Source organism: Cinclus cinclus, chromosome Z (genome assembly GCF_963662255.1).
Source record: "Cinclus cinclus chromosome Z, bCinCin1.1, whole genome shotgun sequence".
In the NCBI taxonomy this organism is placed as follows: domain Eukaryota; kingdom Metazoa; phylum Chordata; class Aves; order Passeriformes; family Cinclidae; genus Cinclus; species Cinclus cinclus.
The window spans coordinates 41,564,058-41,708,236 of NC_085084.1; the positions used below are offsets into that span (position 1 = coordinate 41,564,058).

Sequence of the window (144,179 nt, forward strand, 5' to 3'; positions counted from 1 at the left end):
TTAACTAGATAGCACAAAATCTGAAAATTGTGATGTTACTGATGAGTCACTAACCTCGGAGGTATTTAAAGGATATGCAGATGTAGCACTAAGTGACATGGTTTAGTAGTGGACTTGGCAGCACTGGGTTATGCTCAGACTCAATGATTTTAGAGATCTTTTCCAATTGAAATGATTCCGTGATTCCACTTGCCATTAAAATGACAAGAGCTAAAAAAACCCAGTGTGATTCACAACTCACCCACATGTCAGTTTCTGGGTTTTTTGGAAACCTAACAAAACTCCTTTTCTAGTCACAAGGTCTCTATTGCCTCATTCTGCCTGTCAAAGGATCATTTCATATTTAAGTCATTGCAATGCTATTTCTAATCTTGGATATTCTACTATATTGATAGAATAGTAGATAACTCTGCAACTGAGTTAAGATTCAGAAAAAGAAAAATAGTTATACAGTTTCATGTGTTTAGGTTGTGTTCAAAGACAACTGCTGGGCCAGTAAACATTCTTTAAAACAGTCTGAGGTTAGCCAACGTGACACTCAACTACAAGAAGGACAGGATGGTCTGGAAAACTACAGGTTATGTTAGCATGATCTCAGCGCCCAGGAAGGTAGTGGGACAGATCACCTTGAGTGTGTTCACACAGAATATGCAGGACAATCAGGGGATCAGGCCCAGCCAGCATGGGGTTAGGAAAGTCATATCCTCTGTGACCAACACAATCTCCTTCTATGACAAAGTGATCTGCTTAGTACACAAGGGAAAGGCTGTGGATGTTGCCTTTCTGGGCCTGAGCAAAGCCTTTGACTCTGTCTCCCATAGTATTCTCCTAGGGAACCTGGCTGCTCATGACTAGGATATGTGTGTGGTTTGCTGGATAAAAAACTGTCTGAATGGTTGAGCCCAAAGAGTGGTGGTGAACGATGCCACATTCAGTTGGCAACTAGTCACTGGTGACCAGTACTAGGTTCAGTACTGAGGCCTATGTAACATATTTATCAATGACCTGGATGAGGGGATCGAGTGCCCCTTTGCTGTGCAGATGACACCAAATTGAGTGGGAATGTTGACACATGGAGGGTAGGGGGGTTCTGCAGAAGGATCTGGACGTGCTGCAGAGGTGGGCCAAGGCCCATGGTAAGAGGTTCAACTAGGCCAACTGCAAATGATACAACTAGCCAACAGGTCCTGCTCTGGATCACAATAACCCCAGGCAGTGCTACAGGCTGAGGGAGAAGTGGCTGAAATCTGCATGATGAAAGAGGGCCCAAGGATGCTGAACATGAACAGAGCCTGAACATGATCCAGCAACATGCCCAGATGGACAAGAAGGCAAAAGGCATCCTGGCCTGTATCAGCAATAGTGTGGCCAGCAGGAATATGGATTGTCCCCTTGTACTTGGCACTAGTGAGGCCACACCTCAAGCTCTGTGTCCAGCTCTGGGCCTTGCAGAAGGACATTGAGGTGCTGTAGCACGTCCAGAGAAGGGCAATGGAGCTGGTGAAGGGTATGAAGTACAAGTCTTATGAGAAGTGGCTGAAGGGAGCTGGGGCTGTTTTAGCCTGGAGAAAAAGAAGCTCTGGGGTGACCGTATTACTCTCCACAACTCCCTGAAAGGAGGCTGCACCCCGGAAGGAGTCCTTCTCCCAGGAAACAAGAACTGCCCTCAGGCTGGGCCAAGGGAGATTTATATCAGACACTATAAAACATTCTTCCACCATTAGGCTGGTCAAGCATTGTAACAGGCTGCCCAGGAAAGTGGTTGAGTCATCAACCCTAGAAGCGAAGCGTAGACATGGTGCTTGATTCTAATACAAATTCCTGGGTGCAAATGCGTTATGTACTACGAGGTCATATGAGGGGCTGTTTTCTTCCTCTCAGCGGGCGGGCTCTCAGACTCTTGTGAAGCTCTGCTGAGCAGAGCTTGGTTTCCACACGCAGCTGCCACCGCCCCGGCGCGCACCTTGCCGTGGGGAGAGTGGCGAGAGCAGAACGAGATAGCATCCCAACCACCTCCACAGGCACTGGCCGCCATTACCACACCGGAAGCGGCCGCGGCGCTCGGGGGACGGGGGGGGCGGGGCCGGGCAGGTACCCCCCGCCGCAGTGCACTGGTCCCGCCCCCTCCCGGGCCACGCCCTCCCGCGGGCTCCGCCCCTTCCCCGAGCGGCCGCGGGGGGGAGGGGGGTGAGGGGGCGCCGCGGCGGCGCTTGTGGTGCAGCCGTGCTCGTCTGACCGGGCCCCGCGGTCCCCGCCGCTTCGCCGGCGCTCCCTCCCTGCCGCGCTCCGTGCGCCCCGCACTACCACGCCGCCGCCCGGGGCGGGGGAGTCTCGGAGAGTGGATGCCTAGCGGGCACCCCCGGGGCAGAGACCTGCGGACGCCATGGGCTGCTGCAGCTCCGCCGCGCAGGTGAGTGGCCCGTGTCCCCCTTCTTCTTCCGACCCCGCCGTCCTCTGCTGCGCCCTGTCACACCCGCCCGCGGCCCCGCTGCCCGCCCCGCGGCTGTGCCCCCCCGGCCCCGGGTCTGCCCGTGTCGCTGTCCTGTGGCTGCGCAGCCGCTTGTCCCCTTCACAGCCGCGCTGACAGCCGCGCATCCCTCCTTGTGCCCCCCGCAGCACAGCTTCCCTCAGGCTAAGCACCGCTTTGCTGCCTCCCACCGCGGAGCTCCGCTTTCCTGTGGCAGTGCATCCCCCTCGCTACACCTGTAGCGCCGTTCTCCCGTGGCTGCGCACTCTCCTGCGTCCCAGTCTGTAACCACACTCTGTCATGGATGAGAACCCATTGCTTTCCCTCCCCACTTCACGCTCTTCCTCCAACAGCTCTGCCCTCCCGTGACTGCGACCACCTTGCTTTCCCCTTCCGTAGCCTGTTTCGTGGTTGGGTACAACCCCCTTACACCCATTCGCCCCACGCCTTCGTGCACATGAACTGTGCACGTTTTTGCTCCCTTTGTAGCTGTGCTTTTCCCGCTCGTGGCTGTGCACCCCCGTGTTCACCCTGCTCCCCCATAGCCTTGCTCTTTACCACGCAACGCACTTGCACCCTCTGCGTACTGCTCTGTGTGCTGCTTCTCCTGTGGATCATCTTCACCTTGCTCCTTCTTCCCCAGCCCTCCTTTGGTTTTGCAATCTGTGGTATACCCTGCTCCACTTCCCTGCTATGGCTGCAGCTGCAGACTACCAGTTCTCACCTGCCATCCTCGTAGTGCCTTGCACCACTGTCCTGTGATCTCTCCCCCGCCATGCCTCAGTACGTCTCCCTAGATAGCTCTGCATGCCCTGCCCTTCCCTGCAGCATGTTCTTTGGGGTCCCTACTGCCCCACCCGACAGAGAGGAGCTATTCCATGGGAGAAAAGTCACCAGGCCCAGGGTATCCCTCAAGTCCACTCCCCCTGGAAAGGGAGACGGTCCTAATCCTGGCCTCCTTCCTCATTCCTTGGCTGAGGGTTCAGGTGCCTCCCTACATCCATTTCCCTGTGTGTGATTGGTCCCGTGCGCATCTCTTGTTTCCGAGGTCGGTTTTTCTTTCTTCCCCCTCCCCCTTCGCTCTGCTTTGCCCTCACTGACTCCTTTTTTTCCCCAGAGTGGTGCTGCCAGGCAAGACACAATCGGGAGCTCCACCCAACGCTCCAGTTTGCGGCTCTGCTTCCTATTTTAACTTTGCCTTTGAACAACACGGCCAAAGCTGTGCTGTTTTTTTCGTGGCTCTTTTCTGAAGGCTGTAGTATGAACGATCACGACTTATGCCTTGGTTGTGCTTTTCTCGCTTGTAAATGTTAGTTTCCTTTGGCTGTATCACTTGCAGTGGCTGAATCCAGCTTCCAGCAGACTGCTTATGTGGGAAAGTCCGTCTCTACTGTCCCAGATGACTCATCACAGATAGGAGTTTTTGTAGCTCAGCCGTTCAGGCAGACTTTTATTTTTATATAAGAGCTCTGTCCTTCCAATGCAGAACACTGCGGAGAGCTGTCCAGTTGCAATAGGAAACAACCTTCCTGTGTAGCAAATATGCTGCAAAGAGGAAGGCAATCAGTTTTATGGTGCATGAACAAATGATCTGAATTAAGAGATATATGCTAAAATGTTAGGGGTGGATTTTGAAATTGTTCTGTCACTGCGGTAGACTGCCAGAGGATATTGTGAAGTCTGTATTGTTTGAGGTTTGCTAAAAACATGTTAGATAAACATCTGTCAGGAGTGGCTTAAGAAAAGCTGGTACAGGCTTGAAGCACTGAGAGTGAAGTTGATGTTTAGAAGTAGTATTTTGAAGCCTTTTCCAACCTCATTTTCTGTGATTCCTATCCAAATTGCTTTTCTTAAGTGTTTTGTAGGCCCTTTCTAGCTCTTCTGTATGAATTTGAATTGCAGTTCACAGTTCTTTTCTTAAAGGAAAATGCAGGCTTATTTGTGGGTAATATTAGACGATGAGTTGGTTTGCATATCTGGCCTGTTCATGGGTTTCAGCTGACTGATTTTGGGCTTTAGGAAAAGGTGTGTTCTACTGTATAATGTTAATAGTATTCTACTGAGCTTTTCATTTGCCTTCCTTATGTGTGGCAAGGTACGGTACAACAATTGAGCTTTGTACCCCATATACATATGACTGAAGTATAAAGAATAGCAGTTTATTTAATTTCCTAACTATAGACAATGATGTGTCTCCACATGAAATCCAAATCAGAGGCTAGTTGCCAGATATTTTATCAGAAGTTTTGTCTGGTATCTGGATTAAAGAAACCTTGCTGCATACCATACAGCAGTACATTAGGTCTTAATGTCTGTCCTGTCATCCCTTTTATCATTAAAAATAAATGTTGTGTTCCTTATCTACCATGGTCTTTGCACTTTTCCCTCTTAAATTTTTCCTGGGCAGGGGTCCATCAGACATTCCTTCACATTTCCTCTCCTCCTTTTTGCTTCTTCCTTTGTAGCTTCATATTAGTCTTTGACATAATCTCTTATCATGGATGCCCTCATTCCTTATGACTTTGTTTTTCAAGTAGATTTCTCATTAAGTTTATTTGTCAGCTCTAGCCTATTTGATCTTCATCTGCTAATACCCATTTCTGTTTTGACAGAAATGATTGCTTCTGTTTTGATTCTTCCAACCATCTAATCTGATTTCCAGGTCTCCAAGTCCCTTTCTCATGACTGCCACCTTCTCCTCTTATTTCTGATAATGCATCTACCTGTGACTGATTGTTGAACTGTATAGATTTCTTTGTAGTTTTATTCATAGCTTTTATTTCATACTCAGTTATCCTTTTTTTTTCTCTAGGTATGTTTCCTAGTTCCTTTGCTTTGGAGGCTGCCTAAAGGCCTTTATCTTAGGCCTTCTCTTACACCTCTTCCCCAGCAGAATCGAAAGGTTTCCAGAGAAAAACTGATTAGAATTGACATGTTTACCTTTATTCAGCACCGTTGATTGCTACTTATAGAGATGTATTCTCATATTTGTTTTCTGATTTTTTTGCCTTTTTAACTACCCAAGGCCCTGTTCATTCAGTGTTTATGTTTTATTTTCAAATTTTGGGTTTTTGCCTCCTGCTGCCATCTTATTTCCTTCCTAATTTTATTCTGAGCTGCTATTCTCCATCCTTAAAAATAAGTGCACTCTAGTCTATCTCCCTTCTTTTCCAAATTCTTGAATGGAGGAATGTGTGTTTGTTGTCACACATTCTTTCTTCTATCTTCATACTAAAGTAATTCCAGTCCAGATTCTGTGTTGCACTAAAATTGTCTTCAGTTAATATCTCTATAGGCTCTTTGTGCCTATGGACTTTTGAGGATTCCACATCTTTCTTACCCTCCTTGGTCTCTGTTGCTTTCAATACATGCATTTCAGCATATGTAATCTTCTACCACATGGTGTCTTATTCTCCCTGGGATGTCTGTAGTGCCACAGAATTTTCTGAGTTGGAAGGAACCCACAAGAATCATTGAATCCAGCTCTTAAGTGAATGGTCTGTACAGGGATAGTAGTGTTGTTTTGCAATTATTCACTACCTTCTACTCTCTGATTATGGTGTGTTTGCCACTAGTTCTGTCTGTGGTTACACTTCCAGCCTTTTCCCCCCTTTTGTTAGCTTCCTATTTTACCAAGTTTATTAGCTTTATCTGTTAAGAATCACGTTAAATTAAACTTAATGCGACCACACCAGACTATCTTCCAGATGAGCTCATTCTTTCTGTTGCTCCACTGCTGTTTTGCCTGCTGAGGTGATTAGAACTGAAGTACTTTTTTCCCCTTTCTTTCTTTCTTATTTTCATTTTGGTTTCCCATGTTTGCACCAAGTGCTTTCACTTCCCCTGGTGTATCTTCTGGAATCTCCACTATTTCTTTATCATCACAACTAGAATTCTTGTTTACTTCTTGTTCCTTTTCAGTGTTACCTGTTGTTTCTCCTTGGTTTTATGAGAGTGTCATCATCTTTTTTTCTTTGGGGGCTTGTGCAATTCTGTACTTATTTAGGATCACTAAGATGTAATTTTTTTTGTGCTTGCTGTCTCTTTACTATCACCATCTTGGACCTTGAGCTTGAGTACCTTGAGTAGAGAAAAGCTTGTGAAATGTCTGCAGCATCTTAGCAGTTGTCTTAAAGCAGTCTTGTTTACTTATTGTTAGTTATCATGAACAGATATTCCTAACATTTCTTTGAATTATAGTTTAGCCAAAGTGTGATTTTCATCCTATATGAGATAAAAATCTGAAAAGGAAGGGACAAATACTGAGGTGGAATTTCTGTCTCCTGTCTGGTGTTGCTGTTCCTTGTCAGTACCTTCAGGTTCTTTCATCCCACTGTCCTTCCTTGGCCATACCTTTATTATGAAATGGGTGTTGTCACAAGAAGGGTGCTTCTCTGGATGCATCTCTTTTGTCATGGATCTGCTGTGCAACAAAGCTTAACTTTCTTCTTACTTTTGATGGAGGTAACTCCAGTTTATGGGTTTTTTTCTTATGTTTGTGCTGTTTTGGAAATTATCTTCTCTTACCAAATGTAGGGGGATCTTTTGAGCAAATGGTGCTGAAGTTCTGAGTTGTTAAAATAATTGCATTTCTTTAAAATCTTTAGTTTTTGTGAGGAAGAAAAATGGAGTTGAGTGCTGGTATTACCTTCCCTTTCTTTTCTTTCTTCTCCTTTTCCAGTGTTATTTTCTTCTATGTCACAGCATCAATCCATTTTAAAACTGGGTTTTCAGGTAGTAACCGTTGGAGTTTCACTCCTATGTTGCCACAGCTGTTAGGCTGTGCTGTAAATCTGTTTGTTTGAACGAACCCATACAGGTTTTTTGTTTGCTTTTAAGCAAGAACACTTATTTTACAGAATAACTCAAATTGCTCCACTGATCTAGTTTATATCACAGTTCTGTAAAGTTTGCATTGTTACATCTGAGGGGACAGAAATTCATAGATAGTGAAATGGAATTAGGTGCGGGGAGTGACAGATCTTAAACTGCTTTCTCATGGAATAACTGTAACACCTAATCCATTCTCTCATCCTGATGTTCTACAATGGAAGTAGCTGATGACTGGTAGTTAAAAGGTGTTTGCTTTGGCAGCATGTTATAGGAAACAAGGCAATTTATTGAAGTCTTAGTGTTTGTGTTGCACTTGGGAAATGCTGTGTGTGTTTAAAATAAATTTACAGCTTTTTAAATTAGTGACTTAATCTATGATATGTGTGAGAGAAACTTGAAATATTTCTGAAAACTGGAGGCATGACTGGGAAAAACAAAGCATGTTATTCTTGGTGGTTTTAGTGGTGGTCTTGGTTTTTGAAAGAGACTGTATGAACTTCCCCTTATAAGAGGAAATGAAGACAGATCATCCCTTAACTTTCCCTTGAGCATCTGCTATCAAAACAACATTGAATAAATCTGGAATTCCTGATTTTTTGAAAAAATGGGTAGTTCTGCTGGAACATCTCCTCCGACCGTTATGGGAGATACAGATTACTAATTGTACATCAGCTGTATATCTTCAGTTGTCAGAGGTTCTTGCAGTCACGTGAGTTTAAGGGGCATCAAAACATGCTTGTTTAATTTTGGGGATGGGTACCATCATGGAAGAAGACCAGACAAATAATGGTGAGAAGAAACAGAATGAGTTGTGAATTCTCCTTATAGCAGATAGGAAGCCTGATTTCCCAATCAGTATATTGACAGTAGATGAGTCTTCTGTTCTAGCCTCTGTTAAGCAGATGTAGTATGAAGGATGAAGTATACAAGAACATGCTAATGATAAGGTATCTCATGGAATTGCTTCTGTATTTCTGGTCTCTAAGCTCTGTTAGTTTCCTGTGGAGCATGAGATGTCCTTTTATAAATGCTGTCACGAGCAACTGCACAACTTATGCAAATAATTCCTTTCAGTCTTAACATAGAAATATTTCAACTGCATAGATACTTGTGAGTATTCTGTAAAATTAATTGTGTTTTTCCTATTGAGGACTAACTGATCTGAGGTTCAGACTACCCTTTGGTTGTATCACTTCTTAAAATTTGTAGATAGTGAGTTATTTCCTTTACTTTGTCAGGTAATTTAAGCATCGACACTTTAAGAACTTCAGGAGGTGGTCATTTATACTGGGAACAAGCATGGGACATAACATCCTTATTTTTTTTTTTAATGAAATGAGAAGAGTTTTGGAGAAGATTGATTATCACATTTTTAATAGTGAGTGCTAAATCCAAAGCTTCTGTTTTTGTAATCTATTTGGCATTAAGACTGCTGTCAGCCATCAGAGTTTTAGGTTAATCATTGTGAGGGGATGTTAAGTATCACCCTACTGAGGGCTTTTATTTGTTATTTGGAAGAAATGAATGTTTTTAAAGTTGAAGTTGTTGCCTGTCTTTATGCTGCTTTCTCTGAAGACAAGCTTTGGCAGTAACTGTGCATCCCTCTTCCATAATTGAGCTGACTATAAATTTTGTTCTAATGAACTTAGCCCAGTGATTTCTTTTGTGAAAAGTAGAATTTGCAAACCGATTCAACAGAAACGGTCTTTGATATTTTATATCTTTCTTCCTTTGAAACAGCTTTTGGAAAACTCTGTAAATTTTATGCTTATCTTCTAGAAATGGTTATGCAATGTTGTCAGGCCACTTCTACCTGTTGACTAAACTGATTGCTAGTTTTTTGCCTTTGTTTTAGAAAACTGTACTGAAAGCTTAGCTATAAAATTTAGAGAAAGAGTTTGTGTTGATGAATATCTAGTATAATTCTTTTTAGGTCATTCAACCACTTTGACATTTCCTAGACGTAGGCAGTAAAGAAATGTCATTGCATTCATTTGCCTGCTTTTGCTAGACCCCCTCTTCTTTTCTTTTATATTTTTTTTCTTTTTGTTCATTTTGTTCTGTTTTCTTATTTTAAATCTTTTAGGTAAGCAATTTTCTAATGTGGAATAGAAGTGTATAATTGTATGACAGCAGCCTCAAGAGCATCTGTATGTATATTTAAGAAGAGGGAAGTGTCAACTTTGTTTTCAAGTTCAGCTTTACAGTCCAAAAATTTTGTTTTCTCTGCTTTAATAATGTTTTCAACACCCAGTATGCAATGCACTATAAGAATAGAAGATGACTTCTGGTATATTGGAAAGCTGATTCCATACTGCACTTTTACATGATAGTTTCTAGCCGCTGCTGTTTTTATCAGTAGTGTTGCTAGACTATAGTGGAGAGCATGATGAGCAGAATATGGTGACTTGTACCTGATAGTATATATTATGTCTGCTCTTAATTAATGTAGTTAAGCAGCTGTCTACAACAATGAACACTGGCCTGTTTTGGTTTGGTTTTGTTTTAAATTGAAGTCACTCTTGCTGCTCTCCAGATATATTATTTGACTGAGGAAGAGACCTCTGACTGTTGTATACAGATCTACAGAAACAAAACAGGAAACCTATTTAAGTGCTTTGTTCAAGGTCATGATAACCATGTCCTGCGAATGCTTTGTCAGACTTCCCATAGTTTGCTTTCAAAAACTGCAAAATTATTGCCTAATTATAAGGAGTTATGCTTATGTAATAAGCTAAGGGCTTGACATCTTTCCTTTTCCATCCTCCTCCCACTTTTTCTTACAGAAATCAGATAGAGCTTTCTTAGTATTAGTTTCTGTTAATCTAATATACTGTGTCCTCAAGCACTGCCCTCTTATTGTAATCCTGAGGGTTTTTCTTTGTTGTAATGCCAGAATTTTGAACCTGTAAATCAAGAGTTTTTGTTTAAGCAGCTGTGGTTTTTACTTGGCAAACACATTTGAATATAGGGTGCATTTTGAGGGAATATGTATAAAGCCTCTATGAATGCCTCTGTAAGTGGCAACCCTGTTCCTTCTCACAGCAGTGCTTTGCAGGCCATGAGCTCTTAATGAGCTGTGATGTCCTTGGTCTTGCATTTACAACAAGACAGTGCAAGGAACAGGAGCAGCATTTTCTATGGAATATCTTCCACATTTCATGTTGAGACTAGTAACTTAGGAGTTCTGCCCTGGGATTCCTGGTGGCTTTTTTAGGTGTGTCTCAATGTGATAAAGCTAACATTTGAAAGTCAAATGTATATTTTTAATTTTATGTTTTACTAGTCCTAAATCAGAAAATATTTTGTAATTTGAGATTTGCAGTCTGTAGAAGTAATTAAATTTGAAATTCCATGAAACAAGTTGATGAAAAGGTAGAAAATTCAAATTAATACAGTAACTTGGTATGTGCAAAATGTCTTCAGAAGTAAAGAAATGTTATGATTTTTCTGGTTTGTGGTTTTTTTGAGAAGGGATGTAGGTTTTGGGGGGGTTTTGTGATTTGGTTTTGTTATTTTGGGTTTTATTATTGTTACTGTTTTGGTTTTGTTTGCATGACTGATTTTTTATTAATGATAAAGAACCATGAAAGCACCAAAATTGCATTGATATGGGTATTTTAAGCCCCTGAAAAATATTGCTGTGATATTTGTAAAGTATCCTTATTTATTGTTCATTTGAAATAAATACTTAATACTGTATAATGAAGAAAAGGTACAATAGCTAAATACCTTTGAGATCTAAAAACAGAGCTTTTGTCTGCAGATGGCCTGATCTCTAAACTTCAAAACTGCAGCAGGTGTGCTGATCATGTCAGCTTTATTTAATCAGCTGTGTTGTGTTTTGAGATAAATATTTAAGTTGTTGATTGAGGTGGAGGTATGTAATCAAGGAGTTTTGAAGCAATGTTTAATATGAATTAACTGTAAAGATGTGTGGAAGAGACATGGCATATGCTACATTCAAGAGTGAAGTCCCCATGTATGAAATTTCAGGGTAAATATCCTTATATTGCACCATTAGTAATACTGTGATACTTTATGTAGTCTCAATTTTGTTTACATTATGTTAGAAACTTACAAATACTGTTGGTGCAGTCAGCGAACATTAGTGAAATAGGAGATGTGGACATACTGAATTGGTGACATTCTTAATATCTGAAGAGAAGCAAAGTATAAATTCATTACCTTTTTCTGGATAAAGCAGTATTATACCATCAGAACACTTTTTTAGCATTATGTCTGAATTTCATACATAACAGGAAGGTGTATCTTTTTAGGGGACTGGATATTGGAGTACAAGTGGTGAAATGTGAAGTTGTTCAGAAAATAAGGATGTGGGTGTCTGTATGTAAAATACTGGTATATGGCTCTAGGTCCAAAGTGTGACTAGTGTCTGCTTTGCAGTAAATTGAAAAATACACTGTTCTGTAATGAGATTGAAGCAGAAATTCCACAAAAATGGATGTTGGACTCCACTGCGAGTTGCATGTCCTATTATGCAGTCCCTTTTGTAATTGCCCCAAGGTGTTTTGGCTTCTTTCTAGAGATGACTGGGCCATGCTGCACTAGTGTTACAGTGACAAGCCCTTCCTGTAAATGGGAGACATTGCTTCAGTTTTTTAAGTCTTTGGCAACTCAAGCTTCTGCCTCCCATGAGAATGCAACCACTAGCAAGCTCTTGAAGGTTGGAAAACTACTACTCTTCCCCAGAGGTAGATCCAGGCCAAATCTACATTAACAATTATTTTACTGTGCTTATTGGAGGTATTTTAATTGATACAATGTGGTTCATTCTTCCTGGGAACTGGTATAATTTAGTAGAGTAAGAGTTTACAGTAGCTGATGCGTGTTTCTGCCCTAGTAGTAATGGAGGTGTACCAATACTATGCTTTATAATAAACAAGTTTTATTGTGAATCTGAGAGATTGTCTGAACTAATGATAGAGTGCTGAAAGCTGCTGTTTAGTGCTTTGTCTGAGCACCTTATAGGTCAGTCATACAGAGGAATTCTGTAGGTAATGGTGAACATTTTGTATAAGTCATCCATGTACAGGGTTCTTGGTGCAGTAAGCTAAGGGCATATGTGAAAATGTAACATGGTTGATAATGTCATGAACTGAAAATAGGTTTCATTCTATAAGACTTGGTTCTGTGTACTTATGAAGTGGTTTTGCCACATGAAAGTTTAATAGACAGAACTGGTTTACTTGAGTTTTACTTTTGTTCTCAGAAGCATACTTGTGTGAGGAATTGAGTGTGTATGCTTGGGGTCAGGACTTGTGGTCTCTTTTGCTTTAGGATCGAGGTCTGTTCAGAGGTGGAAGAAGTTTCATTAGGATAATACGCAGCTGCTGCTAATTCTTTCAAACAGCTGCATAGTGTAGAAAAGTCTACTGTCTTGGACAAAAAAATGCCATACCTGTTAAACCTGGAAAATTACTCTCTTGCATTAGAAACAGTTTGGAAAACTAGTAAATTATGGCTCGTCTTATTTGTTGGCGGAATGCTTCACAGTAAAGGTCAACACGTGATTAATACTGTTCTCTAGCTTGTAAAGATGTAAAAAGAGTAAAATACCATCTCCTTAAATGGCCATTAGGAAACACTGATAAATGTTTCAAGAGCTATCTTTTTTCTGTGGGGGTAAGTTTCAATAGCATTTGAATGTACAGGGTTAAACTTGGGTTGCAGGACAGCTTCTGAACTGGATGACTTCTTGGTCATCACTTTTTAACCTGGCTTACCCATTTCCCAAGGAGCCATTCTCTTACCTGTCATTTGGTGGTATGTACTCTATTGCAAATGGACTCTCCAATTCTGAAGGGTTGAACTTGCATCGTAGGTGTGAAATTTATGTATTCTATACTCAGTGCTACCAGAATAAACCAAATGCTCTTTATGTGGTCAGTTGAATCTCTGGTATTTTAGCAGAGTCAGTCTGCCTTCTAGGAAAGGTAGGTGTTGCAGGACTCCAGCCATTTCCAGTGAAGATGCCAACCAGGACGAGAATCCTTTTTTGCCTTTAAAGGCCATTTATTAATGCTGTGTGCACACTGTGACTGTTTGTCTTCTATGAAGATAGTTAGCTACACAATAATTTCTGAATTCTAATTTAAATAAACAAAGAGCAGTTATGTCAATTTACTCTTCTGTATTGAACTACAGTTGTATGTATTCTGAGTCAGGAAGTTTCATCAAGGTGATGAAAAACCAGAGAATTTAAAGGAAATGTAGTTAGATTAATATGGTTCCTGGGATAAGGTTTTGTAACAAATTATCTGAACAACAAGTGTACTTAACTATCTGAAAGAAGTTGTGACTTTATTCTTACAACCTTTGTGTTCATATACAAATTGGAATACACTCTCCAGCTGCTATAGCCAAAGTGGAGCCTAGAGTATAACCTCTAGGCTCTCACATGCTACTCCTTTTCATCCAGTGGCTGTAACTCATGCCAGTCATTCACTGAATTGTCCTTAGTTCAGGCCAACTGCCTCACTAGCACCTGAATTTTCTTCTTCTAGAAATGTGTCATCTGACCACTGCAAGACTTTTCTTTCTGCAACCATCATGATGTTGCAACACCATCAGCTGATGGCAGATTCCTTCTTTATCCTAATCTTATTCACATTTTGCTACTTACCCATAGCTTGATTATCTGTGTATGTAGTGCTGCAGATGTTCTTTAATAGGCTTCTTGCTTCAGTCTCATCACTCCCAAATTTTACATTGTATGAAACATGTTGTGTTCAAAATAAATTCTCTGTAGTCTCCTGTTGAAAGGCTGCATTTTTTCATCTTTTTATGCTCTTATATGGGTTTCACTCTGGTTATGGCACATGAGTGCTTGTATGGCAGTATCCAGTACTGCTGTTACAACAGTGAAAGTGTTTCTGGCTGTGCCAGTTCTGACAATCCTGTAAGAAGTATATTGCAATATGCAGAGGAAACCTACTCTTTGGTGCTGCAAAGGTACATTTGGGAAGTAGCAGCAAGAAAGAAATCTGAAAGAGGGATTTCTGGTTTTGCTCTGGAATGATTGGATGCAATGAATGCCAAGAAAATAACCTCTTTTTATTTTGTATTTACATGCAAGTGCTTTTAGTCTTGAGAATGTGTAGCTCTGAATTCAGCCAGTGAAAACCAGTAGTTAATGTCCTAACATTCTTCTCACTTCCTCTTCTGCAAGAGAAGTCTTAATTGTAGACATCCAGTTTTCTAGGTTTGTAGTACTAAAGCACGGTTGTAAAACTGTGACACCTGAGGGTTCTGATTTGGTTTCGAGTTTGCTAAGTCTTGTACAAAATGGAAAGGTGTAAGCTTCTGGACACACTCATCTGGATTCTTAAGTAAATAACTTGTAAAATGAGCACAAAAAAGCTCTTATGAGCAGGTATTGTTCCCAACCTGCAAGTTTGTCTTGGGGAGAAAGAGTGGTTTGCCAGCCTTCCACTTCTGACTGATAGTGCTCCAGATTCTCTGTGCTTTCATGACAGTGCATGCTTTGTTAATGGCAAGAATGTCCTTAGAGAGCATAGTATGAATTATGAAAGCTCTGTTTTAAGGGAAAACTTGACAATACTGCAGGTTCCCAATCTGGAAGAAAAGATGAAATGAGCAGAAGTGCCGATTTAGGCAAAGCATGTCTGCTAAAATGTTATGGTATTTCAGTCACAATGGAGACAAAGCGTAGTTTACAGATTGCAGAACAAACAACATTTGTTAGACCTTATGTTGCCCGTGGATTGACAATTTATGTTGCCAAAGCTTGAAAATCAGCCTGAGAAAATGTCTGAGGGTGTAGAGTAGACAGGGAGCAATCACCGAAGAGACACAGACGCCAGCATCAAAGACAAGGAAGGATAAAGGATTGTGAAGCTATGGAAGAGGATTCAGAGGAAATCTGGAATACAAAAAGGCAAATAGTAGAATGGGAAGAAAATAGTAGACCGATAACAGTAGCTAGTTTGGGTTTTAGTGAGGTCTGAGGACAATTTTAAGCACATATAATTTCATACCTTGTTACCATGCTAGGTGGTTAAATTGTAAGTTAGTATGTATCTAGTACCTGTTGAGTTTCCTCCAAGGATACTTTTTGTTTAGAATGCCTTCCTGGAGTTTGTTGCTTGGTCTTTGTTTGTTTTAATTTTGTTTTGTTGATTTTTTTTTTTAAAAAAAAGAAAAGGGGTTTGGTTTTTTTGCCAGAGTAAGAACCACAGACAGAAAATCAATTTATTGTGTAACTTTCTGACATAATGGCATCTCAAGTTTTCTTGACGTATAAATTGCAGTCCACTTAGTAAGTAAAATGGATTACTTATGGTAATTGTGACTAGCCAGGCAACTGAAAATCTTGCCAGAGCTATTCTAGAGGCTTTTAAAAATCCTATTAAAAGATTTTGTATGCAGATGGTACAGAGAGGATTAAAAAAAACCCAAACCAACAAAACAAGCAAAGCACACCCTGCAGTGCCTTTTGCTGCTCCCTCTGTTGCCAAGGGCAGTTTGCTTGTAAGACAGCAGCTGTAGCTGAAATTTATCTCTGCTGTTTGTAAATAAAAGTAAATTTCTAAAGAATCTAGAGTTCTTGAAGTGAATTTAGGAATAGGAAGCATGAAGCCTTACATATTTTATGCAATTATGATTATGCTAATTATAGCAACATAAATGTCACAAACTTGTTGTAAATGTTAAATTTGGAGAGTGTGTTAGTTTTAAGTGTGAACTGCCTGGATCAGAAGATTCAGTTTTGTTGAATGTGGGTTGTAGAGTGCATAATGTGACCTTTTAGCATCTCTCACTACTGAGTAAAATCTATTGAGTAAAATCTAAAGAAGTTTAACTGCTCAGAACCTACAGTGAATTGGCAGTTTGAATTGAAACAGTATTTATCACATCTGTAAAGCTATATCACATCTGTAAGTGGAACTTCTTTAGTAAAAGATTGCAAAAATTAGCATGGTATTCCCCAATACAAAGCTGTGCTACTTAGAAAACTGTATTTTTTTGAAGTGTAATGCATGCAGGATTTCATTCGTTTACCTAGTTTTTAGCTTCTAATGGTAGTATTTGAAAAGATTGCTTTGTGCTTGTGAATTAAAAAAAGTCAAAGTCATGAATACCAAATAAATCTTCTTGCTAATATAATGTAAGTTACATGCTATTGCTTTTTAAAAAAATTAAAAATATGCAAAATAAATACTGGAGATAAAAGCTGTTGACATTTCATCCAGCCATTCTGTTTTAATTCAGCACTGACATTTGCTACCTTGTCATCCAAATCTTGAAGATTCTTTAGAGTCTTAAGAGTAAAAAAATAAATTCACAATTTGAATAGGTTATCCCCTTTGCTCTGTCTCTGGAGAGAACAGTGTGTATGTAGTCTCCTTATATCAATCTCCTTTTCTTCCTCAAGGATTAAAACAGTGTCTGCAGTCAATATATCTGAAGATTCACTATTTGGGAGTCTGCTGATAAAACTTGCCTGTGTAACTGTGATTTTTAGAAGTAGCTGTAATCATTATTTTTGTTATAACAAATTCTGATTTGGTGGTTAGTTTTGTATTACAGCTTGTGCTTATTCTTTTCCTGAAACCTTTTTTTGCCTAAATGACTATAAGACTCTAATTCTTAGCAATATATACATACTTGAGGATTTTTACCTCATGAACGGCAAACTATCTGAATTGCTTGCAACTACCTCCATCACTCGGTATACTCGGTATTCCAGCCTTTAAGTATGCAACTTTCCTTTCTGGTACCATAGCAATACAGATGAAGGATTTCTTCACTGAAGTGTTGAGCTCGGCTGCCTTAAGGCAGGTAGAAAACTGTTTCTTAAACAGTAATTTATTGCACCCTTTCTACATGCATAGTTCTTGTTCAGCCCGCTAGTAGTATTTGAAAACTTAAGGGTTTTTGAAAAGTTTAATCCTTTATCCTTCCTGGAAATCAGATTACTGAAAGGTAGCTATGGAAGACTGCAATAGGAGATATTGTCAATTTCATGCCATTAATTTCTGTTTTCTCTTAATAAAAAGGCAAGTGAAAATAATCTGTTCTGTGGATAATCATCTGTAAATTTCTGGAAAAAATAACTTTTTTTTCTGGGTAATAAAGTATTTGGTGATACAGTTCCTGTGGAGGCATTTCTTTTGGAATCTTACATGAGCCTTACTATTTAAGTCTTTCAACCAAGCTTCTTCAACTATTTTGGCATTTAAAGATGGCTCCTGCTGTAGGTAAATTACCTGCAGAATAATTTTCTGCCTTCTTCTATTATGAGCAGACAATTAAAGTGTTGTTAACCTTATCTCTTTCTTCTCACATAAGAGTTCCAAGCGAGAGTGGAAGCCTCTGGAAGACCACAGCTGCACAGATGTACCATGGCTGCTCTTATTTATCCTCTTCTGTATAGGAATGGTGAGTAAAACGCTGAGGCTTTTGTAAACATTATATCATTGAAGAGTTTGCATTCATATGAACGGACTTTTAAAACCTGTCGGTAACTTAATCACTGGCAAAGGTCAGGATATATTTTCATAGGAACCATCAGCTGTAGAACAGAAATGGGTAGTGTATTCATATAAAAGGCCTTTGGTAAGGATCCATGATTTATTGTTGGTGCCAGTTCTTGCTCCAGCTTTTCTTCCCCTGAAATTGCAGTCTCAATGGTAAGTGATTTTTCAGCATTGTGAATTATCACTTGACTCATGTTCCTTATGGGACTCTGCATGTCCCAGAAATGATAGCTGAGAGTCTGGTAAACAATTCTGTGAATCACAGTAGACTTTTTTGTGAGAAACAAAGATTCTGACTAACAAAGAATTAACTGGGTTTCTGTTTATTTGTTAACTTATTTTTATTTTATACTTAGTAGAAGCAGCTATTGTTATCAACCTTATTACTAATTCACTAACTATTCATATTAATATTACTAATTACTAACAACTAATTACTAATTCAAAGTTTTAATGGTTCTAGCCTCTGTGATGAAACCATCACCTTTTCCAAGTTAGCCTCGGAACTCTACACTTTTTATTAAAAGACCAAACCTCCAAAAGTTGCAAATTAATGAAAACTAGAAGTACACTTCTTTCCGTCTTGTTTTGTTTCATGGACCTATGTTTGCTACTTAAACAGGGAATGTGTATTGCTGTCATGTACTGCTGTGTTGCAAGCAGGTGTCTTTAGGGGGATTTGGGACTTAGGTGCTCTCAGCTGTCTTTTCTGCTCTCCCTCTGCCTCTGGTGTTTGGAATAATTCCACTGAAAAGTTTATTCTACTTTCTCCAGGGTGTTTTTCAATGGTTGGACTTCAAATGTAAAAATTGTAATTATTGTAATTACTATAATTATAAAATATTATTATTTAAAATAATATGACTTATGGTGTCACTGTAAAGTGAATATCTTAAAATTGCAAAAAGCACAGTGTTCCTGAAACAAGTAGCTCTCTTTTGCATTTTTTTTCTGGTTTTATTGATGTTCCCTGGTTATTCGGTTATACTTCCCTCTTGCCCCAGTTGTAAATTAGTTTTCTGTGCATGAGTGTCCCAAACTTTCCTGTGTAAGCAATGTAATATACAGAGCAATCATGTGACTGGGTCACATAGTTACTGTCCTAGGGGACTTCACTTGCATGGTGAACCACCCACATTTTCACTGTTCCATGCCAATGTCCTATTGTCAATTGCCAATGACCTGTTGTCATCATTTCATCTGACCCTGCCACTGCCATCTGTTGCTCCATGTGCGTGTCTCAGCTGTTTATTCCAACTTTTACTTCTCAAATCTTAGCCTGTCTCACATGTAAAATCAGTTCCTTGGTGGTAGTGGACTAGGCTGAAGGTTAATTTTTCCTTGTCAGTGGTTTGCTTTGCTAATGAAGCTTTTGGCGCAGTTTCTTGTTTGCACAGTCATTGCCTTAATCTTGGTTTTGCTAGTGAAATATCTGAAAGTTCACAGCAAGACCTGACTATTTAGGGAATTTTCCATATTACTTATTCTGAACCATCTTGCTTTGCATGTTTCTTTCCTGTATTTATACCGGCATCTGAAATCATAGTGACCTTGACCTGGTCACTTGTAAGAGGATTTCCTTAAAAGAAACTTGTGTTAGGTAGGCCTCTTCATTCTAGATCATCTTTGAAAGTACTTAATTTAAAGGCAAGAAAAAAAATCTGACAGGAAGGAAATTTGGATTGTGTGGAATTGTCTAAGATGCGTAGCAATCCTTGGTAACTCCATCTCTGCTTGTAGCTCTCCTTCACTGCCTGCCCTTGCCCACTTGCTGACTTTTCCCTTCTGCTTCATGCCCACTTGCTGACAATGTGACTTTCAAATAAACTACATACTGGAGTCTTAACTGTGCTTGTATAATATCTAATGTTGGATTTCGGAGTCCTCTTTTTAGCTTGCATTCAGTTTTATTATTGTACAACTGTTCTCTGTGATAATCCTTGTATTTCCTTTTCCAGTCTGAATTTTCAGACAACCTCTGCTTAGAAATAAATTAATAAAACTGACTTTTCTCAGCTGTCAGACAGTGTGTTGCTAAACTGTGGGGTTTTTGTATTCCTCCAGGGTTTTATCTGTGGCTTTTCAATAGCTACAGGAGCAGCTGCAAGGCTGCTTTCAGGATATGACAGTTACGGAAATATTTGTGGACAGAAAAATGTCAAGGTGGAGGGAATAGTCAACAGTGGTCTGGACCTCACACAGAAGAAGTAAGTATATGGTACAATTTTTGCATTCTGTAAAATAGGAATGACAAAATCTTCTTTCTTTTGGAGTGGTCTTAAATAAAGTGGAAAAAGGGACATGCTAACTCATTCCTACGTGTCCTTTGACACTTTTCTTACTTAGAGCAGTAATTGTTTGTGACAACCAGCAGCATTAGACTGTATGTTGGCAGATATGCAATATGAATACTGCTAAGACATTGAGGAATTACTTTTTCTTCAGTATTCATTTTATGTAGGATATTGTACTAGGCTGCTGAAAAGTCTTGTTAGAGTTTTAGGTGTGACAAGTATTCTCAGATTTGGGAGCAGGCTTTGATATCAATGTTTGCTTTTTATGTTGTATGCTCAGTTTCTGCCACTAGGTGTAAAGGGAGATGAGATATATCTGACGCATTAGAATAAGAATTTAAAATTCAGGCAGGATGTATGTGACTTGTGGAGAAAATGCACAAGACTTTAGAGGTGCATATCACACTGCAGTAATAGTAATGGAGCAGTGGCAAGAATTCTGCAGTGACAGGTTGAATACCTGTGAATGTCTGTTCAGTTCTGTCTTGTCAGTTAGACAAGCTCAGAGTCCTTCTGTACAACTTGGGCGACTTAAGAAAGTAAATTGTTTAGCTTAGTAGAGTTATATTAACTTACAAAAAACAAGTGTTTTTGTCATTGTCAGTTACTTCAAGGAGTTAAAAAGTTACTAATTTCTGAGTATGCTAGCCTTTTTCAGACTATTTCAGACTATTTCAGAAAATGATGATTGTCATAAATTATTTTGGAAGCATGCTTTCCTGAGATATGCTTATTTTGAGTTGCTATTATAAAGACTTCTACATATCTCATTTGAGATTTAATGTAGATAGATAATTGGTGGTTACCAGAAAGATTTGAGAGAAATAAAATGTTTGGAACTTTTTACAGCTCTTTTTTGTCAGAAAAAAATATTTCTTAATTTAATTGCATCTTTCAAGAAGGTTGAAAGGCTTAAAGCTTAGGCAGCATAATTTTCCTATTTTTTTACAGAAACATTTTAATACTTTCTAAACCCATGTACAAATTTGTGATTATGGTGTTCTGAGAAAAAATGCAAAATTTAAAAGTATAATTTTAAGTTTATCTTTAGAGAGAAATAGTGTCTGAATTCATGTGAAGGGTAGAGAAAATCAAATGCCTTGTTGAAATGTAGTAATTAGTATTGTGATAGTCTTCTACATGTGACATGTCAGACCATAATGTGGGAAGACATCTACCACTAAAATTTCTCTTGTAATGCAAGCTCAAAAGACAGCAGATAAAAAGAGAGACTTTTAAACACAGCTAATTGACAGAGCCTGTTGTTTGTCAAGAAGTCTTAATGAGATTCAAAATAATTATGCTTTTCTAACAAAGATGTTGTGGCTTGAGGCACGATCTAAGCAGATTAATAGATGCACACATATGAGTTATAATAATCTCTATTTGGATAAGAGAAGACTCTTTGCTAAGACAGATTATTCTTTAACTGTTCACATGAAATGCCTGGTATAGTCCAGGGTATCCAGTTTTGGAAGAGATTGGTTCTTATATAAGTGAGTGAGCCTTCTTTCTCTCACACCCCATAGTTTCTTCTGAAAAATTGCCAAGCAAATTAAAAAAGCTATCTGCTTTGCATCTGTCTCTAGCAGATGGAGTTCCTGCAGTGACTGAGGTGGAGTTCATGGGAGTATTTAATGCTATTTTTATAGGAGCACTTTGCAGACAGACTGTAAAAATAAACTCTTCTTTTTGCCTGTACGTTTCGGTTTGTGTAGAGAAAGAAAAGATTTTTAAGTTCCACAAATGGAGCTCTGGAAACATGAAGTTATTCTCATTTCATTTTGCTTGCAGGGTAATTCCATTTTCATTTCCTAGTCCAAGGGCTGAAAAGCTAAATCATCTGTAAAAATAACATTTTCTTCCTTGTATATGACACCAACCCATAGGCACTCTCATGTGGAAGTGAAACTGATGTGGTCTGTGTGGATATGGAAATCTGTGTGGTAAGGGTGAAGAGCAGAGTTCTTACAGGGATATGATTTGCTCTGTGTACATCAGATATGATGAAACCAGTGAGATGACATATTGGGAGGGAAGATTTTACAACCTGGTCTCATGAACAAAGAGTGGGTCAGGCATCCTTTTATTTTTACATAGTAACCACAACACACTTTAATTCACACACTTTAAGTCTGTTTTCTTGGTTTAGACACTGGATTATACTCTAGATCTGGCAGTGAGTTCTAGTTAAACCTATCTATTTCAAGTAAGCTCCTTGCTTTACAAGTTCTGGTAGTTATAAGAGGTTAAAAAATGACCTGTTATTTGTAAATAAATGATAATCACTGAAGCCAAATGTAAGCTTCTGAAATGCTAGTTCAGTCTGGTTTTTGATCACCAATGCATTGTTATTTGGACAGAATTCAGTTTTTGCTGTCTACTCAAGTACTGGGAGATGTGCATAGGATACTGTGGAGAGTAGTTTGGGTGGCATTCTGCCTGAGCACATGCCTTTGACCCCAGGAAATGCTTGAAGTTTAGGTAATGGGAAAATGCAGGAATGGTTTGCAGCATGTACACAGTACATGCCCTACTGTTATGCCCTACTGTTGAATAAATTTTTGACTCTAGACTCTCATCTCCATTAGATGGTACAGATCAATTATGATATTGGGTAGCTCAATCTATGTGCCTTGGAAAAAGAGAACCTGAACAAAGAAAGACCTGGAGAATTACTTTCCTTGCTATCTAAATTCCCGATCCCTGACGTGATGGCCTGGACCAACAGCACTATTAGGGCCTGGAGTGGTCTTGCATTTTATTGTTTTGCTGTTGTGCTACCAAGTGGTTGCCATGTGGTTACCTACATATCCTCTTAGGCTGGTTTTTGTGGGGGTTTCTCTTGGTTCTGTACTGCATGTTGCAATATAGTTATTACCATATAGCACCTATAACACACCCTATGTGCTGTACACTCTAGCTGTTAATTTTTAGGAAATATTTAAGATGCTAGCTTTGTCTGAGTGTTATTGATGTTTAGATTACTAGCTCTTGGTTTCACCTTATTGCTCTACAGCTACCTGAAAGGATGGGGGAATTAATCTCCTCCCCAGGTAACAAATTGCAGGATTAGAGATGTTCTCACACTGTGCAAGAGGAGGTTTTGATTGGCCATTATGACCAATCTTTTTGCTATAAAGGTTATCAAGCCTAGGGAATTGGTTGAGTCACCATTCCTGGAAGTATTTAAAAGATACTAAAAAATAAGATATTTAAAAGTGTAGATTTGGCACTTGGGGACATGGTTTAGTGGTGGATGTGTCAGTGCATTTGCAGTCAGAGTAGATGATGTGAAGGGTCTGTTTCAACAAAAGTTAGTCTGTCATTCTAATTCTGCCATCTTTTAGTTTAAAGCCATTTTCCTTTGTTCTTTCACTATTTGCCTGTGTGAAAAGTCACTTGGTCTTTTACAGAAGGCCCCTATAAGTACTGGAAAGCCACCACAAGGTATTTCCACAGCCTTCTCTTCTCCAGGATGAACAGCCCCAACTCTTAGCACATCTCTGTATGTTCCAGACCTCTCATCATTTTCATGGGTCTCCTCTGTACTTATTTTAATGGATTCATGTCTTTCCTGTACTGGGCATCCCAGAGATGGGTGCAGTATACCAGCTAGAGGATGCCTCTTGGGGGAGAGTAAAACTCTCCTTGCTAGTCATGCTTCTTTTTATGAAGCTCTGGTGCAGAAGGCTTTCTGGACTGCAGGTGTACATTGCCGGATCATATCCAATTTTTCATGTGTCAGTACCTCCAAGTCCTTCTCTACAGGGCTGATACTTCTTAAAGATGCATAAATGTGCATATGTTGTAAGTCTACTATATTGTTTTTTCAAATAGCTAACATATTTTCATTTGCAGTGTTGAAGAACAATATGATTACTTTATGTCACTCTTTGTATTGCTGATATAAGTTAGTTCCTTATTAGAAAGTTAGTCGATTGCTGGTTGTAAATAACTGAGATTGCAACACAAAGCATATAATGATGTTCTTCTGGAGAGAAATAAAACCTGTCCTGTGGTGACAGAGTATGAAAATTTCTGCAGCAAAATAATTTATTTTCTACACGTAAGCGTTATAAACAAAATTTACATTTTCTTCTGGAATGGTGGTTCCTAGAATTTTCATTCTTGTTTTAGCTGCAATGAAGTAAAAATAATCTTACTTATCTCACTTGCGTCTTCCAAGGCTGCAGACTAAAGCCATAGATTTGATAGCCTGGTGTTTTCTCCCTCACTACTGTCAGAACTGCCTCTACAATACAATGCAGTGTTTGAATTACACGTGGTGTTTAATGCTATGCCCACACTTCTGTCAAAACTGCATATGATGCTGTAATTGCATTGTATTTCTAAACTTCCAGGTTTGAGTTAGAATTGTTGTGTTTCTTATACAAAATATTCTGGTGAATAAAATGATAATTTGACCCATGCATTGAAATCACTGTACAAGTGGGACGACTTCTAGCTTTCTAATGGTGAAATTCCTGATTTGGTTTCCTTAGAGAAGTGCAGAGGACCCTTCTGTGCAGGAACTGGAGTCCAGTCCTATAGCTCACAGAACTCAGGGTCTCTGCCTAGGATGTAGATGCACAGTAAGATATAGGACATTGACATAGCTGGTTACACAGACTGGCAGTTACAAGGTACTGCCTTCAGCTTCACAAGCACAGCCAACTATGTCTCCTCCTCCTCACAGGCTGACAGTGGCAGAAGGTCACTAGTGTAGGCACATGCGTTACACTTTCCAGGTTCACAAGCTCACATACATTTGCAGATTCTCCTAGTAACAGCACAGCACCTTATCCACCTTATGGGTTCTCCCCACTCAGCAGCTGATCTAGTTTGGTGCTAAGTGTCAAACACTCACACGCTCATTCCACAAGCAGCCCAAAGCCACAAGTTCCCCCAGACAACACCACAGACCCTCTGCCCACTCAACACTTCTTGCTAAAGCTCCCTACTCACCACCTGATATGGCTTGGATTTTGCTAGTGAGTTATACCAGGAGCTGGAATCGGTGATCCTTGTGGTCCCTTCCAACTCAGGATTTTCTGTGATTCTATAATTTGCATAGATCTGTTCTAGAGAAGGTACAGGTGCTCAACCCCATCAACAGCCAGCACCAGAAGGGCTGTGACCACCTTTGCAGAGTCTATCACCTCTGTAGCTTGCTTGTTTTGTGGGTACACATTGTTCCCACCCCAGGAGCTCGTTGCCAAGACCTCTCCCTGACACTGGCACTCAGACCCCACTCACTTTAGTGGCTGACACCACAGTCCTGTGGCACCCAGACCTCTGGTTTGATTCCAGTTTCTGGCATCAAATCCCTCATAGCCATGTCAGTCTCCCCTGTAGCTGGCACTTTAATCCCTGCAGCACTTGCAGTATCCATGCACATGGGATAGAGATTTGAATTATGCAGAGAGTTAAAAGCTTTTGTAATAGGACAAGATAGACTGCAGTGATCAGGTGCTGAGGTCAGATAACGTACAAACCAACATCAGCTTGCATGCATCTGTTCCCTTTTACAACCCTGTCTGCTCCTATCCCATGCACATTCCCTCAGCTGCTGGCAGGATCCCACTGACCCCTCCTACATTCTGCACTTATGAATTTGCATCCCTATCAGTTGCAAAGTCCCTGTCTGAAGTTTCTTGGTAGCCCATCAATTACTGTCATTTACTGGGTTTGTTTCTGATTATTGTTTTTGTTAACATTAGGTGTATGTCTGTTTCCCTCCTTTTCCTTATCTCAATTTGGCAAGGTCCTTAGCCAGATAGTCTTACCAAAAAATCAACATTTTCATAATCCACATACCTTTATCAATTAGTGAAACTGGCAGGTTTGTTCCCATCCTAGTCTCCCAATCTGTATCGGTTAGGTTTGACTCTGTAGGTTCTGCTTTGTAGCTTCTTTGACCAAATACCCTCAAAGAAGTAGACACTCTCCTGCCATTTACCCTTATTGTATGAGATGGCAACTGGAGATTACTGTTCAATTAAAACAACTATTGTATGTCTTGGTACCAACTCCAAGAGCATTTTCCTTGACGTAAGGAAAGAATCTGGCTTATTCCTTGCATGCAGTTACTTTTACTATGTCTGTATGACAGAATTTTCATGTTTACACTTGTTTTTCAGACTTCAGTTGTCTGTCTGTGAAGTCCTGAGATGAGTAGTGTGTAATAAGTAAAAAAGAAGTAGGTGTGGATGATTTCACTGAGATGTTGACAAAGAAAGGAATGTTTTAAGAATGCAAGTAATCTTTACCATTTTGCAGTTGATTTAGATGACATGAATTTTGATGGACTTTCAAGGAAGACTATGTAGTAATCATTCTTGTACACTGACATTGGGTAATAGAACAGTAGACAGCAATTAGCATTTAGACTGAAGGTGTTCAGGGAGGACATAAATGCTTTCTAAGAACAAAAAAGATTTTTACTGGTTGCAGAATAAATTCCCATCATAAAGACTACAGAAATAAAATTGGCACTTATATATGGCAGATTTCTGGTGTTTCCATATGATGATGTTAGGTAATAGGAAGAGAATATTTCAAGGCACAGTACATCACCAGAATTGTAGGGATGTAAGAATTGTTCAACTTCCAGAGAGAAAAGTATCTCTATTATACCATTAGTGAAAATTCTGTAGGGTTAGTGTTTGTCATAAAGTGTATATAGCCAGGAGATGTTAGTTAAGAATCTGTAATATGTACTTCATGCATTGGATTTTTAAATTAGTTTCATTGTAAAAAGTTAGCAGGTAGATTCTGTTTAAAATACTGCACTTAAACATTAGATAATTCTACTTGAAATATCGAAAGCAATTTTATTTCTAAGTAAATACTAAAGTAATTGGTTCAGTCAAGGCATGGGAAATCAAACTATACTAAAAAACTGTTCTCAGTTAGTGTTCTTAATTACTGGTATTACATGTAAAAAACCCGTTCTAACAAAAAACTAAAAAACTGTTCTGAATTACTGGTGTTATGCATATTCATTTTGCAGAATAAGAGTGACTTTATTTGGTTTGTTGGGTCTTCTTGGAAAAACAGTTGGAATTCTCTAAGTCAAGTTTAAGATTGGAGTAAAGGCTTATGAATGTTTGGACTCATATCCGTGAAGATGCATGGTAGGACTATTGCTGTTTTTATGAGTAGCACCATTTGAATAGACTTGAATCAGGTAGAGTTAAACATCCTTTCTGTGTGATCCAGAGGTATATAAATATGGGTGTGTAAATACCCATACATTGTTGTGCATATGTTGAGTACATAAATTATTTTGTTCCGCACAGTTGCAATAATATCAAATTTCCTATGTATCTGGACTGACTGAATCACTCCATCTTGATTGAATCCCATAGTTTGAAATTTTGTTCAGTGTAATTGTTAATTAAAGTAGAAGTAATTTGCCTTTTTTCCTTCCTTAGGTATGTATTCTTCTTGGATCCATGCAACATTGATCTAGTACATCAGAAGATTAAGTCAATTGCCTTGTGTGTATCAGCTTGCCCAAGGAAAGAACTGAAAACTCTGGCTGATATACAGAAATTTGCAGAAACTAATGGTATGAAAACAATAGGTTTAGTTTTGTTCATATTTTCATAGCATCTGAAAAAATACTCATACATTAACTGAGCTAAAAATGAAATATGTATTAAGAAATAGGAATAGAAATAACGTGCTCTTTTCATTAAGCTAAAACATTACTGTATCTTATAATATGATAGTGCCATGCCATGCCATGCGTGGTTTGGAAAGCTCGTTTTAGCAATAGGAGCATGAAGTGTAGCAAGCATTTGAGGGAATGTCTGACTATGATATGCTTTCTGCTCCTAAGGAAGTATTCTGATGTTGCTGCTTAACAGTAGTGCTGTTAAAATATTCTCATGTCCAGGGGGCTAGTGAGAGCTGTGCTATTGCTTAATGGCACTTGTGGCACAGAGTATAATTGTGTGTGTGGAAATATTCCTGCTCTTTTCAGTGCTACAGTGCAGTTCCTTTTTGGTTTTATTTTGTTTTGTTTTCTTATGCTTTTCTTTAAAAATCAAGTGTAAAGGAAACTAATTGCATTAACAAAGGAAATATTATACCTTGTCTTCATTAAGAGCTGCACTTTTTCTCTGTAGTAGTAATGCTGACGTTATTAGCTCAGTTGCTATTTTAGCAGTGGAATAAAATGCATGAGAAGTGACCAACCTATGGTAATAAAGGAAAAGATATAAAATTAAAGATATAAAATTAATTTGAGGAAATTTCAGCATTTTTTAGCCATTCAAGTGGGAACATTTTCCTAATGTGTGGGAACAGTACTAAAATTATCTTTTAAAATGATGCAGTAATAGTTCTTTGCAAGGTACTTGTCTAAAAATGAGTCAGTCTGGATGACCCAGTTCAAAGCAGTGGAACTGATTGCTTTCATGAAAGAAGCTGAAATGTTTACTTCTGTAGTAGTACAGGTTATGTGAGTTCTCTTGTTTGAAAGCAGAGCCAGTTGAAGTAGCCCTGGGGCAATGTTAGTGCCCTTGATCTCCCACTGCACTCTACCTGCATGCCTGGGTGTCCGATATCTGAATCAGGAGGCTGAACTACTGTGAGGCATCACAGCTTTCACAGAGCTGCAGAAACAGCTTCATCGTGTGATCTGTGCAACCTTGTCAATTATAAGTGAAAACAGTTGGTATCTACAGCTGCATTCCTTACTCCTTCTCTGAGATGCTGTGTTTTTCTTAATTAATGCAGGCCAGTTCTTTGTTAGTATGAAGTGGAGGTAATTTATGGTGCAGTTTATGTACCTCTTGTAGCAATGGAATTCAGCCATGCCTTTATCACCAACATTGTTTCTATAAGTTAAATTTCTTTTTAATTGTGCCTGACATATGTTCAGTATAACTATCTTTTAATGTACAACAAAAACTACTCTCCCCAAAACAAGCTTGGCTATGTCTTGTTCTCATCATTCTTTGTTCTAATTCTGTTTTCCTTGGAGCTTTGGATTTTGAAATTAAAGATAATATATATATTTTTTTAATTAATCTGACCGGCAATTTTTTCAGTTTCCAGAAGCTTGGTCAAAAGTATGAAACCTGGTGCTGCAGCAGAACAAAATCAGTAATGAATTTAATTCCTAGTTTTCATTATATATTTGGCTTATCAAAGATAAGTATTACATTAAACTGATTTCTCCTTTTATAGATGAAGTCTTTGCATGACTGAAATCATACCATTCAGAGAAATATTGCTATCTTCATGGTTATATTTCTGCTTAAATTTTCACCAGCCTATGGAAGGTCCAAAAAGTGGTGTTTTGCAGCAAATGAACAGCTTAATTGTTGATTATCTTAACAGTTGTGTATATGTATGTATGAGTCAGAGTTCAAATGTGATTCAGCCTTTTAGCAGAGCAAGAACAGTAAAATAATACCAAAACTATAATGTTCAGTAAGGAGAATAATATTTCAGAGATCCACTTTGTAACTGTTATAGTGGATTTAAATTAATTAATACTAGGATTAGGTTTGACAGTCTGTTTTAAGACCATTTAAGACCATTGACTACACTGTAAAAATAGTAATAGTAGTAATGAAATCTGAGGACCTTGAACATGACTGAAAAGAGCATAATTTAAATTTCTGTGTTTGTGATGATATATAGTTAGAAAATAGAGTTCAGCTGTCAAGTTCTGAAGAAGGAGGGCAAGTTGCATTTGGTTTTTGTTTTTTTGGTACTGAATTTTCTCAGGCTCACAACTTCTAACATTCAAAAGCAAAGCCATCTTAAAATGTTTAAAATTTATAGGTAAAGAATGCAGTCAATTCTTAGTTTTGCTCTGTTGAGTCTTTCTGAAAGCTTTAACCTTCCTGCACCCTGAAACTAGCAATTGTCTGGAGACAGACTGTGTAGGTTGTTGCATGGGTTTTATAGAGTTGGCCATTTTCACCTGGTGCATATGCCATCCCTGAAATCACATTAATTGTCCATTCACCTTAAAATTCTTAACGGAATTACTGTTTAAGAACCCTTTCTCAACCCAAGGAATTCACCCGTTGTGCCTCAGTTGTCCATCAAGAGGTGGTGTGGTAAGTTCAAATAAATGTGTTTTTTAATCTAAACATCTTTATCAAGAGCTATAACACAAAACATACTAAAACATATTTGTATTGACTAGTTATTTTATCAAAACCACATATGAATTTGCAGATAACTTAGGATTTATGGTATTTTTACTAAAGTGAGCCATGCAGTTGATTGCCTCAGCAAAAAAGGACAGAACTGTCAATCCCAAAGATGCAGAACACTTACGACAGAGCTTATGTTTGTTATGCAGTTCCGCAAGTGAGATTATAAATAAGCATTTAGGGCAGGGAAAATGCTTGCTTGAGGCAAAAAGACCATTTAATGATAAAAGAGCCTTTTAGCTTTCTGAATCACTAATGATTCTCTTGCTCTTCTGCTCTAACTTGGGAAAAGGAGCTGATTTTGCGAATAACACAGCACCATTTCAGGGCAGTAACTTCATTCCCACCCCTACCTCACTTGCCTTCTTACAGTCAGGTCCTGCATTTGCAGTATCTTCCCATCAAGGAAGAGAAGAAACTCATCCGTTGCAAAGTCAATCTGATTTTAAGAAAACAGGAAAGCATGTACCTTTAAAATCTTCACAATAATTCACACCCAGGAAACTGGAACCAGCTGGGACCTTTTACAAGAGGAGGAAGAAGGGCAAGAGAAAGCTGGCCATTTGACCACTCAGATCTTTGACCTGTACAGAGATATAAGAGGTAAAATACAGAAATAGCATCTCCTGGAAGTGACACAGGAAGGTGCAGTGTTACCTGAGAAATGTTGCAATGCTGTTCTCAAACAGCTATGCTAGTACTTGAGCTTGTAGAACTATTGGTTGGACACAATGGAGAATGTTATATGTTGTGAACTGACTGCTGTTGCTCTCCCCAGGATTTTCTCACCCAGTAGAACACCTCAGGCACAGTGTACTTGTGATTCAATGTTTTTGTTGATTGTGGCCCTTAAAAAAATCATGTATTTTGAGTAGTGTGACTGAAAGCTGTTTTTCCCAGAAACCAAATTGATGCTTCAAAACTAAATGTCCATGAAATACTGCAGTGATGTTTTCAAGGACTTGCTAAAGCATTTTGAAATATCCTTGAAGATATAATTAATCTATGACTGTGCCAAACAAATAATGAAATGTCATTATTAAAGAGAAACACAAGACAAGTGGTTGTAATTTCTGTTTAAATCCCTGTTTACTTCAGGGATAACTGTAGTGTCTACTCAGTGTGGGAAAACTACTATTCCTATTCATTGTTTCAATAACTGGATGCATATTTAGGAAGATGAAATGAAATTTTAATTTTGCAACATCTTGGCAGGCATCTCTGTTTTCAGAATTCTGTAGCTAGGACAGGCTCCTTGTGGTCTGGGTGGACATAGAGCCTGAGGGAATGCTTCATTAGGTTTGCTATAGAGACTGACCTGAAAGAGATCAATAAAGGAAATCAGTCTGTTAAGTCAGAGCAGGTGATATCTCTGAGCTATTAGAATAAACCATAGGGGAAACAAAAAGGATTTTTCTTTTGTCTGAAGATAATGACATCTTCATGTGTAGTAAAGAACATCTTTGCAGTTCCCATTGGCACTTGCTTTAGCAACAGCTGTTACAGGGGTCACAGTGAGTTTCTGACATTTTTTATCTGCTCTTGTTCCCCCTGCCTTTTTTGCAGTGAAAGTGTGCTGTTTAAAACTTAATCCTTTGCTGATGATTTTCTTGAAGTACGATGTACTATGTCAGTTACAGATACCTTATGCTTAAAGCAAGTCTGCACCCACAGGTCTTTGAAAACCTGTGTATGTTAATTTTGAGTGTCTTTTTTTTTTTTTTTAATTGACTAGAGTAAAAGTACATTATGAACAATTTTGAGATACGGTCATCTTCTGGTACTCTATCTTGTTACCGGAACTGTCCATCAGGTTTGTGGTGCATTGAAAATGTATCTTCTAGTTAGAATTAAATTGTTTCTTCAACAGAAACTGTCAGCATGTGTAGTCCTCCAATAATGCTGTGTTGTCTTATTGATTACATTAATAAACCATTTGGAAAGAAGAAGAGACAGTGAGATTATAAATCTCATTGTTGTGACTACTGAATTATTTAGAATTATATGGGAAAAAAGCCTGCTATCAATTGCAGTGGAATAAAATGCCAAATCAAAAGGAATGCCCCCAGAATGAAGGGGTGGGAACCTATTGTTGTGCATATAGTGTTTTAATTTAAAGTGATCATTGACACTTGGGGAAGAGATTGTGAAACTACTGAGAATCACAAGAGGATTAGGTTGAAGGCACGGCATTGTCTGAAAGTGTAATGTTTATGAATTGTGAAGAGGGACTTGCATTTTGTGTAACCTCCTGCTATGCTGGCATCACAAAGGCTGTGTTCTGGTTCTTTACAAATTTTTTTTTAAACTTGCACACAAATATATTCTCAGCATGTATTCATGTATTGTATATCTATACTAACTAAGAAGGGAGACAAGTATTATCATAATAAAAGGACCAGTGATTTCCTCTGTCTCTAAAGGAGAAAACTATCAGGAAGAATAGGTCATTAAAGACAGGAATATCTTAGAGAAGGTTGAAAAATTATTATTCCTCCATCTCCTAACCTGAGTAATGTAAAACAAGAGATCAAAAATTAAATCATTAAGCATCAAAGAGACAGATTTTTCTGCATACAAGTTACGTTTAATTTACAAAACTTATTGCAATGAGGATATTTTAAAAACAAAAAATATAAACTCTTCAAATAATTCCCTTAGACTAGAAAATCTGAACTCTCTTTGGATATTTAATTAGCACTGAAGAATATCCTTAAGTTCTTGTGCAGAGCTAAAGATACAGCAGGATAAACATCTTTTACTTCACTAGATGGATTCTTAATTTGATTTCAGAGTAGCTGGTTTTATGTAGAAGTGGAAGAAATATAAGTGGAGGAATGTATAAATTAATATTTTTCAACTCTCTGTACTGTTTATAAAAATAGTAGAAAATGAAGAGTATTGAATATTGTCTTCTTTTTTATTATTATTTCAACTCAAAATACATGTATGTATAGATGGATGCGTTTGGAATCCAGGGTTTTCTATTTTCCATACTCTTAGTTGTAACGGCATATTGTAATATCTATCACAGTAGTTCTCTTTGTTGTCTTCAATTCTATAGATTTTTGAAGGTCTGTTTGGATGGATCTTTCCTGGAATATTCTTGCAGGCATTGGAGAATGCTTATTTTCATACAGACCCATATTGATTTGTAGAGGCACCTGTAATTTCTCTTTCTCTTTGATGCTCATTGTTTTAAAGAAGTGGTGGTATGTCCCTCTGCAACAACTAGAAGTAAAGATACATAAAAATCTTACTTTCCTTCCTTTAAAACACGTACTGTGCTTCTGGAAGGCAGAAGTGGGTAGATGTAGAGAATGAAGCTTTTATTTTCTGAGAACAATTCTGTCATATTAATCTGAGAAGTCCTGACTGCAAGATGTTCTGTCCTATGCATTTTTGCTCGTCTCAAGGCATCACTCTTTTGCTAAGGCCTGAAAATCAGATTTAACTGTCAAGGTTCAGCTCAGTCCTTATTTGGTCTTCTGGCTCAATTCCTGCTCAATTTGCAAAAGGCATAGCTGCAAAGTTTAGCTACAGTCCTCTGGTACTCCCACTTTGTCTGATACTTTGGACCACATTAAAATCTCTGGCTAAGAAGTGGAGTTCTTATTTCCTCAGTGATTTCCAGCTCTGATGTTAATATATGCATAACTAAATGCTACTTCATTCCTAAATGAAGCATCAAATGTATCTGCTCTTGGAATGTTTTTCTTGTTCTATAATAGGTAAATAGGAAATTTATACAATCCTAAACTTTCATGCTTATTGCTTGTGTTCTGAGTGGATTTGCTTTCTATAGTTATAGATGGGTTATAATTACTGTCATCAGGCCTAGCAGTTGAAGAATAAAGAAAGTCTGGTCAACATAATGTGGTTTTTTTCATGGTGATCTGAACCTTTTTCTATTTGGCAGGAGTTCCATGAAGAAAGGATCATATAATTACTTGCTATAGGCATGGTTTTTCTGGGGTTGTGCAGCATTGTTCTCTTTACTGGCAGAATTCAGCAACGGATAGTAACTACCATCTTCTGTGGAAGTATTATTTGGCATCCTACCAGTTCTGTGGTTTTTGACTCTGGAATTTGCAGCAGCCAGATACATGAGACAGTGTTTCAAGCTCCCACTTTTCTATGATGTGTTGCTAGTCCATAATATACTAAAATAATATCCAGTTATTGGAAGTATACCAAGTTGTCTCATTGCATGCAGCTTTGAATGGGTAGTATGGTTCAGATTAACAGTTTAGAGCTGATAGAGTTTGACAGATTTCAGGCAAGTTCTGGGGTGAGAATGTAGAAAAGTGTTAAGAATTTTATCCTTGTGAGAGTCTGGGAGCCTTGTCCTTCCTGAGCTCCACCTCTGCCAGTATCAATATCATACTCTAGCCTTTATTGCATGGGTTGGTTGGTCAAGAATAATCATCTGTGAGTCATGTATTCACTATGTTCACGAAGTTAACATTGCTAAGTTTTAATTGGTGAACTTAGTCATAAAACACTCAGAACTCATGAGGAAGTAGGACTGGGCTGAAAGTCCAGAGGTGAGGAGGTGTGGTTTTTAACAGTCTCATTGTTGCTAACATTTCTGCGCATTTCTGTGTTTGTGAGCTTTATTCCTGTGTCCAAGAACTTAATTAACTAGTTGGATGTTACTTCTGAAGGAGACAATGAAATAAGATACTAAGTTTTTGAACTATAAGCTCTGCTTCATCATATGGCTTTTTAGAAGTCAGTTATGAATCACTATAGACTATGCTGAGTTGGGGAGACCCATGAGGGACCACAAAGTCCATCTTCTTGCCCTGCACAGGATACCCCAAGAACCATGCCATGTATGTGACAGTATTGTCCAAACACTACTTAAACTCTGTCAGGCTTGGTGCTGTGACCACTTCCCTGGGGAGCCTGTTCCAGTGCTCGATGATCCTCTGGATGAAGAACCTTCTCACAATACCTAACCTAGGCCTCCCCTAACATAATTTCAGTCTGTTCTCTCAGGTCCAGCCACTAGTCACTGCAGAGAATAGATCAGTGCCTGCTCCTCCTTTTCCTCCTCACACGGAAGTTGTAGACTACAATGAGATCTCCCCTGCCTCCTCGAGGCTGAACTGACCAAGTGATTTCAGACGTTTCTCACACAGCTTCTCCTTAAGGCCCTTCATCATCCTAGTTGCCCTCCTTTGGCCACTCTTCAAGAGTATTATGTCTTTTTTATATTGTGGCACCCAAAACTGCCCCCAGCTCTCAAGGTGAGGCTGCTCCAGAGCAGACCAGAGCAGGACAATCCCCTCTTGCCCAGCTGGTGATGCTGTGCCTGATGCACCCCAGGACAGAGGGCCCTCTATGCTGCCAGGGCACTGCTGACTCATGATCAACATATCCTTGACAGTGACCCCCAGGTCCCTTTCCATAGCACTGTTCTCCAGGGTCTTATTCCCTAGTCTGTCCGTACATCCAGGGTTTTCCTGTCCCAGGTGCAAAATCCAGTCCTTGTCTTTCTTAAACTTCATACAGTTGGTAATTACCCAGCCCTGTCATTTGTTGTCTCCTCTCTGCAAGGCCTCTGCCTTTGAGGGAATGAATGGCTTCTCCCAATTTTGTATTACCAACAAACTTACTTTGGGCCTTTGAATCTTGTGTCCAAGTTATTTATTAAGATGTTGAAGACACAGGGCTAAGGACAGAGGCCTGTGGAACCCCACTAGTGACAGGTCACCAGTCTGACATCACCCCATTCACCATAGCCCTTTGTGCCTGACACATGAGCCAGCTGCTCACCCACCACATGATGTGTTTATCCAGCTGTGGGCTGGACATTTCTCCAGAAGGGTCCTGTGACAGACACTATCAAAAACTTCACTGAAATCCAAAAAGATCATATCACCTGGCTTCCCTTGATCAACAGGTGGGTTACCCTCTCCTAGAAGGTAGTCATGTTGGACACGAAGGACTTGCCTCTCATGAAGCTGTGCTGGTTGTGACAACAGCAGCAACTGACTAGCATCTGTGGTGTCATTCAGGTGCTTTTCAGCACTCCAGAATAATCTCCATAATTTTACCAGGCACTGAAGTGAGACTGGCAGGCCTGTAGTTTGCAGGGTCATCCTTTTTTGCCCTTCTTGAACACTGAGACAACCTTAGCCAGCTTCCAAGTCCCCAGCTACCAAAGACTGTTCAAAAATAATTGAAAGAGGCCTCACAATGCAATCAGCCAGCTCTTGCAGTATTCTTGGATGAATCCCGTCATGAAGCTACATAGATACATGAGGATCCAGCTGGAGCACCAGATGCCACACGAATTGGGGATCAGCTGGGAGTTTTATCATTCTCCCAGCTATGGCCGTCCAGCTCTGGGCACTGGGACCTTCTAAACTCATCACCAGTGTGAAAGACACAAGCAAAAAATCATTAAACATGTCACATGTCATGCCACATAAGTGCACAATACATACACAAAGTCAGACTCAGAATGGAAGTTCATATGAATTACTTTATCAAAACTGTGGTTTGTTGTCTCTCAGGCTGTGCTTTGCCATGTCTGTGTGAGAAGGGGTATGTGGAGCTGCTTGGAACTCTTTGTAACTTAAAAGAATAAACTCCTAAACTCCTGAGGTGTCTGTGCTGCTCCTGGTACTGAAGCTATCCCTGTTGTCTCTGCATAGTTTTATATTTTTCTGCTTAAATCCTTGACTCCTGAGTCCATGTTTCTAGATCTGAAAGTCCTTGTGTTAGATGTTGTTAATTAGTGTTGATAGATGGGTAGACACTACTGAGCTCCCAGAATGAAATCCAAAACCTCAGGTGGTATACTTTCCATGACTATAAGTGAGGATATTCCCCGATTTAAAAATGTCATCGATATCCTCTGTGGACTGCTCCTCTTATTGGATGACTTAGGGAATCTTAAAATTTCTCAAGCTGTAAAGTCTTTTTAGTAATACTGCATTAGCAGGGGTTTGTTCATTAGTTTACAGCAAAGCAAATACAGGAAGGAAAGCTGTGCTGGAGCTCTAGTCTCTAAAAGTATTTTTACCTAACTACCTTTGGTTAGTTTGGACCTTCCTGTTTACTGTACTGTTATGGAAAGCAAGATGTTATGTCTTCTGTGTACTGTGTCTTCTGAGCACACAAGACCTTCAATAATTTGTCTTCTCATTTAGAAAGAATGTTTGAAATAAAAGTCTTGGCTTTCTACAGCATCTTTATATATAAACTTGGGCTAAATATAGCTGTTTTCTATGAATGCCAGCAATAATGGCTGTTTAGCTTCTTACTAATCCAAGCCTTGGCAAAACAGAAAGGAGACATAGAAAAGAAGTTCCTACAGCTAGGTTGGAAGTTTGTCTTTTGAGGTACTTTCCATCAGTTATGACTCCACTATATTCTAATGGCTGGAGCAGTTCTGTTCATTGAAAAGAAACAATGGAACAGAAACTGGTGTGTCTCCATGATACCACTTTGCATGTGAAAGCACCAAATACAGAATGTAGTGTCTTTGATAAACTAATTATCTCATCAAGGTAGATGACTCAAATGTGTCCTTCAACTTTTTCAGGCCTTGCCAACTTGAATAGCAGGAAAAGTTTGGCTATGCTAGTCTCTTCTAACCCAGAGTGACTAATATAGAGTGGAAGGCTTGACAAGGCAGCTCATTCTTCTCTCTCACCTTAGAAAATGAAAACTTGTATTTAGTGATGCACACAGACTCTTTTGTTAAGAAATCAGTTTGAAGTTTAATGTAAAGTAATATTATTCAAGCATGTATTCAGTTCTAAAGCTCTCAGTATTAAAGAAGTCAGAAAGTTTTAAAATATAAATAAATATTTATGGGAATAGTTAGCGTTTCTGCCTAATTATTTGGGACAAAAGGACAAATAATCTCATGGGTGTTATTTCAGCTATAATACTGGTAGTTTCTTTAAATACAGGGTGGTTAACATCCTTTGTTAGACAAGCTCAATGAAAATATTTTTCTGCTTGGCTGTGACTAAGGAGTGTGCCATGAGATAGGCATCTGAAGGGAAAAGATCCAGAGTAGCCCAAAAGCAGATCCCAGGCAAGACATAGTAGTGGCAGCTTGAATTGTTAGGCATGACAGGACTGAATATACTGTTGGCTTCCGGGGGGAACTGTCAAGGTGTCTTCAGTTTTCTCTACAGTCAGGAGTGTATTGGGTTACCCTACATGTCTTACTTGAATGGCTTCTGACTTGTATGTACATCAGGGTCTGGCATTTGATTTTGCTTCATTTACATTTGTCATCCAAACAGGTCTCCAGATGCACATTTGTAGAGTTTCCTTTCCTCTTCTTAGTAAATCCTGCCCTTTTTTTATCTCCTGCCTGAACTGCTAAAAGTCAAAAGGGAGCTTGGGCATCCACAGACCAGCCCTGTCCTGTAGGCTTGTTTAGATCTTGGGGTGTTTGTATAAGATACTTAAGCTGTAGTTGACACTGGTCACTTGGGCAGAATGGCCAAGTTGGCCCCAAACACTGTGTGTATCATGAATCTATATACACTTGTCCACATAACACATACCCCATTTCTTCCTACAGAGCTCTTTGTTCTCACCATAGAATCATAACCAGAGAGTTATTTAGGTGGAAAACACCTTTAAGTTCATCAAGTCCACTAGTAAACCATTTACCTTAGCTCCACGTCTCCACATCTTTTGACTACCTCCAGGGTTAGGGGCTCAACTACTTTCCCGGGCAGACTCTTCCAATGCTTGACAACCCTGTTGGTGAAAAAAATTACTCTTAATACACCATCTAGACTTTCCCTGGTACAGCTTGCTGCCATTTCCTCCTTGCCCTGTGTCTGGTTACTTGGGAAAAGAGGCCAACCCCCACCTGGCTACAGCCTCCTTGCAGGCAGTTGTACAGAGTGATAAGGTCACTCCTGAGTATCCTTTTCTCCAGGCTGAACAACCCCAACTCCCTCAGCCACTCCTCATAGGACTTGTGTTCCAGACCCTTCCCCAGCTCCGTTGCCCTTCTCTGGACACACTCCAGCACATCAGTGTCTTTCTTGCAGTGAGGCATCCAGAACTGGGCACAGGGTTTAAGGGGTGGTCTCACCAGTGCCAAATACAGGGGGACAATCCCTGCCCTGGTCCTACTGGCCACACCATTGCTGATGCTGGCCAGGATACCACTGGCCTTCTTGGCCACCTGGGCACAGCTGGCTCATGTTCAGCTAGCCAGATGTCAAAAAAGATGTTATATAAAAGATGTCAATAAAGATGTCAACCATCTTTATAACTTATCTTTTGACCTATATTCAAAGCAAAATAAATGTAAATATCTGCAATCTTCTTTTTCCTCCTGTTTTTAAGATAAACCTACAACAGTCTCTACTACTGGCCCTCCAACAGATGGAGTTGTTAGTAAATGAACATGATCCAGAAGTTTTCATATCTACAAGAGCAGATTAAATTTTTTTGCAGCAGTATAGAGCCTTTTTGTCCAAAAATGACAAAATATTTGAGATACTTAATTTACAGCTAAGATCTAAGGAATGTTGTCTGTCTGATACCTGTTTATCTCATGCCATGGTTTCCCCATAAGCAGAGGGATAGGGATTCATATTAACAGTATAATTGAAAATGCATTTCCAGTGTTTTGCCTCGTAACTTCTCTTTGTAGGAAGTCTGACTTTCTTTAATAGTGCATTTAGTGGTTTGGACTGGCTTCCAAAAAACTAGTTTGTAGAAGTAGTACTTTAGTAGTGTTCCAGAGACTGCATTAGATAGAGAGCAGCTGAGACAGCTGAGTAGGCTCTCTGCTCTTTCAGTCTGTGAATAGATGTCTCTTCATAGAGGTAGAAACATAGCAATGATAGATTAAGTTTCTGCAAATAATATTCTACAAATTCAACTAATAATAGCTCTGTTTGGTGTAATGCAGGCCAAGATAAAACTGTTTGTCAAAATTCTTGATTTATTTTGGGTAATAATGTATATGTATTATCCAGATCCAGTTTGCAAAACTCTCTTCTACAAACTGTTCCTGAAGAGAAGACTTTAATAATGGAAATAACAGAATATTTAGGTTGATGATCAAGACTAAGATAAGTCTTTTTTAAGATAAGTCCTTAGTGTGTTGCACAGGGGAAAAGGACACTAAAAGCTATGTATTAAAAGCCCTTGCACTTGGAAGTAAGCAATCTATTAGGAAACAAGATTGGAAGGAAATTCATCTTTGGATAGGCAGCTTATATCATTGGAGGCTACCTTACCTCTGCAATTTCTGGCATACCAGGACACCAATTTGATTTGAAAATTGCTGATTTTCTAGAAGCATTGGGTCAGATGTTTAGTGTTGTCATTTTAGAAGAATTAAATCTCTCCTAAATGAGGGACTTCTGTCAGGTACAAAAGAAAACTTAATTTACATTTGAATTTTGTTATAGGCAACTTGATCTTTACTGTGCTATACCAATTTGTTTATGGAGAGAGTTCAGCTTATTAGATGCTTTGGATATGTAATGCAGAGCTTCTGTTATTTCTCAGCCAACTTCCCAATTTTATCAGTTTGGGTTCTTTGTTCCTCTCGCAGAAATCTATAGACTAGCTGTATTTTGAATATACACACACACAAAAAAAAAAAAAACCCTGCAAACCCAGGAATATTTTCTTTTTATCTTTCTATGTTGTGTTTTGCAATGTTCATGCATTAAAAATTATCAAGAAAAACATGTTGGAATAGCAGGGGAAGAGGACTTCTCAGTATTTTGTGTCCTCTTTTACACCGCATTGTTAATTAGTCTTTTCCACTCAAATACCCAAACTTTGGAAAATCCAAAGCTAGATGGAGAGTGTCATTGTATTCTACTGACAACTGTGTTGGACTCGATTCACCACATTACAGGAGGAGCTGTAGCAAAGCTTTGTGGTAATGACATGAGGAGTTGCAGAATCAGCACCTGTACCAGTTTTAATGCTGTTTGCAAAGGATATGAATGTTTGATTTTCATTTGTTTTCCATACCAGTTTTTTATTTTTTTTTCTTTTCAACAGGATCCACTCTATGTAGCTATGAACTACAGCCATCAGAATATACTACAGATCCAAGGGCTGCCAAGTTATGTCCTAAATATCCTGTTCCAGAGAGGTAATATGATCAAGTTGTCTGATTTCGGGTGGAGGGAGAAGAGATTTGTTTTGATCATGACAGTTCTTTAGAAGATACCAACACATGTTGATGTTTTAGTGTACTATTGTATATATTTCCAAATTTCTGTTTTTTAAAATGTAATTAAAATAACAGTCAAAGAAAAACCCAAATTATCTTTGTATGCGTTACCGAAACTATTGAGTTGATACCTTCAAATTCTTGTCTCATTTGACTGACACTGTTCTAAGTATCAGCTGTTTTACTGCCTTTCACCCTGTCTATAGCCAGCTGCCTATCAGCAATGCAGATCTGAGACAGTCATGGAACATTTTTAATCTTTAGGAGGAAAAATTATGTGGGGATGCACAGTCTCTGCAGCATTCACTTCTTACACCTTACCTCAGCCAGTCAGATAGATGCAAATTGCTTCAGTTTTTGCTTTTTCAGTCCACAAATGACCAATATAAGGATAGTTGAGTACCAAAAAGAGCTGTATTTTATTAACAGATCATTTCAAGGTTTATTGTTTTAAGTGTTACATTAGACTGCTGTTTATGAAATAGGATTGGAAAGTTCATAGCTTCATGAACTTTTCTAGGTCTGCTGCCTGGACCTCTGGAGAGGACCATTGCTGAAAAAAGAAGTGATCTGTTAGCTGTTGTGCACAGCCTTCTGTCAGTAATTGCACTAATTAGACAAGAACCATGTTGTGTTTTCTCAAAATTTACCTTCTCAAATATACTCAGTAGTGGGTGGTAACTGCAGAGTCTTTTCTTATGCATAGTTTTCTGTTATGTTTTTTTGTACATGTTATATTTGTGTCAGTTCTACAAATTCTGATTTTAAGTGTTTCTTGTATACATGGTAGACTCTCCACTGAATCTTCTTTTTTTAAATTATAGTGACTATTAATGGCGGCTGGAATATTAACCTTTTTTTTTTTAATTTTCTCCATATAGATTAATATTCCATGCAGCTAGCCAGCCGTTGCAGCAGTAGTACAAAAGCAAATGAGAATTTCAGTGCTAGCTTGCACACTGAAAAGGCTTGTTAGTCCTAATTTTTGCCAGAGTTATACTGACTTCTTATTGTATGTTCCCCGTGTCATTCAGTCTCAATGAATATAGCTTAGTAAGAAAACAGAAGGATGGAACAATGCATCAGAGATCGAATGATGCTATGTAAATTTCTCATAAAAACTACATGTCTTATTTTAAATAAACTATTGTGTAGATGGAGCATTTCCCATTTTTGATATTGTATTACTAGAATTTATGATATGTTTGAGCATTTTTGAGATTGAAAAGTCTGAACTTAATGCCGTAAGGCAAAAAAAAGGCCAACATTGTTTCTGTAAACCACTAGTTTCCAGGGTTTTATAGTTAAATTATTTGAGTAAGTGTAATTTGAAGGAGAAATGGAATCCTGTTGAGGATGAAAACCCAACATCTTTTAGACTGAGGCATTCAAGAAGAACTTACCTAACAGTCACATTTGATCTGTGTCATAGTTTAACCCCATCCAGCAACCCAGACACCCACAACCACTTGCTCACTTCCCCACGTGCAGGACTGGGGAGAGAACTGGCAGGGTAAAAGGTAAAAAACTTGTGGGTTGATATAAAGATGGTTTGGTAGGGGAAGGAAAGCTGCACACACAAGCAAAGCAAAACAAGGAATTAATTCACTCCATCCCGTGGGCAGACAAGTGCTCAGCCATCTCCAAGAGAGCAGAGCCCAATCACATGCACTAGTTATTTGAGGAGACAAACACCATCACTTCAAATGTGCCCTCCTTCTTCTTCTTTCCCCCTTTTTATGTCCTGTGCATGATGCCACATAGTCTGGGATATCCCTTTGGTCAACTGGGGTCTCCTGCCCTGGCTGTATCTCCTCCTAGCCTCCCATGCACCCCAATGTCCTTGCCAGCATGCATGGCCGTATGAAAAGCAGAAAAGGCCTTGGCTCTGTGCAAGTCCTGCTCAGCAATAACAAAAACATCTCTCCATTATCAGCCGTGTTCAACACAAATCCAAAACAATCCATACCAGACACTGTGAAGAAAATTAACCCTACCCCAGCTGAAACCAGTGCAATCTGTCAAGGGTTATGAACATTCTGATTCCCATTCCTTCCGTGGGATGGAGATAGCATATGGTGTGAAGATTGTCCCTTGATGTTTTCCATTTGATGACCGGGCTGCTTCACAGCCTTCAGTTGAGTCTGTCTATGGACTCCTACCATCCATCTTCAAGGTATTATGTCCAATTTTGACAGAGCAGTACAGCCTAGCAGTGCAGTTAGCAATATGTGTTAATTCTACACCCAACCTATATCAGCCTCTGTAGACATGACTGCATGTTTAGAGGTCCTTGAGTAAAACCTGTCTAGTCCCCTGTAGCATTTATCTATAAACCAGCTGTACTGAGCTGTGCCAAAGGAGTGCCCTGTAGAGGTTATAAAGCGCATCTAGCAGTAGCATTCCAATTGGACTCCCCCTCCTTGCACACAGGTTGCTGTACTACCCCTGTACATACACAGGGATAATAGTGAGAGGAAAAAACCCTTTGAAATTTAATACTTGAGTATCAATCAGATAGCTCTCCTCACTTCATTTGAATAATGCTTTAAAAGTACAGCTTCTGAGACCATGATCTACTGGCATGAATTTTATTCATACTTATTTGTGATTATGCATCATGTTGTTATTTTTAGAAACTTGTAATTCCTTTTCAGTAAATAATATACCAAGATAAAATCAAGAGTTCATATAAAATAGCACAGGTCATGGAGAATAGATCCATTATTGTGGTTTTTTTTTTATTAGGACATTTTACCTCACCTTCTCATTCAGTCAGAACCAATGGAGAAGAAACAGATCTCAAAAGTGCGTTCTCAGGAGTCCCATTTACTGAAGAAAGCTTGTAGGAACAATAACCTATTTTCTTTTTATTAATTAAAACAAACTTAGCAATTAATTACTGCACATGAAAATAGGTAACTTAAAATAGGTCAGGAAGTTGCTTTAGGTTAAGGGATATTAGATGACTAATATAACCTCTGATGCAAGAGGCATGTTTTCTTCCATTGTGGTATTTTGGAAGAATACTTTAATCTCATTACTTACCTTTTCAAAATGAATAGTTTTGTATTTGGATGTAGGAATAGCATTCTTTTACCTACTCCCACCTCAGAATTTGGACTTTGCTACTGGTAGTGACACCTTATAAATATTCTAGTGTTTATGTAAAGTTGTAGCAGTTACCAATTGAATAAACCTCTCAAATTTCAGTCTTTTTCAGTAATACAGCATATAATGAGCAGCAGTATTCCAAAATAGGTTGTTTTGCAAGAGGATAAAAGGATGCATGGGCCACCTTTTAAGTAGGGCAGCTGTCATTATGGGTTTAATTTGTTTTTTAACAACTGTGACTAATGCACAATTACTATGCTGTGCTTAACTGCTGTATTAACTACTACCCAAAAGTAGACCATCAATATGAGCATCTCCAAATGCATTTACCTACTCAGCACAGTAATCCTAGAACCATAAAATTTGCAATCATCAGTGACTTTAAACAAAAACCTAGGATCTACTAATTACCTAGAAATGGCAGGTGATCATAATTTCTCCCAGTTTCTTTGCAGAATAGTTACAGATTAATGGTTTTCACCATGTCATCCTTTTTACCCAGAAAAACAGTGGATGGGAAATACGTGCCTAAGGCAGCTGGCACTGTGTGTTTAAAATGGTGGCTAGAATTTTAGAAAGACATGGCCTTAATAAATAGTTACTGAGGACAGAAAATTGTTGATTTATAGGTCATTGCTGAAATGGGGAAACTGCAGAAGATTATGTTCATTGCTGCTGCAGTCCAATGAAATCTTTCAAGTAAGGAAGATTGGGCAGGTGAAACAATAGAAAGGACATTTTTCTTCATTGGATCCAATTACAGGAAGGAACATGTAATTCATGTCTGAAGTGTAATTGGGAATTGATCAAATGCTGTAATAGGCCACTTTGAGATCTGACATCGTTTATGAGCAAGACAGACTGCCACTAAATGGGAGACATTTAGAAAACAAAATTACCCACTTTTAAAAGGGAAGTTTTTGCTCTCTTGTATCTTTCTCTGACAGACTTGAGAGTAGGTTTTTCAGAGTATTCTGCAAAGTTTTGTGCATAGTCTCAATAATTTTTTGTGAGGGTGTTTTTCCAAAATGGTTCCAAGCAATAGAGGCATCCTTGAATAATTTTAACAAAGTTAATGAATATAAACACTGTGACTGTAATATTCAATACAAGAACAAGCTTAGTATGGGGAAAGACTAGGAATAAATACATTTTGCTTGGCAGCAGTTGTGAATGCTGATGTCCTTTAGTACAAAATATATATACTCAAGAAGAATATTGTTATTCTGCAATTTCTTTAGCTGCAAATATGGACCAGTATTCCATTCTAACATGAGTGAAAGGCATTGTTTCAGCTGCTGGTTCACCTCCTGACACTTGAAAGAAAGAGATTTAAGTGGAAATAGGAACATACACTTTCTACACCTTGTCATTTAAGGGTGGGAGGGTAATAATATCCTATTGGAATGTGCACTCCAGCCTCGCAGGGTTATCTGTAAGAACTGCATCACTTTCCATTATGATCATCCTCATTTCAGCAGCACTTGTGCATTCAACACATGGTTTCTGGTTATGATGTTATAAGGGTGGAATGATTGCATCTATTCACCTTTCATTTGTGTGTTGATGTGGCATTTATATTAAGTAGGAGTAATTTTTTTTTCTGATTTTTTTTTCTTGTGTCACCAGTGCACCTATTCCATTCTTCCATCGCTGTGCTCCTGTGAACATTTCCTGCTATGCCAAGTTTGCAGAGGCCCTGATCACCTTTGTCAGTGACAGTAGTGTCTTACACAGGCTGATTAGTGGAGTTATGACCAGCAAAGAGATTATAATGGGACTTTGCTTGTTATCACTAGGTAAATGTTTTTCTCATTACTAGCTATTTCTTAGTGTACTCCATTAGGAGATTATTAACACACTCTAACTACAATATGAGCAAAAAAACATGTATAATAGCAACAATCCCTTTGAAAATTATTCAGAATGCTTTTTAAAATTTTGTTTGAGAGCTGGGTAATGTTTTCATAAGTAATATACATATGCATTCCTGGTTTTGTTTTTTTTACCTGATTACAAGTTAGAGGATGCATGGCTGTTAATTAGCCAACATTAGTTTTGATATAGTTAAGAGAGAATCTGCTTTTTCGTAATTTTTATTATAGCATTCCCTTTTCCCATTTGTAGTAGTCATCTTCTACCAATTCAAGTCCAAATAAACCCCTTCCAAATAAAAAGGACAGGTTGAGAAATACACAGTAGCACAATCCTGTTGGATGTAGGGGATTTAATTTGTTTCATTTAACATATGTGTGCAAACATATGAGAACTTCAAGAGTGAAAACAAGAAAATCAAGTGCCCATTTGTTGCCTTATATGTTACCTCCTTCTTCCCCTTCCTTCAAAATTCAAATTTCAGGTCCTTGAAAATCTCAGCCTTCTCTGAAGAGCTGAAAATGCCCAACAGTACAGAGGTGCTGAAATGTTTCTATAGGTGCAAGATGCCTCTAGCCTATGGAGTGGCACTTCTGGCTAGACTGAAGAGCTGTTTTAACAAAGTAATCTTGTTTGACCTGGAATGTTGCCCACTGACATAAATTGCTTTCCTAGTGAGTCTATTTTACTCATACAAAATATAAAATATGAAATCCTAAAATGGGAGAATCAAGATATGAGCAGTGTATTGTTTAGAAAGAAACACTGCAAAGATGTATCAAGTACAGGGATCCTTTGTTTTCCATTTGCTTTTGTGGTTAAAAAAAGGGCGGGGGGGAGGGAAGGGGAAAATAAAGGAAAACAGAAGAGGATGCTAGATACCATTATCCCCCCACTATAAACACACAAAAGACCACTGTGTATGTTTTCAACTCTAACTGGAAAGCTTTTTATTTTTACATCTTGACAGTTTCAGTATTTGGTAATAATGGTAGAAAACTGTTCAGAATCTGAAAGCTAGGGGCTGATTCACAGTGCTACTGTTCAGTTAGAGTCAGAAGTTAGTACAGAATTTACATACGATTAATTAAAAATACAGGTTTTGTACTTTCATAGTTAAACAGAAATTCCTTATTTTAAAACAGTGGGTTAGACTGTGATTCAAAAAGCCAGGTTCCAGTGGCTTGCATGTGACTGCTGAACACAAACATGTATGTGTTAAAATACGAGTATGTACTTGTGCACGCCACTCACTTAGCCTTAGCAGGTGTATAGTTTTTTTTACTTATAACTGGCATGACATTTTGGAATACACAGATATCATATTAACTGCACTTGTTTGACATGTGTATTTGAGTGCAGACTCTGCTCTGGTCATCAGGAGGTGTGCTCATGTTACCAGACTCAAAGTACTGTCTTGTCTTGCTGTCTGTTTGGTCATTGTCTAAGTCTGTTGGTCATCTCTGTATGCATGCATTATGTCTTGTGTTTAATGTATTGTGTAAATGTATTTATGCTCTCTTTGTTTTAATCAACATTATCAAAGCAGAAGTTGTAGAGGTGCCTAATTTTCCTAACTATCTATTCAGTGAGTTTGTAAGTCTCAAAAAAGAAATCTGTAAAAATTCTGCTGGAATGCAGTTATCTTAGTGCAGTGGATTAAATTAGGAAGGCTATCTACTTGAAGTAATTAGTCTGCTTATTTTATTTGTTTTCTTTTGCAGTGTTGTCCATGATTTTGATGGTTATAATAAGGTACATTTCAAGAGTACTTGTCTGGATTTTAACAATTCTTGTCATTCTGGGATCACTTGGTAAGTTTTATTTGTTTCCCAGTTTGAGTGCCCAGTTCCAATCCTTGTCCTCCATGTCCTCAGCCCAGCTACATCCCACACAGATCTTGAATCATGCCTTTCCCTTCAGCCTTTTTTTTAGTCCCTTTCAAAATGCACATTGAAAATGCCACCTTAGTATTTGCAGATCTCTCTCAGAGAGTACATTGGTCCATGAATATTTGCACACCCTGCTTGGCAGGCAGTCTTCATGTAAGCCTAGATCACTAGGGCCCACAGATGTCAGTGCAGGAGATTCCTCACAGCACTGGTAGCATAACCCTAAATGTTGCCTACTTCTTAACCTGCCTTCCAAACAGGTCAGCAAGGCAACTAATCCTGCGTGTGTCTGATGGCACTCCCACACCACGGCTGGTGCATGAAGAAATCAAAGGGCAACTATTGCTTATGGAGCTGAATATATTTACAACTCTGATGTGTTCATCAGCCCTTCAGCTCTTTGAGTAGCTCTTTTAAACCTACCTGTTCTTGAAGAGAGGAAGAAAAGGTGCTTGTCTCACAATTATAATAAAATCTTTGTATTTCTCAGTAAGACCTGCGTGACGTAGATCATGTGTGAAATGCAGCCAGCCATGCTATCTTGGAAATGACCAAAGGTTGTCTCTTCCAAAATTATCTAGTTTGTGTGAAAATAGCCTTATTTTATCACATTAGCTTTTAAATACATAAAACTAAAGTTTTCTATGCTTATTACTGAATAGCTAAGCCAAAATGTCTGGGCACATGACTGTAGGGAAGGAAAAAAGTAGAGTAATTTTATTAGGAAGCACTAGTGATTTTATTCTTGCAATTCATGACTGCAACGAATTGAAAAAATCAACAGGCCATCTATATTTTTTCAGGATCACTTTGGTTTTCTGATTAATGGCATCACAATCTATGACCAGGGAAAGGAAAAATACGGATTTTTTTAAAATTTATATTCTCTTTAGAAGCTGAGTAACCATGTTGAGTGAAAGAGTTGAATGACTTATCTTACTGGCATCTGTTACTATGTTCTAAAAAGTTTCATCCATTACAGGGCTTGAATAAAAACCTGTCTTTTATGATACGTACTGCTTATTCTGTCTTGACTTTTTGTTTAAGAGATGTCAAAAGAGCTTTCTTCATTTTAGACCTGAACACAGTATATTCAGCAAAAACATATGATCACAGAATCAATGGGTAAGCTTGGAAGGGACTACAGAGGCTCATCCAACCTCCCAACTAAGCTTATGCTTTTGAGTCAGAAATACCAGTAAGAACAGGGAAAGACACTCAAAAGAGAAAAGAACTGTACCAGAGAAGACAGTTTATCTCCTTGGACGGCTGGATACCTGTGTTCAAGAAAAGTTCTACCTTGGAAGGCAGCTAGGATAGGAGAATGTTTTTCTGGCCATAAGGCTAGGTTTAAGATAACATGGGTGAGAAGATAGTACCTCATGTTGTATTTGCCTCCTGTGCACTTTACTAATGTTTTTTCCAGTGTCCAAGACATTGTCTGAAGCAAGTTTAGCTACATTAGTGATTAAGGTGCTGTTTCCAGCATCAGGCTGATGCTTGTTATTTTTATTAGTGTTCCTAGGAATGGTAGAATCCTTGTCTTGTTGTTCTTATTATTTCGCATCCTAATCCAAAGGTCTGCCTCTGTTCCCCCTCCTAAATTCTTACTCCCTGAATTATTATACACACATATACATTCATACATACAGCCTACCACAGAACTATTTATTCTTCGTTTTGTTCCTTTATTACCTGTCTAGTGGAAGCTGTGCATTGTTAGGGCTCCCTGTGAAGTAGTTTTTCAATGCAATTTACCCTAAAACACAGACTCAAGGTTATGCAAGTCTTTTAAGTGGTCACAGTATGGCGAGACTGTGAAAAGAGTATATTCACTTGAGAGGAGGGCAACAGAGGAAAACTAGGTACTTCTCCCTCCTCTCAAGTTCCTGTTGGGTTGAGCGTCAGTGCTCTTGAGTATTCAGTACCAGACTAGACTTGAAAGGAGAGAACTGTTTTATTTCTCTGGGACTAGGTAGTATGTATCACACAGAAGATGGATCATTAATTTATCCTTTTTGTTTTCTCACTAAAACATAGGTGGTACAGGTATCCTGTGGTGGCTCTATGCTAAACAAAGAATATCTGCTGGTGCTCTTGAGACCCAAATAGCCAAAGACAATCTTCAGGCTCTCTTGATCTATGCCATTGCAGCTACAGTCTTCACGGTATGCTTTGCTAATGATTGTATTATTTTCTTGTTCTTGTCTTCCTGTTGGTCTCTGGTTTTTTATTCAGGTGAAAGCATTATATTTGGAACATTTTGGAACAGTTTATTTCTGCCACAATTTATGTTGAAGTGATTTTCTTTCATTATGCTACTTTTTTAGCTTTCAGGAATTGTTACTCTAACATCTGATCATGAGTCAGAGGAGAATTTCTAGGAACTGTTCTCTAATATATGATTTTGAGTCAGACAGACTTCTAGCCCTTCATGTACTTTCATCTACTGTAAAATGTCCACAGGGACTTCCAAGAATAGGTACAATATTGGACTGCCAATCCAAAGAGATTTTTCTTAGGTTCTCAGTTCAGATGTACTTCGTTACTTCAGTGTATTTAGAAGTCCTTAACCTACTTCTGAAAGAAGTTGTACTCAACAATCATTGTGAACTGAAATACTAACACCAATTGAACAAATTTATCTTCTTTGGGCCTTTCTGTTCATTTCAGAGTCACTAAATTTACTACCAAAAACTGACAATGCTTGACTAAATTCACAGGGATTGTAAGACTCCCTCTTCTGTTCTTCTTGTTGCTTCACATCATAATCCAAAAGTTCCTTGCTGTTCCCTCTCCTAGATTCTTGCTCCCTATGTTATTATACACCACATACATCATATACACCATATACATCCTACAACACCATGGTTATATAAATTTTAAATTACCTTAAAGGTAATTAAAGGTTAAAACTTGCTGATTTTTTCACTGCTTTGTAAAACATAATTAAGGATAGAACTTGGTCTTATCTCATCAGCTTAAGGTTGATGATGATTCCAAATACATAATTATGAGAATGGAATTCCTCAAAAGTATAATTTGGAAAATAATTTATCACCAGAAGAAGCTGATAGAGGTTTTGCATTTTGATCTTGTGACCTTACAGATAGAGTATGTGTTAATTTAGTGTGCTTGAATATCCTAGCTGTGCAAAAGAGTAGCTTGATTCTGTTTCAGTGCTCTAAAATGTGATTTGGAAACTTCTCCCTCTAGGTTATCATGTTCTTGATCGTGTTAATTATGCGCAAAAGAGTAGCTCTCACCATTGCCTTGTTCCATGTGGCTGGCAAGGTCTTCATTCACCTGCCGCTGTTAGTCTTCCAGCCATTTTGGACATTCTTTGTGCTTATCCTCTTCTGGACATACTGGATCACAGTCCTGCTTTTTCTTGGTACTACAGGTAAGCAGTCGCTTACTTTAAATAAATTTCACTTCATTTTTGTGTGATTTCTAGCAGATTTGACTAAAAAGCCTGTGGGAATCTCAAACAAAAAAAAAAGCCCCCTTGTTGTGCTTCTATTCGTGTCTGCTTCACTGACTTCAGAACACTTGTTTCAAGAAGGTTATTGTGCATTTAAATCTTCATTCCCAGCATGGTACTTTGTGTGTTAGGCTGGCTTTTTGATTTGATGCAAGTTGATTTGCTGCAAACCATGAGACTCTATTAAGAAAACTGCTATGGCAATTTTTCAAGTAATTCCCTCTAATTTTACATACACAAGTTAAAGACAGCATGATCATGGAGTCACCAAATATTGTAGATAGTACTCACACAGATGAGTACACAGTAAGGGAAGAGCCATCGCACACAGCTACTGTCTCCCATAATGTAAGTATTGTGATATTAGTTTTCAATTGTTTGTAACATAAGTGTCCAGTATTATTCCAGAATCATTAGGGAGATTTTTCTGCTTTCTACACTGTATTCTGAGCAGCCAATGTACTCCTAATTCCTGCCTGCTCTTCAGTACATAGAAAGTGAAAGCTTTATTTGTATTCAGGGTCAGACAAGAGCTTCTAGAATTAATCAATTCTATAGGTCCTTGGCTACTTCAGAAAAATAAAAAGAACAAACCCACAGCAGATCCTTTTCAAAAAGTCTGTTATTTTGCAGTACATTGTAGGCAGTGGAGACTGTCATTCATAATTAAATGTCTAAAAATTTTGAAATGTGTATTTTGCTACTGACCCAAAAGTAGCGGTGTTTCAAATCACAAAGCTATTTCACAGTAATTCAAGATAAATGTTTGTTGGGGGTTGGTTTTTTTCTTTTTTTTTCCCCTCTCCGTCTGGAATTTTTTCCCATTGACATGCTAACATGGCAAGTGATATGGGGAGGCTCCCTGTCCCTTTTTGGAGTTTCTCTCGAAGGGCGGGGTGGGGAGGGAAGAGGAGAACACTTCGAGATCAGGGGCAGGCAAAGGAGATTGGGGCCAGCTGCTCTCTAGCGCATTTTGGCTCTCGGAGGAGAACAGCCCCTGGAAATCCTCGCCTGCCATCCCAACCCCGGGAGATGCCTTTCCTCGGCTGTGGGACCCCACACCCCTGCTCAGACACTCTCCCCCTTCTGCCTGCCATCTCCAAGCATCCTTCTGGAGCACCGGGACCGACACCGCCCCAAGGACCCGTGAGCAGAGCCTCTCCTCCACCCTTCCCATGGGGACACGGCCTCCGTCACCCCCAGCGCTCCCGCAGCCACGCGGGATCACCGCATCTGTCCCTGCTCCTGGGAGCTGCTGGCACTGACTGCCAGTGGGATGGGAACAGCAGCACAGGGGAAAGGAAAGGTGTCCACAGCCAGAAGAACTGCTGCTGGGGTCCTGGGCTGTTTGTTGGCAATTTCATACCTGTTGGTGTTTTGTTTGCCTTTATATACATACATATATATATATATATATATCCGTAAAGAGCTGTTATTCCTATCCCCATATCTTTGCCTGAGAGCCCCCTTAATGCTAAAATTTTACTTATTCAGAGGGAAGGCCCTGCTCTTCCCTAGCACACACCTGTCTTTTCAAAACCAAGAAAATATTTTTCGTATCCTGAGTTCTTAGTAAGGATTGGAGGCAATAGAATTCACATGTTCTTGTTCTCATTACTGATGGAATTTTTAGTTTTTATTGCATTCTGTGCTATATGCAGAAGATGGTCACCACTGAAAGTCTCAGCCCTGTGCTTAACTTTCTGAGTCAGACCACTGCACAGACACTAAATTTGTAGCAGAATGTGCGTATTATTATAGTTAACTGACGGAACCTTTTAACCTGCCTTGATTCTGCAAAAACGAATTTATCTTTCTAGCTTATATGTACTCAGTATCATCGCTATTATCAGTTAAATAAACTGCAAATAAGGCCAAGCCCTTTTTCACTGAAACCAGAATTATTTCAATAATTAACTTATTCACAAGAAAACATTAATTTTATATGTAAGTAAAAAAGCATAACTGAAAATGTGGGTAATGCGCTGTCAGTGCTAAGTCAAACCAATGGTTTTCAAGGTAGGCCCTTTATACACACAAGGTTCCTTGCAGTGTTTTTCTGAATCTCATCACCTCTTCCTGTAACTGTTGTATAAGATGAAACATCTCACTGTGCATTGAAATAGAGCTTATCCTAGGAGTGTTCTGACATGCTGTCAGTCTCTGTACGTGATATTGCTATTCATTGCTATTCAAAGAGTCAATGAATTTTTGAATATATGAAATAATTTATTTAGAATTTCTAAGGCTGTTCCTATATGTCTGTTAATAGTTGTAAAGCTACCAAAGCTTACCATAGGGAAAACAAAAGTAATTGTTAATGTTGATGTCTAGATGTAAGGAGCTGATATTAATTCCTGCTATACAAAAAATACTGATAAAGAAGCAAACTCAAATTAGGAAGGACTGAAGTAGACTTCAATTATGTTTAACTATATGACTTTTTGCTATGAGATGGTCATTATTTGGGGAAATTTTTTTAGTGTTTTTTTTTTTCCAAATGCCATTACACTTATTGTCTCAAAAGCTCTTTCTTAAGAACAGTCTTCCTAAACATGGCATTTAAAACTCTGACTAAAAACTAAAGGCGTTTCTGCGGTACCTGGTTATGAACTGCTAATACCATATGCTTCCTTCATTATGAGTTGATGTAAGCACCATTTTCTTTTTTACCCTCATTTATTTGTAGGTAGTCCTGTCCCAAATGAAGAAGGATTTGTTGAATTTCGGATGGCAGGTCCTTTGAAATACATGTGGTGGTACCATGTAGTGGGACTCATCTGGATCAGTGAGTTTATCCTAGCCTGTCAGCAGATGACAGTAGCAGGGGCTGTTGTGACATACTATTTTACAAGGTAAGGATAACTTAGCTTTACAGGAGCTAAGGAGTAAGGAGTAGCCTACACATTGACTTAGCAGAAATAATGAGCAGCAGGGTTTCTGGGGAGAATATTTGTGTCCATTCTGAAAGCTGGGCAACAGTTAAATTGACTTGAATCTTTAAATCATGTAAAGTCCTGAACTAACTGTTTTGCCATTTATAGATGGCATTCTTGACATAGAAGACTTGAAGTTTTATTTGCCTTGTAACCTGTGAATATTCTACAGACATGGGTGGTTGTTTACAAAGTAGGATGAATCTGGAAGGATGCTAGTAATTAATGCTGGTAAGATCTGTAGGGGTTAAAAAATAATGAAAGCAATTGATTATTATTTTAATTGTGAAATAGTGCCATTCAAATTATTTACAGTGCTTCACTAGTCTTCATTAATCTTTCTGTCATAGGTAACTTAAGATATTATTAGATTCATCATTTACATATAGATTCTGACAAGATCATATACAAATAAAAATTCATGTAAAATTTTAAAGCTCCGTATTTGTTTGCTGTATTAGGGAACTAAATAGAGTATCAGTTTTTAGAATAATGTATGCAGATATTTTTCAAGTGCATGATTCAGATCACAAATGTTTAATTGCTTTGTCATTTTAATTGAGGCTGTTACCTGAACTACATGATTCTTTTCTTCTCTGCTCTTTAAAACAATATCAAAAGCAAGGAATCAATTTACTGTGCTGTCAGAAATTTTGTTATTTTATTAATGATGAAGTTCTCCAGTATACCAATGAAATATATCTATGAAGTTATTACAAGATGTTAGAGGGATGTAATCTTGTGAATAATTAAATTAGATTGAGTACTGGAATGAGGAAAATACACAGGAAAGAGATTAGCTCTGCATTGAAATAGATTGTTTACCAATGTGTATACTTCATCTGCAAGTTTATGTATTTCCTGTCACCTGAGGGTGAAATTATTTTTACTTTATCCATACTCTATAATTCCATAACATCAGTTTTATTTTAAGTTAGTAAATCCTCGTTTCTCTCTACTGTTATTTTCTTTTTACATTTTAAGATACAATCATAATTTGAAAAGTGACTGGTAAAAATGGAAAAGCTATTAATTTGCACATATCCATTATTTTACATATGAACAGCTTTCCAAATAAAATGAGATGAGGTTATCCATGGAGAAATGTTTTATATGTGTTCACTGCTCATTCACCTTAGCCGGATGGATTCCTTTCAACTCAGGCAATGATAGGCCTCAAAGTGTTTTGTATTACAGACTTTGCCCTGAAAAGGAGGAAGTATTTGGGTTGCCTGGGCATAAGACTCAAGCAATTTATGTGATTGTGCCTAACAGGGAGTAGAATTTGTCTTACCCTAAAAGCTAATTGGTAGAAAATACAGGGTAAACTTATTTTAATCATTAACATCACAGGATTAAATTATGCAGATATTGGTTTTATGGAATGAAAAACCTACTTTTGTTATATTTTCTGGATTAATTTCTCACTTCTCCCAAGCTGGGGAGATCCTTTATTTTTTGAATGTTAGCACATGTTTCTTAATATGCTTATTATCATGCTCAAGATAATAATTATCAAGAGCTGTTCTTTATATGTTTAATTTGTGCTATTCTTTGAGAGAGATATATAAGTGAGTTTCTTGGTCAAAAAGAAAAATGGCTTGAAACCATGAGTGTGAGTATTTTTCTGATAAATTAAAAATATTATAGCTACATTGTATTAAATAACTTGTTTTTAGGCTCAGCCATGGGTACCTTGAGGATGTAATAGCTAAATCAGAAATGCAGAAAATCTGAGCAGGGTTTACCTGAGCAATTAGTAATGTCCTCTTCAAAGTCTACACAAAGATCTCCAAAAGAACAAGCAAGGGAAAGGCAAGTTTATCAGTAGTCTGACTAAAAAAGTATTAGCACAGTTTCTTACTGTTTTAGAAGGTTTTGAATTACACACCATCCGATGCAACTTTATGGGAATTGACAGTTGTTAATAGTAGTAGTGCAGTCAACTGCTAGTAAGACTACCTGTCACCAGTGAGTGTTTTCAGTTGCTCAGAGAATCACTGGCCAAGGTATTGTCAAAAGCGGGTTAGTATAGAAGTTAAAGTATGACAGAGTTCATTGAAAAGATTCACTCTACTACTTAGTAGATGATTGAAACACACTTTAAAAAGGAAAAGTAGGACTAAAAATAAATTAATCTAAAACTTAATCTAAAATTATTTTTGTGGATGCTGGGGATGGGAAGAGATTAAGGGTGAGAAAGGATAAGGATAAAAAAGAATGAGGGACACCCTCTCATTGAATCACAAGGTTAAGAATCAGCCCTCTTGCCACTCTTAGCCCCAGACTTGGCCAACAGTTTAGGCCTAAAGAGGTAAACAGCACTTAATATCACTCAATCAGTAGCGTAATTTAACAAATTGAACAAAAGAGTCTATAGAATTTACTGTGAGCACAAGAAGTTCAGTGAAGTGCTCAGGTCAGATGCCTCTGCACCTTCTCAACAGGCAAAGGGTTGAGACTTGAGGAGTGGGGTAGTAGCTCAGGCCCTGTCAACAGCATTTGACATTGGTCCTCTGAGTATCACAAACTTAAGTGTTCAGTGGCTCAGAGAGGTCCCACTCAAAAGGAGGTACTGGTCATAGCCCACTGCAGTCAAGGAGTTTACAGGGTTGCAAGAGAACTGGCTTTAGTCATAGTAATTTTCCATCCTGTCCACAATTCAGGTCTGTACCTTTGAAAGTTCAATAACAGAAATATTGTTCCACTTAGGTTGGTATTTGGGCACAGTTCATTTAAAAACAGGAACTTGTTAGACAGGACAAGTTCCTGGGAGCAGACTGTGTTTCTGGTAAGTTCAAGGGGGTGAGCCCAGGTGTTCTTTGTCAAGACAGAGGCCTGACAAGTATTTCTGAGATCATAATGCAGCCCAAGGTGGGAAGGGACAAAGGGGATGCACCGCCACACAACTCATACATGTTACAAATCAATTTAACACAGAGGAGCTAAGAAAACTAGGTTACTGTGAGTAAAACGGATGAATGCAGAAAGGTTCAAAATATACTCCAAAACTTGATTAAAACCAAAGGAGGTTAGATGTTGGTGACAAAAAAACCTGTTGTTATATTTTATATAATAGTAGATGAGGCAAAGGGAAAGAAAAAGAAAGATGTAGAAAAAGATCAGGCAAGGGAACAGGGAGAGGGACAGGGCTTAGGTAGAAACATACCATGCTTCCAAGGGTCCCTACAACATCTTGTGGCTTCCCTCCATCTGGTCTTCTTTGTGTTGAGGGTCCTCTGCACCCCAAAAAGTGTAGAATCCAATGGATTAATATACATTTGGGCCAGGAGGGAATGCCTTAGACAGGGCAAGTTTGACACTGTCCCCTGCAACACCTTGGATCTGTTGCATCATGTTACAGTGCCCTGGTGCAGGATCTGGGGGTGCCTTGTGGGTGAACTTTTGATGGGCCATGACACCTCTTCTGCTGTCATCCAGGTGGATGTCCTGTAGATGTGGCTTTCCCGGGTGAGGAGGTGACTGTAACTGGGCAGGCCTGCACAGCAGAGTATTGGCATTCAGTGTGCCTGTCACCAGAGGCTTTTTTACCACACACAAAAAACCCCTCCTTCCTACTCCCACTCTTTAGTGTGAGTGTCTGTTAGAACCTGTCAAGCTGATAGCCCTGGGGCTGTGGTCTCCCTCCTGCGAATGTATTCTTTTTATCCCAGCCCAGAATTGAGTCCCTTTATCTTGTCTCCATCAACTTGCAGTCCAGGGCCTCAGTCAGGAAGCTCATTCAGGTTCTGATGGTCTTCCATGCATCTTTTGTTATGAAGGTTTGCTCTAATAGGCAAAAGTCTTTCATAAAGATGCTTAAGCCATAACTATAATATTTCAGTCTCTGACAGTATGACATACTGATTCCTCATCATAGTCCTGCATCAGAGACAAATCTGTGAGTTACAGAGGTTGCCAGGGTGGAGTGAGCAATATATCCTGAAAGCCAGTAGAGGATAATATATTCATTTCCACATTGTTTTATTGATAATTTGTAGCACTTCTAGATGATCTTACGTAAATACTGATCATTGTACTTCATTTTTTTTCTCTTTTCAACAGGGAGAAAAAAAATCTGCCATTTACTCCTATTCTGGCATCTGTTAATCGTCTTGTTTGTTACCACCTGGGAACAGTAGCAAAGGGGTCTTTCATTATCACACTAGTGAAGATACCACGAATGATTCTCATGTATATTCACACACAACTCAAAGGAAAGGTAAGAGAAACTGATTTAATTTTCTTGCTAAAACTCAAGGCCTGATATGTTTGCCTGTTTATTTAGTCCGTGTGGGAGGTAGGAAGTCTTGTTTTGGAATAGATCAGGGGTAAGAAGAAACTTTTTACTGTGATGGTGGTTTGGTACTCAAACAGGTTACCCAGAGTAGTTGGGGTATCCCTGGAGGTGTTCTGGGTCATGTTGGATGAGGTTTTGAGCAACCTTGTCTAGTGAAAGTTGTCCCTGCCTGTGGTGTCAGGAGTTCCTACCAACCCAAACCATCCTATTGTTCTAGGAATATTTAGACTTTACAGGACCATGAGACTGATACAGATTGCTTAAATTAGCAGGCTGAATATCAGTTACTGAAACACAAGGGAATATTGCTTCCATAAAATCTCTTCATCTATGTTTTCCCACATTCTGTGCTTTTCTAGGAAAATGCTTGTGCTCGCTGTATGCTTAAAGCCTGCATTTGCTGCCTTTGGTGTCTAGAAAAGTGCCTGACATATTTAAATCAGGTAAGATTTTCCATATTTAACTTTTATGTAAGGGCTGACACTAGCATATTGGGCTGACACTAGCATATATATTCCCAGAGTGCAGTCTCGTGCTAACACAATATATTGTACTTTTGAACTGAACTTGAATGACAGTATTTCAGTCTTGTCTCCATTACTGAAATTACACTGCAAAACACTGTGCTGGCCTTTGGAATATAAACAAGAACTGACAAGTAGCCCATATTCATTTTTGTGAACATGGTTTCTCAACTTTATAACCATGTGTTTATTGGTTGGAGACATTCCTCCTTATGTCTACTCACTCAAACTACATCTGAGTTTCAGACTATTTTTGCTAAGAGAGAACTAAGCTTTTCTATGTGTAATGTTTAAGATTCTCACTGTGTAAAAACTATTCAAAACATCAAATTGTCATACCATCTACAAAGGGAAAAAAGATTGCAAAATGTGACACACTAGCTGATCCTTGTAAAAGACCCCTTGGAAAAGTGGATATATGGGCTATAAATATCACATAAATAAATATCAGCTACATAAATATCTTGTATATAATATCTCTTTTACTGCTGTTATTTTTTTTGCTTGTGGAAATGTAGAAAATAAAATCCTAAGAAAGCATTTTAAACACCCAATATAGTCCTTGAAAACTTCTCACTGACCTTGAATACAGTCAAGTATTTATAAATTATCTTGGTTGACTTGTATGATACTTTTATATTTCCAGATTGTTTTTAACTATTTAATTTCTGTAGTATGCTACTGTGTACCTCTCCTGCGGAGAAATTGCAAATTCTGTTTAATGAGGTTTTTTTTAACAAACTTGTTACTGCATAAATTATGAGCAAGAAAGGAGAAGAGTAGTAATTCTTTACCTCATACAATCTTCTGTCATCTGGTTCATATTGCTTGATTCAACAACTCTCATGGGAAGTTTTGTTCATTAAAATCACATGATGAATGTGTCTTACTCAGAAGCTGTATCTTCCCCCTCACCTTCCCCACCCTCCATCTGAAATAACTGATCATTCTATGAATAAATCTTCAATCTCCTTTTCTCAGAATGCGTATACAGCCACAGCTATCAACAGCACCAATTTCTGCACCTCAGCAAAGGATGCCTTTGTTATCCTAGTGGAAAACGCATTGCGAGTGGCTGCCATAAACACAGTTGGGGATTTTATGCTGTTTCTAGGAAAGGTATGTGTGCTGCATACAGCTGTTACAGACCTATGTAGAAGCAATCTTTCTTTAGCATTGGCTTGTACCCTAATTCAAAATGCCTTAAAAATCCTGTTTCTTAGTATGCACTTTATTGCATCTAGCTGCATCATATTAGGAAGGGACCATCCAGGATAGGGAGCATAAACACATGATCCACTTATATTTAGTAAAAGTGACTAGGGAGGAATAGCTGTAGTTTATGACACTTTTTGCATTATTTTTTTAGGGAGTCAAGAGAAAAGTTATTAGAAAGTATAAGGTTTGGATTTTGTGGTTAAGACATAGAATTGTAAGGAAAGGAAGCTTTTCTTTTAAATTCTGTTTAGTATGGGCTCTTTAGGTTTATGTTGAAAATTTGACACATTATTGATTACATTTTATGATTAGAAAAATGTTCAAGTGACAGAAATGTTCAAATTAACAGCGCACATAAAAATTAGTCTCAGGTGAAATAATGCTACATTATCAGCATCTCCTCTACCAGTTCAATGTGGTGTTTTCATAAAAGCTGACCTACTTTATGATTGTCTTTAGCTGCAGTTTGTAATAATACGCTCAGAAATGTTCAAAAAATCAAGTGGCAACACCAATTTAGTCTTTTCATTTTTGCCAAAACCAGACTGGTACCCAGTGGAATATCTGTTAGGGCCTCATACATAGTGTAGTTCTTTGGAGACCATTACATGAAGTGCCTCATGCGAATTCTGATCTACCTTCTCTCCTGTATGCCAAGGAAATAGATATTAAACAAGCTTGGAAGTTGTTTCCACTACCAAAATGTCAAACATACCATTCTCCTAATGCCTAACTTCTCCCTACTCCCCAAATAAAAAAATACACCTGCACATTAGTTAGTTAATGCATTGCATCTGGTTGTAGGATTTATATAATTGACAGGATAAAGTTCTTTTTTACAGGAATGTTCTGTAACACTAGAATGATGACAACAGAATATAAATGTAATTTTCTCTGAAGAATACTCTTCATGCTGAAGGATATGTAACAATTAACTTGAACCTGCTGAAAAATGAATTAAATGTCATTTATTCTCAGGGACGTGGAGGTAGAGATCTTGGTTACCTACCATCTGTAACCTCTTTTCTAACCCTGGCAGACCAAACAAAAAATACCAACAGACTAAACTAAAAATATCAAAAGGCTTCTGCCATTAGAGTTGTCTACCATTTTCTTCTTCAGGTCCTGATTGTCTGCAGCACAGGTTTGGCCGGCATTATGTTGCTGAATTACCAACGAGATTACACCATCTGGGTACTGCCACTCATCATTGTCTGCCTCTTTGCATTCCTGGTTGCTCACTGCTTCCTTTCCATTTATGAAATGGTTGTTGATGTCCTTTTCTTATGTTTTGCCATCGATACAAAATACAATGATGGGAGCCCTGGCAAGGAATTCTACATGGATAAAGTTCTCATGGTAAGTTTCCCCTTATTCTCAAAGTCTAAGGATCTGGTTCCATAAAATAGGTATTTTGACAATGGAATAAATGGAATAACTGAGTTTAATATGGGGGGGGTTGTTTGTTTGTTTGTTTGTTTGTTTGTTTTGTTTTAAACCTTGACATCTTGTTTATGGCTTGATCAGGAAATATTGTCATCTGATAGGCATCAAATAAGTAACAGTGCATCCTTCCCATGGTATTGGCTTCTATTTGCTAGCTGTCAGATGAGCAGTGATCTTGCAGAATCATACTCTTGGATATCGTGTCTTGTAAATAACACAGTGCAGCATAGAAAGAAAACAAGGGGAGAAAACTTGTTTCTCATACTTTCTCAAGAAGGACCTCTCATTGGATATGAGAGAGAAAAAATATCAGAGTGTTCTACCTCATGCATAGATAGTGACCATAGTGGAATTTTCATATAGACATCAACCAAAATTTGACTCTGTCACACATAGAAATACCAGGCTTTATGTTCTGTCCTGCAGCCTACATGCTTTGTCAAGGCCTTTTGTAAAGCAAATTAATGTTGTCCATTTTTATTCCATGTTATTATCTGTTCACTATAACTAGACACCAAGACATAAAAATTCTGCTTCTCAAGTCCCTCACTTTGTTGTTGTGTACGTAGTTTCTTGACAGTGTTTTTAAGTGGCAGGTGTAGAATATGTCTCTGTAAAATGTACCCTCATATGTATGCTAGAGGAAGATTCTCATGACTTCTTAGCATATTATTTTTATTATTGTGGGAAAACCATGCCAAGAATTTAGTGCTAATTTTTTTGTAAACCCCTACAGAATCTGGAGTATATAATAAATAAATCAGCCACTGGTTAGCTGCTTTTTAATAGAGTAAGAGTAAAATGCAGCAAGTTCTTTCAGAAGGAAAGCACTGATAAATTGGAAAAGAATTGTGAGTTTCTTTAGTCAGCAGTCAATATCACAAGACCCCAACAGCTAAAGTTTACTGACATTTTCTGCAGAATTCTTGCCTTTAAGAGAAAAAAAAAATGCTTAAAATCTTTGTAGCACATTTTCTAATCTTCATGAAAAGGAGATTGTGATGTGGTGAAAATGTAAGAGGTTGCATTGAGGACAGGGAAATCAGCCAAAGCTTGCAAGTAATTATCTCCACGTCCTTTTGTTTAATGGAGTTCTAACATTATACACAGGATACAAGGCAAAAAGTGAGATTCTGATTTGTTTGGGTTTTTTGTTGTTCTGTGGGTTTTTTTATTTGGTTTTGGCTAGTGGCTTTTTTCGGGGGGAGGGGGGGGTTTGTTGTTTTGTGTTTTTTTGAAAACCAGCCTTTTACCTTCTTTCTCCGTAAAGAGAGCATTACATGGTAAATGTGAAAGTTGACTTGTGTGTAAGAGAACACAAGGCGAACATCTGTCTGGCTTCCAAAATTAAGTGGGGGAGACCTTTGTGGTTATTTGGCAGGCTTTTTTGATACTTTGTGGTCAAGTTTAAGCAAGAGGAGTGGGAGATGCAAATTGCCTAGATATTTTGAGTAGTTACTTCTTGAAGTTCTGTCTTGAGATTTAATGTTTGGAGTCTGCTCTATGAAAGCTCTTGTCTTTTAATTACTGTTTTTCAGGAGTTTGTGGAGAATAGTAGGAAATCTATGAAAGAAGCTGGCCGGGGAGGTGGAGCTGAGGGCAGAGAGCTAAAACCAATGGTAGGTGCAGATGAGGAGGTGGCGCTCCTCCAAGAGTTTCACTTTTACTTCTTCTCCCTCTTTGTCTTTACTGACTGCACTTCCTCAGGAGAAGTTTTTGTTCTCTGTATCACTCAAGATGTTCTGCTTTTTCTGTTTGTGAGCTTGCCTATCACCTGGATGGCAGAGTTTTTGTCACAGCTGAGACCATCTCCTGTAAAAGTAAGATGAAAGGAACTGTCTTGTATGAAACAAATGCAGTATCATTTCATTAGGATTAGAGGTGCATGCCATGTGCTATATGCAGTCAGCCCCAATTGCTGAATAGTCTAAAAATAAGATGTCTCTGAGATTCACTGGGCTTTTCTCAGACCTGAGATGAACAATTTTTGCTCATCTTACATTCACTGCAAAAGCCTGAAATGAAGAACACTACTGCGAACATCCATTGTTGCAAAGTAGAACCAGGTATTTAAAGCCCTCACCAAATTATCTTACACAGTGCCAAGGAATTGGATACAGTGATTCCTTTCAACCTGCTCAAATGACATTTCTCCCAGTTGTTTGTTTTATTGCCAACTACTTATGTTGCTTGTCTCTTGTGTGCTCTTTCCATCTCACACTGTCAGATGCACAGACAGTGAACAATGCATCATTTATGCTTCTGCAGCCTGTTTTACTTATGGTGTGCCTGTTAGGAAGGCATTGCATGTCTGCGTAGCCTGGAATAAGAACACTATACATGGTACAGATAACAGATAGGAGGATAAGTTTGGAAGGTGGAGAACAGAGGGCATATAATGGAAAGCCAGGCTGGGCAAGGTATGATTTGTCATCCTACATTATGACTTTTTCAAATAGAATATTTTTCCATCATCACTTTCTCAGAGTGTTTGGGGTCTTATTCATTTCTGTACCATGGGGATAATTTTTTAACCAAATGGAATCTAAATAAGTTTATGTTAAAGAAGAATATCCTTTTTCAACAATGTTTGTGAAGCCATGTTGCATGAGCATTTTTTGACTAAGCTGGAATGGGTTCCTGCTATAGACTGGATAGATGTGTAGCTTTGCGTGTTTTGCTATTTCATTATGGCATACCAATTTCTAGATTTGCTTATGCCTAAATGCTGCTGTGTTTATACATATAAAAAACTAATTCTATGTTCATTTACTGTTTTCTTCTGGAAGTAATTCTAGCCGGTCAAGCAGACATTAATGTTGTGATTTTCAGAGCGAGCTAATTTGCTATGAATGTAAATGTGCCATGAAAATGATTGAGAACTGGGTGTGCAAACTCTCTAGTCATATGCACAAAAAATTCAGTTCAAAATTTCATGTTAAACTCTATTTCAAATAATTGGTTTACCTTAAGTGGTTTTTCACTGCGCTGTTGTCAGAGCTGGCACAGATTGCTACTTACACTTTAGTACTTGACTGCTTAAAACCTGGATGTTAAAAAACTTCATTCACCCCCAACCCTTGTAAAATTGCAAGCTAAGTACTTGCAAACCAAGGGTGGTCTTATTCTTAGAGGAATTTTTTTCTAAGCTCTTAGCCTGGTAGTGGCTGAAAGTCCTCATAGGATGGCTGGAGAAGATGCTGAGCACTTGAGGCTCAGAGTGGAAGTCACCTGCTGAATTACTCCCAATTCTGCTGCTCATGTGATTGTCTTGTTTGGAACTGTTTGGGCCTTGTGGTTTTCCATTTTTGGGCATTCAGCTCCAGTTGATTTGATTTTGAAATACTAGGATCTCATGTCCTGATGATGATGGGACACAGTAGTTAAATTTCTGATACCTTTCCCCAAAGTACTGATAGAGGGCCTCAGTTATATCTAGAATATGTTCATTCATGAATCTATTATGTAACAGTAGTGCCCATAGTACCAAAATTGCATGTCTGAAAATAAGATCAATATTACTTTTTTCTCTTATTTTAAAAACAGTCTTTACTGATTTGCTTCCGTTTCCTTGAAATACAGATATTTCTTAGATACAACAATTATTTCTTAAAGTGAAATGCCCTAAGTGCAGTTGTATAAGTAGATATTAGTGGCAGAGATGAGGAAATATTTTAAGTAGTTTTGTTCTTGCATCAGGGCACAACAGTAAAAAAACCCCACCTTTTCATGCTTCTTTCTTTATGACTTCCAGTGACCCATTTGACTCAGTTTCTCCTTGTCCTTTGGCATCTGTCTAAGACTGTACTATATGACTTTGTTTTCTAGGCCTCTGGAGCAAGTTCATCTTGAAACTAGCCAGCCATATTGGAACCCATTGACATTCCAAAACAGTATATATATACATATATACATGCATACATATATATATATATATATAAAAATAAACAGCCAAAATCAGAGAAAAGGAACAGGGATTTAAAACTTTTTTTAACAATTATTTTTGTGAAACATGTACTCTTTTCATACGGGTGGCTTTTACAAGCAGCTTTATCATTGTTCCATTTCTTAAACTATTTGTTGTGGTCATGGAAATGTTGATTCTTATCTGCTTGATATTTTAAAATCTGGAGGAAGTATCATTGTAAAGATAATCTGAAATCATGACTGGGTTTAGAGACAGATTTCCCATGACACTGCTAATCTGCTGAGCGTTTTACTTGTTTAATTTCTTTTAAATTTGCATTAAATTCAGGACAGTGACATGTACAGAAAACCTTAAAATCAAGAAAAGTCTCAAATTTATTTTTTCAAGAGGTGGTTTCAGCAAAATTTCGTTCAGCTCAAATGTGTTTGTAAGCAGTTATTTTACTTTACAGCCCTGGCAGGGCACAGTTTTGTTTACCAGTATCAAATATCACAATAACCAACTCCTCAGGTATTTAGGTGTGTGGGAGCCCTTGCATCTCCTATTAAACAGAACCTACAAAATGGGGACAGATAATTTTTATATGCAATTGACTTCCTGCTTACCCAACTTTTACCCCTCATACCCATTGCCCTCTATCCTCCCCTTGAGTTCAGTAGCTCCTTCACACTTCAGCAGTGTTCCTTTGAAAGGTATGGATTCTTGATACGGGCAAGTGAAATAACAGATTGTTAAAGCTCAGTCTTAGCCATACTCATGATTAATTCATGACTAGATACAAAGATGCTGAGGATGGGAAGAGAAATGAATTGTACTACTGTACATTAAAAAGTACTGTATGATTCATTTCATTTAATGAGAGAGTTCTGGGAGATAGAAAGGATCATTCCTTGCCTGTTGTTTGATCCATATTTGTACATACTGTAGTGGGTGGCTAAAGCCAGAAAGGGCAGAGAAACATTCCTTTGGAAGTGTAGCTGCCAGGATAGTTATCTGAAGTTATTAAATAATGACAAGAGAACATGCTTTTTTATTATTATTAGATACATAAATATGTTTTCAGTCTGGAAGCTCACCAGATATGAATGCTAATATTCAATTATTCAGCATAGTGAAATGGTAAATGCTTAACTGTATTTGCTGAGAATTAATGATCTGTCTATGCTATATATTCCTTTTGTTAACATTTTTTTAAGAAAACTATTTTTGTTATTGTAAAGTTAATATTTCAGAGCAGAATTTTTAAACTTATTGCACTAAATACAAGCTGTCTACAAATAATGATGCCTCAATGGTTCAATCACTCCATTCCAGAAAATCTTTTAAAAGAGTAAGAGCCTTTCTACAGAAGCTTTATGATGGAGTATAGAGGTATGTCTAGGTAAAGACATGCACAACTTGTGTAATCAAGGTTTAGTAAGCAATTAACTGTGCTTCCTTTCAGACTATCAGACTTCTAAATTGCTGCTGAAGGTTTAAAAAATTGTGTAATATCATTTAGCTAACTAGTGCTCTTATGTTTTTGGCAATAGTAAATCATTTCACTTTTGCTTCCAGAAGTCATTTGATAACTTAGATTTGTTACTTTTTTTCTTTCTGTAAGTGAGTTAAAACAATTTACACTTCATATCACAGATCCCAAACTATTTTAAAGGTACAGAAATAAAGATACATTTAGAAAGGATAGCTGTTCAGGAGGCAAAGAGAATTATCCAGTCCTGGAAGCACTTACTCGTTTAAGTGAACCTGTAACTGCTAGCATCAGGAGGGTCCTCTTAAGTATGGAAATTGTAATGTACGCATCTGTGTAAGTTCTGATTGGACTCGAGCTTCAGCCTAGGGATTTAAACTGGAGCACAGATGAGGCCTCTCAGTGCAATGTAGAGGTCAAACTTGTCCAGAAGAAGTGCTGGAGCAGCCTTACTTTTGTGGAGATGACACATTCCTGCAGTACCAGTGTCTAAGACAGCAGTGGTACTCAACACTGGTATTTGTGTAGATAAGAGGGGTTTGGCACCACAAATTTAAAAACTGGCTTAGATGAATCCTAGAAGCTGATTTTCAAGGCTAAAAGGCTTATCAAGTACCCAGTTGCTTCCAGAAAATCTAGTTTTCATCTTGTTTGAACGTTATTGGAAGTGCTTAATGAAAGAAGCCTTGTGTTCTGCTCATTTTGATAAAAAAATTTTGCCAAGACTGGTTCCACAAGTTTGTGTTCTCCACTCATTGGGAAGTCCTGAGTGGGAATTATTCTCTGTAATTGCAACTAGGACTGCAGTTGGTAACAAATTTTGTATTTTTGTATGACTTGACTGTGCACCATTTTTATAGCAGTTTAACCTGTCTTAAAAAAAATTGTTTATTTACATGATGTTTAAAAGATACAGGCAACAGTTTTCTATGGGTAGTTGTAATGTTTAAGTGAGAAATCTATATCATTACAAATTTCTTAATAAAAATGTGTGCACCATTCTTGAGTGTATATCCAGCATGCAGAGCTTTTCAGTCCTGCCAAAAAGGCATTCCATCCACACACAGGCTTTCCAGTGGCCCTTTAAAGCTTTTGAATGTCTTCTGAAATTCATTTGTAACCAAACTACAAACTGCCCTCTTCCAGCTCTGTCTTGTGCACAGAGATAAGCAGAAGGCAGAACTCTGAAAAGACAACTTTTCAGGACAAATTTAGACTGCTTTCCTCTCCTACTGGGGATAGTGGAGTAGGAGGACATTTTGGCATGTAAATCCCGAACATAATTTTTGGCAGTAGTGGTGCTGGGGTCTGCCAGCTGTGATGTATTAAATACTTTTTTGACTGTTGGTTATTAAAGCCAGTGTATGGTCTACTTTGTGGGAAGCAGTCTAGACTAAGTAGAGAGTGATGCTGCACTGCGAATAACAATGCAGGAGGAGCAAATGAGACAGATAAAACAGAGAAATCATCTCCTCAGAAGGTCCATTGAATTCAGTAGCGCTCAAAGACTGAAGATTTAGGCTGGACAGTTTTGATTTAGAAACAATCACTGGGATTACTCCTTCCCAGCATTTGGTTTCTGCATCATAGCCTCTGACCAGTTAGGTTTCAAACAGAAAAAGAACATACCATTCCTTAAATTGTTAATTGTTTTCCACGTTATATTTTCTGTTTGGAAGTTGAACAGCACCATGTCATCTTTACTGCTTCTTCAAAACAAAGACTTATTTTTTGTTGTTGTTCTTTTGGGTCTCATTTCCATATTGCTCTGAGTAAAAGAGTGGTAAGTTGCAGTGTCAGCTCCCGTTTGTCCCTTGGTATTACCATATTCCCTTTTACCTTCCCAAGGCAATGAGTCAGGATATCATCTGGGCTGAATGAGAGGGAGAGTAAGTGCTAAGGTAAACTTCTGAGGCAGGATTTTTTTTTGACTGGTATTAGTCCATCACTGAGGTTAGAAGTGCAATCAATCACTTCTAGAGTTTCACTGCTGCTCCACAACTAGATTTAACACAGAGTATGGCCAGTTTAAATTTGCATCTTCGGCTTTCCAGTAGCTTCCAGCTGCCAGAACCAAGACAGCTTCTAAATGTGGCCTTAGATTGGCATAGTAAATTAATAATTTTCTGTATTGGGAAAGTGTGTCCTAGAAGGGAGAACTAACCGTGGAAAATGCAGTTAAATGTTGTGATGGGTTGACCATGACTGTCACATACACTGCTACTTGGTTGCTTGCTCAGTCCTTGCAGCAGAGTTGGAGAGAGCAGTGAAAGGACAAAAACATTAATATAAGTGCAGTTCATTAAGCAAATAAGGGAGGGAAAAAAAAAAAGCAAAGCAATCATTTACCAGCAGAACAATGCCCAGCCAATCTCCAACCAGCAGCAGCTTTGGAACCACACCCAGTTTGATTGCTGAGTGTTACGTTATATGGTGTGGAATAGTTCTTTAGTCTGTTTGGGTCAGCTGTCCTGGCTGTGTGCTCTCCCATTCTTTTGCCCAACCCCAAATGACTGCTGGGGTGGTAGAGTGGCAAACAGAGAAGCCCTTGACCCTGTGCAAGCACTGATCAGCAGCAGGTAAAGCTTTGTGTTAGCAACACTGTTTTGGTTGCAGATCTAAAACACAGCACCTTGCAGGTTGCTGAGAAGAAAATTAACTCCATCCAGCCTAACCCAGTACACAGGCCCACTTACCCAATAATTGGTCCAAGACTTGCTCCCTGCATTTCTGTACAGCATCTTCTCAGGGTGGTTACTTCTTTCTGAAAGGGCTTTTTTTGCAGCAGGCAATTAGCCTGCTCCACAGTGCTCCCTTTCACAGAGGGAGCAGGGGATGTTAGCTCTTACTCTTTCAGCACATAATGGGGATATAAAGCAAAAACGAGCCCTTTCTGTATCAGTGTTCTGGCAATTGAGCAGCCAGTGTTGGAGACAATATACTTAATGTGCCCTCAGGGCATGCACTTTAGTGGTTTGCTCTGAGTGGTTATGATGTATTCTATGAATGTATGTTATAGAGTCAGAATAAAATGCATGTAGCAGACATATCACCATCTTGTGAGCATTTAGTTCAGAGTGCATATTACATGCTATATTGAATATGGCACAGTCATCTTAAGAAACAGTCTTAAGATTTATAAGTAGATACTTGACAGCATTCCTGTTTTTTAAATCATGGCTTGGCCTGTGCAGATACCTTTTATTAAATCTAAATATCACTAGCCCATTGATTCTTAAACAGCTTGTGTCACATTATCAACACAGACATTCTATTTCATCTTTGTGAGAAAGACAAAACAACAAGAAAGCAACCCTCATGTTTCTCAAGACAAAACCCAACAGGCTTATTTGAAGCATTTCTTGCACTCAGCTTCTCTGTTGGGATGATGAAAGTTTACTCTAAGTATTTCATTTTAAAATGCTCTTCCAACTGTTTCATCTCTGCTGTTATTTCCATCATGTAACAAGATTATCAAGACTAGTAAATCTATATTTCTTGTGTTCTTTAGCAAATACTGTTCTCAAGGTGGTTTTTTTCTTTTATATTTGAAGAGATGAGAGAAAAGATGAAACTTGTCTCTTGTAATGTGGGTCATGTATAAAAGGCAAAATTTCTGGTCTGGGATGGAACTGTGATGAGTCTTACAATCTGATACAATCAAGCCAAAGCTCCTCAAAGACCAGGATTATGAAAATATTTCTAAGGAGAATTGGTATAATGAATTGATCTGAAAATACCTACTTGGAGGCTAAACTATCTGGCATTCATTTGACAGACATCTGTTAAAATGGAACTAGCAGAAAACAGCAAATTCCCATCAGATTCTACTCCCCTGTCTCACTGAGGTCAAATCATCATACTTGAATGTGATGATCAGAATTTGGTGTTTTAAGCATTTAGTATTTTCTACAGAAACATAGGACTCCCCTTAGAACAAAAGTTCCAAAAATTCTGAGTAAAACTACCAGCTGACTTTAACAGAATTAGCCAAATTTTGGTAATGTTAAAGACAGCTATGGCCTCTCTAAGTATGTGATATATAAGTAGATACCTAACAGCATTCCTGTTTTATGCTGGCAGCATAGGTGGCTACCATTCCTCGAGCATACCACCTCTCCTCTCTGGCTTGAGTGGGAAGAGGGGCAGCTTACTTCAAAAAGGTTTGGTGATATTAGGAGGCTGACTAGTTATGAAACCCACCACAAGTTGTGCACTAACTGGAGTTCCTCCTGTAATCATTTTTTTTAACTCTCAAATACCATGTGTCCTCCATGTTAGTATTAGTTGGGTCCCTCCCTGCTGCTCAGATTGAAATGGGAGAATACCTCTCATTTGAAAAACAGTACCACTGACAATTTCATAGTGTCTCCTAGGGGAGTGAGGGAAGAGAAAACCAAAAGGCGATTTTGTTTCTAATGTAGGCCAGAAAGCAGCTGCCAGAAGTTAGGTGAAGCCATGGAGAGCAGATAGAAAATATTCTGCAGGATCTTCACAGTAGTTAAGAAAATTCACATTCCAGTTCAGACATCTCACAGCAACATCTTCCATGTCCCACTTTAATTTTACTCTGGAGCTGTTTAGAGCAAAATTAAGGTGGAACAACTATAGAAAATAATTATTTCTGTATAGTGAATTGTGTTGCTAATTACAGAAACTACCCTAAGGAAAAAGGGAAATCTTCTGAACAGATTTTAAAGGCTTGACAGTACTTGCATTGTCACAGTCCATCAAGCTTCATCTGGAAAGAAATTTTTCATCTTCCTTTACTCATACTTCTAACAGGGCAATCAAACCCCTGGACTGGCTTAGTGATTTATATTGAATCAAGATCAACTAACAAGTGCTCCTTTTTCCAGTGGAATGCCACCTCCTTTGAAAATGGGAAAAGTAAATGTGACACTGTTCATTGTTGTCTTGAGAACTTAAACTATTTTATACTGCAAGCTGTGAATGCAGGAAAAGAAATTAACAGTGCTGATCTAATCTTAGATTTTCTGTGTAAACTGACATTGTGCCAGGATACTGATGCAAAACTGTATTTTAGTCTAAGAAATGTATAGATTTTTTAATGTATCAAAATAAAGTTTTCCTTTTAAGTAAGAAAGAAATTTCTGTATCTTCCGTGTGGTGTGTGTAAGCCATGCTCTTACTAGCAATACAATCTCATGTTCCTGAGAAGCAAGCCAAATTTTTGCTGAAATTTTACTTTGTTCTGTGCCTGCTCTTCAGCTGGATAGCTGCAGTAACACCAGATATGTTGGCCTGGTACCAAGAAAAGCATTCTGATGCTAATGTTTTCTGATGGGTGCATGAATGAGGTTTGGTAGAGCAAAGGCAGGATATTTTTGCTGTCTTTGTTCTCACTGATCCTCAATGATCCTCTCTCTCACTGATCCTCTCACATCTGCTCCTCAGCTTCTCTCCAGGGTTTTGGAAACTACCCCTTTAGGCTAACAGTTTTACCCATCACCATATTCATCAGCCTCTCTGATAGGCTACAGGGTCTGCTGAAGGTCAGTCACATACAGAAACATTTGGAAAGTTCTTCTCTGTGACAGGTGAGTTTGTGGTCACACATGCAGAAGAGTCCTTGCTCATACCCAGGAAGCAGGACGAACTCCCAGGGCTCATAAGGCTGTCTGGAGCATGCTGGCTCATAAGATGCTTTGCTTTACCAGGACAGCTGCGGGACAATGAACAGTAGGGAGGCATGAAGGAGATCTTGTTATGCATTATGAGCCATGCAAGCTGCATGTCCCAGCACAGCACCTCTTGTGGCACCATTTCATTATTCTTCAAGGACCTGTATACACTCCCCATTCTGCACAGCTGTTCTAACACCTTGGATGTCTAAAGATGGATGGTGAGTAGAAACAATAACAGAGGCACATACAGTCACAAAGATTTCTTCCTCTCTATCCCATAGGCGCAGCATATTTCTGTTTTGCTGCCATTTTTTTATACTAATGCACTAATGCAGTAACAAGCCAAGCTGAACCATGTCTTCTATTGTTCTTTACTGCAAACCACTTGAGCATGTATTGTGTGAAGTATGTATTTGCATAAGATGGTTTACTTTATCTGGAAACTGCTGCTACTTCTGAAACAGAGACTGATGCTGTTGTGGCTAATCAGTCAAAACCATCAGGAGAAAAAGGACCGGACAGCCCATCAGGCAGGACCACTGCACACAGGCAGGGTCCATGCTGTGGACCCAAAGTGTTCTGCTGCATGTCAGTGTTCTGCAGGTCCACTGAAGGTATATCCCCTTGGCTTGGAGTGTCTATTTCATGGTTTATTAACAGTGAAGCTGTATGGTTAGATGGGTTTAGTTGCACAAAACTAAAAGATCAAAAGACGCTCCAGAGATACCCTTCATCAGTAGATGTTTTAGGGGCAGGAGCCATGAAACATACAGGTTGTGGAAACCCTGTCTGGTTTCCACTGTGTTTCACCTGTGTCAGAACTGTAGAACAGGAGCTTTTTAGGTTTCTTTTGCCTCTGTAGCAGTCAGGAACTGAAGCACTGTCTGCAGAGATCAATGCTCTGAAACAAGAGTTTCATGACTTCAAGAGGGAAAAAAAAAAACAAGCACCTAAAGGTGGGCTGCAGAAGGCTAGTGAGAGAAGCATATGCAGGGAGAATAGAATGGGACATGGGATTTGGAAGGAAAATTTCAGGTTACTTTGATGGAGTGTGGAGGAAATCCCTGTTCTGGAGACAGAGGACTGGAGCTGCAAAAGCAGGATTTTTCCTTTGACCCCACAGCAGCTCCCACTGCCAAGATACTCTTCATGCAGTGGGCACATACCTCTGGCCACTTAGCCTTGGGACTCAGCCTCTGGCATTGGCAATTGCAGAACAGCACAGGTAGATGCCTTCTCAGTTCCCCATTCCCTGAAAATCCCTGCTGTCCCACTGGACATGAAGGACCAGTCTCCTTGCTAGCAACACAGCACACATCCTTGGCTGCTGAAGGAGTTCTCCTTCCTTGTGTAGAAGATGGGACCCTCTATGCATTTAGTGTGCAGCAAACAGGCCTTCTCTGAGCCAGGGAGCCCAGCTGGAGTCTGCATGGCTCCTTCCCTCCACCGTGGGCCACTGACCCCGTTTTAATAGCTGGTATTTAGATGTTTAATGAAGATTACCTAGTGCCCAGGGAGCAATTATTTAGAATTTCTGATTGCTATTTAAATTATGAATGTGTGAAATGGATGTAGCTTGCACTCCTGCACACAGAAAACCTGAAAAGACTTTTTCTGACACCTACTGCCATAATCTTCATCTAGTGCTTATTCTTGTTTACCTTAGATACACTAAAGATGAAGTGGAACAAAATACAGCACCAGAGCAGATTTTCTGAGACCTTTACCAGGGCAGTCAAAGCTAGAAATGAAGCCTATGGCAGAAGCAATGGAATCGTTGTATCTCACTATCTCAGGTGACAGTAATAAAGTGGGAGACAAATGGGTGAGCAGGTATTTCACACTGCAGTCCTCTGGAGAAGAAATCACAGACCTGAGCCCTGTGCCCTAGAAAAAAAAAATATCTGCCACAGTCCCAGAAATAGTGATGTCTTCCATTTTTAGTTACTTTTCTGATAGATCTTACTTGTATTCTAGTTTTAAATATTAAGTCCTGAATACAAACTGTGGGTAAAAAATATTTGCTAGGCATTGGCAATGCTAGATGGAGCAGGATAGTCTGGCCACTTCTCCTGATTGCAGTACCAGCCATGTCCCCCCATCTTTGCTTCCAGGTAGGAGAGGGATGGCTCAAAGATTTGGACACCTGCCTGTGGCCAACACACTGCTCCACCAAAGACCTCCTCTGTTGCCTGGGACTCACCACTTTGTCTATGTTCCTCCCTTTCCGCAAAGATGGGGATGCCATGAAGGCTGAGTACATTAAAGTTCAGTCAGTACTCAGATACTGCAGGAGGACAGATGAATGAAATAGGGGCAGGTAAGGCTATGTATGAAACTGGGATCTAAAAATGCTTCTGCAGCTGCAAAAGGCAGTTGGGTGGAATTTGCCTCCTATGCAAGAGAAATGATACAGACATGAACACCTCAGACTCATTCCTCTTCTGATAGTTAAAATACCTGAGAACTCAATGATCTCTAGAAAATCCCCTCCTCAGGATCCCAGTCCTTTAGTGGGTCTTGGTAGTTCACTGCCTGCTTTCTGCAAGGAGAAAAATTCACTTGTTGGAAGGCGTGCTGCGTGTCTTTCAAATCTCTCAAAATTGTACTGCCCCTAGTAACAGCAACAAACCTAACTTTAGTACCTAATGTTGAACAGTGCTGAATGAAGTAGAGGGATTTCAAAGCATGAGTTTGCTGCCTGTTTTGAAAGGTTGGGTAGGAGGTCTGCAGAGGAGTTCTTCCTTCTTACAGGCACAGAATCCCTACTGTCTCCAGGCAAGAAGCATCACAGCTTGGTTTTGAAAGCTGTGGTGTTGTATCTGTGCATTATGGGACAACAAAAGGATGAGAAAACCTCAGAAAGGTCTGTATTGCATTGCAGCAGGAGACCAGCCTGCCGGAAGAGCATGTGAGGTTCATGCTGTTTATGATGAAGATGAAGTTTGACAGCTTTATAAAAATGTAATTTATTCACCCAAAAAAACCAGCATAAGCGCTTGCAGGTCTGAATTTCCCAGAAGATGAACAGCTTGAAAAGCTATTAGGCTTCTTAAAGAAATAATAAGGAATCAAAGCCTGGATGGAGAGTGTAGGAGAGCTATACACAAACCTGAATTTCTGTTCACTTCATTGTATACATGGGCCAGGGCCCCCCCACCTTTCCGTAATCACCATCTGAACTTACTTTAAGAATAGCACATGACAAAGCATGTAAAAAGCGCACACTGAAGTTTTGAGCCATGGGGGCAAACAAACTCTTGTTTGAAATAAGCTAAATATTTGATATGCGGCTACAAACTGGGGTTGGGCTCCAGAAGGGCTCCAGCCATGACACAGTAAATGAAGTGGGGGGAAGGAGGGAATGGTCTGGTGACCTGCCAAGCCAGAGGCATGACTTGAATTGGGGTAAGTTCCAGCAAGGGCAAAATCTTGTTTGTTGTCCAGGCTGCTATGGAGCAGCCTTGTGTTTGTACCTTGTAGCTGTGCCCACTCCCACTGAGGTCCTGCAGGTCCTGCAGGTCCAGCTAAACATTTCTGGAGGGATCAGGCTAGAAAAGCAGTAAGTAGGGAAAAGGCAAGGGAAAAGCTAATACAGAAAGCGCAATAAATAGTAAATGAGGTGCCAGAGCTCAGAGACCCTCCTTAGAAGTGGGCTGCTGGAAAGCTCAGAAGGGATCCAAGGGCATTATCTGTGCCATATTTTCAGGAGGGTTGGCAGTGGAGTGTTTCTTTTACAGGGTCTTTGTGCTTGCCTTTACCAATTACCACTGCTCTAATAAACTGCTACTGGAAAAAAAAATGCTTTGTCTAAAAGTATTCACTTTTGGAGGTGTTTTGAAAAGTCATATAAAGACAAATGAGCCCTTGCCCTCTCATTGGATTTGGAGAGACCCTCCCTTGAGTGTTTTATTTTTGCAAGGGGAAAAAACTGTCCTTGCTGCCTGTTCTGGTATTAAAAATGTTAAGAAGGTCCAGTAAGAAATGATGCAGTGCTGCAGGCCAAGACACAGAGCACTTTGGTGTGATTGTAGTAGCACATCAGGCACAGGGTACTGGGTATGTCTCATATGTCCACACATACCAATGGTGTGCTTGTGGTGGTGAAAGCTATTAAAAATTATTAGCACTTCACACTGAAGTAGTCTACTCTTTGGAAAAAAAAAAAAGAGCAGCTGCTCCTGAGTCAAAGGGTTTAATTTTTTTGTATCACAAAACCTAGAGAAACACAAAATTTTTGTTTTCACTCTTCTGGATGAGTCCTGCCAACTCATTCAGCCTAAGGGCAGAGCACAGTACAAGGCATAGGCAGCATCATAAGCCTAAAGAGCAATAGCTTAATCTGCTATTCTGTTGCTTCCTTTGCAGTCACAATAATGAAATCCAGGGGGAATTAAAAGTATACTGGCTGCAGAGCCCATCAGCCAACTATTGTAATGTGGCTGTGAAATACAGAGCCACAGACTAGCAAGCACAATTAGCTAATAAGATTGGTGCTCCATCATAACCCCATTTTAAACAGGCTGCTGATAGAGTAATTTTGACACTGAAACAGCATCACAGGAAATGCATATTCACTGAAAGTCACTGTGCCTTTTATTAAGCAACACTACACAGAAGCCAGCAACTGATTTTCACTGGGGGGTGTCAGCAGGAGCAATTTCTCTGCTCAGACCCATGCTGATGAGAAAATGGTCCATGTCCCCTTCCCCCAAGCAGAGCCATGGTTACATGCCAGGTGTGAAGGTTTTAGGCTGCCCAAAACTTCCCTCACAGGCCTCATCTGGGAGAAACACCATGGCTGTTCAGCAGCACACTGGCTCGCCATACCCTCTGGAAATAGCTCAGCTCAACTCAGTGTGTGTTGAGCCATTTTTATTCCTGTGGGGCACTGAGCATGTCCTTACCCCTGTGCATGAAGATTAGGAGACCAAACAGTCCATGCCTGACTGAGTGAGCTCCTAGAAAATAGAGGTAGCTTGGGCTGCTAGACCTCACCAGTAGCTCAGAGCTGATTAGGGAACATAATGTAATGCCCTTTAATGCCCTGACAATGTACAACTGCTTCCCATAGCATGCATGGATGCACACCACTCTCTGGGTTTGGCAGCTCCCCAGCAATGGTGCTCTCTCTCACAGTCCCAACTGGAGACTGAGTGCAGTTCTCTGAAAGGAAAAGGTAACATTTCTTCTCCTCTAGTTTTCCCTGTAAGACCAAACTGCTCTTTTTTATATCTAATCTAAGTTTTTCAAAAACCAGAAAAGGGCAGTTAATCTCCTTGGAGCTCATGATATGAGATCTTTCACCACAAAAATAACCACAGTGCAATGCAGTCTCCAGTCTCCAAAGGCACCTCTTGGGCCAGCTCCAGCTCTGGAAAGCATTGTTCTGAGATGAGATGTGGTGCTGCAGCTGGGTGGTGTGATTTCCAGTGACCCTTCCTGAGACCTGTTCACCCTGTGCCCCCTCTGCCTTCTGAGCCTTTCCCAAGGGTAGACTCACAATGACCCAGGACTGTTGTGAGCTTTGCTAGCCTCTTGCCTAAAGGACTGTTGCCAGTTTGATGACCTTCTGGCACCTTTGTGCCTCTCCTCCCTCCTCCTCCAAGGCAGGGCTGACTTATGTCAGTATTTGTTCCCCCCACAGCCTGTGGTGCACACACCTCACATGATTTCTGTACTGGACACAGCCAGCCTATGAGTGCTGCTGGAAGTGTGAACAGAAGAAGCTCGTCTTCCAACTGGCCCAGCCTGGAGTCAGGAGATGGTGCACAAAGCACTGGCATTGGCAGTACCTGACCTCCCCCAGCTCCTGTCTTTGCATCCTCCTGCTGGTGGTGATGCACCAGAGGTTATTGCTCTCCAGAAGAAAATTAGCATAAAATTAGCCTTTGGGGCAAAGGTGATCTGCTGCCTCTGAGTTTCAGTTACGGTAAGTGTAGGACAGGATTAGAACACCCTTTCATGCTCTCCAGCTTCTTATGCTTAAGGAGAGCTATGGTTCATCAACCCCAAGTGCTGCAGGTTTTTTTTTTTTTTCATGCTGTGAATTTTCTTTTGCTGTGCTGCCAGAATTCACTGCAAGATCTGAGAAGTTAGAGGGTCAGATCCTTCATCCATTACTGCTCCCTGAAGTGGCCACACAAATTTATGCAACATTGCCTTCAAAGAAGTGCAGAAATGTGACTTTCAACCCTTTTATAACTCTCTTTTTTTTCCTTGAGGATCACATCCCTGGATCACCTTTTTTACCTCACCTCAATCACTGCAATCTTATTTTTTTCTGTTCTTTGAAAAGACAGTTGATCTTCATGCCACACACAAAACTCATCCTGTGCTTCTGCTGTTCACATGTTCAGCCAGTTCCCTTTTACCTGTTTACCCTAAACCCCTTCTCTTCACTCACCCAAGCATTGCCCAGCTGTGCCTCCATTCAGTTCTCTGCTGTTCTCTGTGATTTTCCAAAGCTGAGCGTTTGGTCCCAAGCCTTGAGTTCCATGTATAATCTACACCTCTCCCTCACCCAGACCTTGCCTCCATGATTCTTCCAACTCTCCTGGAACCTGAGGTGTCTCACAGTCATGGTTGTGCTCTGACTCTTGTTTCTGCCGTCTGGGACAAAGTTCTCCATCTTTTCCTCTCTCTCTCGCTGTTCTATTTCAACTAGATGTCACATTTTAGTGCCTTAGTTTAAACGTCCTCAAGAGCAGAAAATAGAAGCTATATGCATTCTGCAGCTCTGGCTTGCCCCAGTAACTTCAGTGAAAGTAGGTAAATGGACAGAGCTTCCAGCCTCAGTCCTGCCTTTTACAGAATCAATGGCCATGTAGTTCTGCTGCTATTTTAAACTTTGATTCCCTTGCTTTGTCTGTAATGCAAGCAACAAGACACAGATATGTTGCTACCTGCTTGCATGTGCATCCTACAGTTACTCTGTCTGTGTAGGTGTAGTGGTTGGCAAACCAGGGGTTTGATTCCAACGTAAAATGTAAAGGTGGAATTTCAACTGCACTTGACTCTGCCTCCACACTTACTTGCACTACAAGCAGAGTGGAGAGCAGATATGAACGGTCAAGTATTTTTAACCATGTCACCCTAAAATTACTTGAACAGGGACCCAAAGGACATACACATGGTGTGTTTTAGTTGATTCTTCAAGAAGTATTTAAGTGGAATTTCTAATTGCAGGGTCCCTTGTTGGCGCAAGCAACAAACCCATAAATGCAATGTCTATATTTCATGGAAATGAGATACAATAGATAGATAGGTTCAGATCTAAAAAACCTAAAGCCTTGCTTAGAATGTGTTTTGTCTTGGGTCCACTTATAATTGAAACACTATGATTTATTTGACATGCTTACTTTGAGAAGACATGAGAAAGTTAGGCACCCCACACTGGCTCCAGTAACTTGGGGAGATTGGCATTGGTTTCTGCTGGATTTCACTGAACTTTTCAAATGAAAACCAAGAGCACCCTAGGTGACTAGTGCTTTCAGTACATGACATTTTAAAATTAGAATTTTCTTCAGTTAGTACATTAGCAGAGCAAAGTGCCACATAGTCCTTGTGGAGAGCCATGGGCCTGCCACAGCTCCACCCATAGCCTTGCCCTGGAGGGATGTCCCTTGAATGGGATGTCCCTTGAGTGGGCTGTGATTAGCTTATCTCAACACTCCTGTAAAGATGCTCCTTAGGTTGGCACACCTTTTCTTATCATGGTGAGTTATCCCTGAACAAATTCTGTTATCTCACCATGCCCTAGTACCCATGTTAAACCTTTGTAACCCATTGGTCTTACCCCCTTGGTACCACCCTTGCTCTCCCCCATAAAAACCCCAGTATTTCCCCAGTTCAGGAGGGAGCAGTTGTTCCTGGCTCCCTTCACAGAGCTGCTGGATAATAAAGGACTCTCTGTGGAATTTGCCATGCGATGGTTCCCATCTCTCTCTCCCTGAGTTGGCCTGGGATAGCCTCACAAGCAGAGCTGGAACTGCTGAGCTGAAATCACTGATCAGAGCTGATCACTTGTGGCCATGGCCACTGCTTGCTGAGGCTTATCCGGCAGCTGGGAGACCAGCCAGAAGACCCCCTAGAAGGCAGCTCTGTGTGAGACTCTTGCTTTCTGTGAAGGTTGGTGGCTTCCTGGGTCTGGAGCATCAGATCTCCACGAACCCCCTAGCAGCCTTCAGTTCCCCGCTTGTCCTTCAAGAGACCACAGCTTCGCCCATGACCCTGAGCACACAGAAAACACATGTGCAGGCTCTTCTAATGGTAGGTATGCCCCTGCAGCCATCTCATGGTGTTCTCATCTGCAGGGACCCTCAGCATCCCTAGGTGGGTGAGGGCTGTGCAGCTCAGGGCCTGAGAGGTGCCTGCAGGAGCAGGCACTGAGGGATACTGGGGCATGGTGGGGACAGGAAGTGCAGCAATGAGTGCTGCTGGTACCCAGGTCTGGGGTACTTGTGGGGATGTGGCAGAAGCCTGTAGACAATGCAGGTCACAGCAAAACCAGCAAAAGTGCTTGCAGATTTACCACCTCCATCACTCTGCCTTCTCTCTGCTCTTTGAACCTTTTACAAAGTACTTTAAATGTCCCCAACAACTTTAGTAATACTCTACTTGTCTGTGCAAAACTGAAACTACTTCAAAACATGCCCCCAGGAGTGTTCAGTAAAAAATGCTAATAATTAAAAATGCTTGTCAGAGACCAAAAAGTCTCCCATTTGACCAGCTGGCCAGCAAATGGCAAGTTTTCAAGCCAGGTGTGTCCAAATCACAGTAGCAGTAGTCACCTGTTCCTGTGAAGGAAGGTATACACAGTGCGTAGATGCTTTCTTGAGCCCTATGACAGTCTGATTTGCATTGTAGCTCTCTAGCAACAGCTACACCTTCTAGAGGAGCACACTGTGGAGCTACTTCACTGATCAGGGTGGCCACCAAGGGCATAGGAAATCTCCAGCTATTTGCAGCATGTTTCATTCTCCCCCAGAAAGCAGGCAGATACCATGGGGAAGTGGAACAGGACTGGCTGCATCTTCTTCTTTCCTAGAAAATGCTGATGATGTTCCTCTGTAGTTGTAGTTGGCTGTCCTAGAGAGGAAGGTGTGGGGCTGTCACCAACTGCTCCCCAGGCTTTCATAGCACCCGCATCTCCCAAGAGGAGAACCAGGACTGGTGTTGAAAGGGGTGAGTGTGTCTTTACAAATAGACTCTGTCAATCTACTTGTAGACAGGGGCAGGGACTTTTAGATAAGGAAGTAAGGGGAAAAACTATCAGTTTCAGAAAATGTTACTAATTGACGTGGCCTGCTGCTCAGCCAATGTCATGCTAAATTCCTGAGCTGAGAGAAGAAGAAGAGTTAACAGAAAATGAATATAATTTAATATCCAAAAAGAGGTTGCATATTAAGGGGAACATACAGTAAATCTGGAAGTCTGTACCTTGCAAGTACCTCAGCCAGTGGGGAAAGGAAGAGGGTGATGCAGCCAGGAAATTAGGAAAAAAAGGAGGCTGCATCCTCCAACAATTTGAGACACCATAGGCAAGTGCCCCATGGCCTCTCCCTTTGTACATTAATAAAGTTACAGGACTCCTCTGTCTCCTTTCTGGACATAAACCTCTGTTGTCATGAATTTTGTCAAGGCACACTGTCCCTGCCACAGCCTCCAGCTCTGTTGTGCCTAGGCAGTGGTCTCTGCATGCACAACAGCATTCTCCTGTGCCAAGCTTTCAGGCGCCCGCACTCCGGTTCAGTGTTAACTGGAGGGTGAAAACAGCAGGTCGTGGGCTATAGCGCTGCAACAATCCTTCTCGGCACTGATCACAGGCAGGTAACCCACCGCTCTCCCCCGGCAGGCAGACTGACGAAGACACAGTGCCATCAGCTGGGCGTTTGCAGCCACCTGCTCAGAGTCCGGGCCACTTACCTGCCGAAAGGCAGGGGTTTCATAAAAGCACGTCTTTTGGTGACTACGAGCTTTTTGTGGCAGACAGCAGGGCATGCAGAGTGTATGCCTGTCAGAGGTGAGGGCGGCAAGCCAGTCTGCAGTGCAAAAGCAGGATTAGAAAGTGTTAAGTCCATTAAGAGGGCAGCAGCTAATTCTTGCTAAGAGGCGGCTTTAGGGAGCCTTTTGTCCTCCATTTTGCACCTTGCCATCCACCAGCACTTTTTGCTGCATGAAGGCAGGCATGGCAGTGGCAGTGCCCCTGGTACAAGCAGCAGTGTGCCATGGAGACAAATGCTTTTGCCTGCAATTTGATTTGGGAACCTTTTATAATGAAAGGGGAGGCACAGGTGGCAAGGTGGATGAACAGTATTCTTTAGGCTTTAACAGCTGGGGGACTGCAGCTGATGGTACAGCCAAGCTAAGGGCATACAACCCTGGAAACTTCATTAATTGTGCTCCTTCTCTTTCACATTCTAAGTGGTATTTCCGCTGGAGTATGCCAGCACATCTCTCTCTGGAGGTGAGAGTTCATATTTCCTCCTCCCTGCTTACCTCCGCCCCCCTCACTCCCCCCTGGAAAAAAACAAATAAACAAAACAAAACAGAAAACAAAACAGGCAGCAGAAGAGCCTTTTTGCATGTGTGCTTGCTTTTATGCCATGTGAAAAACCTCCCTTTTTCTGCTCTTTCTCTTGCTGCTGTGTCTGATCCTTCCCAGTTATCCTTCCTCACTCTGCCTGTCTTCTTTCTGGTCCTGGCTGTCTGCAGGCCTTCTCAAAATCTGGTTTTAAAATACGAAGTGACTTTTGGACTATGCGGCTCTGGGCCAAGCTTTCATGGGCAGCCGCTGAGAAAATGTACTTATTCACTGCTTTTTTGACATGGTAAAAGCTTATTCCAATAGACACTTTGGCATGAGAGGAGCAACTTCAGAAAATGACAAAATTATGTGGTTTGAAGAACTCAACCTTCATCTTCATAGAGGGACAGGTCCTGAGCAATATACCTTTTTTCCACATAATGGATCTTCTATTTCTTTCCAGCAGCTCTCATAAACTCCCTTGACTGTTTTATTTGAGTGGTATATAGGGGTTTATCCTACCTATATCAATATATCCTGTTTTCTGGAAAATTCCCTCTGTCAGAGCTTGTTGTGATTTATTTCTAATATATTTTCAGAAATGTAGCCCTGCCAACACGGACAGGAATTACACAGGCTGTGGTTCCATTACAGGTGTTTGTTTACTGTTGTTGTAGCATACAGCTGGTTACATTGTGATGCTTAACTAATCCTCTTTCTGCTCTGTGTGTTGGTATGAAAGCAGAGCCTGCCCGCTGAGGGTTTCGACAAACACCCCCGGTGCAGGCAGCTTGGTGTGCGAGGTGCGTGCTGCAGGCTGTGCCCTGGGTGGTAGGAAACCGACCGGGAATGGGGCAGGACTCTACGTCTGACGAATGGCACGGGCCATGAGAGGTGTGGACGAGGGGGATATCATCCCGAGACTCTGCAGGAGCCAGTGGACACAAAGAGACCCCAAACCAAACACCAGCGTTGGAATGCGCCCAACAGCTCGAGCCGTCCTCGTGCCCCCGCAGCGCTATTAAAAACGCTCCAGAGGACGAGAGGTCTGGGAATGCGCTGTGGAAAACCTGCGGCCGGGCCGGTGAGAGGAGCTGGTCAGGCTGGGGAAGCATGGGGTGTGCAGGGAGCCAAGCGGGACATCGGATCCCTGGAGCCGCCCGCTGCGAAGCGGCTGCGGTCCCAGCTGCGACAGACCCCGTTCCACCTGGGGCCTTCCAGGCAGGGAGGAGTCCAGCTGAGCGCGGTGACATTTCCTGGGTAGGTCCGGTCGTAAGGGTCTGTCCGAGCCCCTCCGCTGGGGCAACATTTGTTCAGATTTGGTGGCATCCTTGCGAGGCAGTGTTGTGTGTGGGGGGGTGTGTGTGTGAAGTCCCTCGGAAGGCGCACGCAGAAAGTGGGAAGCGATTCTTGCCCGGCCCGGAGCCGCAGTCCCGCTGTGCGGGGGGATCGGCCACTCTCACCTGCGGCTGGGCGAAGCGATGCCATCACGGGAACCGCCGGTCACACCGATTCCCTCTTCCCGGTTGCACCACCCGGCAGCGGGTGTCGGGCAATTCCCGTCTCCCAGGGTTTATCCGTGCGTCCGAAGACAGCGCCGGGGGCTAATTGAAGGGAGCTTACCGCCATACATTCTATCAGTGCAAATTATTGGATATTTGCACACGTGCGAATTCCTTTTAAAGGAGGTAAAATAATTTTAAAAATTTAAATAATAAAAATAAAACTTAAAACAAACAAACAAACAACAACAGCAAAACAACAACGCTCCACCAAAAACAAAATAAAACTTAAAAAAGTCCTTGCAGGTGTGTGTGTGGGGTGGTTGGTAGAAAGATATATTGAGAAAAAATTCATCCTAACCAAAAGAGACAAACTAAAATAAGAAATTCCCATGCTGAAGTGGGTATAAGATAAAATCCATCTTGAAGCTTTACAGCAGACCACATGTAGGCTCTTTCTAATATGACTTGCAACCGTGGTTAATTGGGTTCGTGAAAACAGGCACACTGAAAATCATTCTTCTTAACCTCCGGCTTGACTCTAGAAGAAATGCCGGGGCCCAGCAACCATGACACAAAGAACTGGCATTTCCGGCGGCTTCAAGACAGTATTTTTCACTTGATTTTGGATGACTTAATTTCTTGTTTGCAGAAAGACATTAGAAAGAGGTTTCTAAGAGTGTGCAGGGAGTTATTTACATTTTGCATTACTTCTGCTCTGTTACATCCAGGAGTTCTGGTATTTGTTTTGGGCCTTTTGGTGTTTTTTTATTTGAGTCATTCCGCCCCCCCACACCCCCCCACTTGTATTTCTGCATAGATAAGCCTGACTTCATTAAAGTGTCATCAAGGAATTATTGAAATGGAAAATGTCAGGAACTTGTATTCATAATACATTTTAAATAATTAATGGTGTTTCAGTAAACTTCTAATATTAATATTATTATTGCAAGTTTTTAGGCAGTTACCAAGAAAAATTCATGCTAGCTATTCAATTTGAAACAATCTTTCGTGGTAATTGTGGAACGCTATTGCCACCTGGCAGCTACTCAGTGTCTGTGAAAAGTGTCTGTGGGTCATCTAAGCATGCTTTGTATCACAAGTGTTGCCGAAGGAGAGTATGAACTGGCAAACTTAATAACAGACTGAGCTCCGGAGCCAAAACCTAAATTATCTGGGAATTGAGGAAATGGAAGCAGCAGTGTGAAGAGGAAATCAGGCATGTTATAGATCAAGAGAGAAAACAGTTGAACCATGGCTTGTTTCAGCATGAGAATAAAATAATGTGTTTGTTATATTGAAAATTGTAAAAGTGGTAACAATGTCTGAGAACTTTCTGTTTTGAACTTCTCCCTTAAGGTAACCCACATTTTAAATGACATTATTTTATATCCAGTTCTGCTTCCAGACAATAACTACTGTGTGCAGACCAACTTTCTCATGAAATCACACTTGAGAAACTGCTGTGCAGCAACTGCTTGCACAGCATTATTTTACATTTATCACTGGTATTAATTATTTTTGTCTAGGCCACCAGTAGCTTAAGTTAGCTGGATATGTTACACCTTTAGGTCATAATACTGATTCTGCTTTTAAAATGCATAAATTATTAGATTAATAATTTCCTAGGCATTAATAAAATACAAAACATGCAGTCAGAAAGGCAACCAAAATACTGCAGAAGCACTGCATGTAGATTACAGTTCAATTTTTGTTAGTTACGTGATGCAATATTTAATTGCAGTATTTTATGTAATGCTCAGTATCAGATTTTTTTGTGGAAAATAAACATTCAATGTCAAAATACAGTCGTAGCATTTAGTGGTCACTATTTTCCACAACTTACACCAGAATTAACACAGATACACTGTTTGCAAAATTCATCAATTCCAGCACAAAACTTCTTCTTTTACTTCCCAGTAGCTATAAAGCTGAAATTGAGTTCTCATGAAAACTGGACTGAAATGATTGTAAGTTCCAGGTTTTTCTGGAATTGAACACCTAGTCCCTGTTAAAAGGTGCTATAAAGTCTCGCAGGAAGAAGCAGATCAGAGAATATAACATTAGCACACCTGCTGGATATACTTTCCTTCACTGCACATATCTGATTCTATTTAAAAATTAAACAATTCCACAGTTATGTGAGGGAAAACCAGTCTGCTGTATATTCCACTGTGCATTTCCCTGAATTTGAAGGGATCCCTGATCTTTTGTCCAGATGGATAGAATAAGTATTGTATTAACATAGTTCTTGCTCCATTTGGAGTCCATTTTGCAGAGGTGTTTGGTTGTATTTCCCAAGGATGGGACTTACTTTCTTTTGGTTTTCAGTTTGTGCTGTCGCTACTAGTGCTCATAGTGCCACTACTGTCATAATGCTTTGAAACACCATTAATAATAATAGTAGTAATAATAGTAATAATAATAGTAATAATAATAGTAATAATAATAGTAATGAGTACTACCTTCACTGAGGGTACATTGAAATCTCCCATGGGATACGAGGTTTCTGAATTTGGAGTGAGGTTTTAAAAGTGCAATATTTGTTATGTAATCCATAATAATGTACTAATCTCCAGAATCATTGAGTCCAACTCCCTGTTCCTTGCAGGTCTGTCTAAACCATATGAATAAGACCATAACACAGATGCTTTTCTAATTACTTGTTGCAAATTAATTAAACTAAAACAACCTAATCTACTGAAAGATATCACTTCAATATTACTGAGGAACAACAAAAACACTTTCAAATCTGGCTTCGAAGGTGTGTGGACATTACATGTAATTACAGATCATGTGGGTAAGGAGCTGAGTTTCAGAGCACTGAGTTTCAGTATGTTCAGTCATTTCAGACCCCACAAGGTGGTAGTATTTCTGAACATTACTCATACTCATACCTGCCCTCTCTAGTACTCCTGTGCACAGATTTATATAAAACAGCAACAGCCTGACTTTTAATCATAGACTGAGCCATCTACCCAGATGGGTTTTGATTATCTCTAAAGAGGGAGACTCAACATCATGTTGAGTAACCTGCATAAGTGTTTGGTTACTCTCAGATTAAAACAAAAACCAACCAAACAACATTTCCCTGATATTGTTATTATTAATGTTAATATATTAATGTTTACAGAAACCTCCTGTGTTTCAGTATGTGCCCATTGACTCTTGTTCTGTCACTGGGCACTAGTGATAATATCACAACTCCACCCTCTGTACACACTGTTCAGGTATTTGTACACAGTAAGGTGATTCCCCATGAGCTTTTTCTTCTCCAGACTAAACAGCCCCAGCTTGTTCAGCTTTTCCTTGTAGGAAGTAAGGATCTTCATGCCTTAACTCACCCTAGGTACCCCAAATACTCTCCATGTGCTCACAACTAGATGCAGCATTACAGGTGTGGCACTAACCATGCTGAGGAAAGGGGAAGGAGAACCACCCCTGGCCTGCTGGCAAGACTCCCCCTAGTGCAGCCCAGGGTATAATTATTTTCTAATAATAATGATAATATTAGAGAGCCCCAGAAAGCCCAGAGAAAAGTCCGGTCACTGGTATGATTTTATTCTCACTATGAAGATATATTACAGTATGCTGTCTGCCTATTACTCTCGCCATTCTTCCTCACCCTTTTCCTACATATTCAATTCTTTTCCAACATTGAGTCTTCAGAAAAAAGTTAAAGAGGAGCACAAGACAACAATTCTGCTCCTGGATTCACAATTAAAATCCAGTAATTTATTCATCTGCAAAGGTGAAGAACAAATTATGTCCTGCTTCACTCCATCTAGAAGTGTTTATGCTTAATGTTTTCAAAGAAACAGAAATTATAATTTCTTTGCCTTAGAAAAGAAATTACATCTCTCTTGTTTATAGTTCAGTTCAAAATTCTATTTTGATTTCTGGTTTAAGGAGCAAAAGATACTCTAATAAATTCCTCTTCATCAATGATGGAGCTACCCAGTATGTTTTTTAAGGCACCAGTATTTTTTTGCTACCAGTACAAATGTCTTGATAAACTAGGGAGGCCGTAATATGCAAAACATGTAAGGAACTAAACGCAATAAGAAAGGAATTGTACCAACACAAGAGGAAAATAATTTATCAGCAACTTTGTGAATAGAAGGCTGCATTGGGTAGAGTGATCAAATCCAAGGACATGACTTCTAAAGTCAGCACATAGGCTGTTTATTCTCCAGCTGGCTCCATAAAGCAAGCTCCCACTGAGGTTACCCTGGGTATGAAGCACAATGGCCAAGATGATTTGACCTGCACAAAACCTGGTTCTTTCTGCAAGTCTAAGAGCTTCCAGAATAGTCAAGAGTGCAGAGGGGAATTCAGCTATGTTTGCATTCCTCCATGAGGATACAACCAAAAATTCTGACAGGTGATTTTAATTACATTTAGCAGCAACAGCACATACCACCCACCTAATTAAATATGGCAGCTGGCTCTGAAAGTGCCAGTCTCTTCCTACTAATGACAAAGTTTTCAAACCTGAGTGCTTTGAGTTACGCCTTTATCAGATGTATAAACAGCATCCTCAGTCCTCAAAAAGGACTTCACTTGCACAAAGGTCTCCCTTCACTCTCCTCTGGGCCTGCAAAGGCAGAGGATGAGCGCACACTTTTGTGAGCAGCAGAGCCTGCTTCACCATAGAAGTATCTCTGGGCAAAGAGCTCTCAGTGCCCAGTGAACCAGGTCAGGAGAACTGGGCATTGTGAGGCACTTTCATACACCAGTAGGAATTCTTAGACTGTTGAGGAAGCTGTGAAATAAATGTTGATCAAAGTTGTTTAAAAAAAAGTTATCTCAGACGTGCCCTAAGCTTTTAGCCAGTGTATAGCTTGCTATGGAATTACTTGAGAACACTTTACTGTATTTCAAAGAAAGCAGTCATCCAGCCATGATCAGCCTTCACAGGAAACCACATTTCACATGGCACAGGAATTTGTTGCATATGTTGTTCTCACAAGCTGTATGTGTTGGTGAAATAAATATCAGGTATATACTTTATTTACTTTTGAATTTCTTTTAAACTGAAGATATACCAGATGACTTTTTGGCCTCTCCCTACCCTGTTTTGCATTTTCGTTCAAAAACAGGAGGAATTTTATCTCAGGCCTAAAAGTAATCTCCTCTGTATGCATCAATAAGGTCTAGGTGACCTGCCAAAACTGAAGATATGTAAGGTTATTGTGGTAAGAATAGAAACAGATTGCAAAGTCGGGTATTTTTCCATACACTTTCATCTGCTTCACAGTTCAAAGCCTTCAGTCACCTCCCAATGTTAATCTTTCTTTCATGTCTTTTCTTTCTCCTTGGTACTTTCTATAATGGTATCAGACTTTGGCATCTAGTCTGGTTTCTTTGCATTGTTTCTTTCTTTTATCAGCAAACACCCAGTTGAAAACAGTATCAGCAATATTGCTTCATTTTTTATTTTGAATTTGATGACTTTGCTTTTGTTTTGGACAAGACATGCATTCAATTTTGAATTTCATGCATTCAATTTTGAAAATTATATTACTTAAGAAACAAATTTTCATAAAGGGATTCTGTCATGGACTGCACAAAAGCCTTAAATAAATTACAATAGTTGAAACTTAGTGTTTAAACCAGAATCAAATCACCAGTACAGAAATTAATGCCAAATATTATAATTTTTAACACTGAAAAGCTTTTAGATACATAATTTAGTAACCCATGTCACAGATGGGTGTGAAACAGCAGTACCCTATCAAATAAGAAGACCATTAAAGAAATTGAGGGTCTGAATATTTCATACGCAGACCACAATATTTCTAGCAATAGGAAAAAAGTCCTATAAAAGGCCAAAAAATCCTTCACACATTGACAATTTCAACAATAAATAGGGGAGGGCATTAATTTCTCTATTCAAAGCCTGGAAACCTTTTATGTGCAAGGATACTAGGACGTTAATCTGCTAATAATGCTGAGCCTTTTTTGACATCTGAAGAAGGAAGGTGATATGTACATGCTTTGACCATGCCAGGAGCACAAAAAAGTCACCTCTGAAAAGAAGACCAGATGTAATTTTGTTAATATCTGTGTATATTAGCTATTAATAATATAGTATAGAGTAACAGCATTATTTACGTAAGTGTCTATACATACCACAAGTGATTCTATCAGCTTAATGCTGCCTTGTGTTAAGCTTACGCCATCAGAGGGACAGAAAGACATGACCACAGTTTGAATGCAAGCAAATTATTTGGCGAAGACATTCCATGTTTCCCCAGAAGTTTCTAAAATTTATACTTCTAGGATTTAGAGCTTGTTGTGACTGGTCACTTTTACCTATGTAACACCTCAGTGCTGGTCAGGTTCTGTGGTCTGTCCTGCCCAGCAGCTGAATACATTTCCCATCATCAGTGTTCCTGCCCAAGTTGGTGTCATGCACAGAACAGTCCTGCAGCCTCCAGAGAATCCTTGTATTTGGGCTGATGTGCAGTACCACAGATTCATTATTCTGCTTTCCCCTGTACATGATTTAACTTGCACATGAACCATCACTGCCTATTGAATACATCTGTTCTGTTTTGAGTTGAAAAGCAAGTTAATATTCAAAATGTTCTCTGGGAGATAAACTCAGAGAGTATTACATAAGGGAGGGAAGGTGTTAAAAGGAAAACCTGCCCTCCCACCTATTCCTCTAGAAGATACTGAAATAGAAATATCTTAATATCCAGCCTCAAATATCTGGAGTCTTTGACAGCTAAACAGCATAGGCACCTAAAAGCCTTGCACACCCAGAAACCTGAGAAGTTTTTAACCTGTGGAGCTATTAGGCAGTGCAGGAGCTCCAAGCCTCAAGCAGGTAAACAAACAGCCAAAAAACAGGCTAATGTTAAATTCAGGGACCACTGGAGGGTTGCATGGCATTCTAATCTCCATTCTGTGTGCTGATTTCAAAACATTCTAATGGCTTTATATGGCACTGCTAGTTTTACCTGACATTGCCAGTATTCCCTCAGGTCTAAAAAACAATTGTTATTCTGTTTTCTTTGCTTGGACTAGATTAACCATAAATTTTTTACACATGCCAAAAAAGCTTGACTTCTTCCAAAGCTTCCTACAAGTAGGGTTTTAAAACAGTTACAGAAATCAAATGAGAATTCTGTTACTGTTGGCATATTATACAGAATGTGTTATTTTAAGACAAAAGCAACACAAATACAGGTGGTTTCAAAAGCTTTAAAGGAAAATTGTATCTTAGATCCAGAAAAATATATTTATATTGAGAAGAAAAAACCTAAAAGATTCCTTTTCATCTTGTTAAAAAAATGCTGTTTTGAAGAATACCAATAAGGCACATTTTACCACATGCATCATGATTAAATTTTGACAGTCAAAGGAAGCTGCTGGGAATATACTAATGTCCTTCACACACAGCAGAGGGGAATAGGGGTGAACAAATTTCAGTCCAAGTATTCTGACCTTGGTATTTAAATATACAGAAATAGTACAAATACAAGATTTTAAAGTTTTAAGATGAGGGATCTTCCCTTAATTGAAGATAGGCTAATCCCAAACAGACATAAAGAAATAACTTTCAAAGTAAAGTGTTTGATATTTCTTTACTTTACTACAGCCTTTATTCAAGAATCATATTTGTACTATCCTTAGAGGTCCTACAGATACATCTACATACAAATTTTGAAACTTCTCAAGTCAAAGAGAAGGGTTAATATGAGTTTTAAACTGGTCCATGTTTCTTGGTTTGCAGACTTAACACTTCAAAAATTTTAAAAGATGGGGATATTTTAAATATTGGAATGTGTTTAATGCTGGATAATGCTTGCTTTAGTGTTTGTTTTAACAACCTTTTTGTTGTTTTTTATTGAGTTTCATTTTTGCTTGGAGTATTTACTTGAATTTTATAAAATTCAATGTAATTCACCAAAGACTTCTTTCAAAAGCCTTGAAAGAACGTATTTTAGTTAAATCATGTTTGTATTCAGTATTGTAAATAACTATTTACACAGGTATTTTTAAACTAGAACACCCTGGAATGTGGAATAATGAGTAAAGCATGATGTTTATAAAGTCATTCATAGCCTTTTAAATACCAGAAATCTGATAGCAACATGGCTCATATAACACACAGGTATATTGTCATATTCATTTATTGTCCACATAGGAATTAACAAATTTTCACAAAATATTTTCTGAAACACTGTCATCAAGTTTAGAAAGTCTTCCAAAATAACTAATTTTTTTTCTTTTTTTTCCTTGACTATTATAAAAATAACAATTGCTATATGAAGTTTTGGGTCCATTTCATAACAGATACTGATTTTGTGTTAGATATTGTCCGCATCTTAGAGTTCACACATTTCTGCATGTTATGACAGTTGTAGCTCTTGAAATAAAAGTGCTGAAGAAATGTAGATTATGTTCTAAAACAATTTCCAGCATAGGCTACTCCTTCATTTTCAAGGCACATAATATCCTACAGTCCTGACTTTAAATTATAAACAGAAATGCAAGGATTAGCAGTACAAAACTTCCCACATTAAAAAAAAACAACTATTATTATTTACTTGTACAGAACAGATTATATAGAACTCTTGCTCTGCGTAGAAGCTTATTTTCTATATAATTTTTACTTTCTGTTAGCTGGACAGCTGCATTGCCTTGCCACATAGATATGAACAATGAATATGCATTTTATGTAGATTACAGTAAAGGGAATCCTTATCAAAAAACTTCAGTGCTTTTACCTCTGGACATAAAGAAAAAGCCAAAACCTTAGCATGGATCTACTTAGAAGAATTAGAAAAGCATGAAAACAAGAAACTAATAATGAGAATAACAACTAATATCAATGTCAATGAACTAGGACTGTTGCCACACTGTGACAAAAATTTAAAATATATGGTATTGACAAGGACACAATAAAAATGAAGAGTTAGATAATCTTAACACAAGTACCGCATCCATTACATAACCCCCTAATCATTTTACAGTTTGCCTTGAAGCCTGAGACATTTGTTCAGAAAAAAAAAAAAAAAGATTTCAGAGACAGATACTTACACAGCCTTACACTGGGGTTTGTGAGAAACATAGTAGGCATGATGATGATATGTGGCTTATTCTGCTTCTCTGTCCTAGAGACAGTAAATTAACATTTGGAATCTGCCTGTTGGGAGGATAAACTGGAAAATATTTTTATTTAGGAACAAGTCTGTATTATCTTCTGCCAGACCTGTCAAATGGTTCTTCTACACCTGCAGCAGAATTTAGCAATTTCAATTGACAATACCTCAAAAATATGCTCTGTGTAGAAAAACTGTTTAAAAATAACTGAAATGTTCATTTTGGAACCCTTAATAGAGAAGCATGTTAAATGGCTGATCCTTTATCTAGATTATATTTAGAGATACCTCACACAAAATTTTTCTGGTTTTGAAACTTCAAGGAGGTGATCCTGGAATTTTTTACTAAAAATTACTATTGAAACCTTCAAAACATTTCAATAACCACTAGTTTATGAATATGGTATTTGCAAAGCACACAAATGAAATAATTTTGTTATTAAATAAACACAAAAAAGATGGAGTAACCAAATTGTGAGTAAACTCAAAACTACTTTAGAAAAGGATTTTTAGCAACTTCCAGACACAGCCTTTTTCACATTGCAAGGCAAGACTCAAAAATGAATAATAAGGCACTAAAGACTTTCAGAAAAATTGATGCAAACACATAGTTTATTTCTGAAGTATATAGGCATAGTAAAGAGTTCTGAACTTTAATTTCAGGTGAACAAATAGTCAGTATTAAAGTTGGAATAACTATCAGGCCTTATGGTGTAACTATGGCTTGTTTCTTTCCTTACCACCACTGCCCTTGAGTTCTCACAATGCTAAGAGCCTATACCTTACATTTGGAAAGCAATGTAATGCTGAGGGCACAGGAGGGGACAGGATGTGCAGACCATCACTGGTCTTTCTGTCCTTCCTACTGCACCTTTCCTCTTTTTTATCTTCATTCTTTCTTGCCCCCATTGTCAGAAGATGCCTGAAAAAGAAAAAAATAAAAAATAAAATTAAAAAAAAAAAAAGAAAAGAAAAGAAAAAAGTTAGCCCCCCTCCAGCTCTTGTTTTAACTTGTTTTAACAGGTGAGAGGTCTCCACTGAGCTACTTACAGAAAAGAACACATGATAGAAGAGACTTAATGCCACACCTGAGCCTGTGCTGTCTAGGCAGAATGCTGTAGTCAGGCCATCACAAAGTGAAACTCTTCAGCAGTTTGTGTTTTTTCTTGATCCACACAGGCAATTGTCTGCTTTGATTATTACACAAGCTAGTCAGGCAAAGACTTTGCTGCCTCGGCATAAGGTTGCAATTGCAAAAGCAACTTGTAAGGTGATTTGCCTGGGCTGTTAGTTTTCAGTTGTCATGGTTTGCAGACAGATGGAAATGTAGGAAGACGTATTAACAACAAATTATTCCATTGAGACCATTTTGGCTGGTCATTTTTGTACATTCTTCCATGATCAGCTGACCTTGAGAAATCTTTCAGCATTCCTTTTGTTTCCAGCAGAAAGTAGAACTCACTACCTTTTGGTAAAGCCATTTTCAGTGCTGTTAACCTGGTGGTACCTGAGCAAACAGTATTTTAGTGGAGAGAAGACAGAATGGGATTATCCTGACATTTATTAGTATCTCACTGAACACCCATGCTGCAGGTGGTCTGTTAACACCACTGAAACAAGACTATGAAGCTGAAAATAGCCAATAAGTCAATTGTTATTAGGTGGTTAAGGGACTAGTGTGCAACACAGGCTACTAACCTAGATTTCAGCAAGTAAAATAAAGATATTTAAAAAATGGCCCCTGCACACAGACGTATCCTTAAAAATTTCTTTTTCAACACAATTTCGTTTTCTTGGCATGAAATCATTTTGCAACAAGATTGTTCATATAGATATAAGAAGTTATTCAACTCCATCCAGATGTAGTTTTTGGCAAGAAAATCCCTTCCAGAAATAAAAGCATAGTTATTTACTCACATAATGCTGACTTTGAAAGTGCCTATACTTGCCTTGTGGCTACCATGTTCTTTTTTCTTTTATTACCAGACTAGTATTTGAAGATATCTACATACTTACCTCCTCATTTTTAAGATAACTACTTAATAATGCAGACACACCCCAGGCAGTTAGAAACTAAGAAAATGGCCAATTTGTCTGACATGTTCATGGCTTAAATCTTACCAACACCATAAAATGACACATACAAAGCATATTTTCTTTTCATGCAGTAGAGACTGTATCACATAAATGTGAAGTTAATGATATTAATGTATGTGATTTAGTCACCTTATTTGTTCCTCATTAACTTTTTTCCTACATTTGTTCCCCATTAGCCTCATGAGGTCTATCAGACAAGGTGATTGAATATGACATATTTCATCTGCAGTTCATATGACAAGTTACCTTTATGAACATAAAAAGGTGGGCTTTTTTTTCAGAAATACTTCTCAGAAAACTGATAAAGATATGAGGCTCTGCCAGCTTCTTAGAACCTGCAAGATTCAAGTAACAGCTAGTGACATAAATTTGTCCTAATGGCCCTAACCAGCAATTACTTGGGATGTTCTCCCCTCCACCCAAAGACTCCAAATGGTCTAAGTTCAGGGCTGGGCAGCCACACTTACCTGAACTGAGCTGTCCTGCTATGTGGATGGACACTGTTGTGTCCTTGTCTCTAGTCCAGCCTCTGAACTCATCTCCTACCCTGGAGATGTTTACTATTTACCATCCATTACCACGCCTTGTCTGGGACTGCTGGCAGCTGCTATATTGAGGTACTCCAGACCCTGTGCATTCAGGAGCAGCCAGACTGCCCTCTGGTCAGGGAGGATGCTTTTCCCTGTGTTAGGGGCATCCTCAGCACCTGTTTTGTTCCTCAGGCTGCTGAGTAGCCCTGCTATTGCTGCTTGGTGACTCTGACTATGTATAATGGAGCCACAGGAATAGGAAAAGGAATAGGTTTTGTCTCCATCATCTCTCAAAGTAAACTGCCTTGTGAAGGGCAAAAGGGGGAAAAAAGGGAAGCATAAAGAGCATGTCAAACATTGCTTCAAGCAAGCAAAATCCATATGTGCCAGAAACAGTTATTAGCTATGTTATTAGCGCAACAACACATCAACTCAATCCAGCAAACTTAATACAAGATCACTGTGATTGACTGTCACATTGAACAGGATCTACACAGAAAATGCCTGAGGAATGAGTCTCTTGCACCACAAAATGACTGTGGTTTCAGGATTCAGTAATGCTTAAACATGTGCAGAGAAGTAAAAGTACCTGTAACTCTTGAGTACTTCAAATTATTTTCTTCCTCTCCTGTAGTAAGTTGCTTCATGGGCTTTCAACAGAGTAATTTTCCCTCTTAATTTCCATACCACAGAAAAGGAACATGTTACAAGAAAGCTAAGAAAATAAGTGAAAGTTTTTGCTACTGAATTTTAAAAAGTCATTATTTTAGTATATAGCCCAGTTACACCAGATGGCAAAGTATTTCTGAAAATGTTGTTCCATACAGAAGGCCTAAGTTCTTAAAAAAATAGAGATAGTATCAGAAATGGTAGTACAAGTACAGGGAAGTACTTGTAGCAAAAAGAAGTCACAGGAATGAATTTTTATACCAGCTAACATTGATAATACTATTGTCATGGTCATCAGATAGAATTTCAAATACAATGAAAGCACAAAACAATGAAAGCACAAATAAGGGGCAGATATTCTCTGGCATACTGTTAAACTGTGTTGCAAACATGAAAGCTCAGAAAGCAGAGACAAGTTGAAAACTATTTAATGTGTGCCTGGAGGCACAGAAAGCAAACACCCTGTTCTAATCCTTTGAAAGATGAGTACAGCAGCCCTTTCACCTAGAAATTCAGTACGATAATGAAAACACTGAATACTTCCAAGTGGTACTTACTGAAAACACCCTGATCTGAGAGATGCTTACTTTAAAAAAATTCTTTAAAATTAAAATTTAAAAGCCTAGAACATACCCACAAAGCAGAAGCAAGTAATGGATATGGTAGACATCTAGCTCAAATATGATTTCTTAGAGACAGTTACATATTGTTGAAGTTTTGCTCATTATTTTTGTGCCTCTTCTGCTCTATGCTGTTTTGACACAGGTCAACATGCCAGAAAATTTCCCTGACAATCACTGGAAGATTTCTTCTAGACTCTAATGTCATACTATTCCAAGCCAGCTAAGATTGTATAAAAGAATACTTTTGTTATTTGACATGAAAAGAAGAACAAATTGGGATACTATGCTTTGCAGTGCTAGTCTAGAACAATTTTAAGAATAACAAAAGAAATTAAGGTGTAGAACTTTCAAAAAATGTTAAGGTATTTTCAATTCACCCATAACATGAGTCAAGTTAAACTAGTGGTCAAAAAAGTATCTCTTTAAAAAGTGATGGCAAACTGTTTCCTTCTCTATTTCAGTTCATGTCCTGTCTGGAGTTTCTCTATGCTTTCAAATCTTCTTGTTTACCTTACACTAGAGATGGCACCAGAATATCCTTTATAGAGGATTTATACTCAGATTCTATTTCTCACCTCGCACATATTTCATCTTTATGTATTAATGATGACCTATCCTTTAGAGCCATGTAAAGTATGCATCCCTTTCTCAGGTCAGTGCTGTGTTTTATACCTGATGAGCAAGGCAGGAGCTGAGGAGCTAGTAAAATCAAAACAGCTGATTTGAGATTACCAGACTACAATGTGAAATCCTTCAATATAATTCTATATATTTCATATCAAATGTATAAACTGGTAGCTTGCTCAATTCACATCACTTCCAGATGACAGTGGGACTATCTTTTCAGGACCAAAAGGCTCACTGAACTCGTTCCATCAGCAATCTACAAAGCTGTTCTAGGAGTGAGAAATTTTTAATATTTCAGTATGATTCTTTGGGAGCTTGTGGCTAAATTTTACTAGGATGCTAGTGCATATGGCTCCTAGTACAAACATATTTTCATTAATTCAGGCAAAACTACAAATTTTCCTCTAGAACCTATTCAAAGCTAATTAAAACTAAAAATAAATTGGGGGGAGGGTTTTAGATTATTTATTATATTAATAGTAAAGCTTTGCGTTAATAACATTTCATGTAGTAGACATGATATTTCTCTACATCTTTGAAAGGTTGCCACAAGTCCAGAGTGTTGAAATGCTGTAGTGAATGACTTGAGACAAAGCACTTTATGTAAGGTAAGTATTTCAAATTAATGTCCTCACACAATTAAATAATAAACAAGCATTCAAAATATTATAAAAATTAATTTTCATTTTGTTGGGGGTTGGTTCTTTCCCTTTTCCCTCTGTGGAATTTTCCCCATTGTCATGCTAAGATACCTGTTGACTGGGCCCTGGTGGCAAGGGGGAGAGGGGAGAGAGAGGAGGGAAACCCCTCGATATCCAAACATCCAGAAGAGGAAGCGGAAGGCTCTGGCTCAGCCCATTTCCCCCGTGGAGTTCAGATGAGAAGGACGATCGCCGCCTCAGCTCCATCCCTGCCATCCCAGCGCCAGGAGCCATCCTCACTGCTGTCAGACCCTGCCCTGCTCCCTTCTCGCTGTAACCTGCCACCATCCAGCACTCTGCTGAGCAGCAGGACCCACACCGTGAGCAGAGAGCTCTCTCTCCATCTCTCTCTCCCCCTGGGACAGCTCTGCCATCACGCCCAGCCCTCCTGCAGCTCTGCAGGACCTGCCCGCCCCCAGCATTGGGAACTGCAGCTCAGGGAAAAGGTGCCTGCAGCCAAAAAACACTGGGACTGAGTTACTGTTCTGTTTGTGGGTAATTTCATAGCTGTTGTTGTTCTTGTTTGTCGTGTTAGATATACTAGTAAAGAACTGTTATTCCTACCCCCATATCTTTGGCTGAGAGCTCCCTTAATTGCAAAATTATAATAATTTGTAGGGAGGAGGGATCGCATTTTTCAGTTCAAAGGGAGGTTTCTGCTTTCCTTAGCAAACACCTGTCTTTCAAACTAGGACAATTTTCCTATGGATTTCATCCTAAATGCTTTGATGATGAAACTTCCTATCATGAAAAACTGCCATAATGTCTGCAGTGTGCCGTGACAAAAACTTCCAACTTTACCTCCTCAGGTCTCTCTACTAGTTGCATTATTGACTACATCATTCATTCCTCAAATTCCCTTGGGACATTATTAGTCAAGAGTTAGTTTTGTATGGCTGTTGCAGCATTATGGCTTGCTTACTGGCCACTCAGATATCAAATTCTGGTTTGCTTATTACTTGTTCAATTTTAAATTAAAGGTTTTAGACTTTGCTGGACTTATGCTTCACAGTTAACCTCTGGAAAGCAATAGACACAATTATTTGGACATTACTGTTTTACTTTAATGGGAATGGAATTGAAGAGTGAGATGTGAAGATCTGGAAATTGCATTTTCAAGGTTTTTTTATTTTATCTTCTGGATTATACTTTAAAATAGAATATATATTTTTAGCTATATCTATTTAACATAAATATAAAAACAGAATAATTCAATAGTGGAGGACAATCTGCAAAACAATATTCAGAATATGATGCTGTTTTCTTCCTCTTCTATATTACAGTATTCTGACACTCTGAAAAGCCAGGTATCTATCTTTAAGTCATAGGCTTTGTTTCCTTGATGGAATATGTATTTATTCTCTTTCTGCTGTAAATTTCAAAACTTTTATTTCAGATTTTAAAAAGTCACTACTAAAAAATTGCTTTAATAAGAAATTAGAATATAGCTCATGCTTCAGAAGTTACCTCCTCAGGTCAATTCTGAAGGGGACCCAAAAACTCCATACATCAAAAAAATCTTATTTAAAATAGGCTCCCTCCCCGTCCCTCAAGTTGATACTTATGTCAATAAAATATTCCAAGCAAATTCCTATAGGCGTATTAGCCAGGTTCAGAGTTAATAAAATGTATGTACATCGTATTGTATTATCTGGATATTAAAAGGCACAATGTGTCAAAATGGCAACATAAAAATTACAGGTTTTTTACACTGCGGAAGCGTTTCTGTAATCAGTGCATATTTTCTTGCAATGTTGAAATTTTGGCAAAGGGAAATACTTTATCTCACCACATTAAAAAAAAAACACAAAAACTTCTCACATATGAGTTCCATCAGCAGAAAATTAAACTCCTTTATATTTCACTATTGGGTCATAGCATGCTCTCAGTCATCAAAATGTTTTCTGTTGAAATGAAATTGAGCAGAATAATTACAGCCTACTAAAGAATTCAGGGTTCAGTGGTTTGTTGGTGGTATGAGTTTGTGTTCTACATAATTTCAAAAGTAAATTAGATTCCAGCTTATGACATTTAACAAGAACCTGATGAACAGGTAATTTTTCACTATATTTTTGGGGTTTTATTTACTTTAGAACAAGTATCACTACAATTAAAATATGAGAACTTTCTAGAGGTTTTTTTTTAGTTAACCTTTGGAATAATTTTAATTAATAGTTTTAATCCACAATATGGATGTACCATTTGCAACTACATGCTATATTAGTAATTTTATTCCCATAATGAGATGTCTTTTTTTCCCAGACAACTGTTTTTTCCAACCACTTATTCAATGCATATGACAACTCATGTTCTCTTAACTGCTCATATATTACACTCAACCCATGCATTCAGATAATTGTGTCTTAACTGCTGATATTAACTAGTTAACAAGAAAAAAAATAAATTGAGCCATTCAAATTCTATGCTGTTTACTAAAAAACCCAAAAAAACCCTAATAAGCATGTATGGGATTAAGAAACAAAGCTATATAGAGCAAAACTACTGAAGGTGAATTTACCTGATTCCTAACCCACCTCCTAACTCTAGGTGCAGGACCAGCTACCATAGCTTTCACTTAGCATAGAATAGAAACTGCAGATTCTTGTGCCCTAGTCTATAGTTGCTTGTGTAACCATCAAACCAAGGAGCTAAGAGGGCATTAAGGTGTAAAGTTAGGCATGTGGCTTGACTAAATAACCCAGTTTGGGAATGTTGTAAGGGATTAATCCAATGTTCCAAAGGAATTCTGGCAGGGTTTGAGTCCAATTCCAGCATGGCTTCACCTGACTTATGTGACTTTTCCATTGCCTATTGATATTTCTTGGCTCATTTCCATTTTTATAACAGACCAGAAAAATACGGACAAATAACTCATGCATTAGAGAATTGTTCTGTCTTCCTTCAGGAGGATATAAGAAATAAGTTATTGTTCATGTTCACAAGAACCTTGGATACTGAGTAGGGAGGATTGATATAATTTCTATGTAGGATTAACAGGAAAAGGGACAATTCAGAGACCACAAACCTACAATTTTGCTTTGAAACTGCATATTTCAGAATACCAGAGTCTTTGTGTTAAGGTCTTGCTCATCATTTCAGTTTTTGGGGATTAGCAGCACTGATAACATCTGAGCTACAAAATTTTTCCTCTCTGTTCTCATGACATGTGGTGACATAGCAATCATTAGTCACTTAAGTAAATGCAATGTTGCCTGACTGATTTTTAGCTCAGAGCACAGTATATTTAAAATAGGATCCACAGCCCATTCTGTGTTTATCTTACATTTTTCTCTATCAATTATCTATTGCATTTCCTCTCACTCTCATCCATATACCCAGAGCTTTTCATTGACCTGACCTGCCGTGCCTTCTGCTTTCTCTCTGCCATCTTCAAAGCATTCCTTGCAAACAAGAGTGTCTGTCAACCTCTATCTTCCTTCAAATCAATACATAAGCGTGCATCTTCCTTACAAGTCAAGGCATTTCCCCTTATTCATTATTTATGCACGTTTCTGTAGCGATTAACAACAGCCAAACTCCAGCCAGTCAAACAACTACAGTGAGTTTTTGTATGTTAAGCACAGGTTAATGCAGCATTTAATCCACCTAGTAGTTACTTTGAAGAAATTTTAAATTTCTGGCCCTTTAAATTATCTCCACCTAGGAAAAGTAACTCTGAGTAGAACTCTGTATTCTCACAGAATGTCTTTCTGGAAGAAGTGATTCTCACCAGCTGAAAATCTCAACACCTCTTTCCTCCTGTAGATGTACACCTAGCTAGCACAGAACACACACATCCACTGCTCTTTCCAAGTAAGGAACACTATAGTATCAATAAAAACCTGTCAGCCTACTGACAGGTTCGCCTTTAAAGAAGCATGGAATCTATTAATAATCTAGTCTTGCACTATTTAATTTGCCGGGGCTGTCTTGAATTTGTTTTCAATGCATGTCCAGTGAGCGTTCGTATACCACACTGTCCTGGTTTAGGGCAAAAGCTGGGAGGAAACCTCCAGCTGGGTTCCGTCTAGTCACCCCAGAACACAGACCTGTGCCAATACATTCTTAATCCAATCAAGCCTCGACCTTAGCGGCAGACAGAAGAAAAACAGTACTAGAGAGAGTCGGTCACGCAGCTCAACTGTCCAGGTGTCCGCTCTCCCCGGCTCCTTTGGGGCCGAGGGCGGGGCCGAGCTCCGGGACCAGCGGGTCCCGGCTCAGCGGGGCGGGCCCGGCTGGCGGGAGCCACCTGCCCCAGCGCCCGCCCCCGCCCTCCACGGGATCGCGCCCGGAGCTCCGAGCCGCCGCCTCGGCCCGGGGCGAGGCTTCCTGCCCTCGGCCGCCGCCGCCGCTTTCCCCGGGAGCCACCCCCGGGCTGCGGCCGCCGGGCGGGGTGAGCGTCGCGGAGATCGCGCCTTATGCAACCGGCTCAGGGAGCGGCCGCCGCCGCCTCGCCGGCAGCAGCGGCAGCAGCCGGGCGCTGTCCGTGAGTGCCGGGGCCGAGGGGGGAGAAGGTGTCCGGCCTCAGCCGTGCGGGGGCCGCGCAGGCACTCTCGCCCTATTCCCGCCGGGCCGTCCCGCAGGTGCGGCGAGGCCGAGCCGTGCCGTGCCGAGCCGAGCCGAGCCGAGCCGAGCCGTGGCTGGCTGAGGCGGGCGCGGTCGGAGCTCCCTGTCTCCGTAGCTCCTGAGCGCTGCTGGCCCGTGCGTCCCGCTGTGGAGGAGGAGAGGGCGGGAAGAGCCTCAGCCCTTGCCGTCCTTCGCCTCCGCGCCCTGCCCGGCTGTGTGCCGGCGGCCCGGCTGCGGGGAGATGCGTGTCTGGGACGACCTTTACCCGCTCCCAGCGCCGCCCTCCTGGGTACCGGGGGCTGCTGTCGGGATTCTTTCCTTGCACTTCATCCAGAAACTCCTCTTCCCCTACTTCTGGGCCGACCTGAGATACCTGCTCAAAGTGTTGACCTATGGGCTGAGGATGGAGATGTACCGGCTGCAAGGGAGGGTTGTCACCGTCCTGGACAAGTTCGTGAAGCTGGCGGAGAAGCAGCCCCACAAACCTTTCCTCATCTACGAAGGGACCGTTCACACCTACAGGGATGTGGACCGGAGGAGTAACAGGATAGCACAGGTCTTCCTGCAGCACGAGGCTCTGAAGAAGGGAGACACGGTAGCCTTGCTGATGGGGAACGAGCCAGATTTCATCCACGTGTGGTTCGGACTGGCCAAGTTGGGCTGTGTGGTGGCGTTCCTCAACTTCAACGTCCGCTTCAGATCTCTCCTGCACTGTGTCAGTAGCTGTGAGCCCAAGATACTGGTTGTGGGAGCAGGTAGGGTGTACTCCTCATTCCTACATCCAAAGCCTTTAATGCCACATTCTCACACATAGCTGGCCCTCCAGGTCGTTTATTGGAACCTGATTTACAGCTGTGAAAGCAACACAGGGCTGGAGGGGACTTCAAGATTTTATAAAGCTTCAGCCTCTCAGGCAGAATCAATTATATCCCTGTTTGGTGGACAACCATTTAACCTTTTCTTTAAAAATGTATATATTGCAGGAGAGTTTTCAGCATCTAAGTACAGCCTGTTCCAAGTGCTTAATTGCTTCAGTGGAAGCTTAAAGGAGTCCTAAAAGCATTAAAATGACCTATTATTAAGAATACTTTTCTGTTACTTCTCAAATAGTCAAATTTAAATTTATTTAAGTGGTGTACTTTTTTCTCTTGTACTATCTCCCCATTTTTCTATTGATCAAACACACTGCAAAACTGGAAGGTCTGAGCTTGGACTGTACAGCCTCTGTTGTTCAACTGTTTGCAGAGGTACGACAGTTTTTCAGGAATAAAGTTTTTGTAGTACAGTACATAGGAGCTTAATTCATAATAACAAACTTACTGCTGGTATTGGATTGTAGAAGAAATTGCTGTGTTTGAATAGGGATAGTAGTGTGGTGCAACCTTCTGGAGTATTACTTTTTTATTAAATGCTGCAAAAGAATTTAAAATCTTGTAGGCATTCTGAGCATTCTATGTTCAAATTTTGCTTAGTCAGATAGATGTATAAACTGAAGACAGAGACAAAACATAAACTTGCCATAGCATTTATGATCAAGTGAAAGTGAACCTGCAAGGCTCAAAGACTGCACAGAAACTTGACATTTGATTGGAAGAAAATATATCAAAATATTGCATATTAATGTTGTCCCACCTCTTTAAAAGTATTGTTTCAACTCTCCTTTGCCTTTTTTCTGTTGCACACCTTCTTGCTTTACTCTTGTTACACAAGTTGTGAGGATTTACACCCACGATACCCAAATGATAGAATTTTTTTACATCTGTTCTTTGCTGCTATCAAGTTGTGTTTTAAAAAATGCATTTAAGATTTTTCCCTTGTACATTTTAAAATTATGAATCTTGTCATTCTATATGAATCTTGTGATTCTATATGGTTTGCTGGTTTAAGATGTTTGGTAATTAAAACAAGCCAATGAAAAAAAAGCCAATTTAAATATAATCCAAATACATGATAACAAGGCCTCTGAACTGACATCTTTTCATTTTGCCTTCTTAATTAAAAAAAAAAAATCTTGCTTACCTCCTTTTTATGAATATGTAGTTTTGAGTGAATGATTTGAGGAGGGGAATTAATCTTCAGGAACTTCCTGCTCATTGACTGTGGTGAAGGAGAAACCTTGGATCAAAGCTTGCATCTGAGAGACATTTTTATTTAAGTTAGAGGTAACTAATGGATGAAAAAAGTATTTGCAGTGCAAAGCCAGGAGCAGTGCTTCTCCACTCTTAATTTGCTACCAACAGCTGATAGTAAGAGCAACTTGGTTGAACTAGGTTCTTCTGGGATTCTGCCTCTGCTTGCAAGGGGAGACCTGTGTGCAGACAGAAATACCAATGAATTGGTCTCTTATCTGGTATTTTACATTTTGGCCTTCTTACTTTATTAATAGCTTTTAGTCTCTGCTGTAAGTCTGTCAGTCCCATGAGTCTTCTTAGTATTTTTCTTCAGGACTTAAGAGGTTTTTTGGTTTTCTTTTTTGTTTTTAAGCTGTGAAAGAAGTAAAAGTTGCTAGGTCCTTAGCTGTTGACCACATCATACAGCAGCGTCTCCAAAGGAGTCCAAATTCAGCAGCTGGTAATTTGTACACAGACCAGTGATTGTGAGGCCTAAATCATACCACTCTTGATAGAAACATATTGTGCCTAATTGTTATAGATAATAATTTCCCTCTAATGTTTACAACAATTGCAGACCAATGTTTAACACTGGGGTTACACAGTCAGTTACATAATTCTTAGAGGTCTATTAAACATCTTTTCATCCAGTGTAAGTGTGAATATTGAGGGACTCTTCCTCATCAATAGACATGAGTTGTTAATTTTCCTCATGGCACCATTTTCACAGGACCGTGGATAGTTTGAACATTATATATTTTGTTTTTCAAAGTATTTACACTAAAACAAATCAACTTGTGGTCTAATATCTGTCATTACCACAGACAGGCATCATGTCTGTCAATTAAGACTTTTTTTAATCAGAGAATAGTATGTAATGGCAGTAGTTCTGCACAGTGAAATTATTTTTAAAAATATGCAGGTTTTTCACCCTCCACAAAGAAATGCAGGTTAGCATAGCAATTGTATTTCTTAAAAAAGTTCCAGATTGTATCTTCAGTGTTTTGGATGACCTTTGGTCTTATTCATAGATTGCAGCACAGCAGAAATTGTCACCTTAACAATTTGACTGCCTGTGCTCAGCAAGACCAAATTTGCTCTTGAAATACTTGTCTGTAATAGCACATTAGAACAGGAACCTCTATACAGTTTCTACTATTGTATCTTACTGTATATCTAGTTAATATTAAGGTTTCATTTATGCTGAAGGGAACCTTCCACCTTCAGCTGCTGTCTGAAGCAGTTCCCACTGATGATTGTTTATGGCCAAATCTTCCCTGCTCAGAATGATGCAGCCTCCCTTTGTGTGAGATGATTGCATCTTGAAGCTTTTTTGTACCTAATTTTCAAAAACGCTTTTATTTTTTACAAATGTGATACCTCTACACGATTAGGCTTGATACTATTTATGGTTGCATTTTCTTCCATACCTGGTTCCATTTTTCATAGTGCCTCTTGTAAGATCACTCTCATGTGCCATTTTTTGCTCCTCATTTTTATTGTGTGCCTGCATATTTTTCAGCCATTGTGGTTTGGTTACCCCATCCAATTAGTATTATCTTGTTTCTGCTTCAGCACTTGGAATCAGTCTTTCTTCTGATCTGACAATTCTGTCATACTTGGATTGTTTTTGGTAACTTTAGTTCAGAGTGTTTCAGTAATATTTAAGTTTGTGGGTTTGATTTTGCCTTAATGTATTCTCTGAATTCAGCAGCTAGATGTTTTATTCTTAAGCCCCAAATACATTATAAGAACTTCAAGGTTTCTTCCTCTTGTTGGTTTCTTATATGAAATGGAAAGCTCTAAAAGTCTGATTTTTTTTTCTATTACATTGATGCTCTTTTAATTAATTTATTGCAATCAAGTAAGGTTTTTGTCTTCTCACCTGGGCTCTGCTTAAAAGGCAAATACATATTCTATTATTTACCAGTCTTTCTGTTCCTTTTCAGTAATTTCATTTGCCTTTGTGTCAGAGAGAGAATTTTTTACTTTAATAACTCTCATTTGTCTGCTGTGTTCTGAGAGTATTTAGCTCTTGTTTAAATTTGTTACTTAACCTTCTCACACTTCTATTCCCAGAAACATTTTCTCCTACCACTCCCATTTTGGGGAATGTTTCTTGAAAGAGATTCAAAAGCTAGAGTTTCAAACTGCATTTTTGATAAAGCAGTAGCCAACTAACTTGTAAGTCAATGAGGAACTTGTAAAAGAGAAAGAAAGAATTTCTTTGGTCTTCTCTTTCAAAAGGTTCATTCTTACTACATTTGCTACCAGACTAGGCCACCCTTAGTTGTTTAAAAGCTGTTGGCTCAACCGCAAGAGGAAGTAAAGTAGTGCTTAAAATGAAGACATGTTTTAAGGCACTATGTCCGTTTTGGGGAATATTTCTATTGATTGAAGTCTTGCTTGATTAAGGGATTACGTGTCATCTGTTGTAACATTGTATCTATAGCAGTGTAACAGCAATATTTCCAAACGGCACACACAGATTAGTGACCCTCCAGAAATGCACAAGTGGAATTTATATGCCAGGGCATCTCTAGTTTGCTCCTACTGGGAGGAGCTTAGCACAGAGTAGGACATTGCAGACTGCCATCATGACTTCTGATGCAAGGATTCAGCTGTTAAAGGATTGCTGTCTAAACTCCATGAGATTGATTTACATCAGTCCTGATAACAAAGGCAATTAAGGGAGTGTACATGCTGCGCAGACACGTGTGGGCAGCCTGCTCTACGAGGCTCTGCTTGAGCAGGGAGATCGGACTAAGGTGACCTCCAGAGGCCCCTTCCATTCACAGCCATCTTGTGATTTTGCAGTTCTGTACAGAGGTACGTCTCCCAGCTGTATTGCATTTTTCTGGGCAGGATTCTTTACTCTTGAGGCACTGGCAGTGCTTTCTGCTGCTGCTGCTGCTGAGTGTATTCCAACCTAGACAGAAGTGTGCCTAGATCCTGGAGAAAGAGAATAAGCAAAGTATTTTTTGGTATTGGTAAATTAAAATCATTTGATGTTACATGCAAGTCTCATCTGTCATATTAGTCACTGAATGAAAAAAAGAATGGATTCTATTGAAATGGATTCTAACTATTTGGAATAAAAAGCTATTTAGACCTAAACATTTATAACAAGGGGACCATAGAAAACCTATGGAAGACACCTGCTCAGTTAGACACCATATCTCTTTGATCACTTGCTCTTATTCTAGTCTGTGTCCTGTCACAGATGGTCTTTGAGTGGAAAAAAGGGCCAACTGTGATTTGCAAGGTTGTTTATATTTTATTACCTTTACTGCCTTCAGTGGTGCTTCAGGATACCAACACTGATCCTGAGCCACAGCTGACTTTTCTGCTATTACTACTTTGTGAGAAGCCGTGCTGAGTCACTTGGGGGATCCAGTATAAGTAACAATTATTTTCTGGGGGCAGACAGCATGGGGAAGAGTTTGGACTTGATACAATTTCCTGAGCATATCAGCCAGGGTACACATCAGAGTTATGTAAGAACCATTTCTTAGAGTTTTCTTTCTGAGTAACTTTCTGTTCAGTACAAACTGATCTCATAATCTAATGTATTCCTTTCATTAGCGTGGGACTGTGTCCTTGCCAACAGCCTGCATGATCTCTCTGCTGGAAAATAAAAAACCTTTGTGCTACTAGAAGCCTAGGACAGTAGTTCAATACATATTTTCCTTGCTTTCTCCAAAGTTGTAACTGATGTTACTGTATGTATTCATGTGAATATAAAGTAACAGTTTGACAAACTTTTGTTGAATAATGCTTTAAAAGTAAGAGGAGAAGGAAAGCAAATAAAAGTGGAAAAACTTATCCATCCTGATCAATTCCAGATATTTTTTCCCAGTAGGAGCCAAATAGCAAATGGAGAACATTTGTATACAAGCAATGTAAGCAACACAGTTGAACTTGCCAAATTTAGTATGAGGAGACATTTCTCCTAAAACAAGTAACCCAAAATCTGAATATACTTTCATAGTGTAAAAAGTAATTAAGTACTTGAGTGAAACTCCAAGTTTAAATAGCTGAGTTACTTTACTGTAATTGCTTTTCTATATGAAGTGCACATACAAGCCACCTCTAGAAACAGACAAACTGTAGGTCTTCCAAGAAGGCTGTGTCTCCCAGACAGGTGGAAAAGATGATATGTGAAGACTAGACTGCCCTATGCACCTATGCACAATGTCTGGCACAGAAGTTTTCTGTTTAGGGAACAAAATGTTAGTTGACCATCATTAGAATTAATATTTGGAAATATGTTAGTACAACTGAGAGTCATCTCCAAACACCCCATCTCATGTGCATTCCAGAAGTAACTTTCAGCTTCTGGCACTTTGAATACAGCTGTTTCAACTTACCTTTTTTTATTCAGGAAATAATTTATTGTTTCTTCTGTTCTATACTATCTACTGAGAAGTTTTTTTCATGATAACTTTTAATTACAAGCTGTTCACGTATTGCTCCAAGTACTAGACTCCTGAGCACAGAAGAAAAATTATGCGGTGTAATCATTTAGTTGTTCAATAATAGTAAATAACTCCAGAACCATTGGGAAAAATAAAGAATGTATATGTTTAATATGATGGTTAATCTTAATTATTTTGGGTAAATAAGTTTTAGCCTAGTAAAAGGGAAAGGTGTCCTCATGTCATTCTTGAATCTTAAATGAGTGTGTCTGCAGGGTTGAAATTCATATGTGCCATCTTTCTTCCTTTGATGCACAAAAAGGGGAAAAAAGAAAAAGAAGAGGCAAGTCCTCTCTTTTTTGACAGACTAGCATTGTAGATGGAGCCAGTGCATTAATAAAGAATGGCAGAGAATGCTATGTTCTCTTACTACTTTTAGAGAAATAGAACTCCAGTTACTTCCAACATCTCTGTTTCTTTTGCTAGGTTCTCAGTCTAACTCGCACCTACACAAGTTATCCTTAATATGTTTGAGAGACATATATGTGTAATAGGAAGACAAAAATAGTTATTCCATCACATTTGGTTTATTAATAATACATGTTTGAAATAGTACAGTTGTATTTTTCTATTCATTGATCAAAGTATGTACCTTAATTCTGTAATACAACAACAAGATAGAATTAATATGCTGAGGAACATTGACATTCCTGGCATCAGTTTCCTGCAATTAATTCTACTCTTCTTGACATTATTTTTTATTTAAAATTTTTCACTGTGTTGCTGTCTATAATGGGACTTTACTGCAGTGATTTAAACAGGATGCTGTCCATCTTTCAGATTTTTAAAATTATTTGGATGATTCCTTCCTGAAATCATTCTGCAGTACTAGTTAGAACACAAAATATTTAATGTTATACTACATCAGATTTATTTGCTAGATGCTCATAAAATATATAAAACTTGTACTCTGTAGGCTTTGGTTTGTAGAACATGTTTAGTTGATTATATTAGGCTGTATATCTGTATAGAAATCCGTATTGAAATACGGATTTATATGTTATTAATTAAAATAACTACATCAGTCTGTCATTAGAAATGCAGCTTTCTGAAAGATTAGAAATCTTCAGTTGTTTTGGCATAAAATCTGTGCATATGGTGTCCATATTCAATATTTGTGAAGTAAGTTTGGAGCTGATATCAGGATTTCAAATGGTGGCTCTTTGTGAGATTCTGGGTGAGTCATGTCAACTTTGTTTATTCATTATGAAACCTTATTTATTAATAAAATAAATTCATACCCATAGGAATATTTGCAATATTAATTACTTAGACTGAGGTGTATCAAAACACTTAGGCGTAAATGGGTTCTATTGAAAGCAGTACTGTTCCTGTTCTTGATATGTTTCCTGGATTAATACTTTAATAACTGTGTGGTCTTCTGAGAAAGTGACATTGTTAAAATGCTTCGAAGTATAAATATCAAATGAATTATTTAAGGATTGGCCTCTCTCTATATTTTCTTTTTTATTTACTCTGGGAACTTCTCTCATTTATTTTCTGATAAGGCAACAGAATAAACCTTAGTTAAACTTCTGTTTCTTTTTAAATTAGTCACTTCTGTGAGATTGGTGTTGAGGGCATTTGAGGAAACCTATACTGTAATTACCAGTTATGTATATACCTGCCTTGCATGGATTTCTTCAAGGTTTATTTGAAGTTGAAACTTGACCACACTTCATTCTGGTCTTAACAACGACTAAGGGTTACCTAAAATCATGTGGGCAATAGGAACTAGTAATCACAGCTCACAAGTTTGCCTTGAGAACTAGTTGACCATTTGACTGTGAGGGATCTGCAGTATTTTTAGAACATTATATCCTATTTTCAGCAGATTTTCTATCTAGTTAATTGTTATTTTATTGAATCTATATCCATGGAGGTGACTTGCATTTCTCTTTCTTTTATAAGAAGTTATAAAATAAAAATTATAAAAATAAAATTTAAAAAATTATAAAAATAAAAAATATAAAATTTTAGGAGGAAAAATAATTTATCCTCTAGTTCAGTGAAGACATAATGGAAGTAACATTATTTCATGTTCATTTTTAAGATTTGCTTGGGACATTGGAAGAAATTCTTCCTAAACTTCAAAATGATGTTAGTGTTTGGATAATGGCCAAGGACTCCAGGTTTCCAGGTGTGCATACCCTTTTAGACAAAATAGAAGCTGCATCTGAAGACCCTGTTCCAGTTAATCGATGTTCTGCCAACAACCTCAAGTCAGCTGTTTTATACATATTTACTTCGGGAACAACAGGTACAGATCTGCTAAAGAGTTTGTTTATATTTTTCTTCAGCTTTCATCTAGAAACTTGATTTTTCTGAAACTCTAGTATCTCAATAGCAAAATGTCATGTTTCTCATCTAGAAGCACTGCTATAGAAAAACACCCATATTTCTTGTTAGTATTTATATTTGGTGATTTATGGGTTTCCCTTCTTTTTTTTTCCTGCCATATTTTACAAATACTATGAGAGGCTTTACATCTTATAACTTCACAGCTAAGGTGTTTATAAAACACTGCTTTTTTGGTCAGTTTACAATCATAATAGATAGTATTTTGTGACCACATAATACCACCTAGCTAAAATTTTTAAGATTTTACCTAGAATTTCAAAAAATAATCTTGAAACACGCAATTAGACATTTTTTTTCTTTCATCAAGTCATGGCTTATGGAGGTCACTGTAGAGACAGAAAATAGGATTAAGTTACTAGCCTTTTAGTTTAGAAACAGATGTCTGAATTGTGCTCCAGCAGCTAAGAAGCTAAGACTTAAAAAAAATCTGATCACTGACATGAAAGGCAGCATTATGTTTTTAAGATGAGTGGATTGGCATTCTCATTCAGTTGAACACAACAGTTTTAGGTACATGAAGACTGAAAATGCGTATGTGCTTTGGGGCTTTGTTCCTTCATACAAATAATAATTCAATTAATTTGCTTCAGGTTCTCAGGAAAAATTAGGAAATAAGAACATCCATCTCCAATAAAAAAGTTAGGAAGTTATAAATATGCCAAGAGATGAGGTTTTATTTGTAATGCTACTAATAGAAATATGGTTAAGCTTTCTTGTTAAGAGTTGGGAGTTAAAATTAGGTGAAGAATATTACAGAATTATCCAAGTGCGATAATTTTGTTCTTACAATTAGAATCAGAGTATCAGTGTGAAGTCTCAATTTTCAGTTATGTACAATTTGAGATATTTTGAAACTTAGTATGTAATATATTAATTTATATTGAATTTCTGTTACATACTATGTAACTAGAACCATAAGGTTTGTTTTAGTCTGAAGAGTATGGAATTACTAATTCTGAATAACTGAGCATTTTCACATGTATTGCTACACCAGTGACTCATAATCTTAGTTAAAGGAAAGGAGTATTTTGCATAATCTGTAGTGGTCTCTCTGTAAATGCAGAAATAAAAACTGTAGAAAACTTCTTGCTACAAGTAACTTATTGGCAACCTAGGCATATTCCCTTTTCTCTTTAGTGTAGATAGTGGAATTGCCTTGAGGCGTAGCTACACTCTCCACAGATTACATACATTTCCAGCTCTAGCTAAGTCTTGAAATAAGCAATAGCTTTGCTAGAATAAATGTGAAAACTTTATGAACCATTACAGTTTTTTAAGAACTGAACAGTTCTCACTGTTCATCGTCAGCCTGACTCAGACTGAAATTTCTGTGTGTGTTTGAGCACACATATATTATGCAAGAACTCATCCCCTTCTCAGATAAATAGGTACGAGAGTAGTAGCCTAAGAAGCTCTTGCTTGTGAGTCTGCATGTTGCTGAAGAGGAAAAGTGTGCTGAACTTGAAGAAACTCATTCAAAAGAACCTTACTGGTGTGGTCTTGTCAATGTGTTTTTTGTGGGTTTTTTTTTTTTTTTTTGGTAATTTGTAATAGACTTTGTAGAGTTCTGAAAAAAATAGAAAGATGTATGACTCTTAGATAAGCACCTTTATTTACCTTACACTCACTATGACTTTTGTCTTAACAAGATCTGGTGTGATGCCTCTTTATGTTAAAAGAAGTCTATATCTAGAGTAAATTTTTTGTCCCTTCTTGCTCTATATAATTTGCTAGCAGGCAAAACAATGAGTTTCTTCATGTTTCTACTTACTTGAATGGACATCAAACTAAATAGCAAAGAGATGATGTTAAAAACTGGCTAATCTTTACGTGTACAGAAACATGCAATATTGTACTAAACAGCCAATTGTCTATTTAAGGCCATCTAAAAAAGTGGTTGACAATTGGGTTACAGAAGAAAGATTGACTCTTTTATGATTTTAGAGAATTTTTATACAGATTCTCTAAGAAATGCTTTAATGCATTATTTTTATTTTATTACAGGTCTTCCAAAGGCAGCAGTCATTAGTCATTTACAGATTCTTAAAGGAGCTGCTGGACTGTGGGCTTTTGGTGCTACTTCAGAAGACATCATTTATATCACTCTGCCTCTTTACCACAGTGCAGCTTCTCTTCTTGGCATTGGTGGATGCATTGAACTGGGTAAGGGTTGTTTGCTTTTGTTGTTAGTAGAGAATTCATTATTATAAAAATGTATTAAACATGCTTAGGTTCACTACCCCTAGGGAAACTAATGCTTTTCTCAAATTCAATGAGAAGTCTGTTTTGGAATAGCAGTGTATTTTGAGGACAGGGTATGTTTTGTACTAATAAAAGATGTCTACATGCTCTCTTTATGGGGAAGAATTAGTTTTTGTAATTTGTGCCACAAATATTTTAACTTCCTTATATTTCGGTAAATAAGGAAGTTAAGGACATGCAGAATTTTGGCAGTGTGTATGGTGCATTAGTGTATGTACAAACTAAGCATTTTACAGCAGAATAGAACTAAAATGTATTTGGTATTAAAATATTGACAAGTACATTGACTACTACAGATTGTACAAACACTCAGCTTTTTAGCGTATTTTTAAATTCCATATAAATTTTTATCCATTTAATTTATGCACTGTTTTGACACTGGCAATAGATCACATGTATTATTGAGAAAATGTAGGTTTTCTCAAGGACTCTTTTATAAAAGATTTATTTGGAGCTCCATGACAAATATTTTCTGTTTCCTTCTGCATCAAGTACAAGTCAGAGCAAGGAAAAGATCATTGTACTATGGGTTAATTATGGGTCTGAATCTGAACTGATGAATGCTTTCTTGAGAAATAAGGCTTCAGTGATATGCAAATGATTTACTAATCAGCCTGAATCTTCTGGATACTTTAAATTAAATGTTTGGACACAAGAGTTCAGGCTAAACTCTTAAAACATGTTACAACACCAACAGTGTTGTAAAAAGAGAATCTGACTTGTTTTCAAACTCTGATCTACTGTAGTAATGTTTCAGCCAGGAGGCTGATTTCCTCTCCCTTCTTTGTCTACTGACACATCTTCAAATAAAACAGCTTAAATGCCACATAGTTCTCTGAGCGAGCTCCTCAGGTGTTCTGTTTTATAGCTAAGCTGCCACACAGAGCAATTGCTTAATTTAATTTTCCTTACTGTTTCCATGAAGGTGCAACCTGTGTGTTAAAAAAGAAGTTCTCAGCTAGTCAGTTTTGGAGTGACTGCAGGAGGTACAATGTGACTGTGATCCAGTACATTGGAGAACTTTGCCGTTACCTTTGCAATCAGCCAGTGGTAGGTGGAATCAAAGTGATGCCTGCTTGTCTGTTGGTCCATTTGTTGTTCTTCATGTGGTAGGCTAAAAGGGAAATTCAACTGTATTGGGCATGTCCTTCTGCCGTTCCTTTTATGTGAGGTTCTGCAAATTTTTGGTGATATGTAGATGCGTAATAAAAATAATGGCTTGAATCATGAAGATATACTAGAAGTATTACAAAGAGTGATTTTGAGACTAAAAACTGATTCAGTATCATTTGGTGAAAAAGTACTGTTTCACGGAATTTAGCAAGGTAAGTTCGAAAAACCAGGATTACTATTCAATGCCTTTTCTGAATTTTCAGAACTTTTTCCTTGGCATCTGTGAGTGTCAGAGGTCTTATATTTTGTATGCTATGTTTTAGCACTGTTTTGTTTTGTGGAATGTGCATATTCTGAGGCCATCTAAATTGTATTTTTAAACTTGGAAGGGGCTTGGTCTGGGTTATCAGCTTTTTGTTCAAGATGAAACATTTGCCTTTTTTTCCAGTGATAAAACTATTCTAGACAACAAATATTTAGGAGAACAGAAAGAATTTTGTGAAAATGTCCAGAAGTTAGATCCAATGCAGCTGTTATTTCTTTGGAAAGTCTCCCTTTGCTTCTACCATAATTTCATTTTGTTATTTCAAAAAATAATCAGTGGTTTATTTCCTTTTCAGTGAATTTTATTAGGAAAAGGTACCAATAACTAAAAATATTTAATCTGAAAATTTATTAACATCATCCTTAAGCAGTATTCTAAAATAAGAGAATGCAAATCAGTCTTGTTTCCCAGCAGAATAATAATTCACATTAATATCTTGAGTTGCTGACCAAAGAATGGAAAAGGTCACTGTATTGCTTTTCCCTTAGGAAGATTTTCAAAAGGATATTTAAACAATGTAGTTGTGGGTCATGGATCCCACTGCATTATCCATGAGTGCCTCGGTAAGGTAGAAATTCTTGAATTAAAGGGAGTATGGATGATGGCCCAGTGAAGAGCAGTGGTGCTGATGAGAAACCAGAATAGTGATACCTTCTCTGATTATTTTATGTTGGTTTGTTTGTTTATGTTTTGTGATTTTGGTTTTTTAGAATTTTATCTGTATTTGGGGGGTTTTAACTTTATAGTAAAATAAACAAAAAAATGCTGGAAAACAAAAAATGAAATTATAGATCATACGAAAAAATCAAGGCATTGGAGAGGCATAGGTTTTATAAATTGTTATTTTTTTTTTTTCATTATAGGATAACTTGATTTCCAGAAAGTCATTCCTCTTCTCTCCAAAAGTTCACAACTTTTGCCAAATTTGCTGTCTGAGATATTAATTGTTCTGCTTTTATGTTCTCTTACTGTACAGGGGGAGCATGGCTTCTTTTCCCACCCCTTTTAATTTTAAAGCACAAATTATACCTTATGATACTTAATTTCTGAAATGAACTCTTTCATTTTTAAATCCTTACCAAAACACCATGAAATAAAAGCAATTTTAAATTGTGCAAATTGAGTAATTTATACCATCCTTAACTATTTATATACTCCATACAATGCTTATACAATCATTAACTATTCATTAACTGTATAACTATTCTATTCGTTAATTTTTGTGCATAGTTTCTAGGAGCTGGCATATCTAAACTCTTTCTTCTGTGAGGCTATGTGTTTTTTAAATTTTTTTAATTTTATTTTTTTGTTGGTTTTTTTGGTTTTTTGTTCTTTTTTGCTTGCTTGCTAAGCCTTCTGAAGAAAATTTAAATCATAAAACAAATCAGTTTGACAGCTAGGTATTTGAAGAAAAATATTAAGTATCTGTCATGTTAAAACTGGAAGAGAAACATGTTCACACAAATAAGTGGAAGGTTTTAAAATATCTTACGCAATTTGCTCTTAGTTCTCAAGTAAGAAAAATAATTTCCTAAGTTGGATTCTCTATTTAAGTTTTGTTAATGTAGAAGTACTATATATGCTAGTAGCATGAGGAAGATATGGCAAGTTTTAAAGTTCTGTCAGGATATTATGTGGGCAGCATTCGTGAGATAGAAGTGTTACAAAGCCCTTCTAATCAACCCAGATTAAATCCATAGCAATTACATTATTTTCTTAATTTGTTTCTTTAACACTAAACTTGAAATAAATGGTATATTGCTTACACCTGGAGTCCACACTGGGGCCTTGTATTTCATAAATTCTGAATTGAACTTTGGGCAAATCTCTGTGGTAGCATATAGGCTCTTGGCTGAGCTTTCCTTATTGGTTTTATCTTGTTTCATCATTCTGCCTCCCACTCACATCTGCAACAGCTCTTGAAGACTCTTGCAGCAGATTTTTTCTGAGATTATTCTGTATCTAGTTTGGTTTAGTTATCTATTGTCCAGAAAAAAATGTTTGTTAGAAAAGGAAGTTGGTTTTTTTTTTCCTTAGATACAAGTACAAAAAGGCCTGGCATTATGTGACATTTATAGATTTTTCTAGGTTTCCAAGTGAGTAATCCTCATGCCTGTCCTCTTCCAAACACTTTTTTCAGCAGCATTTTGATTGTAGTGAAAATACAGTGACCATCATTTATGGCTAATAACCATCAGTAGCTTCAGAATGGATCTGTGACATGACTACTCTACTGAAGAAAAATATTCAGAAAATTGGTAAATTGGTCTTGCTGGATGACATTGCTCAAAGTCTCTATGAACAGTGAGCTGAAAAACTACAAGAGTCTGGCATAGCAGAGCTCCCTGTATTACCTGTTAGCAAAAGCCTTGGAAATAATTCTCTACTAATTTGTGGATATATTTTCCTTAGGGGCTTGCAAAAATTCAAATTTTAACATCTGAACTATAAACTAAATCTTTCAAAGGAAGCTGCAGATTTATTTCAAATTTCACCTAATGATCTGTTTAACAATGCATTGGATCCTGAAGCTTTTGGAAAGATGGGAATGGTAATGCACCATCTCTTTCCTGCTTTTCTGTAAAGACCCGAATCCTGAAAAGTGCTACAAACAGTGTCCTCAATCATTATGTCCTGTTTTCTACTTTTGTAAGCTGTGATAAGAGTATATAGGCAGTATAACAGTATATGTATGATTTATGATACCTTGCATGAAATAGATAAGCTCTCTATTAAAACCAGAGTCCACTTCTGCTTCCATTCAAAGTTGGTGTCACAAATAATTGTATCATTGCTTACGATTTCTATGTAATATGTGTCCTGTTTTATGTCCACTTGGTATTAAGACAGTGTTATCCTCTTGCACAGGTAACATTTCTTATTTCCTTGGGGTTACCTAAGTGTATAAGACCATGCTTATCAGCTTTCAGATTTTGTTTTGTTAAGCTGAGGCAAGACAATTTCTCTACTAGATACACTTTGGCAAAGGCTTCTTTGGATGGGATTAAGTTCTCTGAAATGACTTCAGAGAAGATGCTTAGGGATTTATTGTGCTAAAACTCTTCTGTGTTAGAACAATAGTAGTTTAGAAGGAGAAAACAATGAATTCATCTCTACTGGCATATGGAAACAGCATGAATTTATTTCCCTGCAGCTGACTCAAGTGTTATGGTGGATATAAGGATGGGGTTTATGTAGTTGGATAGCATTGTGTCTCACTGAGAAGCAGTTTTCCATGAAGGAAAGGAATTTAATGGTCAATAAGCAAGGAGAAATTAGTCAGCTGGCACTTTTCTACAATGCGGCTTTTACTTGTAAACACATTTTATTTCCCATTAAAATTTAGTTCAATTTATGTTCAGTACTGGAAGTTGTTCTTTAATATCCTTGAAATGTGGAGTGGAAATTTGTCAAGCCCTTTGCAGGTTTTTGGCATAAATATTTTATTGAATATCCTAAACCAGTAATGTGACTCAGTTACAAACAACCACATCTGTCCCTTCCATGGGAAGGCTCCTAAGAATCTCTGCATGTCATTAAAATTTAATTTACGGGAGAGAATTTTGCAATTTATACTTCCAGTGACCTAGCCTTAAAAAAAAAAAAAATTATTTACACTTGTCATAAGAAGACATCATTCTTAATCCAAGGTGTTTCTGATTTACTTCAGTATCAACAATGCCTAAAATAAAATTAGACAGTTTTTGTACATACTGTTAGAGAAAATAGAACCTTTAGACTAAGAACATATCCAGCACATCTGAAAAGAAAAGGCTATGAGATTTGGAAGCTTGTATTTTTTCTCTCTAGACTCTGTCATTTGACCTTATAAAAAAACAGATTGTGTCACAGCAAACATTTTGCTTTCAACTGCCATAACTACAACGAGACCATTATTTTTGAAAAGTAACTTTAAAATAGATTGTAACACCTATTTTTCTTGCTGCCTTCTGATACTTACATATACTTGCATAGCTGTCTTGGTACCCACAGATGATCCTGTGTCTGTTTCCTCATTCTCCCCACTAATAATGGTAAAGTTTTTCAGGTGTTCTTAGTGGAAAATGTCTTCAGTAATGTCTGAGGAAACATTAGTTATTCATATCCAAAACAGCACTGAAGGCTAGTTACAGTGTCAGCTACTGGTTCTAGCATGGTGGATCATGATTAAGAGGTTGTACAACTTGATCAATTTCTCTCCTTCTAGCTTTCAGTTTTTCCTAGACTTGTCTTTTGAGTTAAACCAGTTGAGTCATGTAGAAAATGTGCTTATATTAAAGCCTGGAAACAAAATCATGCTTTCACAAAGGGAAGCTTCATATTGCTCACAGAATAGTGTATGTAATATGCACCACAAGAAATAATCTTTATGTGCTTTAATTCTCTGAACTGACGTTTGAAAAGTTTTGTGTGTTTTGTTTTGACTAGTGCCCTCCTGGGACAGTCACCAAAAGTACATTTATCTATTTCATATTACTGGGTGGAACAGAGACAAAAGTGACTTTTTTTGGTAGATATTTTATGAGGAGATGGGAGTACAACTAAACAAAACGTTTCCTATTAAAAGAGCTAAATGAAAAAGCTTCTTTTAGGATATAATTCTAATAGATTATCAGGAGATTGAAAATGGGGTGAGAGTGCACTATATTAAATAGCAAGCAACCAGTTTCTGAGCTAGAAAGATGTGTCCTTTTCCTATTTTTCCTGTCTTTTCTTATGTCTTTCTTATGTGCTCTTCATACCCTTCCTGTTTTGCTCCAAAAATCTAGTTGCAGTTCATAATTAGGCATTAATAAATAATGAACATGGATGTGTGTCTTGGAAAATGTATTATATCTATAATAGTAGGAAATCTCCCATCTTGTAGTCTAATAAACTACCTCATCCCCCTTTTTCGGGCTAACGTATCAATAGAGGAACTGGTGAATGTGTTGTTACATACGCACCTTGAATGAAATATTTGAATGCAAATCCTGTGTCATCTGTCTTATCATATTGTATATTTAACAGATATTTGCATTCTCAGGCCCTGAGATTGCTTTCAGTTTCATCAAGGCCATGATACAGAGAGCAATTTAATACTCCTTTCCCTGAATTATTTTGCTTCTTTCCATTTGGATTTTTCTTATGCAGAAATAATAAAAGAAGGGCAATGAACCTGTTTTCTTGTGCTTGTACAAAGTGGCTGCTCAGCACATTTTTATGTAGCTGAAATCATGAATCCTTCCTGCACCAGTTAGTATACTGTTGATAGCACTCTAAGAGGCATTTACCAACAGCTTAATCACTTAGGTAGTCCAAGTAGTTTATTGAGAACACTTAAGGAGAAAAGACTGCTGGATGAAAAATCCCAGGTACGTGGTATGTAATGCAGTAAGGCAGATCTTGACTTGTCAATTAATTAATATACAAAAGAAACAACATGCGAAATGGAGACATAGTGTGTCAAACTGATTTATGATGTGTGCAGATGTTTGGTACACAGTTCAAAGATCTTGGCAGAATGAATGGAAAAATAATCCAGGTGTATGGTAAGAACTGTTCTTGCTTATTAATGCATTGATGTCAATGAAAAAGGCATTGAAAAATTGCTTCACCTTTACTGTTAGAAATAAGTGGATGTAAACTGAACCCCCATTTTATTTCAGAATCACTGAGAATTCAGAAAATAAAAACACAGTGGAGGAAGATATTTTTACAAACCTTGGAAAGAAACCTTGTTACAACATTTTGTTATTCTAAAATCTCTTATCCTATCTGTGGAGGACTATTAGTAAATTCAGAAACACAAATAACTGAATTATCAGAAGACATGCAGTTTCAATTGATTTGAACTTATTGGTGGTAGGTGACCGGGGGAAGGCACTGGGTCCTTTGTAAATGAGATATCATGAGGAAATACAGTTTTCAGTGTAGGAGGTGTTAATTTGGTACAGTGTTTTTACAGTGGGCTAAGAATACGCATGCCCACAATTGCTGCATACCAACTGTTTCAAGGCAGCTGGCTGACATGCCACAGCTTGATCAGGTGTCAAGAATGGCACAGGGAGCTTTTCTGCTGGAAGAGAGAAGTACTAGGTGACTCCTTGGAATTCCTTCTACTCCTTTAATTTTATTTCTCGTACCAAAGGTAAGCTAGTTGATGAAATGCCATCTTAAAATGGTGGAAATTCAAAGCCTATTTGGTCTAGTCTGTTTAAAGCATAAGTTTCTGGATATTTATTTAATTTCCTTTTCCATTAGGACACCCTAAGTGTTCATCACTCAACCATATTTTTGTAACTTGGTTGAATTGTTGTCCCTTTTCCTTCCCTTCTCTTACTTGCAGCATTTTATTTACTGCATAACCATTCAGCCACAGTGCCCATGGATACCAACATGCCTGTCGTAAGAGTTGGACTTTGGCAGTGATCTGGACAATAATCTATGTGATGATGTTTGATGTTAAAAAGAGATGACAGATTTAGAATGGCTAACTCTGGTTTATTTACTGTGGGTCATTTTACATTGAAAGTTAGTTACACACAAAGCTAACATGAACTAATGTCATAAATTAGTTATTAAAAATATAAAAATAGATAAAAATGGCTATATTAATTTATGCATGCAAAAGTAATGTAAAACTCACTGCTTGAAGTTTTCCTAATTTTAATAATTTTCTTCATAGTTATTAAACCTGCTGGAAGATGAAGTTACATGCAATTTTAATTTTTACAGTTGAAAGACTGCTAAATGCATGACAGTTTTAGTGTCTTCATCAAGAAGTGAAGAGTTGTACCTGTTTGTCAATACAAGAATCTTGTATCCCTGAAGTACTTCCCTGCAGTACTCTTCAGGTAATCTTGTATCAACAGATAGGTACAACTATGGAGCTGACTATATCACAAATACAGGAGTGGAAGCAATATAATCTAACAGTGGATCTACCTTAGTTGTGAAGAAGTGAATTACTGCTCCACCTTTTAAGAAATATGCTTTCTGTGATCAGTTCTTGATAATGTCCTACACCTTCTTTGTATTTTTGCAAAAAGGCTGAGAGCTGTGAGAGCATCCCTTCTAAAGTGAGATGGCTTTACAACAATGCAGTTATTTTTCGTACTGATGACAGGTGTTAACATTGCAGGCAAAGTGGGATAATGACCTGTCAGGACTACTTTGCATCTTTTCCACTAGAGAAACATATGTGCTGTATTAATATAAACCAGCCAAAGTAATGTGAGGAACTGAAATGACTGCACTTTTAAATGATATGGTGTTTGCTCTTTTGGGAAAAACACCCAAACACCATAATCCATGTAGGCTACTATCTTCTAGTTCATCCTAGATGATGACACTCTATCTAGAAAAAACTCTGTCTCTAGAGATTTTTAATGTTCCTAGCCTGATGAAAGACTCACTCAATTACTGTGTGTATATATGTGCATATGTTAGTCTCTTCTGTTCACTGTGGAACAAAGAATTTCCTTGAAATTATCTCGAGCTGTTTTTTGTATCTTAGCAGAGGCAGTATATTTGAATAATTCAGTGGCATCAGCAAGAGATAACTGCAGTTTGGCTATGGACAACGTCCATCTCAGTTTAGCATTGAAATTGCAAGGAAAAGAACTCACTTTGAAAAGTTTTATGGTCAGCTGACAGGAATATTCTAAAAATGGTGAACAATTTTCTGAGGGGAAAAAAAAGCATTAAAAGCTTTCCCAATTAAGTTTAAAGTAACACAAACATTTTAGCTTAAAAAGTAAGAATATTATTGTTGTTCATCGACAAGACAGTGAATTTCAATATGTAATATAACAGGCTATTGTTTCAAGCATACAGTGTTGCATTGTGATACTGTGTTTGAAGGTGAAAAAACAAACTATGAAAATGACATTTGTGGGCAATTTTTAGATAATTCTTTGCAGGCTATGTCCTTGTCAGATTCATAGTGTTATGTAGTGCAGCACTTTTTAATAATTTATTAATAATAAATTCAGCATTAATTCAGTGAAGTATGTGCTTATGTGTTTAGAAATTACTTTCACATCTAAAGATAGAAGGGAAAAAGCAAAGTGTTCTTGTAAAAACAGAGTTGTTAGTGATCAGGGGAACCTGGTGAGTGATGTAGTTTTGGGGTAAAATTGCCAGATAACACCTCAGATTGTAATCTGCTGACTATTATCTGCATCTAGTGAAATAGATGCTTTCCTTGCTGAATCATTTCAGCAACAGAATTTTGCAGAAGGAAGACTCTAAAGATTAATTAATATATTTTTATAATTCTGTGAGTTACTGGTTTTGAAGAGGGAAGAAAAAAAACATAGCGGTCTTTGCAATTTAAAAGACTTTAAATTCCATTGTGTTTGCAATTTTTTGTAACTGTAGAAAGAATTCACATCCTCATGAAAAATTTAATTTGTCCAAGACATAAGCCTCAGAGGAACACTGCTGTCTATGTACTCAGTTGATGCTTTACTGTTTTCAATATCCAAATTATTCAAAAGATTCATATTTCACTCAGCTGACCAGATCTCTTCACAAATATAATTTGCTGTGATTTCATGTGAGACTAAAGGTGTTCAAATGGATTTTTACTTTAAAGATATAACTAATCTAAACTGGTATGATGGGGGGAGGACGAGCATGATAGAAAAATATAAAATAGGGACTCTTTGTTTTCTATAGTATATGTATGTGAATATGTGTGTGTGTGTGTATGCATGAAAAGGATGTCAATATGTGCAAATGTATGCATTTGTATATAGAGAAGTGTTTGCATACATATATAGGAATGGAGGTAAATGGAGGTATATAGAGACAGTTGCAGTGGCAGAGTGCTATGCAGTTCTGAAGGTCTGTGGTAAACAAATATGTTTTTTTTTGAGCTCTCTCATTTCTAGAGCATTCTGTATTGCAACTTGGAATTATTGAAAAGGGAGCCATATTTTAAACTAGGTGAAATTAAAAGAAAACAAACCCAGACAAATCCAAACAGTATACATGTTTTGCCTTCTGGTACTTCAACTTAAAATATTATTATATGTTAATGGTGATCCATGCAATCTCAATGTTTGAGAATATATAAATAAAATTAGAACATCATACTGAACTAACTGGATACATACTATGGTGTTCATTATGGTAAACATGGGACCTGACAACAGTAAAAACTCAAGATCACTAAGAAATAATGTATTCCAGTAACAGTGAATGAAACTTTGTGAGTCTTAATATTGAAAAAAGCACAGAAGATGACTCATACACAGTATGTGGGAAGAATCATATTTTACAAATGTGTGAAATTGGATTGTTTCCTCATAATCACTCTGAAGAAAAAATAAAGTACCTATTCAACTTTTCTGACTTTAATCCTGTGACAGAAGTAATTCCTGCCTTTCTCAATTTTTTAATTCCTCTGGGGAGAAATAAGAGTGAGACAATGCAACTTTTAAAATATGGAAGTGTTCATATAAATCATTGTAGTAATTTTTCAGGAAATGATTTGTTTGTTCAACAAGATAATAGGTTTTAGATTGCAACTTACTACTTTACAGCTGTTCACCAGTTCTGCCAGCCTTCTTTAACTTCTTGAGAGTTACTTTTTCGTCTTTTTGTTTTTTGTTTTTTTTTTTTTTACTGGAGATATTCCAAAGAAGGTATGTTTTTCCTGCAATATATGTAACAATCAAGTGCAGTAATCAGTATACTATATTTTAATATTTTTTTCTTTTTTTAACAGAAGGAAGGAGAAAAAAATCACAAAGTGCGACTAGCAGTTGGAAATGGAGTAAGAAATGATGTATGGAGGGAATTTTTAGACAGATTTGGTGCTGTTAAGATCTGTGAGTTCTATGGTGCTACTGAAGGAAACATTTGTTTCATGAACCACACAGGAAAAATTGGATCTGTTGGACGCACCAATTTCTTCTATAAGGTGATTATTTATTTACATTCTACTTAGTAGTAGTGCTGAAAAATTGTGTTTCTTAGTTTGAGTACAGTTGTAAGTTCAAGACAAATTTTCTAACTTGGTTATTCCAAGCTAGTTGACCCTCTGTAAAATCTTGGCACCCAACCCAGTTGTACTCTCAGCAGTAACGCTGAGATTTTTTATAGAATTCACAAGAGTCAAGAAGGCTTTGGATCTCTTCTGAAAATTTTGAGTAATTGGACAGTTGCCAAGTATAGTTTCAGGTCTCTACTACATCAGAGGACAAAAGAAAAGGTTGGATTTATTTTAATACCTAACAACTCCTCATCTCTGAAATAAGGCTACAAATTTCTTATTCTGATTTACTGTTCTACGGATTATAGTTAGAGATGTGTTTATATAGTATGTATATGTTACATATTGCTATATTTAGAATAAATGGGAATTAATAATAATTAAGATATTGCAATAATTATGTACAATAGCATATGGACAGATACAAATTTAATAGTATTTTGTACCTAGGTGCAAATAAACATAATTAACTCAAATACATCTAGCCTATATCAATATTCAGAAATGTCAAAGATAACACAATACATATATAATCACTGTTGAGTTATTGTGACAGAGAATACTTGGCAAGGTGCTATACCGCTTTATCTACAGTCTACTGTAGGTGTTTGCTGTGTTCCAGGTTACTGAAACTAGGAAAAATACAAAGCTGTATTTCATCAGCTTTGAAAATGGCAGTCATATATCTTGGGGAGGAGGATTACATTTTATACCATGCAATGTAGCTTTCTTCCATCCTTCTGAGTAAAATAAGAATTTATTTCTGCTTGAAATTGACACATAGGCTTTTTCTTTTTGGTCCTGTATGGACAATCTTTTAAATGATTTGAAAGTCCCAAACAAAGTAGCATATGCTCAAGTTTTAGCTAATAATATGAAAGATGTCTATCCTTTTTGCAAGGAGACTAAATATTTATCATTATGTTGTTGTTTGTGCCAGTTTTTACTCTTCTTGAAATAAATAGTACTTCATGCCTTGCCTAGAATTTTAAATTGAGTGATACCTATCTGTCTACAAGTACTGTTGACTTAAATGACATTTGTGCTCCTTAGGAGAATTGAGAGCAAACTGTCCTGACAAAACCTTTTAGTGAGTGATGTAAAACCATTGTTTGGAAATACAACAGAGGTACCTTCTGATGCCATGTCAGTAGGGTTGCAGGCAGCATGTGTTCCAAGGTCCTCAACTTCAATACTCCATCACCACAGTGCAATCACTACACAGACTGCTTTACTGTCTGGGGCCAGAGGAATTCTTCACTTCTTGTACAGGAACTCAGACTGCAGTGAAGATTCTGGATCCACTCAGAAAATACCACAAGAGCTAGTGTGTTGCTCAGAAACCACTGAGAGCTCAGGAATTTAAGCAGGTGACTCCACTCATTCTCTGTCCTACATCTGATGCTCTGTAGCAGGCAGTGACCATCCAATGCTGTTGGATCTCTCCAGAAGGGTCCAGAGCTGCTACAGGAGATCAGAGATCTGGAATTTAGGGAGTAGTAGCTGAATCAGGAACCTTACAGCTAAGTTAATTTTTGTTTCAGACTTTTCTAAGCCAAATGCCTTATAATCTTACCAGATTTTGCACATGTTCCAAACTTGAGTGAACTTGGTTTTCAGTGTTGCAGGACTTCTGGCAGAATTTTGTCATAAGTCATTAACCTTTTGGAAATACCATGTAAAGTCTACAGCAGATAAAGATTAAACTTGAAACTACCTACATATTTATTTAATCATCTGTATTTTTAGTCAAATAGTGTCAGGACTTTGCTTGTGACACTAAGTACATATTTTAATGCCATACATAAGTTAATTTTTACTTATTTCAGGCATTTGTTCTGGGTTTTTTTAATACATTTTGCAGCTTGCAGATTACTAAACAATGCCTTCTGAAGTGTAGCTGTTTGTTTTACTGCAGTCTAGATGACATCTACTAGACAACTACAGTTATGTAAAGGAGAGCAGCATTATTTCTGATTTGCTGAATTGTGAAAGACCAGAGGTTGGGAAGAAAATCTTGCTGTAAAGCAGACAAAGGCACAGACAAGGCCCAGCCATCTAATTCCTAACATTTGTTCTTTCTTCAAAGACATGCTACAACAGCTTTTGAAACATACTCTTGACACAGGACAGCGTAAGATACACTTTAACACATTTTATATGGATTTTTCTAATGACCTAATTCTTAAAGTGAGAATAGAAAGACAACTGAGAAAGCAGAAAAAGAATCTTGTGTGTTCATATATATGGTACACTATAGGAGAAGGAAGAAACTTGCTTTTTTCCTACAGCAAAATTGCACAGCTGCCAACAAAATAAATGCAGTAAAAAACCCTATAGATAGAGGTATTGAGAGTATAGAGGGAATAATAGCAGAAAGTTTCAAAGTATAAAATTTTTTGCTGGGGAGGGGTGGGGGGGAAGGAGGAAGGAAGGAAAAAAAATAGGGTTGCATTCTGTTGTAGGTAGTGACAGTGTTTGTAAAGGTGAAATGAAGATAAAAATTACAGCTTTAATAGGGAAATTGAGCTCTCAGAATGAGCAAAGGAACTTTTCTGTCAGTAACTGCTAAGGGCTGGGGATAAATACTTGTGATAAATATTAAGGTTTTACAGAACACATTTATTTTCATAAAAATATTGGAAGACATAGGGTTATAGAAAGACACAGATGAATGTTACAGCAGTTGGCAGAAGTCACTATATTTAAGATGTTAACTAAAAGCAGTGCTCTTGTTTGCACTTGTTTCTTTTCACACTGTGTTCTTTATATAAAGAGGGATTGGTTCACATGCTTGAAAGCCTCACTATCTTTTGAAAGAATAAATCTTTCAAAAAGATGTTTACATAGAGTCAATGAACAGAGAATTAGAAGCCTCTGAATAGCTTTTCAGCTGGTAAAACTTAAAATATTTTACAAAAAATACAGTGTCTTGATTAACAGAGTAATACAATAAATTACTGTTCAGTTTTTCCATCTGGTATACAAATGTATCCAGCTATTGTTAATAATCAATTATGTTATATATGACATACATTATGTGTGTATTTATAGAAATGTGATATGGGAAAAATCTTAAAGACCCTCAATTATGTCTATCAAATATATATAAAAATCTCTTTCTAATACTGAAATAAATTCTGAGTGATGGCAGACAACAAGGGAGCTTGGGATTAACGAGATCCAAGGAAGCTTATAAGAAGGGCTAAAAATAACCCATGGCACGTTCACCTGAAAAGCATTATGTAAAAAAAAAACACAAAAAACCCCCAAACTTTATTTGTAAATGTAATTTTTCATTATTTTAAGCAAAGATATTCAAACTATCACAGGAATTGTAATCTCTTTCACAAAATTGTATAGATAAAAATCAGCTTTGAGCTGAGAAACATTTAGATCTTTAAACAAATCATAAATAATTTTAACATATAAAATGGCTTTCACACAGCCATTCAGAATTAGTATTACACGCTTCTTCATGCAGTTGTAGAACTTGTGGCAGAAGACAAGTTTTTTAGTTTAAAAATAAACAAAGTTAGATTTAAGCAAATTTTAAGATCATGGAAAACTGGGTTCAATGAAAGAATATGGATGTGTAAATCCAAGCAATGGAAGCTCCTAAGTTCATTGGCTGATGAAAATTAATGTTGTTTCTTGTCCTTTGACTAATTTTGAGCTAAAGTACAAGAGTTTTCTAAGGTATTATATTCTTACATGTCATGATTCAGTTAATATCAAAATAGCTTAAAAGATCTGTTTCTTCATTTTGTTTACTTGGGCTAACAAAGTTGTGTGGAGGACCTATGCATCTGCTCTTTACAGCATAAATAAGGCATTTCAAGCATATTTTTAAAACTGTCTTTAAGATGTGATGGTATTATGCTCCAAAATATTTTCTGCCTACATTTCAGTTTTTAAAGAGGCTTGTAACTAAATCCAGTACATGTAATGCTTTGTTTTAGAAACCAATATTCTCCAAGAGAATTCAAATATACTTCATCTCTAAACCAATAATAAAAAGCTTGTGATCTCTATTTTCTGGTAAAGGTTCTCTGAGCATTCTCTGTAAGTTGAAACTTTAGGAATGTAAAACTACTTTCAAAACAGTATTTAAATTCAGGTGTTTCCAATCAATTAAAAAAATAAATAAGGGAAGCTGTTACTAGGTAACATTTAGGCAGCATAGTAGTAGACAATGTTGCACATTAACAAACTTTCAGTTTCAGCTCACTAAATGATGCTTTTTGTTTTGCTACATTTATGTCATGCTTCAGAGAGTAAAATGTTAAAATTATGAATGTTGCATGAAATACTTTGTGAAAATAATATGGTAATGTTTCAACAGCTCATGTCTTGGTCCCATTAGAATTTAAATAAGGAGGTGAGCCAAATGTTAGTATGTGTCCATCCTAAATACATTGCTGTGGAGCTTTCATTTTCTGGTATTTAATATGAAAAGCAAGATGCTAAGAAAATTATTTAGCTGGGAAAAAAACTTCTGCACAGGCACAGCTGATTGCAGAGACTGTATAGCATATTTAATACAATATGTGGTATTTTCTTTTAGTAATGTATTTTCATGATTATTATATCAAAAATCTAGTTGGAATGCACCTCATTAATACTCTGAATTTTTAGGCAAAAAAACCATATATACAACATAGCATAGTCATATGTAATAATAGTCTCAACAGTTTGTAGATGATCTCAGTGAATAACAGTTTCTGAGTGTTCATAACTTAAAATAATCATTCTTTCAGATCAAAAACTATATTTTCAAAATGCTACAAAATAAGATGCATTATTTCGAGCTATTATAATCAGACACAAAAACTATTTTAATCAGACACAAACATAACAATTTTATATAATTTCATTCTTATTATAACTCATTACATATGAAACCTATTAAAGTAATAAATATCAATGTAAAAAGAAAGTGAAAAAGAGTAGCAGTTAAATGTAGACAGGAAAAAAAAAAGACCTACTCACACTCTGTTCCTCAATAATTATAAATTATTTTCTAATTGAGGCAAACTTCTTTGCCTCTCAAATTCTTGACTTTGGCAAATGGTTTAATGTGAGGTTAATATAAGTAATTACCGTTCACTTAACTAAAATAGTGTCCCATTCTTGAATCATTACTTTTTTCTGTGAGCTATGACCTTTTCCCTTTGATCAACTGTTAAAAATCCCTTTTTGTTTCAGTCAGGGTAGAAAAAACACACAGTGCAGAACATTGAAAGGACTCAATGAACTAGTTTTGTTCATATGAGACTGAAATTGTGGAATTCATGTTGCTCTTTATTCAGATTTCTTTGAGAAAATATATTTGATATATTTACAACCTTTCAAATTAGGATAAAGATGCAGCTCTTCATCCAAGTTAGTGGAAGAAAAGGGAAAAGGTTTATGCTTTAACATCCTACCCTGTATTTCAGTCACTTTCATATAACCTTCCTTAAATTATATTACATTTCTTTATTGTGAAGAGTGCAGGTGTATATTCATGTTTTATGAAATTGTTCCCCTATTGCCTAGAATTCTCAAGAGAAGATAATCTCCTTGGTTTCAGTAGTTGTTAAAGTTCACTGATACATTTCTTTTTGAGAAGGCAACACAGAATCTCAAGCCGGGCAAATTGTCTCTTCGGAATAATAAAGAGGCATTTTGGACCATTGCAAACACAGTTGTCCAAATAGTGTCAGGCAATGTCTCATAAAGGTCCAGTTTGGATTCATATCATAGCAGAAAAATGAAGCCAAATAATAGTCAAATGCTGTATATTCAAGAAAAAAAGAAGAAAAAAAAGTTTTCAGTTGCTAGTTTTCATAGGAATATCTTGTCCTCTCCTTGAGTTTGCTCGGAGCTGTGGGAAGATGTACCGTTCTGCTGGTGCTAACTTCCCACCACCATAGAGCAGCCTGAGAAAGCAAGAGGGAAGAACTGAGGCTAGTAAAGCAACAGTGAGGCCTTTCCCTTGCCAGCCGTTTTCAGTGCCAGAAGACCCCAAGATGTCATATCAGCCACCACCATTAAATGTCACTTAAATACTAGAGATAATGCTTCTATTATGCTGACTCAAATTGCTCTTGCACTGATGTGGATCCCATAATTCACTTGTAAGAAAATTAACAAAAGGACAGTTCTATGTCTTCATTTACAAAACTGTTTTGATGTTGCTTACCTCCAGGAAATGGCATAAATTTACATCCAGAGTATTTTCAGTTGTAAATGAAACAGCATTCTCCTTTCAGATGAGCTAGACTGGGAGTACAGGCTTCCCCATGTATATTTGCTGCCACCAGATGTCACTGTGTAGATGAGTAACAGATGATTTCTTCCCTTTTTTTAGCTTTTTTTCCCATTTGATTTAATCAAGTATGATTTCCAAAAAGATGAACCAATTAGAAATAAGCATGGTTGGTGTGAAAAAGTTAAGAAAGGTAAGTATGTATTTTAGGATATTACAGCCTATTGATTTTAATAAAAATACTTCAGAGACTTGTTTTAAGGAGCATTGCTATTGTGTTGTTAGTGCAGTTTACCAAATTAACTATTAGTCTTTGCTCTGAAAAAAGCAATATGATTTTATATCTCAGATAGAACACCATTAAACATACCAGTGCTGATATCAGAAGCACTCAGCAGATCCTTGGATATATTCACAGAAGAATAATGTTCAAAAGTGATGCTACGATATCTTTAAATTTATACATAGTGATATCTCTGGTTTTTAAAGGAGGTTAACCTAAGGAAATGGTTGCCTAAGAGATCTACAGGAAAGACTGGTGGATTAGAGCAAATGCTTTCTGATGAGAGATTAAGTGTTTCTAACTAAGTGATGTGATTCAGCTTAATAATTAAAAAAAAAACAAAACAACAAACTAAAACCCAACAAAACAACAAAAACCCAAAATTGATTAATTATAGCTGTCCTAAAAATATTTATCAAAAGTCACAATTGCACAATTTTTTGAAGTGTTATCAGATACTGAAGCATATATTGAACTGCGGGAACGTAACTGCTCAAACTGAAGCAAGTAAAACCTCATATTAAAGGTCAGGCAGATGGCTTTAATAGGGAGCTGAAACAGATTTTTTCAAAGGAGTTATGAGATCCTCTAACAGGAAATCAAACATGGGCACTTTGAAGATGGTACGTCCCCAAAAGATGAAATTTTATAGGAATTCATCTCTAGGGATGCCAGACTGACCTGTGAAGGGAGCACATGCTCTAATTAGACACTTGGTCTAATTTTTTTTCCAACTACACCACTCAGTCTAATGAAAAGTATTATCTCTGTCTATAATCTTTGTCTTACCCATGTCTTACGTCTTCAGAGCATTATGGCTGCAATGATACTACCAGTGAACTAAATACTTCTACTTTAAACACTATCAGTTTATGGGAAAAAAAAGGACACAGCTCTTTTTCAAGGATCTACTTTTGGAAGCATTTTGATACATTTTCATATTTATAATGCTTGTCTCTGTTGCAAAGTGATGGAACTCTGAAGCTATATTGTTCAGAACTTGCTCCCAAAAAGTTTATTTCATGAAAATATTCCATTTTCTGCAAATTAACACCCTGGTACTCTCTACATGCATAAGAGGATAATCCTTTTCCCTACTTTCCCTGCTTTGTGAGGAAAAAAAAATGTATTAAACTTTTATATTTTACACCAAAAAGTATATTGATGATGCTGTATCATATTAATGAATATTCTTAAGAAGTCACAGAATCACAGAATATTCTGAGTTGGAAGGAACCCACAAGGATCAAGTCAAACTCTTTAAGTGAATGGTCCCCGCAGGAATTAAGCCCACAGGTTTGGTGTTATTAACACCAGACTCCAACCAACTGAGGTAATTTCAGTGTTCTCAGAACTTTTGAAAAGAGAGTAAATAGTGTGTGCCTGGGGCTGAGCACCTACTTTTGATTAACACTAGTTTTTCATTAGGAATCCGATAAAACTGACATTCATAATGGAAATTCAGTAATGTGGGGAGTCGATTCAATATTAACTTGAATTGTGCACTTTCAGAACATAATAAATTACTAGTGAGCTTACAATTGATAGATGACCATTCTGGGAGAAAACTGGTGAGTGACCAGGAAGAAATACAAGTGACTGTGAATTTGTGTGGACAATATTCCAAGTAATATTAATGTCAGGTACAGAAATGTCCAATGATATTTTAGGTTTATATTCTTTCAACTTCTCTGTATAGGTGAGGCTGGTCTTCTGATTTCCAAAGTCAATGCGAAGAACCCCTTCTTTGGTTATGCTGGCAATAAAAGACACACAGAAAAGAAATTACTCTGTGAGGTATTTAAGAAGGGGGATCTTTATTTTAATACTGGAGATCTAATGGTTCAAGACCATGACAATTTTCTATATTTTTGGGACAGGATTGGAGATACCTTCAGGTATAGTTATTGTTTCTTTTCATATTTCTTCATTAAAGATATATGGAAGAGAATAAAATGGTTATATTTGTTTTCAACTTGAACTGTTCAATTTATTGGTATTGTGATGTAGTTTATAATGATTCTGAAGTGGATGATGCAGGCTTAATTTTGTCACAAATGTTCCATGACTAATAATCCTGTGTTGAATGGTTAATTTTCCGAATAGTTAGTAGAAATTCCAGCTTTTTGAACATACTTTTCAATAAGCATATAACTAGTGAGGGATTTCCTATGAGCAAGGAAGTCGGATACTGATGTGGAGGAAAATGTATCAAAGAGCAGAGAGTGGTCACCTTTGATAGATTAATATACATGTAAAAAGTTTGGAAACAATTGCATTGATCTTCAATGGACCTTACAGTGTTTTAACACCCGGTAAGGTTTGAATTGCAACATTGTCTTCTGGTGATCGAATTCCAATGTGACAAGTGTAAAAAATGTGAGGTAGTGGTAGTCTGGAGTGAATGGAGTTTCTACTAAAGCTTTTTTAAAAGGGCAGGTGTCATGAGATTAAATTATTTTTTCACATATTTTAGATGGAAAGGAGAGAATGTCGCCACTACAGAAGTTTCTGATGTCATTGTAATGTTGGACTTCATTCAAGAGGCAAATGTGTATGGTGTGTCTGTGCCAGGTAAAAGCTTGATTTACACATTTTGCTTCTTCCAGGTTCATTGTTAACCCTTTAACTCTTTTTATTTCATGTTTTAAACATATGAATCATGTTTAATTGAGTCATCTGTTTAAATACCCAGATAAAATGTAGATGCAGATAATGAAAATACCACCCAATTGTGAATGAGCCAGTGAATCATGCATTTTTTTTTATTTGTATGCAATGAGGAGTATTTTTGAAAATCTACCATGCATGCATTTATGATATCTACATAACCTAAATTAAAATATTAAAATATGAAGATTTAGTAAATTCACATCTGTGTAAAATCTAGATATGTGTTGAAATAAAATGTCAACAAGCTAATTCTGAAGTAATTCTAAAGGAAAATATGTGAAGACATTTTTCTGTCTTATTTCACTTAGCCCAATAAAATAACTGTAAACAGTTAAGTTACAAAACCAAGAAGAAAGCAAAAAAGAATACAAAGACAAAAATAAATTTGAAAGGAAGAAAATACAGTAATTTATTTTAATAGTTTTTTTAATTATTATTTTTAATTTATGCTTTATCTCACTGGATAAAAAAATAAGTTTATATACAGAAGACTGTTGGGTGCCCTGCTTTGCACTCGTAGCTAAAATTGTATTGCTAGCTTAACAGTGCTTGGCTACCACTGACCAGAGCTTGCACAGTACCAAGGTTTTCTCCATGCATGACAGCATGACAGCAAGAACCTGGGAGTAGATGTAGATGGTACAGTGGTCTTAAACTGACCAAAGCAATACTCTGTACCATATGATAGCCATGCTTAGTTTATTAAAGCTGGAGGAAAAGCAGTGGATGAGAGGTTTGTGGTTGTGGTGCTTGTCTCCACAAAAAAGCACTGGATGTTCTGAGTGAGGCCCTGCCCTGCAGGAAGCAGCAGGACATCTACTTGATGATGGGAAATACTGAATGATGTTCTGGTTTTGCATTTCTTTTACATGTATCTTTTGCCTTCCCTATGAAACTGCCATTACCTTAACACTTGAGCCTTGCTTTCCTTCACTTTCCATCCCATCGCGGAAGGGATTGAGGACAAAGCTGGCTGGATGTTTGGTTGTTGGCAAGGATAAACCCACCACAAAATTATAAAGGAGTTAAAAATGAGAAAAAGTGTCACTTAACTGTATTTCAAACAAGAAACAAATACTTCTTGTATTTCAAACAAGAAGATTGTCTAAAAATCAGACTCAAAAGTATGAAATGCTAATTTCCTACACAACACTTACTTGTTTACCTATTCAGTTTCTCTGTCTTGATAATTGCACTTAAGGATAAACAGACAAAATTCCTTACAGATTTTGTAGCATTAGCAAAAATTAAACTGAAACAAAAGGTTGGCAAAACATCTCTGCTGTTACTACTAGCTGATGGTTAAAGTGTTATTACTCTTGATAGCTGAAGTTCATTGCTTCTACCTTTTACCCATTTTGTTCTTTCCCAAGGACCCACAGTCCTCTCCTTTTCCAGACAAAACAGTAAGAACTTTTAATTGCTATCTCTGTTAATTCAGATACACATTCTTGAGAGAAGATACTGGCAAGAGAAAGAGACTAAAACAGAAATGAAGACATAATTGGCTACTTCAGCAAAGAGGCTCTTCACTCTCGTTTTTGAGAGAGGAACGTTGTTGTTTATCCATATTTATTGATTATATTGAGCATAGGATTCCATTTAGTCTTATCCGCCACACTCATTTGCAGCATTATTGCTTAATTGATCACTTGAATGATCTCCAGGTACATGTAATACCACATAAAATATGAATGAGATCTTGCAACTGTACTGAAACTTAGAATATAATGCATGACTGTTTGTTAATGCACTACAGTATTTTTTGTAAGGTTTATCATTACAAATGTCAATTTTACTAATGTTACAAAATTTTAATCTCACTTCCTTTTGTGCAGATCATGAAGGTAAAGCAGGAATGGCTTCTCTTATTTTAAAGCACAATGCATCATTAGACTTGGAGCAAATGTATAAGCAAGTAATGACCTATCTACCAAGTTATGCTTGTCCCCTTTTCTTAAGAGTCCAGGTAAGCTGCATTATTACACTGTATACAAACATCTACATCATTTAACACAGAGATAGCTAAGTGAATAACAGAAAATGTTTGTTCATGTACCACTAGACGAGTTTTAGACCTGGTCCTATTTGCTGTCTTCATTAATGGAGTCCTGGAAAAGTGATTACACAAAAAGTCAATGAATTTGCAGATTATGTTTAAATGAGAGAAACTGTACAAATGAGCAAGGATAGAGATCATACAAAAGGATTTGGGGAGATTAGAAGCATAAGCATGGTGAAAGAAGAAGATTCAGATTTAAAAACATGAATAACTGCATCTGGAGAAAAGAATCTAAAATCCATTTTATTTAGTGGAAATGAGAGAGAAATAGAGCTAAAGCAGGAGACACTGGCTGTGCACAATTAAATGAACACTATTTTCTGTGTAAGAGTGACACATATTAAAGCATCTGAAAAGACACTAGGTAAATTGAAAAGGTGAATAAAAAATGTGTATTATTGTTGTCACCACGGTAATCTCCAAAGTCATCCCTATTTGTGCCCTACTTTGCTCTAGTAACTGTCCAGTTTGGGGAAAAAATTAGTCTCTCCTACAGAGTGCAAAAATGTAAATATAATACAGTGGACTACACAGAGCTAGGAAAAAAATGTAAGAATATCAAACACACACAATATTGATAATCATAATAAATGAAGTCTGATGAGCACTTTTATTTCTGATAAGTGTTTTGCAAACATCGTTATAAAGACAGACAGAAAAATGTTTCTGAAGATGTTTATGAAGGAGTCCCCAATGTTCAAGGAGCAGATGAAAAAAACAGTCATTGTTTAAAGAGAGAAGTTAATTTATGGGAGTTGGTGTCTTAGACTACCCAGAGATTGAATACTGGTTCAGAATAAAGAGGGGAAACAAAAAATCCGTGAAAGACCTTGAAGGTGAAATATGTGTGTATGTATCTATCAATTTATCTCAAAAAATCGAGGAAGACTTCTTGCAGCAGCTTTCTGATGTGATTAAGATTAGACTTGAAAATACTGCAGTAGTCAGTTTATGAAAACCTAGTCTAGATTCACTCCTATAAAGCTGTACAAAAAAACCTTTACACTGGACAGAAGGAATCTGAATCTTGGGTATTGCATTGCTATCAAGTAGCTGGAATTTTAATTTAAATTAAAATTTAAATGCCTCCATTACAGATGCATTGCTGTTCGCACAGCTGTCATTAACCAAGAAAGAAGGTAGTGGGTGGACTTCAAGGGACAAAAATTAAAAGCATATTAAGCTTGATCTGAAGATGTCAGAACATTTCTTAGACTAACCAGAGCAGGTAGATAAAATCTGTAGCTATGCCTGGAGTAAATAAAAGGGCTCTTTAACATTTCTATTGAATGTAATACTTAATTTTTTTGTATTCAGAGATTGTTTGCATAAATAATAAAATACAAAGACAGAAGAGAAGATGATGGAGAGACGTCATAAAGTTGGGCTGAGTAGCTCTATTAGAACAGAGAAGAGAGTCTTATTATACCACTTTTCCAGTAAAGGGGTACCATAGCACAGTCTGAAAACAAAATATATGGTCAAGATTCATCTTCCTTTGGACCTGGCTGAATATCAGTATGGCTGATTTAGTACATTATTCTTTCAACCCCTTTTGTGAGGTGATAATAATCACAGATTTGGTAAATTGCCTGAGTTTTATGATTAAGAAGTTCTTGGTAATAACAGGTTTTAGTCTCAGAAGCTTCCTGGTGTGTAGTTCCCTTTATAATGTGCACAGTGAAGAAGATTGGTTGTCTTGGGCATGCTGGGGCTACATACACCACATGTGACACACTGCCCAGGGATGCAGAAAGAAATGGGCTCTAGCTTTTGTCAGCCACGTGTCTGATGGGTCTGTAGCAGCGCACAAGCTCCAGTTTTTCAGCACAATGAGAATAAACTGACTTACATCATGTAAGACCTGAAAAAAAACAAATGTAAATGTGAGCAAAAGAAAAGTAGCTTCTCTTTGAATAATATATCTTCCTCTCTACTGCAGGAAAAAATGGAAATGACAGGAACATTCAAACAACAAAAATTTCGACTTGTGGATGAAGGTTTTAATCCATCTACAATTACTGATCCTCTTTATTTTTTAGATAATTCTAAGAAAGCATATGTCTTGTTAACCAAAGAATTACATGAGATGATCTTATCTGGGAAAATGAAGCTTTAATTAATTGACCATATAATAGGCTATTAAGGGACAGTTTATAAAAGCTATTGTATGAGAAAACAATGCAATTAATTGCCAGTATTTATACATAGTTATTCAGAATAATGCTTTTTATATTTGATATTTACATTCAGATATATTCTTACATATTTACTCACTTGATCTTTTTTTCACTAATCACTTTTTACCTTTTTAAACAAATTTCTAAGCAAATAACCTGTAAAACATAACTGAAATCTATTTTATATTAACGTTGGAATATAAATGCTGAATGTGTTATTTTTTCTTAGTACTAAATGAACATAAATGATACATGGTATGACACATGGTAAAAAGGAATCAACATATAAAGATACTGTGTCACATGTTGAGTCTAAAGGGAGGATATATGCCAGTAACATCTTTTTTCACCTGTGGTTTTCATACTTCTCAATATGTATTGTAAGAAATAAGGCCTTGACACTGGTTGGAAAAAAAAAATTCTGCAGACGACTTTTCTGATAGAATATGAGATAAAAGAAACAGAAGTAAAAGAAAGTCCTTCAAACAAAACCCAAGTACTAACATCACTGCTGACATTTTTTTCTGTCATAATCTATGCTCTTTTATTTTTTAAACTGGCTGTTTGGAGTGCCATATTCTGAAGACAAAGTGAACTTTCATTAAATGTGTAGCAGCAGATCAACAATAAGCAGAGAAAATCTGCATGCTTAATGGGGAAAATAATTTATATAGCATAAAAAAGAATTATTGCAGCACTTTATGTCATGCATGTTGAGTAACAAATAGCTTCTATACTTAGTAACAACTGCTAGAGATCATTATTTTATGAATATAGAATATAGCTGAATTTTTAAAACATTGGATTTTATGTTCTAATAATTGCTTTTTCTAAGTTTTAAAATAAAGTATAAGATTACTTAAACCAAATACCATTCTGTCTCAGTTTGATTTAAGTCTGTTTGCACAAACTCTTTTCCAGCCTCTTTTCATACTTTATTTGCACAGTGCCCTCTTCTAATGCAGCATGATGCCCACTTTGATTAGCCAGAAGCAGTATCAGAGAATACTGAAAGAGTTACTCTCTCAGACACTGGGTATCGTAAGTGTCTCTTCCATCATAACAGTGGTGTGAAACTTGGCTCTCATGAAAGTAGGATGTAATACAGTTTAAAAATAATTTTCTTGTGTCTTTCTACCTTTTTCATCTAACAAGACATTAAAACCTGTGTCAATTTTTGAATCTTTGATTATTGCTTTAACTGATTTTCTTTAAAAACCCAAACAAAGGATGCAGTTAAATGTGAAATATGTGAAATATGTAAGGATCATAACTTACCTACAATTTTGAACACAATGTTCTTTATGGGGCTGCCAGGATAATATAAGGAAGTTTACAATTTTACAATTTACAAATACTTACACCAACATCATGCCTTATGGTAGATTAATGTAAAGTACGTAATGGGGAATGAAGAAAACTGTTGGATAAGGATGGAAGGGAGTCACTATCATCTAGCATTTACTGAGCAGTCCTGCTTTTTCTGTTTCTTTAGGCAGGGGATGTTTACCACTTACTGAGACAGATGGAAGTGCCATTACCTAGTCAGGAATTAAAAATTTAAGAATGAGGTATTTATTATAAAGTAAAAGCCATCTTTGTATGTTAGGCTGAAATTTTGAGCAAAGGATTGGTTGTTGAAATCAAAACTACTTTAACTCTTACATAGTCATATGCTGAATGTACTTCAGGACTCCTTTTATTACAATAGTAAAAATTACATCCTTTCTGTGGAAACTAATTTAATTTTTTAAAAAAAAAAATATGGCACCCTGACATCCACAGTGTCATGTTTAATCTTGCAGTAGAATACTAAAGAATTTAGTGAGATCAATTGCTTAGCTTTGGTAACATACTTAGCACTTCTAAAATTTATTTAGCTTTATAATACTTGATCCTATATATGACTAGTGAAAAGTTTCTACCACTTCAGTGCAACAAAGGCAAGAAATGAGAGGAGGGAAAATACATGAAAAACAAGAAAACACTTTTCCATTAAAATAAAAAGAAGATAAATGAAACCCAAAAGCCTGTTCATGAGTTCAGCATTTGGTTGCTTCTTTTGTGAAGTATCTAAGATGAAACAGATTGTTTCTGTGAACAGTGGCTGGGTCAGAGAAAGCACCAGAGGAAGAACAATGTTTGTGTACCACCTTTCATACTCTGTGCACTACAGGATCGGCCAACTTGTTTGGTGTTTCCAAACTCTTGGGTACTTTTTCAGCAGCACTGGGACTCTGCTAACACAGCTACCTTGGGAGCCTGCAAGTGTTTGTTTCCCAGCTGTAGGCACTATTGAAATAGAGTTCCAGCTTCTCCCGTGTAACCAAGCTAGCCTGGGAAATCTGCTTATTTTCAAAGGTGAGTAAAATAGTTCTGTTCCATACAGTACTGCAAGAAATAGGATGACATTGAGAAAATAATAAACTCTGTATTTCCTAAAGGGGAAAACAGTCTATCACTCTCAATTCAGTAGTTTTCCTTCTTTTAGCCAGTAGGTTGAGTGCCAGCAGATGCACTGAAGCATGTTCCAGCAAAATGTCACATTCCTCATGGATACCTAAGTTCTCAAAACAGCACTGCAGTAAGACTGAATAATGGTGTTCATATCAGACACCACAAAGGGTCTTCCTTTCAGAATGAGAAAATATTGGGACTAACCTGTTCATTTCCTACCTTTAGGAAATCAGCATTTGGATTGGCTGAGGTATGAGGGTTTGAATGTTGCTGCAAAGTGATGTCCCAGTATTTATCTGGAAACTAAATTTAATATAGTAGGTGGTAAAGAAGGAGATGAGGGGTGGCTGGGGTGTGGAGGGACTGTGGAGGGACTACTAACCTCATACATTAAAAATAGAAGGGAGAGAAAGACCAAAATAAATTAAAGAAATTATTTTTGAGATTTAATGTATGTATTTTTATCCTCTGCATTTAATGAAGGTTAGTGATGAAAGAAATGTTTATAATTTAAAAAAGAAAAAAAGAGGTTGGAGTTGGAGTTGTAAAGTTGGAGTTGGAGTTACCATTTAGAAAAGGTAAAATTCTGGAAGGGTAAACACATACCCACTCTCTTGTCTTGGAGAATCTGGTACAGTTAGTACAGTTATTGTCTGTATTAATTTTCATAAATCTTTCTCAGGATCTGCAGAAAACAGTAAAAAAACACAAGCAGATTATGAACTGAATTTTATTCTCCTCACCAAGACAGAAAAAAAGAGCTTCTAAAGAGAATTCTCATACCTATAAGAACCACCATAAATAATGTATTTCAATTGACATACAAATTTCCCGCAGATGACATACAGAAAGCACCTTCTACTGTTGATTTTGCACATTTATTTTTTAATATTTTTTTAGAAAAAAAAAGAGGTAAAGGCAAGAGGAGCACACTTTCTTGCATTTTTAAAATCTAAAAATATTGGATGGCTAAAAGAAAAGACAAGACAAAAGCGTTCATTTTCAGTAGCCTGTCCCCAGCTAACAATGCAACTAGTAATTTCATGTGCATTACCATAGCAGAAATAATGACACATACCAGTATATATGAAACTTACTTTGTCAAGACGAATTTCAAGGGAGTCATGTCTTTCTGTTTAATAGCTTCTATTGCAAAATTTAGATACAAAGTTTCAGCAGACAGCCGAAGAAAAGTTGCATGTGAATAGCAGCAATTTTAGAAAGAATTTTAGTGTGATGTCTCTTATTAGGAGCACTGTCAGTAACTGACAGCATAATGTGGCAAATAATTTGGCCATAAAAGTAACATCAGAAGATCATCTGATTGTGTCTTG

General features: G+C 38.0%; 2 protein-coding genes across 2 annotated transcripts; both read left to right on the forward strand.

Annotated features, from left to right (window-relative positions):
* The first annotated feature begins 3,242 nt into the window (after nucleotides 1-3,242).
* SLC44A1 (solute carrier family 44 member 1) lies at nucleotides 3,243-66,152 on the forward strand. Its single transcript, XM_062513936.1, has 16 exons — nucleotides 3,243-3,371; nucleotides 17,636-17,725; nucleotides 19,888-20,030; nucleotides 27,557-27,693; nucleotides 41,330-41,423; nucleotides 46,248-46,417; nucleotides 48,218-48,307; nucleotides 50,426-50,553; nucleotides 51,602-51,788; nucleotides 54,559-54,724; nucleotides 58,871-59,027; nucleotides 59,465-59,548; nucleotides 60,611-60,748; nucleotides 61,970-62,206; nucleotides 63,832-63,912; nucleotides 66,122-66,152. Exons 1-16 carry the CDS (start codon nucleotides 3,243-3,245, stop codon nucleotides 66,143-66,145), a joined length of 2,055 nt encoding a protein of 684 aa, XP_062369920.1. The 3' UTR covers nucleotides 66,146-66,152.
* A 38,391-nt stretch (nucleotides 66,153-104,543) lies between these two features.
* On the forward strand, nucleotides 104,544-140,327 carry SLC27A6 (solute carrier family 27 member 6). The gene is made up of 10 exons (XM_062513127.1): nucleotides 104,544-105,057; nucleotides 112,945-113,151; nucleotides 115,257-115,415; nucleotides 116,440-116,564; nucleotides 126,671-126,865; nucleotides 133,293-133,383; nucleotides 135,173-135,371; nucleotides 135,950-136,047; nucleotides 137,985-138,115; nucleotides 140,151-140,327. The coding sequence occupies exons 1-10, from the start codon at nucleotides 104,544-104,546 to the stop codon at nucleotides 140,325-140,327; spliced, it is 1,896 nt and encodes a 631-aa protein (XP_062369111.1).
* The last annotated feature ends 3,852 nt before the right edge of the window (nucleotides 140,328-144,179 follow it).

Bases quoted from the DNA above. Each gene is read 5' to 3' on its own strand.
- SLC27A6 (XM_062513127.1), top strand. From the start codon at position 104,544: ATGCGTGTCTGGGACGACCTTTACCCGCTCCCAGCGCCGCCCTCCTGG. The intron at 105,058-112,944 runs GTAGGGTGTACT...TTCATTTTTAAG, and splicing joins GATACTGGTTGTGGGAGCAG to ATTTGCTTGGGACATTGGAA. The intron at 113,152-115,256 runs GTACAGATCTGC...ATTTTATTACAG, and splicing joins ATTTACTTCGGGAACAACAG to GTCTTCCAAAGGCAGCAGTC.
- SLC44A1 (XM_062513936.1), top strand. From the start codon at position 3,243: ATGCCTCAGTACGTCTCCCTAGATAGCTCTGCATGCCCTGCCCTTCCC. The intron at 41,424-46,247 runs GTAATATGATCA...TTGTGTCACCAG, and splicing joins AAATATCCTGTTCCAGAGAG to TGCACCTATTCCATTCTTCC. The intron at 48,308-50,425 runs GTAAGTTTTATT...ACTAAAACATAG, and splicing joins TGTCATTCTGGGATCACTTG to GTGGTACAGGTATCCTGTGG.